General features: G+C 47.4%; 2 protein-coding genes across 2 annotated transcripts; one reads left to right on the top strand and one right to left on the bottom strand.

Annotated features, from left to right (window-relative positions):
* Positions 1–31,405: 31,405 nt before the first annotated feature.
* On the top strand, positions 31,406–39,791 carry IRF1 (interferon regulatory factor 1). The gene is made up of 10 exons (XM_054487371.2): positions 31,406–32,316; positions 33,371–33,462; positions 34,827–34,926; positions 35,724–35,900; positions 36,009–36,058; positions 36,160–36,289; positions 36,485–36,607; positions 37,152–37,201; positions 38,377–38,512; positions 38,799–39,791. Exons 2-10 carry the CDS (start codon positions 33,376–33,378, stop codon positions 38,921–38,923), a joined length of 978 nt encoding a protein of 325 aa, XP_054343346.1. The 5' UTR covers positions 31,406–32,316; positions 33,371–33,375; the 3' UTR covers positions 38,924–39,791.
* A 6,834-nt stretch (positions 39,792–46,625) lies between these two features.
* On the bottom strand, positions 46,626–115,172 carry LOC129036371 (sterile alpha motif domain-containing protein 1-like). Its single transcript, XM_054487374.2, has 5 exons — positions 115,138–115,172; positions 111,677–112,105; positions 102,761–102,875; positions 73,029–73,068; positions 46,626–46,998 (listed from the first exon to the last, which is right to left on the bottom strand). Exons 1-5 carry the CDS (start codon positions 115,170–115,172, stop codon positions 46,634–46,636), a joined length of 984 nt encoding a protein of 327 aa, XP_054343349.2. The 3' UTR covers positions 46,626–46,633.
* Positions 115,173–116,577: the final 1,405 nt, after the last annotated feature.

The raw sequence follows: 116,577 nt of genomic DNA, 5'->3' as shown, positions 1-116,577 counted from the left end.
AACAGGGAGCAGGACACAGCCCTGCTCTAGCAGCATCATACCCATTTAGGAGAGTCAGACAACAAACAAATAAAACAACTATAAATTGTGGTAAGTGCCTTCAGTGAAAGTAGTAGAAGCAAAACAACCCAGTGTTAAGATGCTAAAGTCAGGCTACCTGGGTTTAAGTTCTGCCTCTACTGCTACCTGCCATTGGGCAAGTTAATTAACCTTTCTAGGAGTCAGTTTTCCTTTCTATAGATTGGAAGTGATCATCAAACCTACTGAATAGGATTGATTGAAGATTTATTCTTTCCAAAAATATTTATTGAGCACCACTATGTGCCAGGCACCATGCCAGGCACTAAGGATTAATAGTGAAGGTGACAGACAAGGTCCTGCCCTCCAGGAACATACATGATAGCGGAGGAAGAGTCACTGGACAAGCAAAGGCCATGTCAGATGTGATAAGGGCTAGGGACTAATGTGATCTAGGGAGATTCAGGAAGTGCCAGGGAGAGAGGGCCACTTTATATGTCTGACAAGGTGACATTTGAGAGCTAAATGATGAAAAGGAGCCAACTACGTGAAAGCCTGGGGGCTGGTGATAGTTAAACAGAGGGATAGCAAGTGTGAAAGTATAGTAGCAGGAATGAAGTTGGTGTGGTTGAAGAACAGCAGGAAGACAGATGGCTGGAGCACATTAGCAGGGAGGTAGGAGATGAGGCTAGGGAGGGAAGAGAGGGCTCATGCAGACTCATGCAGGCCAGAGAAAGGACTTTGCATTTCATTCTAGTAATGGGAAGTCCCTGAGGGTTTAAAGCAGAGGAAGGTCAGATGACTTACTTTTTTTTTTGAGACAGGGTCTCACTCTGTCATCCAGGCTGGACTGCAGTGGCACCATCACAGCTCACTGCAGCGTCAACCTCCTGGGCTCAGGTGATCCTCCCATCTCAGTCTCCTGGGTAGCTGGCACTATAGGCACATGCCACCATGCCAGGCTAATTTTTGTAGAGATGGGATTTCTCCATGTTTCCTAGGCTGGTCTCAAACTTCTGGGCTCAAGCAATCTGCCTATCTTGGCCTCCCAAAGTGCAGGGATTACAGGTGTGTACCACTGCACCCAGCAACTTACATTCTTAAAAGATCTCCAGCTTTTGTGTGGGCACAGATGAGGTTGTAATGTTCGACCAGGGAAACAAGTTAGGATGCTATTGCTCCATGGTGAGTGGCATGGTTATACAGGGTGAATGGTGCAGGGTGGGCTGGAGGAGAAGACAGAATCCTACAGTGCAGGGCATTGGAGTGGGCATCTGATTTCTCTCTTCTCCCACCTCCATGCAGCTGCTTCTCTCTCCTCAGAATCCAGACCCAAATTCTACCTTCTGCTGGGAAAGCCTTCCTTCCCCATTTTTTGTTTGCAGGTGGCGGGCTCCCTGGACCTGGGATTCCCACCTTCTTCCTCCTAACTTGCTACCTCGTGGCCCTAGACCCCTCTCGTGTAACACAGACATCAGTCAGGCTCTCTTGGGCTCCTAAGACCTGGATGACAGGCTCAAGCTCCTATTTGCTCACGTGCAAGCGGAAAGCTTTTGCCAGGGTGTTTGCAAGTTCCCTTGTGCATGACTGTGCATGACTAGCACTGACTCTCTCCTGATACAGCATGGTTAGATCTGTGTGTGGCTCATCAGGACATTCAACAAGTAATGCCCCTGTTCTGCACCCCACAGAAGGCAGCCCTTTCCACTGAGTCCCATTCACACAGCCAAGCTGACCACTCACCCGGATCTGCCTGTGGCAGAAGCAACTTCAAAGTGAGTGCTAGTGCTCCTATTCTTGAAGTCCTGTGGTCACCCTACAGTGGTAGAACTTCCTCTTTTTCACCCCCTTTCCATTCTGTCTGCAGCCTTGTGCCATCTTGCCAGTTCCCCCTCTCTCTTCACCCAATTGCAGTTTATTTCTAATACACAGAGCAATTTCTGTAGCCCTTTTGTAACAATTCATTGCTCACCCACGGACCCAAGATCTCAGCTTCCTACCTCCCTCTAGTGGCTGATGCAGGTATTTCCAAAAAAAGGTCCTAGAGCAGGATCCTGGCTGGCCACACGGCTGTTCAGTGCTGCTCCTGCTCACAAGTTTCTAAGAGGTTAAGGTGCTTGACATATCAGAAAAGGAAAGGAAGGCTGTCTGACACAGAAGCCTGGGTTGAGGGAGGCTACGCTCTGTGTACTGTCCCCAGGCAGAGGCGGTTTTCTGGGTCACCTGCATGTCCCAACACCGGCCTCTGGTGGCCGGCAGATGTTAATCCTAAAACCCTTCTGTCCCCACCTCAGAGGTGAAGTGCTTGTGCACTAGCCTTCCCCATCTGGGTTCCCCAAGGCCCCCACACTGGGTGCACAGGGTACAGGGTGGAGCCAAGCCCTCTGCTCCAGTTCTGCCTTCTGCGCAGGAGCCCTTCGACTTCTGGGAGTCGACCCCAGCTCACCCAACAAGGAGATAGGGCAGGTGGGAGACACCCTGAGCTCAGAAGACCTACAAGAGATGGAGAGCACCCATCCTCCACCTCTACTCCTTCTCCAGACCACTCCACACCTTGCAGCTTCTTGCTCCTCACCCTCGCATTTGGCCCAGTGGGCAGCAAGAACAAGCCAGGGTGACTGGCTAAGCTGGGGCCAAACTCACTGACAGAATTGGAATTGTGTCAAAACACCACTTTTATGTCCTTACCTTTCAGGCCTGCATCAGTGTGAGCTCTGCAGAGAAAGGGGCCTGTGCTACTGAACCCTCAGATCCCAGCACGCTGCTGTCCTATGGAGGCATCCATGAATATCAGTAGCAGAATGAATGGATGGAGGGAGGAATGAATGTAATGAATGCTGTTCCTTCACTGCCACCTGCCTTCTCACCCTGCCCCTAGAGGGCAGAATACTGTGGCTTTTCTTTTCTTCTTCCTTTTTTTTTTTTTTTTTTTGATGAGGTCTTGCTCTGTTCCCAGGCTGGAGTGCAGCAGTGTGTGATCAAGGCTCACTGCATCCTCCACCTCCCAGGCTCAAGTGATCCTCCTGCCTCAGCCTCCCAAGTAGCTGGGAACAAAAGTGTGTGCCACTATACCCGGCTAATTTTTTAGTTTTTGTAGAAGGGTCTCACTATGTTACCCAGGCTGGTCTCAAACTCCTGGCTTCAAGCCATCCGCCTACCTTGGCCTTCCAAAGTGTTGGGATTACAGGCAAGAGCCATTGTGCCTGGCTTGCTATGGCTTTTTAGAGTTTCTCACCCAATTACCTCCTCTACTCAATTTCTAGCTCCCATTTTTGGTTCCCCCCATGGCCTTTGTCCCCCAAATCTGCCCTTGTTGTCAGAGCACTGGACTAGGAGTCAGGAGTACCAGATTTGTCATCAGTTAGCCCTTTGTGTCTCATGGCCCCATCTGTAAACTGGAATGGGGTTTTCTCTTGATCGCAGGATGTAAGTGGGATGGAAAAGTGCCCAATCTCACTTAAGACTGTGGTTTCCTGACCTAGAGTTTCAGTTCTCTCTTTTCTTTTTCAGTATCAGGAGTGTTACATGCCTGTTATCCTAAACACACACTCACACTCATAAAGGTATAAAACTGAGTCCTCCCAGAAGTATTCTCTGTCAGTTGGGATCTGTTGTTATGTTACAGACGATTCCTTCACTCCTTACACCAACCCTGGCAGTTGGGTATGTGGATTACCCATGTGTATTAGTTCATTCTCACACTGCTATAAAGACATACCCAAGACTGGACAATTTATAAAGGAAAGAGGCTTAATTGACTCACAGTTCCACATGGCTGGGGAGGCCTCAAGAAACAATCATGGAAGAAGGCAAGAGAGAAGCAAAGGCACGTCTTACATGGCAGCAGGCCAGAGAGAGCGCAAATGGGCGAAACGGGAACAGCCCCTTATAAAACCATCAGATCTCGTGAGAACTCACTTACTATCACGAGAACAGCATGGGGGAAGCCTCCCCCGATCCAATCACCTCCCACCAGGTCCCACCCTCCACAGGTGAGGATTATGTGAATTACAATTCAAGATGAGATTTGGGTGGGGGCACAGAGCCAAACCATATCACCATGTTTCATATGAGGAAAGTGAGAATTAGAGAGGCCAAGGAACTTGCCCAAGGTCACATGCTGTGAATGGTAGGCTGCTCTACTGCAGGAAGACATAAGATGAAGTGCATGAAGAACATTCTGAAAAAAGTGAAGTTTTCTCCAATGCTTGGCTTTATCATGAGCTGACCTTGTGATTTCTGTCACTCAGGCTGTGGATGCAAGTTAAAAAGCATCAGCTGTAACCAGTCACAGGAGGATTTCTGAGTTGGGCAGGGGTCGGCGAGAGGGATTTCTGCTTTGGGCCCCCATAGTTTCTGTAACTCTGGTTTAGTTTCTTTGTCACTGGATCCTGCATTCCTTGAGGGCAGCCATTGTATTTTATCTTTCAGCTTTACTGAAGTATAATTAATATATGAAAAGCCGGGCATGTTAAAGTGTACAATTCAATAAGTTTAGAATATGTATTTACCTGGGAAACTATCAGAACAATCAAGATACTGAACACATTAATCACCTCCAAAATGTTCTCATGCCTTCCAGCAATCCCTTCTTCCCAGGCAATCACTGACTTGGTTTCCATCACTATAGATTAGTTGGCATTTTCTAGAATTTTATAAAAATGGGATCATAGTCTAGTTTCTTTCTTTTGTTTTCTTTTTCTTTCTTTTTTTTTTTTTTTTAAGAGTCTTGTTCTGTTCCCCAGGCTGGTGTGCAGTGGTGCAATGTTGGCTCACTGCAACCTCTGCCTCCTGGGTTCAAGTAATTCTCCTGCCTCAGCCTCCCGAGTAGCTAGGATTACAGGCGCGTGCCACCATGCCTGGCTAATTTTTGTATTTTTAGTAGAGACAGGGTTTTGCCATGTTGGCTAGGCTGGTCTCAACCCCCTGACCTCAGGTGATTAGCCTGCCTTGGCCTCCCAAAGTGCTGGGATTACAGGCGTGAGCCACCGCGCTCGGCCAGTCTGCCTTCATTGACTTGGAATAATTATTTTGAGATGTATCCATCTTGTCGCATATATCAAAACTTTATTCCTTATTTGGTTTATTATATTTTTAACATATAGTAAAAATAACATCCTTTGGTGAACAGTTCTACAAATGTTAACTTGTGTATAGATTTGTGTAACCACCACAATCAGGATACAGGGCAGTTGCATTAACCCAAAAAACTCTGTCATGCTATCCCTTTGTAGTCCTAGTTCCCTCTACCTAGTACCCCAACAACCACTGAACTGTTTTCCACGAAATAGTTTTGTTCTCTCAGGAATATCATATTAATGAGACTGACTTTTTTACTCATCATAATGACTTGGGAAGTCTCCCAAATTGTGTGTTTGCTCCTTTTTTGCTGAGCAGTATTCCAATGCATGGATGTACTACAATTTGTTTATCCATTGGTTGAATGATATTTGAGTTGCTTCCAGTATTTGACAATTAGGAATAGAGCTGCTATACACATTCGTTTACAGGTATTTGTGTTATCATATATTTTTATTTCTCTAAAATAAATACCTGGAGTAGGACTGCTGGATCACATATTAAGTGTGTGTTTATAAGAAACTGCCAAATTGTTTTCTAATGTGACTGCCAGCCTGGGGGCTCACACCTGTAATCCCAGCACTTTGGGAGGCCGAGGCAGGTGGATCACCACTTTGAGCTCAAGAGTTCGAGACCAGCCTGGGCAACATGGCAAAACCCTGTCTCTACAAAAAAATACAAAAATTAGCCAGGCATGGTGGTTCATGCCTGTGGTCCCAGCTACTCAGGACACAAAGGCTGGAGGATCCTTTGAGCCTGTGAAGTGGCAGCTGCAGTGAGCCAAGATCAGCCTGGGTAAGTGAGACTCTATCTCAAAAAAAAAAAAAAAAAAAAAAAAGGGACTGCCATTTTGCATTTCCAACTGTAATGCATGAGAGCTCCAGTTGCTCCGTAGCCTTGGCCTTGCCAATGTTTTTTATTTTAACCATTCTAATAGATATGTAGTGGTATCTCATCATAGTTTTAGTTTGCATTTGCCTAACAGCTAATAATGTTGAAACATTTGCATTTAATGTAATGGTTGATATATTATGGCTTGAGTGTGCCAGTTTATTTTTTGTTTTCTTTTGGTTTCTCATTTCTCATTGCTTTTTCCTGCCTTCCTATGAGTTACTTAAACATTGGTCATTCATATATCTTCTTTGGTAAAATGATGATTCAAATTTTTTGCCCATTTAAAAATGGGTTTATTTTTCTTATTATTGAATTGTAAGTGGGCTGGGTGCAGTGGCTTATGCCTGTAATCCTGGCACTTTGGGAGGCCAAAGTGGGCAGATCACCTGAGGTCAGGAGTTTGAGACCAGCCTAGCCAACATGGTGAAACCCCCTCTCTACTAAAAATACAAAAATCAGCCTGGAGTGATGGCATACTACTGTAGTCCCAGCTACTCCAGAGGCTGAGGCAGGAGAATTGCTTGAATCTGGGAGGTGGTGGTTGCAGTGAGCTAAGATTTTGTCACTGCACTCCAACCTGGGTGACAGAGTGAGACTCCATCTGAAAGAAGGAAGGAAGAAGGAAGGAAGGAAGGAGAAAAGAAAGAGAGAGAGAAAGAAAGAAAGAGAAAGAGAGAGAGAAAGAAAGAAAGAAGAAGGAAGGAAGGAAGGGAAAGAAAGAAAGAAAAAAGAAAGAAAGAAGGAAGGAAGGAAAGAAAGAAAGGCATTTTTTATGAGTCCTTTATCCATTATAGGATTTGCAAATATTTTCTCCCTATCTGTGGCTTGACTTCTCATTTTCTTGATGTTGTGTTTTGATAAGAAAACATTTTAAATCTTGAAATCCAATTTGTCAATTGTTCACATATGAATTATGATTTTGGTGCTGCAGCTAAAAAATCTGTGCTTAACCCAAGGTCACAAAAATATTCTTCTATGTTTTCTTCTAAATATCTTATAATCTTACAGCATTTGCTCTTGCATTTTTTATTCATTTGGAATTAATTTTTGTGTCTGATGTGAGGTAAGTGTATAAATTCTTTTTATATGTAGATATTCAATTGTCCCAGCACAATTTGTTGAAAATACAATTGAATTGCCCAGCATCTTTATTGAAAATGAACTGACTATGAATGTGAAGGTTTATTTTGGTACTGTCAGTTCTGTTCCATATAAATATATCTTTATGTTACTGCCACACTGTTTTGATTATTATAGCTTTATAGTAGGCTTTTAAATAGGTGAGTGTGAGTCCTCCAGCTTCGTTCTTTTTAAATATTGTTTTTGCTATTTTAGATCTCTTTCACAGGAATTTTATGATCAGCTTGTCGATTTCCATAAAAAGCCTACTGGGATTTTCACAGGGATTGTGTTAATTTAGGAAGAATTGCCAACTTAATAATATTGAGACTTTCAATTTTTAAACATGAAACGTCTCTCCACTTATTTATGTCTTCTTTAATTTCATCAACATTTTGTAGTTGAGTGTATAAATCTGGTATCTTTTTGTTGTATTATTCCTAAGTAGTCTCTTTGATACTATTACGAATGGAATCACTGTCTTAATTTCATTTTTGATTTGCTAGCATATATATAAATATAATTGATTTTATATATTGATTTACTATTCTGAAAACTTGATGAACTTGTTTATGGTTGTAGTAAATTTTTTCTCGTGTGTGAATGCCTTAGGATTTTCTATATACAGGATCCTGTTGTCTGCAACAGTTTTACATCTTCCTTTCCAATCTATGAGGCTTTTATTTCTTTTTCTTGTCTTGATGCACTGGCTAGAACCCCCTGTACAATGCTGAATAAAAGTAGTGAGACATGACTCCCTTGCATTGTTCTGAAACATCCGGCAAATATGATGTTAACTATAGGCTTTTCATAAATGCCTTTTATCAGGTTGAGGAAATTCCCTTCTATTTCTGGCTTGTTGAAAGAATTTTTTTGTTTCATTTTTGTTTTTGCTAAATCATGAATGGGTATTAGATTTGGTCAGATGCTTTTTCTGTACCTAGTAAGATAATTTTTTTTTTTTTTTAAGACGGAATTTCACTCTTGTTGCCTAGGCTGGAGTGCAGTGGTGTGATCTCGGCTTACTGCAACCTCTGCCTCCTGGCTTCAAGAGATTCTCCTCCCTCAGCCTCCCGAATAGCTGGGATTACAGGCATGTGCCACCATGCCCAGCTAATTTTGTATTTTTAGTAGAAATGGGGTTTCACCATGTTGGTCAGGCTGGTCTTGAACTCCTGACCTCAGGTGATCCACCCGCTTCAGCCTCCCAAAGTGCTGAGATTACAAGCTTGAACCACTATGTCCAGCCCAATCATACGGTTTTTGTCCTTTATTCTGTTCTATTAGCGTGGGGTATTAAATTTCCTTAAATTCCTGGGATAATCCCATTTGGTCATGGTGTATGCTCCTTTATATATGTTCCTGGATTTAATTTACTAATGTCTTATTGAGGATTTTGCATTTCTATTCAATAAGGAATATATCTTAGTCTGTTTTGTGCTGCTATAACAGCATACCTGAGACTGGGTAATTTATAGTGAATGGAAATTTATTTTCCCATAGTTCTGAAGGCTGGGAAGTCCAAGATCAAGGTGCCAGTAAGGCACCTGCTACATCATCATGTCGCAGAAGGTGGAAGGGCTAAGAGGCAAAAGGAGCCCAAACTTGCTCTTTTATAATGGTGTAAATCTTATCTTTGATCAGGTTGAAGAGTTCCCTTCTATTTGTAGTTTATTGAGCATTTAAAAAGATTATACCCAGTAATTGGATTCTGTCAAATGTGTTTTCTGCATTGATATCTGCATCAGTCAAAGGTAAAGAGATTTTTCCTCTTCATACATTTAGCATGGTGGATTACACAGATTAATTTTTGTATGTTTAATAACTCTTACGTTCCTGGGAGAAATCCTACTTTGTCATGGAATATAATCCTTTTAATACGCTGCTGTATTTGGTTTGCTAGTATTTTATTAAGGACTTTTTCATCTATGTTCATAAAGTATATTGGTCTGTAGTTTTGTATTTTCTCTTGAATCAGTTTTGGTAGTTTATGTGTTTCCAGGAATTTGTCAATGTTATCTAAATCATCTGATTTTTTGGCATACATTGCTCATAGTATTCTCTTATAATCTTTTGTTGGTAAGGTCTGTAGTAATGTCCCCACTTTCATTTTTTATTTTAGTAATTTGAGTCTTCTCTCTCTCTCTCTTTTGGTCAGTCAAACTATAGGCTTGTCAGTTTTTAACTTTTCTATTGTTGTTCTGTTCTCTATTTTGTTTATCTCTGCTCTAATTTTTATTATTTCCTCTCTTCTTCTTGCTTTAGGTTTAGTTTGCTCTTCTTTTTCTAGCACCTTAAAATGGAAGGTTAGGTTATTAATTTGAGATCTTTCTTTTTTTAAAATGTAGCTGTAAAGGTGTAAATTTTCCTCTGAACACTGCTTTTGCTGTATTCTATCAATTTGGGTACACTGTATTTTCATTTTCATTTATCTTAAAATATTTTGTAATTTCCCTTTTGATTTCTTCTTTGCCCTGTGGGTTCTTGAAAAGCACATTGTTTAATTTCCACATATTTGTGTATTTGCCAGATTTCTTTTTGTTGTTGCTTTCTAATTTCATTCCTTTTTCGTAGAAGATATTTTATTTGATTTCTTTTTTTTTTTTTTTTTTTTTTTTGAGATGGAGTTTTACTCTTGTTGCCCAGGCTGAAGTGCAATGGTGTGATCTCGGCTCACTGCCACTTCCACCTCCTGGGTTCAAGCAATTCTCCTGCCTCAGCCTCTCGAGTAGCTGGGATTACAGGCATGCACCACTACGCCTGGCTAATTTTGTATTTTTAGTAGAGATGGGGTTTCACAATGTTGGTCAGGCTGGTCTCGAACCCCTGACCTCAGGTCATCTGCCTGTCTCGGCCTCCCAAAGTGCTGGGATTCCAGGTGTAAGGCACCACACCTGGCCCTGTTTGATTTCAATCTTGTCTAATTTATTGAGACTTTTTTTGTGGCCTAACACAATGTCTCTTCTATAGAAAACTTCCATGTGCAGAGAAGAATATGTATTCTGCTGTCATTGAGTGAAATGTTTTGTAGATATCTGTTAGATTTGGTGGTTTTTATTGTTGTTCAAGTCTTCTATTTCTTTGTTTACATTTTGTCTAGTTGTTCTAGCCATGATTGAACATGAGTATTAAGTCTCCGACTTTTTTTTTTTTTTTTTTGAGATAGAATCTCATTCCATCATGTAGGCTGGAGTGCAGTGACATGACCTTGGCTCACTGCAACCTCTGCCTCCTGGGTTCAAGTGATTCTCGTGCCTCAGCTTCCTGAGTAGGTGGAATTACAGGTGTGCTTCACCATGCCTGGCTAATTTTTGTATTTTTAGTAGAGACGGGGTTTTGCCATGTTGGCCAGGCAGGTCTCGAAATCCTGACTTCAAGTGATCCGCCCACCTCGGCCTCCCATTGTGCTGGGATTATAGGCGTGAGCCACTGCACCTTGCCTCCGAATATTTTTTAACTTTTCATTCAATTCTGTCAGTCTTTTGTCATAGGTTTTTGGTCTCTGTTGTTAAGTGCCTATTTGTTTATAATTGCAGTATCTTCTTAATACATTGGGCATTTTATCATATTAATGTCCTTCTTTGTTTTTTGTAACATTTTTGTGTCGATGTCCATTTTGTCTGATATTAGCATAGCCACTTCAGCTCATTTTTGGTTACTGTTTGCATGGTATGCTTTCCAGCTTTACACTTGGAACTTATTTGTGTCTTTGAATCTAAAATAAGTCTCTCATAGACAGCATATAGTTGGATCACGGTTCTTTTTAAAATCCATTCTGCCAATCTCTGCCTTTCCATTGAAGAGTTTAATTCATTTACATTTAATATAATTACTGATAAGAGAGAACTTAATTCTGTCATTTTGCTATTTGTCCTCTATTATGTCTTTTTTCTTTTATGTTCCTCAGTTCCTCCATTACTGTCTTCTTTTGTGTAAGATAGATTTTTCTAGTATACTCTTTTGATTCCTTTCTCATTTATTTTACTACATATTATTATTACAATTAACATCTTAATTTATAACACTCTAAATTAATAACAACTTAGTTTCAATGGTATACAAAAAACTTTACTGCTGTATAATTTCATCCCTAACTTTTGTTGTTAATGTCACAGATTACATCTTTATATAACATGGCCAGGGTGGTAGCTCATGCCTTTGATCCCAGCACTTTAGGAGGCTGAGGCAGGCAGATCACTTGAGGCCAGGAATTCAAGACCAGCCTGGCCAACATGATGAAACCCCATGTCTACTAAAAATACAAAAAATTAGCTGGGCGTGGTGGTATGTGCCTGTAATCCCAGCTACTCAGGAGGCTGAGGCACAAGAATTGCTTGAACCTGGGAGGTGGAGGTTGCAGTGAGCCAAGATCGTGCCACTACACTCCAGCCTGGGTGACAGAGTGAGACTTTGTCTACAAAAAAAAAAAACAAAAACCCAAGAAACAAACAAAAACAAAAATACCAAACCATCTTTATGCAACCTATGCCCATCAACATAGTTTTAGGATCATTGTTCTATGATTGTATTTTAAATCATATAGAAAACAAAGAGTTCAAAACAAAAAATATATCATTAATACTAATGTTTATATTTACCTACATAGTTATCATAACTGGTGTTCTTTATTTTTCATGTGGATTTAAGTTACTGCATAATGTTGTATTAGTTGTATTAGTCAGGGTTCTCCAAAGAAACAGAACCAGCAAGCTGTATATATATATATTATATATGTATATACACATACACACGTTTGTGTGTATGTGTGTGTAGAGAGAGAGAGAGGAGATTATAAAGAATTAATTCTCATGATTACAGACACTGACAAGTACCAAAATCTCCATGGTGACTTGGCAAGCTGGAGACCCAGGACAGTTAATGACTTAGTTCTAGTCTGAAGGCCAGCAGGCTCCAGACAAAGAAAGAACCAATGTTTCAGTTTGAGTCTGAAGGCAGGAAAAAGCCAATGTCCCAGTTCAAAGATAGGCAGGCAGGAGAAACTCTCCTTTACTTGGGGAAGGGTCAGTCATTTTGTTCTATTCAGGCCTTTAACTGATTGAATGAGGCCCACCCATATTAGGGAGGGTAATCTCCTTTACTCAGTGTACTAATTTAAATGTTAATTTCACCTGTAAACATCCTCACGGAAACATCCAGAATAATGTTTGACCAAACATCCAGGCACCCTGTGGCTCAGTCAAGTTGACACATAAAATTAATCATCACAGGTGTTCTTTCATTTCAGCCTGAAGGACTCCCTTTAGCAACTTTTGTACAACAGGCATACTAGCAAAGAACTCTGTTAGTTTTTGTTTATCTGGGAATGTCTTAACTTCTTCATGTTTGAAGAATAGTTTTGCCACATATGGAATTCTTGGTTGACAGTTTTTCTTTCAGCTCTTTGAATATGTCATGATATTGCCTTCTGGCCTCTGTGGTTTCTGATGGGAAATTAGCCATTAATCACATTAAGTATCCTTGTATATGACTCATCACTTCTCTCTGACTGCTTTCAGGATTCTCTCTTTGTATTTATCTTGACCATTTGATTATAATGTATCACAATATGAATATCTGAGTTTATCCTACTTGGGGTTTGTTGAGCTTCTTGCATGTATAAATTCATGTCCTTTACTTTTACCAAATTTGAGAAGTTTTGAGCCATTATTTCTTCAAATATTCTTTCATCCCCTTTCTTTCTTTCCTCTCCCCCTGGGTCTCCTGGTATGCATATATTGGTACCATCAGTGGTATTCCACAGGCCACTTAGACTCTATTTGTTTTTCTTCATTCTTTTTTCTGTCCCTCAAACTGGGTAATCTCAATTGACCTGTCTTCAAATTCACTGATTCATTCTTTGCCTACTCACATAGCTGTTGACCCTTTCTAGTGCATTGTTCATTTCACTTATTTTACTTCTTAACTCAAAATTTCTAAGTCCTTTTTTATAATTTCTATTCTTTTATCGATATCTGCTATTAGGCGAGACACTGTTTTCATGCTTTCCTTTAGTTCTTTGCATATGGTTTCTTTTAGCTCTTTCAGTACATTTAAAAATACTTGATTTAAAATCTTAGTCTATTAAATTCAATTCCTGGGCTTTCTCAAGGACAGTTTCTATTAATTATTTTTGCTGTGTATGAACCATACTTTTTTCTGTCTTTTCATGGCATGTAATTTTTTTTTGTTGAAAACTGGACATTTTTACTGTTATAATGTGACAGCTCTGGAAATCACATTCTGCTCCCCTTTCAGGTTTGTTGTCATTGTTTGCTGGTTGTTTTTGTTTTTTGTTGTTGTTGTTGTTTACTTAGTGACCTTTCTGAATTAATTTTTTAAAGTCTGTATTCTTTGTCACGTGTGGCCACTGAAGAACTTTTCCATTAAACTTTTCCACTAGTGGTTGGCTAGTGATGACCGAAATTTCCTTTATACCTAGAACAACATAAAAAAAAAAAATTCCCAATGTCTTCAGATGAGCTCTGTATGTGTTTTGAGGTGTGGCTTTTAACACTTAGCCAGGCTGTTTACAACTCTGCCTTAACCTTCCTTTTCTGCTTGCAGAGTCTGGAGGTCAGTCAGAGATGAGAGTGTAGAGTCTTCTAGGATATTTTCTGAGCATATGTGTGACCTTCTTAGATATCCAGAAAGCTTTTTAAAGCCCTTATTTCTTAAAGTGTTTCCTTCTCCAGCCTTTTTTCTTAAGCTTTTGGTTTGTCTATTATTTCCCTAACTGTTCCATTTGTGAATGCATTTGTTTTTAACTCTGTGCATGCGTGTGTGGTTTGTTTGTTTTTCCAGATGCCCCAGGTAGCTGCTTCAGCCCTGGGAGAATTCTAAGTTAGGTGAAATTAAAGTAAATCTTTTGTGCTCATCCTTCAGGGAGCCAACAGACAGGTCAAAACAGGCAACCACAATCCTTTGAGAGTAAGTTCCATTCTGCTCCCTCGAACACTAAGAACCTATATCAAGAATGCAGGCTGTTGTCTTCAAGGCTGCCACCAAGCTGGGAAAGAGAAGAATGGAGCCCAGGTATGTTAAAACACCACAGTGTTTTCCCACTGAGATTTAGCCATTTTTCTTCTTGATTAAAATTTATTGGCTGGGTGTTGTGGCTCATGCCTGTAATCCCAACACTTTGGGAGGCTGAGGTGGGTGGATCATTTGAAGTCAAGAGTTCAAGACCAGCCTGGCCAACATGGTGAAACCCTGCCTCTACTGAAAATACAAAAATTAGCCGGGCATGGTGGAGGGCACCTGTAGTCCCAGCTACTCAGGAGGCTGAGGCAGGAGAATCGCTTGAACCCAGGAGGTGGAGGTTGCAGTGAGCCGAGATCACACCACTGCACTCCAGCTGGGGCAACAGAATGAGACTCTCCTTCAAAAAAAGAATTTATTTTATCTATTAAACTTTTTATTAGTCTCCAGAGTTCTAATAAAGTTGATTTTGCCAATTTTTTTCACTGTTTTTATGGAAAAAGGAGTTTTGGAGTTCTCTATTCCATTTTTGCTGATACCATTCCTAGATCATTTACATTTAATGGAATTACTGATATGGTTGGATTTGTGTCTACCATTTTAAGGACATTTATTGTGTTTTTAACTTTACTGCTTGTATAGTTCTGTTCGTTTTTGTTTTTGTTCTTAGTGGTTGCTCCAGGGATTACAATATACATCTTTACCTTGTCATGGTCTACTTAGAATCAATATTTTAGCATTTTAAGTGTAATGTAAACCTTAGTTTCTTTTATTCTACCCTCTTTATGTTGTAGTTGTCTTATGTGCTACCCACATATAACATTGAAAACGCCATCAGAAAGTGTTATAATTTTTGTTTTAACCATAAAACGTATTTTAAAGAACTCAAGAGCAGCACAGAATGTTGCATTACCTCAGATCTTTACCATTTCTGTTGGTCTTTTTTTCATTCCTGATATTCCAAGTTAACTTCTGGTATCATTTCTTATCCGTCTGAAAAACTTCTTGTAGCGATTATTTTAGGACAGGTCTGTTGTCAAAGAACTCTCTTAGTTTTCCTTCATCTGAAAATGTCTTTATTTCACTCTCACTCCTGAAGCATATTTTCATTGGGTATTCTTGAAATTGTGAAGAGAATGGTGGGTTGATGGTTCTTTTTCTTCATTTTAAAGATGTGATTCCACTTCCTACTGGTCTCTACGATGAGATTTCCTTCTCTCCTCATGAGAAAGCTGAAGTCATTTGAATTGTTCTCCTATATGTGATGTGTCATTTTTCTCTAGCAATGGTACATGTATGCTTATATGTATGTATGTGTGTGTATATATATGTACATATATTCTTCAGTTTTATGTCCTTTTCCAAATTCAAGATGTTTTTAGTCAATATTTCTTCAAACATTTTTGTTTTCACTGCACTCTTTCTTCTTTCCTTCTGGAACTCTAATGACATAAATATTAGACCTTTGGTATTGTTTCACTAGTCTCTGAGGTTCTATTCATTTTTTAAAAATCTTTTTCTCACTGTTTTTCTGGTTGGATAATTTCTGTTGGTCTGTCTTCCAGTTACTGGCTTCCTCTTTCCTCTCATTTATATTCTGCTCTTGAGTTACCTAGTGAGCACTGAAATTTTGGTTCTTATATTTTATTTTATTTTATTTTATTTATTTATTTATTTATTATTGAGACATAGTCTTGCTTTGTCACTCAGGCTGTAGTGCGGTGGTGTGATCATGACTCACTGCAGCCTTGAAGTACCAGGTTTGAGCGATCCTCCCATCTCAGCCTCCCAAGTAGCTAGGACCACAGGTTCATGCCAACACACCTAACTTTTTTTTTTTTTTTTTTTTTTTTTTAGAGACCGGGTCTCATTTTGTGGCCCAGTCTAGCTTCGAACTCTTGGGCTCAAGTTATCCTCCTGCCTTGGCCTCTCAAAGTGTTAGGATTATAGCGTGAACTACTATGCCCGGCCCTTATATTTTTAAGTTCCAAAACTTTTACTTCCTTATTCTTTATATCTCCTATGTCTTTGCTGAGACTGTCCATCTTCCATTCATTCCAAGAGGGTTTACTTGGAGCATTTTCACAGTAGTACTTTAAAGTCTTTGTTACTTAATTCCAACATCTCATCATTGGTCTCTTTTGATTGTCTTTTCCCATGCAAAATGAGATTTTTCCTATCATTGGCCAAGAAGATCATACTTTGGTTTTGTATCCTGGACATTTTAAATTTTATGAGACTCTGGGTATTATTTGAACATTGTGGAGAGTGTTGATGTTTATATTTTAGCAGGCAATCAATGCAGCTGGGTTTGGGCCACAAGTTCCAACCAGCCTTCTGTGGATTGTAGTTTCAATGTTTGTTCCATTTTCAAAGCCTTTATAGTGCTGTTTAGATCTGTCCTGTGTGTGCACCCTCCAGTGGTCAGCTTGAGAAAAGGGTGGTAGTTTATCCTTAGGTTCAGTTCTCAAGTCTTTGGTATGCTAGATCCATGCAAGCTCAGTTTGGAGTTGAGCCCAGGAATTCATAAACAACTTTGTGGGTTCAGTTTCCAGCATTTCTCCGTTTCCATGATCTCCCTGGTACTTTCTGACTCCCTGGGTCTCCTCCTTTTGGTCCTCTGGCCAGAAATCTGGAGTTTTAGCTACCTTGCTCTGCTGTGTACTTCCTGCGACTGTGCCCTAAGCTAGGGTCAACTGGCAAAAGGAGAGAGATATTGAGAGAGAGAGAGAGAGAAGGGGGGAAGGAGGGAGACCCTCTTGGGACTTGTCCAACAGTTTTCTCTCCCTTAGAATTTTAGGTGCCTTCAGTCCTCTCATGCCATTGCAACAAGAATGCCAGGGGTCTGAGGCATGAGAGAATGGAGAAAAGAAAAAAAGGTGGCGTGGGGGGTGGTTATTTTCTCACTCTTTCTGAGCATTAGGAGTTCCCTCCCCACTCCTCAAAGCAGAACTAGAGGGCTCTGGGATTCCCACTCTCTGTGCCTGCTGCTCACTTCCAGGTTTCAGGCTGTTTCGAGTCTAGCCCAGGGAGTACTAGAGGGAAAAATGGGAAATTCCTCCAATTCCGTGGTACTCCAAATTCTGGTTTTTCTTTCCTAATTCATCTGCTACTATTTACTCTTCAGAGTCCTTCATGCATTCTGTACAGGTTCTATTGCTTCACTTAGTGGAAGAGACAGGGTGGATTATGTTTACTTTATCTTACCTAAACCTGGAACCTGGTGGTAATCCACTGCGTAGATACCATAAGCTATTTATCCACTGTCTTGTGGATGGCAATTTTTGTTGTTTCCAGGTTTTGGCTATTACAAATTAAGCTGCTGTAAGCATTCATATCCAAATCTTTGTGTGAGCACACACTTTCCTTTATTGTGGATAAATACCTGGAATTGAATGGCTAGGTTGTATGATAGGCATATATTTAGCTATTTAAAAAACTGCCAAATTGCTTTCCAATGTAATCATGTATTGCTTAGTAACAAGGATACAGTCTGAGAAGTGCTTTATTAGGTAATTTTGTCCTTGTGTGAATATCATAGAGTGTACTTGCACAAACCTAGATGGTATAACCTACCAAACACCTAGGCTATATGGTATAGCCTATTGCTCCTAGGGTACAAGCCTGTACAGCAAGTAACTCTGCTGAGCACTGTAGAGTGTGTGGCGACTGCCACACAAGGGTAAATATTTGTGTAACTAAGCATATCTAAACACAGAAAAGGCACAGTAAAGATACAGTATTGTAATCTCATGAGATCATTGTCATATATGCAGTCTGTCCTTGACCAAAAATCATTATGCAGCACGTGACTGTAGTTGTATTATTTTACCTTCCCAGCTGGGCACGGTGGCTCACGCCTGTTATCCCAGCATTTTTGGAGGCCAAAGTGGGAGGATTACTTGAGCTCAGGAGTTCAAGACCAGCCTGGGGAACATAGTGAGACCCTATCTCTATTAAAAAAGAATTAAAAAGTCAAGAAAAAAAAAAAATTTTACATTCCCACCAGCAGCTTAGGAGCATCCCAGTTGTTCCACGTCATTGCCAACACTTGGCACAGTTAGTCTTTTTCATTTTAGCCATCCAGGTAGATGTGTAGTGGCATTCCATCGCGGTTTTAACTTGCATGTCCCTAATGACTAATGACGTTGAGCATCTTTACATATGTGTATTTACTATTTGCATATCCTTTTTGGCGAAAAATTCATTCAAATCTTCTGTCCATTAAAAAAGTTGGTTGTCAAGATGGGTGCAGTGGCTCACGCCTGTAATCCCAGCACTTTGGGAGGCTGAGGTGGGTGGATCACCTGAGCTCAGGAGTTTGAGACCATCCTGGGCAACATGGTGAAAACCCATCTCTGCTTAAAAGACAAAAAATTAGCTGGGCGTGGTGACACGCCCGTAGTCTCAACTACTCAGGAGGCTGAGGTGCAAGAATCGCTTGAGCCCCTGAGGCGAAGGTTGCAGTGAGCTGAGATCGTGCCACTGCACTCCAGCTTGGGCTACAGAGTGAGACTCTGTCTCAAAAAACAAACAAACAAACAAACAACAAAAAAAAACTTGCATTGCCTTATTGAGTTGTAAGCATTCTTTACATATGCTAGATACATACCCTTTACTAGATATATGTTTTGCAAATATTTTCTCCCATTCGGAGCCACCACATTTTATTCATCTCTGTGTGTCCTCCCCTCCATACTCTGCCTGGGTTCATTCCCCATTCTCATCATTGCCACCACCACCACTCTAGTTCATCCCTCCTACTCCAATCTCCCCAGTGGTCTCCTTATTTCCACACTTGCCCCACTGCAGCCCAGTCTGCAAACAGCAGCCAGTGAGCTTTCTAAAATGCACACTGAGCCAGGCACAGTGATGAGCACCTGTAATCCCAACTACTCAGGAGGCTGAGGCAGGATAAATGCTTGAGCTCAGGAGTTCGAGACCAGCCTGGGCAACATTTTTCCATCTAAAAAAATGAAAAACAGAAAACTTAAAAGTTTAAAAATAAGTAAAATGCACACTAGCCCATTTCACCCTGTGCATAACGCCCAAGCCCCTGACCAGAGGCCCCAAATGCCCACCTTATCTGACCCCTTCCTACCTTATGAGCTGCATGTTCTATCATTCATCTTCTATCATTCACCTCCTTGCCCACCGTGCTGCAGCCACACCAATCTTTTCCTGCAAACAGACTGAGCTTGTTCTTTTCCCAAGGCCTTGGCACTAGCTATGCCCTCTGCGTGGAATGTGCTTCCCCTTGTTCTGCACATTGTCGCCCCTTCTGTCACTTAGAGAACTAAAATGTCACCTCCTCAGATAGACAGTACTAGAGTGCCAAATCTAATGTGACCACCTCTGTACTCTGTGTGATATCATGCTGTTTTATTTCTCAGAATAATTATCACGAGGTGACACTTTCCTTGTTTATTTGTGTGTTGTCTGCCTCCACCGGTATATGAGTTTCATAAGAGCAGGGGTGTTGCCTTATTCATTTCTATATCCCTAGGGTCTAGAGCCATGTCTAGCACATAGTATGGGCTCAATAAATTCTTGTCGAATGCCTGTGCCCATAGCACCTACTTCTGTGCCTAGCATCTGGGCACAGAGTAAATGTGAATGTGTCAAGTAATCCACTCCCAATGGGCCATCAGTGGTCAATAAGCATTTCTAGGCTAGAAGAGAGAGGGAAAAGACATACACACAGGAAAATGACAAGAAAAAATGAGCAGAGAAGACTAAAAGAGAAGATTGATTCCTCCAGAAGTGTCTTGGGAGCTTTATGACACAACTGCCACTTCTCTGGTCCTAGTGTTGGCTGCCACCCAAGGGAGGGTCAGGCTTCCCTTGGCCGCTGGGGCTGTTAGGTCCACACAGAACACACGCAAGAATACAATACAGTTGGCAGTGCAGCTCAGAGGCCTTCCTGAAGCCTGCTTGTCCAAGGAAGTTGGACCCTTTTGACCTCAACTGTTGTTTACTCTGCTCCCATACTTCCTGGTGGCTGCAAGTTGATTTTCCCACCCCACCAGCCTCAGCATGGCAGCCCAGCCCTCCCATGCCTGATGACAGCTTGTTGCATCTATGGCTCCCACCTGCTCTCAGGCTGTGTGGCACCAGGGCTGCTAGCTGAGCATGGCATCTGGGGCGCGTGGGCAGTTTTGGCAGCCAAGCTGTTTTTTTCTCTTTGTGGACTCTCCAGGAGGCCTCATCTCTCCCTGAGAGCCCGGTAGGTGAGGGTCTGAGGGTGGTGTGTGGAGCTCACATTGTCCTGGTGAATCAAGATGGCTGCTGAGCTCACATCCAGGGCATGGGAAGGAGCAGCTCTCGTGAGCACCAGGCCCATACTGAGTCATAAGGAGAACAGCAGCCATCCACACCTTTGGCCCGGGAGAGAAGTTTCCCTGGGGTAGGGCAAGGCCCCGGTCTTCACTGTAATCAAGAGCCATGATGTAAATAAACTCCTAGAAGTACTGGCTTCTTATCTGAGGTGAGGACTCCAGGTGCCAGGGTCATGCAGGGCAGGGAAGGCCACTCTCTGTTTTGCGGCAGAAACTTTTCTGGGAAGTGGCTGCGTCTGCCTGGACTTCCTGGCTCACAGCTGAAGGGTCAATGGGGCATACACTGGGTCCTCTCACTCCTCTGTCCACTGGGCACCTCATCCAGCACTCCGAGGTGGTCCTTGTGCCTGAGCCATGGGCCTAGAGCTCAGGAGAAGACTGTGTCTAACCAGGTTTGTATCTGAAGAGCCAGGCAGCTGCTCAGGGACGCTCTGAGATTTTGTTCTGCTGATGTGTCCCTGCCTCTATTCCTAGCCTTGGATAGTTGCGGGAGGAATTTTAGGGACAACTCCTCTTTTTAGGATGCCTGGGGCACTACCCTGTCTCAGGCCTAGCTCTCAGCCCTCAGTCCTAGGCCAAATCCTCTGTGGGGCCAGGGGGCTTGCTCAGGGGGAATCTGAGGGAGTTCCTGAGCCCACCTGAGGAGAACAGTGCTCAGCAGAGGATGCAGGCCTTCGTGGGCCATGATGCTGTAGGAGAAGGCAGGGACTCCCACAAGAGCAGGACTCGCTCAGCAGTTACCTTAGAAACCCCCATTTCTGCCTTTGCTTGTGTCCTGGCCTCTCTGGCATCTGTTCAAAGGCTACGGATCAGGAAATAGGTGCTCTGTTTACCAGGTGGCACCTGCTTATCTGCCGTAGCCAAAGTCCATCCTGAATTCCTGCCCCCACCCTTTCCCGCAGCATTATGCCTGCACCCGTCTCTTTCTCCAAGACCCCTAAACTTCCGCCTGCTAGAGGAGGGAAAGGGGTTGGTTTTCCATATTAGCCAGCAGGGGGTGCTGTTGCCATAGGGTCAGAGCTGCTAGGGGTGTGGGCTGGGGAACCAAGCTGCTAATCCCCTGTGGAGCACCTAGGGGTGGCCCCTGGTCTTGCTGGGCAGACAGCAGGGGGATGATGGACTGACAGACACCCCCCATCCAGCAGCGGAGGCACCCTTATCACCTCCTTCCTGCTGTGCTTAAGCATCCAAAGGGCAAGTGTCCAAAGGGCAAGGCCGAGCAGTCTTGGGACATGGTTGTGGGTTCTAGCTGTGGTCTCCAGTGGCCTGGGCCTTCCTGGGGCAGCCTGTGGCTTTTTCACCTGCTGCCCTACTCTCTTTAGCTCAGTGACCTTGGTTCCCTAGACTCATAACCTAGGACAGAAGCCAAGGCCTAAGATCTTGTTTTGGCCCTGGCTGTGGACATATAGACTCCTAGGCAGAGTGGGGGGTCTCCTACACTTCTCCCGGAATGGGGCACCCAGGGAGGGCCTGGGATGGGTCCTGATCCAGCCAGTCTCATGTCCTGGCAAATCCTGTCATCTGATTCTGCTCTCAACTAGGCCTATCTCTCTCTATCCCCTATGGCCACAGCCCTAATATGCCTGGATCACTTGAGCTGCCTCTAGTCTGCCTCCCAGCCTCCAGTGTGCAGAAGGGACCAGATAGGGTGGAGCAAGCAGGCAGGGCAGGTGCTTAGGGTGAAACCTTTAAGGAGGCACTCATCGTCAGACTCACACAAGTATAGGGTTGGCCCCTGAGAGCGAGTACCTCTTTAAATGTTGTGCCTTTAGGAAACTATCTCACCCTAGTCTTGCCCTGGTGTGCCACAGGCGTAATCCTCTGTAGCAGCCACAGAAAGTTTTCTAAAGCATAGGTCAGGCCACCAGTGGCCCTCACAAGACCTGCCCTAGCATTTAATTCAACAGACATCTGATGACAGACCCTGGTCTGGGCGTTGGCTCCAGAAAGGGAGGCAACATCAGTCCAGCCCTGAGTGGCCTCTGCGTACCAGGATAGAGTCCACTCTTGAGCACAGCACCCAGGCTCTTCAGAGTGTGGCCCCTACTGGCTGGTCCAGCCTCAGCTTCTGGGGCAGCTACTCCAGGCCACACCAAAAGCGAGATCTGTTCTGCTCTGCGCTTCTGAGCTGCCAAGCCTTTCCTTGGGCTGTTTTCACATTCTGGAATGCCCTCCCCTACTATTAGCCTATTAACCTTTGACTCATCCTTTGAGGCTTTGCTGAACTGTCCCCTCCTCAGAACAGCCATCTGTGAACAATGACTGAAATAACCTGCTCAGTCTCCATACTCCCAGCATCTCTGCCTCTTTGCCTCTTACTCGAGGTATGACACACGTCTGGCACTGCAATCAGAGCACACTTACTAAGTGCCTACTGCCTGACAGCAATGTGCTGGGTGCCAGAGTAGGGGTGTGGGGGTGGCTCTGAGCATCCTCTGCCCTTGGAGAGCTCACATGCAGGTTTGTAGTGGAGACCACGGTGCTTACTTCTAAGTCCCCTCACAGGGCCAGCGTAGGCCCAAGGCTGAGAAGCATTCCAGGACCATCAGCTGTCCCTAAATCTTTAGCCTTCTGGAGTTACCTCCTCCACTAAAAGCAAAGCATAACACACTCATGCCCCAGCCCATGGGGCTGTGGGAAGCCCTCTCCAATATTCACGGGGATTCTCAAGGAAGAAATAATGGCTTTTGCTTCCTGGAGGTGACTAGTCACCATAGGCCTCCTGGCTTAGAGCTCCCAGCATACCCTTGTCCATTTTGCTCCCAATTATGCACCCAGACCTTTAAACACTCCCAATGCAGCAATTCATGCTGGCTATTTGATGTGGTCACACATTCACTGTGGTTTGTCACCTGTCAAGGTGGAGGGCAGTCATGCTTTCTCCCACACCATCCAGGCAGGTGGGTCTCTGCTGACCCTTTGCTCCACTTGCCAGTCAGTCAGTCAGTTGGTCAACAGATGCTTTCCCAAGGACTTACTCATGCAGAGAAAAAAACTGGAATCTTTCACACCTGGCTGAGGTCCTACCTAAATTTCTTTGTGGACCTACTTTCCAGGAGAGGAATGGAACAGCCAGCTAATGTTAACAGCTCCTTTCCCCTGTTCTCTGTCTGGGTGGCCCTTGCCACTAGGCTCCCAGTCTCTGCAGGACTTTGAGGGGCCACACATGTGAACAGGGCTATAGGAAAGGGAGCAGAGGTCCCCTTGGAGAGACAGAACCTGGGAGAAACAACCACAGCGCTGCTTGGAGAAGCCACATCCTTCCTTCCCTCCTTCTGGGGCACCCACCAGTTTCTGTGGAAATTGTCTTATTGCAAAGACCATCTTGGGGAAAATGTGCATGCTGCTGAGGCCATCTGAATCCACCATCCATATTCCTATCTATCCATCTGTCTGTTCGTCCATCCATCCATCCATCCATACATCCATCCATCCAACCACGTCACACTGGTTCATGGGGCACCTGCTCTCTGCTCAGCTGAGACTGGCTCCTGAGGCTACAGCAGTGAACAGGGCCGAGCACCCACAGGGACACCTGTTCTCCTGTCTCTGCCCTGCTTTCCTTCCATAAATATACCAATAACTCGGCACTTGCTGAGTCCAGACCACAAAGACACATTCCTGTGGGTATTTATTAGCTTGAGCTACATCTACCGTTTCTAAGACGTAACATCAAATGGAGCCCAACACAGACATTCTGAGGACCAGGTCCTCTCCCAGGTCAAATTTATGGGCTAGGATTAGAGCTGGGTTCCCTGGATCAAAAATACTATTTGGACTGGGCAGAGGACCGGCATCACTGTTTCTAACCCTGGGCCACAGGAGAAAGAAGGGACAACAACCTATTCGATCTGTGGCCTCACTAAAAGCTGCCACGGTTGCTGGGCCCCTCCATGGCACTCCTTCACTGTCCTGAGCCTCATTTCCAGGGCTGCCCCTGGAGTTGGGATTCCCAGGTTGAGTCACCAGGGTTGCCAGGCGCTCATGGCACAAGCTCCACTCTTGCAGTATTTGGACTTTCCCTGGCCCTCTCCCAGGCCAGCCACCCTGATCCTAAGCCTGGGCTGGTGAAAGTCAATGTTGGCCCATACAGGGATGCTAGGGAGGTCTTGCTGCCTCTGCTTCCACTGGCTAGCTGGCTGCTTCCAGAATAGCCACCACTGCTACCTGCCCCAGCCCCAGCTCTTCTGGGCTGAGGGAGCTCCACTTAGTCTGATTTACATCTTTCCAAGAGCCACGGTCTCAGGGCCATAAGGAAAGAGATCCTTACCATAGACTTGTGGTCTCAAAGGCATGCATTTAGGAAACACGGGCTTGCCAGTGACACTGTCCACCTTGACCCCAGGTACTGCTGTGGGCTGCAGAGATCAGGGAGGGTACTGGACTCTCCCTCTGCAGCCCAAACTCCCAGCCTTCTTGTCTCAGATCCAGGGCCAACCCACCATAATCCCTGGCCTGAGCTCCAAGCCCTGGGGAGGGAAGGAAGTGGCTGACCCCATGGCCAGCATTCCTCTGTGATGACTACAGTCCGCCTTCTGCCCAGCCACCCCAGCTGGAAGGCAGTTCTCAGGGAACTACAAGGGAAGCCCCTCCCACAAAAGCCAAGGCCTCTCCTGCAGAGTGGGGCTTCCTTCAACTGGGGACATAGCAGGACCTGAGTGGGCTAGGGGTCCTGTGGGGGAGCAGGTCAGAAGGCATATGGACCCCACAGATGCCTCGAACTCACCCTACTCCTTTTCTCACTTAGTAAACAGTCACAAGCCCCCCGTGGAGGTTGGCGGGTTCTAGATCCAGGAGACTAGACCGGACAGTCAGGGCTCACTCTCAAGGGCTCCAAGTCATGTTCCAGGAAATCCTCCAACAAATAAGCAAAAGAGGACACTACGGAGATGATCTCAGTAAGGAGACCTCATCATACACATAAGGACAATAAGATGGGATGTGACAGTGAGGGGACAGCTGGGGACTTCAGCCATTTGAGGGGATATCCCAATTCCTCAGATCCCACCTGCCTGCGCACAGTCTCCTCTTTCCCCGCGTGCACACCCTCAAACCCCTCAGCTTGTAGAACTCCTCCCTCATTCCCTAAAAGCCACCCTGCAGGCAGGTCCATCCTTCACACCCCCACCCTCAGCATGAACACCCTCAGCATGAACACCATCCGGAGAGGGCTGGGGGCAGGTGCATTCAGGTGGGGCTTTTCCGGGGCCGGTTTTCCCCGGCTCCCGCTGGAACTTCCAGCTGGCCACTGGCCGGTAACACTGGACGCCCGCCCGTCCCCCAGCCCCCGCCGCTGCGCAGACCTCAGCGCTCCCGGCGTGGTTCGGTTCCCGGAAACTCCTCGATTTCCCTGTTGCCGCCGCGTTTGCAAGAAACCGAAACCCAGGCTCCGCCCCTTCGGCGCGGCCCCGCGGAACCCGGCGATGGGGCTGACCCCCACTGGATGGCCGGACCCAAGGCCCCCCTACCGGGCCCCTGCGCCCCGCCGCACCGCCAGCTGCAAGGCCCAGGCGGAGGTGGGAGGCATCTGAGTGCCTACGCGCCGACCCCCGGCGGGCAGCATCCGTCCAGCCGCTCAGCACCACCCGCGCCTCCAACGGGAGAGCCGCAGGTCTAACCCAAATCTCAGGCTGCAACGGATGGCAGTGCCCCGGCAAGGGACGCAACGCGGCCTTCCCCTGAGGCAATTTACAAGCGGGCGCCTTTTCTGTGCATCCCCTATGTCCCTGCCAAACCGAGCGGAAGGGGAAGGTGGGGGGGAGCAGGGAAGAGGGAAGTGCAGAGGTGTTCGCGGAAAGCTCTGCACCCCGATTGTTGCTAGCTCCATCTCGCAGGGGGAGATAATGGGCACAGAGAAGTTTAGCAACTTGCTTGAGGTCACACAGCCTGTAGCTGCTGACCCGGCTGCAAACCCACGGCCTATAGCAAGAGGCTGGGCGGGGAAGGAGGAAGAAGTGCCTTGGTCGCGGGCAGGTGAGCCGCCTGGCAGGGGTGGGGCTGCCAGCTTGCTGGGGGTAGGGGTGGAAGTGGGGTGGGGAGGAATAGGTAGGGAGGAGGCGGGCAGCCACCAGGGCTGGGAGGATTTGCAGTTCTCCTGCTGGCCCTCCCTTTCCAGGAAGCCGGCCAGCTTGGAGCCGGCTGCTCACCCCGACTCACCCCCAGCCTGGGCGGAGCAGGAATGTGGAAGTTGGCCCGAAAGGACTGTGCCCCCTCCCCGTCAAACACCCCCCCGCGTCCCCCACCAAGTTCTAGCCGGGGCTGTGGAGCGTGGGTCACCTGGGGGCGAAGGACTCCACATCACGGTGAAGTGGAGGTGCTGCTGCCCCCACAAAGACCAAGAAGCCTACCAGGGGCGCCCCGGGCGAACGGCAGTGGGCGTGGGCCGTTCTGCGGCACCCATTGGCGCGGGGGAGGAGAGTGCTGATCCCATCAAGCCCCGCTCCAGGTCGCGGCCGCTGGGCCTGGCCCGGGAGCCTCCCCCGGCCTCGGGGCCCCATGGGACTGACAGGGGACTGAGTTCTCTTTCCTCCCAACGGCGGTGTTTATAAGAAACGAAGCTCCGCAGCGGCCATCAGCGGCAGCCCACACTGTCACCCCGCCCCGCTCTCAGGGGGTTCCGGAACAGCCCTGAGCACTGGAGCAATTCCTTGGCTCAGTATTATATCATGACCCCCTAGTGATTTTCCAGCCAGCTTCAGCCCCACATTCTGCATTTAGGAATTTTATAACAGTGCAACGTTTATTCTGCTGTGTCATACAGCATATTTTGCCAAACCTTTGAGAGGGGAGGGGCTGGTCTGGTGCCCCAGTGTATCTCCAGGACCAAACCTGGGGTTGACCAAAAAGCAGGCCTGCATGATTCGTATGTGTTGAATGAATTAAGGGACTTTCTTTCTTTCCAATTAGGCTCCTTGCAGGCAGGGTGATGATCCTTGGATTCTGCCTTCAAGCTTTTGGATGCTTTTATTTCTGGCTTGTGTTCTGCAATTCACAGTTTAGGACTGCCCGCCTCCCAGGTTTCTGTGAAAATAGAGATGAAGGCTTTGAGCATTTCAGAGAGCCCTACTACTTCTGGACCTGGAACCTGGAAGGCATGCTGGGGGGTTTGTCTGCTTTGGGGACCGTGGCCCCCTCTCTGGGTAGCAGGCTCCACAGGTAGCAGGTCTCCCAGTCAAAAACCTAGTTCAGGTCAGGCGCTGTGGCTCATGCCTATAATCTCAGCACTTTGGGAGACTGAGGCGGTGGATCACCTGAGGGCAAGAGTTGGAGAACAGCCTGGCCAACGTGGTGAAACTCCATCTCTACCAAAAATACAAAAATTAGCTGGGCGTGGTGGTGGGTGCCTGTAATCCCAGCTACTTGGGAGGCTGAGGCAGGAGAATTGCTGAATCCCTGGAGGTAGAGGTTGCAGTGAGCCAAGATCACGTCACTGCACTCCAGCCTGGGTGACAGAGCGAGACTCCGTCTCAAAAAAAAAACAAAACAAAAAAGCACCTAGTTTAAACCTCACTGGCACCTGCACTTCAGCTCTCACAAACTCTCATTTCTGAGCACACACTCATCTTATCAGCAGAGGATTTAACCACAGGTTGCCAAGAAATGTCTGTATCTGAGAGAATTCATAATCTGAGATAGAAGGAACACTAAACTCCAGAGGAAGAGGGGTCACACATCAACTTAACTAGGATTTACTGAGTGCCTACCATGGTAGCCTCTCTTCGGGGGAGTGCAAGGATGGCAGCATCACCTTAGTGTGGTCTGTGTGGCCCTGTGCATTGACGTGTGTGTGCATGGTGACATGTTGGGAGCCATGCTTCTGGGCTTCAGGACTAACTGCAGCCCACTTAGGGGGTGAACAGTGTTTTGAGAGCCTGAGGGAGGGGACTGGGGACAAGAATTGTCTGTCAGGGTAGAGGCTCCCACAGGGTGTGTGAGATGATCTTGCCTTCAGCATCCTGATTGCAGAAGTCACTTCAAAGGAGGCCCTGCCAGCCAGTTAGCCTCCTCTTGCTAGCACAGAAAAATCCAGGCCCCAATACAGAGAGGCCACACAATGAATTCACCCTCATTGAGTGAGGCTATGGATGAGAGGCATCTGTAAGGAAGACCTTGCACAGTGCAGGGTGCTGGCTACCCTCAGCTAACCCCTAGCTCGCTTCAGCTGCTGGGCATGAGGAACCTGCTTAGATTTCTCACAGAAAACATGGAGAGTTCTTTTTCTCACAGAAAAAATGTAGAGTTTGTTCCCCAGAGTTTGTTCCCACCACGTAGAAAGTGACCAGTGATGAAAAGGCAACACACGAAAGTTAAGGACCAAAGGGTCCAAGGAGGGAAAACAAAGGACTTCCGGTTGGTTGCTTTGCGGGCATTTTGAAGAGATCAGGCATATGCTCTGGGCCTTAAAAAAAGACGCAGAGATTGAAGTGGTGGTGTGGGCAAGGGAGAGAGAGATTGAGAGAGGGTGAGTGTTGCCAAGTATCCTGAGGAGACAGGGATGAAGGGACAAACACAGTGTGTTCAGATAATGGAAATACAGTGAAAGGTTCATGCGTTCCTGTTCATACATTTCATTTGACTTATGTCTTACAGTTTGGAGATAATTTTGATAGTCTAATTTTACAATTAGGAGAGATGGAGAGAGATTATCTCTATTTTACAGATGAGAAAACTGAGCCCCAGAGAGGCACAGTAACTTGCTAAGATCGCATAGCAAGTGGAAAAAGCACAATAAGAACCCAGGCTTTCAGACTCAAATCCTGTGTTCTCTTTTCATCCCCCTTTAGTTTCATCTTCCCTACTGCCAAGGGTAGGGAAGCTGTCAGGGACAGAAGGTTGGAATGGGACCCCAGGACCAGACTGAGCAGAGATTTGAATGTGGGGCTGAATGTAGGGGAGCTCAGAAGGCTCCTGGGTGGCCCCGAGTGTTAGGGAGATCATCCGAGTTAGGGAGATCATTCCAGTGCAGAGGCACCATCTTCCCCATCTACCTGGGCAGGACTAATAGGCAAGGAGGCCCAAGGGGAGGTTGGGGCAACAATAGTCTGGTCCTGGACTATGAAATCACAACCCGATACAGGGAAGTAAGACCCAGAAGACCAGGTGGGAAAGAAAAGGGCTGGCTCCGAATTACTAAGAGCCTACAGGAGCCTATGTGTTCTGCTGGGGATCACAGAATGTTCTACATCTTAGAATATGATTCATCAAAAGCCATTACAATAAAAATGTTGGGTACTTAAACATGGCTTAGCTTTATTTCACTGATTTAGAGTATAGCACCCCTAGTCATAATAAGCATATTCTTACAGGCTTCAAAATAAAATAAGAATCCCTAAGGTTAAAAAAAAAAGGTCAAAGATGTAAATGTAAATGACAGTTTCATTGGTAAATCCTAACTGGGGAATTTCTCCTAAGCAAAAAATTATTGATGTGCACAAAGATTTAGCTAATAGTGTTGTTTGTATTATGAAAAAATGGAAATAACCTAACTGTCCTACAATAGGGGATTAATTGGGTAAATTTTTATTTATCCTTATGAAAGAATAATATATACCTATTACAAATGACATTGCATAAGTATGTTTCATGACATGGAAAGATGCTCATTATGGCTAAACATACATATGCATATACAGGTATATTTATACCTGTATCTGTGAATTAAAATTAAGTTTTTGTTTTAAAGCATTTTTTATAGTGTCCTGTCGCCTTCACAGGGTCACTGTGGTCAACTTATCAGACCACAAGGATGCAAACTTCCTTTCCCTAATCTCATCCTGAATTTTCCAGTGGGTGTGTCAGGTTCTCAGGGGAAGGACAAGCATCTATTTGCTGTACCAAGAAAGGATCCCACAACTCAGGAGTCACTTGTTTTCTCTTATTCTTGCTCAGAAGGTCTTGGTCCCTGTAGCAAGTCTCCACTTCCATTTGTCACTTAAAGTACCCCAAACCCCACCTTTCCATTCCAGAGTGTCATTGCCCTCCACTTTGCTTAACACTCAGTTAGGTTCCTTCCTCAGTTTCTCCTACCTCCTTTCCTCTCCTAGCTCCTGACCCACCTCTATCTGGTAGACAGTTTTGCCCATTCCTGCTGGTATCCTGGGAACCAGGTTTGGCATTGGTCACAGCCAATGCGCCAGAATGGGCTTGCGCCCATTCTGCAATACGCCAGAATGGGATTAACCCATGCATTTCCTCTACGGGAGGGAGGTAGTAGAGTGACTGGCAAGTCGAATGTTGCATGGGTGTGTCTATTTATAGCCTGCAAAATGGGGTGCTGCCCTGGAGGGAGAGCTGGGGTGAAGGAAATGACACGCCTGGGAGAGTAACTTACTTCTGAGTCAGGAGCTTTAGGGAGATGAAGGAAGAAGCCTCCTGGGCCAGAGTTTTGGATGGAAAATGAACACCCAGTCAAGTCTCTAGGACTACAAGTGGGGCGGGGACTAGTTGTGAGCGAGAGTTAAGTAGGGGCCCTTACCAAGGAGCATGGGACCTGGGCTCCCCAACCCTTTGGCTAGGCCCATGGCGTTGATCAGCCCTGAGCTAATTCCTCCATGCTGCCCAGAACCTCTCTGGGCCAAGCCCTGGGGACTCACAGATGACAGACAGCAATGCTTCCATTGAGGAACTCCCATACGCGGGCCACAGGGGGGCTCTGGAGGCGGCCTGAGGCAACAGTGCTAGGAGGGATCTGAGCTACCCCACCCCCACCCTCACTCAGCCGTCTGGGCTTCTCTGAACCCCTTCTCCTCCTCTGTTCCCTAAAGCCAGACAGGGGGAGTCCCAGGGAGGCAGACCGAAAAGGGGTGGGGTGTCATCCTGGTCACTATTAGACCCTGCAACGGCGACCTTGAAAACTACTCAGCGTCTGTTGCCCGAGTGGAGCATAGTGCTTTACAATCTCTTCCCATCACAGCAAACCATCAAGGTAGGGCTACTGTTATTTTATGGTTGAAAAACTGAGGTCCTGCGTCCCTTGGGGGCTGTGCCAGCAGCGGCCAAGTTGGGATTTCCCCTGGTCCAGCAGCCCCAGACAGCACACGGGGCAAGGTAGGCTTTCTGCCTCCTTCACTTCCCCAGTGCAGGTGAGTGACCTGGCGGGAGGGGGTCACCCCTAAAAACAGGGGTAGTGCTAGGACTGAAACCCTCCCTTCTTGATAACCCACTGGCAAGTTTGAGGAGCCAGGCTGCCAGTCGGGAGATTCGGCCCGGTGTTCCCACTGGAGAGGGCGGCAAGTGCCCGGGCGATCCCCTCACCTGCGTTCGGGAGATATACCCCCGCCCCCGCCCCGCCAGGAGGGTGAAAAGATGGCCCCAGGAGCCAGCCGGCTGGGAGAAGGCGGAGTGAGAGGAGAGGCTGGGGCCGGGGTCGCTGGGCTGTCCCGGGCAGCCCTCCTCCGAGCGAGCCGGAGCAGGGGTGGATTGGGAGCGCGCGGGGCGGGCCCGCGGTGGCCCCGGGGCGGTGGCGCCCGGCCGGAGAGGGTGGGGCGGAGCAGCCGCCCTGTACTTCCCCTTCGCCGCTAGCTCTACAACAGCCTGATTTCCCCGAAATGACGGCGCGCAGCCGGCCAATGGGCGCCCGCGCGGCTGTCCGGGGGCGGGGCTGGCCAGGGCTGGGGAATCCCGCTAAGTGTTTGGATTGCTCGGTGGCGCCGCTGCCCTGGCAGAGCTCGCCACTCCTTCGTCGAGGTAGGACGTGCACCCGAGCCCCGCCGAACCGAGGCCACCCGGAGCCGTGCCCAGTCCTCGCCGGCCGTGCCCGGCGGCCTCAAGAACCCGGCAACCTCTGCCTTCTTCCCTCTTCCACTCAGAGTCGCGCTCCGCGCGACCTCACTGCAGCCCCTGCGTCGCCGGGACCCTCGCGCGCGGCCGCCGGATCGCTCCTGCAGCAGAGGTGAGTACGCCTTTGAGGCGCGGGGCACCGGCAGCGTCGAATAAAAGGCGCGCGGGGTACCAGGAAGTGGGGGGTCGAAAGCTCCAGGCTGGAGACTCGCGGGCGCGCGGCGTTGCCCGGGCCTCCGCGCGGGCTCCGGGGGGCGCCGGAGGAGCTGCGAGCCGCGGCGCGGGGAGGGCGGGCCGCGGCGTGGACCGCCCACCCGGACGAGGCTGCCGGCGCCCGGCAGCTTTCGCAAATCTGCGTGCGCGCAGCCGCCAGGGGCCTGTAGGTGGCCCGCTACGTTCGTCCCGCGCATCCACACGCCGTGCCGGGGACCGAGTGTCAGCCCACGCGTGGGCGCCCGGTGCTCCCGGCTTTCGGCGGTCCCAGCTCCGCGCCCAGGCGCCAGGTTTTGGGCTCCCTGTGCTGGTGGCAAGGGCTGGCTTACTGCCCAGGTGGCTGGAGGGAATCGTGACCTACGGAGACTGCGGGAAGAGGCGCCACAGGTGTTCCTTGGGCCACTTCTCTAGAGGAGGGGAAACCGGGCCGGAAGGGTTAGCGTCCTGGTCTTAGCGTTGTGGGCGCTGTGGCTGTCAGGAAGGCGTAGAATGGATTCAGGGGGGCGGGAGGGGGCTGTTCAGGGTGACGGCTAGCCCTTTGCTAGCTAGTGGTTACAACTCAAGTCAAGGGCATTTCTTCTTGGCATCAAGCAAAAGAAGTCCCTCCCTTTGCAAAGGATTTGAATTTTGAGTGAAAAGTTCTGAAATTAGGGTATCTGTGCATTTTGTCTCTTTTCCTGCATATGAATCCTGAAGCCATCACTTGCATGCCTGTCTCCTCCAGAGACTGTCTGGGAGGGGCTGAAGGAAGGGGCAAAAGCATTTTTGCCTAAGATGCTTAAAAAATCTGGAGAGCAGTTTTATTCCAGCGCAGCTCCCCTCCGCACTGAGTGTAGTACCTAGTAGCTGGCTGAGGGGAGGGGAGGGTAACTAAGTGACCTCGGGTGGGGCAGGTCAGTGCCCAGGTACTGTTCAACAGATTCCAGACTGGAGCCTCTATCTTCTCTTTACAGCCAACATGCCCATCACTCGGATGCGCATGAGACCCTGGCTAGAGATGCAGATTAATTCCAACCAAATCCCGGGGCTCATCTGGATTAATAAAGTGAGTGTAACTCTTTGGGTTTTCCTGCCACTGTTTTAACCCATGTACTTCTGGAGGGACCAAAGCTTCAGATGCAGCTCAAAAAGGGAAGTGATAACGGGACAGGCAGATGTTTCTCCCAGTGGGTCCTGCATGCAGGGAGTGTGCACGGCCCAGCCTGGGCCTCACTTGCATGACTCCTGCCTTCTTCCCTTCTTGAGGTAGGGCATCCACCTGAAGGCACTTCCAGTTTCCAGCAGCAAGACTTTCCCAGCATCTGCAGAGCTGGAGTTCTGGTCTCCTCTAAGGGAGACCCTTACAAACATACACAGCACCCTGCAGGGCTCCAATCGAACAAATAGAAGACTGAGAAGTGGATGCTGCTGGGTAGAAAGGTGGCTGGCTTAGCAGAGGACAAACGAATTAATCTTGCACCAGTCACTCTGGCCCAAGAAGCCTATAGCTGGTGCACTTGGGGCAACATAGACCCTATAGACTTAGTAGCAATGATAGTATTCATAATAATAGCTAATGCTTACTGAACACTCCCTGTGTGCCTGGTACCTGCTAAGTATGTTATTTACATTGTGTCATTTAATCCTTGCAGTAGTCCTGTGGGGTAGATCTTATTAATGTCATCATTTTCAGATAAGTAAACAGAGGCACTGAGAGGTAGATCATAAGATCACACAAAAAGTGATGAAGCCAAGATTTGAACTTGAACGGTCTCAGAAATCTTTACTGTTAACCATCAGTGATATAATAACAGTAAGACCTTAGACTTCATATTTGTCACTGTGTCCCTACACATCCTCTGGTTTTTAATCCTCAAAATTTTGTTGGATATGTTTTCTCATTTCCAAGAAGAGAAAACTGAGGGGCAAAGAGATACAGTGACAATGCCAGGGTTACACAGTGTTCACCATCCAAGTCTAGCCCAGAGCTCCCTCAGTGGTATGACCAGGACCCCCTGTGTAAGAGCCCATGCTCCGAGGTGTCCTGAGGAGTCCTTTCTAATGGAAGAAGTTCTTACTTCCATGTTGGTGCTTACAAGCCAGAGAAAAACATCCTAGAGCTTCAAAACCAGGGCTTCGGGGGAGGGTGCCCTGTGTGGGTCCTAGCACATGTGTAACAGGCAGAGGGAGGTCTTTGTGAGCTAATAATGCTGCAGCTCATCCGAACTAGGTGTCCCTCCTGAGAGCTCCAGAGTGGTCTGTTTAAGCCAGCCTCAAGACGGGTCAGTCCAAGCCAGATGTCAGGGGGACAAGGGGAAGTCAGCCTTTTCTCAGACCTGTCTGGCTGGGCAGGCCTGGGTCTCAGACTCAGCCCCAAAGTCTGTGGTCTCTGAGCTGACACAGCGTCATGTGTATGTGTGTGTTGTTCAGGAGGAGATGATCTTCCAGATCCCATGGAAGCATGCTGCCAAGCATGGCTGGGACATCAACAAGGATGCCTGTTTGTTCCGGAGCTGGGCCATTCACACAGGTGTGTGCCTGGGACTCAGGCCTAGGAAGCCCAGGGTAGAGACAAGAGGAGGCATTAACGTTAACACAGAGGCTCTTCACTGGGGTCCCTGAGCCCCTGAGACAATATGCAGAATTACTGGGAAGAGGGGCTGGTGGCAGACTTGTGTTTCTGGAGAAGAGAGTTGATCATTTCAGCAAATTCTCAAAGGGATTTATAAAGCCAAGATCTTAGAAAGTGTGTGGCTTCAGGGGGTTTGTGGCTAGATGAAAGTTCTCCCTGGCAAAAGCATCTGTGAAAAGCGTCTGTAAGCCAGGGCACTGAAAGAGACCCAGGTCTGTCTTTTTCTTTGTGTTGACCAAGGCCCTTGGTCCAAGGCTCATGTGGTTGGTGGCCTCCTTTATCCTTGAGAGATGGAGCTCTAGGCCCATCTCAGATCAGCCCACCTGTTCAGTAACTGTTCTCTGCTGCCCAGTCTGTGCCCACTCTACCCTCTGGCTGCTGATAGCCCAAGGAGGAAGACTGGGCATGATCTGGGACACAGATAGTGCACTTTGGGGGATATGGGGACTCTAGTGCTTCTGGCTGGGCCCTTCACTGAGGCCCGCTAGATGTGTTTAAGCCAAGCCTGGGCATTTGAGAAGGTCCAGGGCCTAGGACCTGCAGAGTGTCGCCGGGAGTACCTGCTGGTTTGACCACTGTGGCTCTCTGGTAGCATGAGAGGTCAGGGGTACCCTTGCCTTCCTCCTCCAGGCCAGGGGCAGCTGAGGATCCCTACCCATGGCCCTGACGATCCTCTTTTTTCTCCTGCCCTCTAGGCCGATACAAAGCAGGGGAAAAGGAGCCAGATCCCAAGACGTGGAAGGCCAACTTTCGCTGTGCCATGAACTCCCTGCCAGATATCGAGGAGGTGAAAGACCAGAGCAGGAACAAGGGCAGCTCAGCTGTGCGAGTATACCGGATGCTTCCACCTCTCACCAAGAACCAGAGAAAAGGTATCCAAGGACTCTGGGTCCTTGGGAATCCCTCAGGGAGGGAGGGTAGAAGAAGGTCAGCTGGGGCTGGAGAGCCGCACCAAGGCTGACAGCCTGTCTGCCCCACAGAAAGAAAGTCGAAGTCCAGCCGAGATGCTAAGAGCAAGGCCAAGAGGAAGGTGAGTGTGGTCCTAAGCAGCCAGGTCACCTGTGGGCCAGGGTGAGCAGCGGAAGAAATGCTAAGGTGGCCCTGGGCCTAAGCTGCTTTCTCCCTCCACAGTCATGTGGGGATTCCAGCCCTGATACCTTCTCTGATGGACTCAGCAGCTCCACTCTGCCTGATGACCACAGCAGCTACACAGTTCCAGGCTACATGCAGGACTTGGAGGTGGAGCGGGCCCTGACTCCAGGTGAGCTGGTCCAGGTCTGGCAGGGGACTCCACAGGTCAGTGGGATGACTCCTTCTCTTGGAGGCATGGTGCTGGCACATGGTGGCCCATTAGTGCAGGCTGCAGGGTTTGTGGGCGGGGGGGGGGGCAGGCGCTCGATGTCTTGCAAACTAAGAAAGCACACAGCCTTGACCTGTGGCTTCTGCTGTCCCCCAGCACTGTCACCGTGTGCTGTCAGCAGCACTCTCCCCGACTGGCACATCCCAGTGGAAGTTGTGCCGGACAGCACCAGTGATCTGTACAACTTCCAGGTGTCACCCATGCCCTCCACCTCTGAAGGTTGGTGCTCCTGGGGCCTGGCCTGCCTGCTTGACTGTCTGGGTCCTGTGAAGGGCTTCCTGAGAGAGAAAAGATGCTCAGAACTCCACCTGGCACTGAGCTGATTGAGTTGGGCATTGCCCAGTCTTAGCCACCATAGGGGGAGGCAAGCGATGGGGACACTAGGAAGGCAGTTCAGAGTGGGCTGCAGCACAGTGGGGGCTGGTGAGAGGAGGGAAGGGGGCCAGGGGCTGCATTTTGGGATGCTGGTTCTCCTTCCTCCTCTGTAGCCCAGCATCTGAAGGTGAGGAAGGAAGTGGGGTGGGGGTGGGAAGAGGCGTGGCTTCAGGGTTTGAGAGGCTGTCACCAGGCCAGTGTCCTGTTCTGGAATCTACATGGCAGACAGGTACACCGGGAGGGGGTGTGTGTGTGTGTGTGTGTGTGTGTGTGTCACAGAGAGAGAGACAGACAGACAAAGGGCAGGGGGATCTGGTGGGCTGGAACTGGAACTGCAGGGTGAGTGTGGCTGACTGCCAGCCAACCTCTCTGCTTTCCCCATCCACAGCTACAACAGATGAGGATGAGGAAGGGAAATTACCTGAGGACATCATGAAGGTAAAGCCCCTTCCTACCTGGGCACTCTTGAAGTGACCGTTTCTCAGTGAGGAGAGAGAACCAGTGAAGCTTCCAAATCAGAGGATGGGTAGCTGCTGTTGTCACCTGGCTGCTTGCATCGTCCCACAAGTGCCACATTCACGTGGCTTGACTGGTGGGAAAGCCTCCATGGGAAGGGAAGGCAGGTGGGAGGCCTGGCCTCTGACAGGCCATCCTGAAGCAAGCCTTGGGGCATCAGACAGCTCTGTGAGTCAGGCACTATGAGCGATGGGTCCCTGGCCTGCATCCTCCGCCCCAACATGCCCCAGCCCTGCTAGTTCGGGAAATGCACATCAGGTTTCAATAATCAGCCTTTAGGATCCGCTAATATGATGATGGCTTTATAGAAAAAGTTAGCAAGTTACCCTCCAGGTTTTTTTTTTCTGCTTCAGTTTTGAAAGTGAATATAAAGAAGTTTTTTGCAGCCGGGGGCAGTGGCTCATGCCTGTAATCCCAGCACTTTGGAAGGCCAAGGTGGGTGGATCACCTGAGGTCAGGAGTTCGAGACCAGCCTGACTAACATGGTGAAACCCATCTCTACCAAAAATACAAAAATTAGCTGGGCCTGGTGGCGCATGCCTGTAATCCCAGATACTCTGAAGGCTGAGGCAGGAGAATCGCTTGAACCTGAGAGGCGGAGGTTACAGTGAGCTGAGATTGTGTCATTGCACTCCAGCCTGGGCAACAAGAGCGAAACTCCATTTCAAAAAAAAGTTTTTGCAGTAGTTGTATGCCAGCTGTTCCATCAGCCCAAAAAATTGAGACATGGACGTAGTTCCTTATCTCTAGCTTTTCTAGTCATCTTTTCTTGATTTGTTATGCTAACCTTTGTTTTAAGCCACATTCCCTCTTACTATGTCCTTACATAGTTGAGAGGGAAGTCGTGGAGATACTATACCAGAGAGTGGGTGTGAGAGGGGTGGGAAAATGAATTGAGGACCAGTGCCAACATGCATTTCTGCCTCCTCCCTTCTGGGCCCTTTTCCTGACTGCAGTGCACTTCTGCATCCTATCTGAGATTGTGAAAATGGCCAAGGGTGTGATCCTGGCTGAGAGGAGCTGGCTCATTGAGGGCAGGGCCACAGGGTGAGTCTGCACTGGAGGGAGTTGATAGCCTCTTGCTCTTCTGTCCCCAGCTCTTGGAGCAGTCGGAGTGGCAGCCAACAAACGTGGATGGGAAGGGGTACCTACTCAATGAACCTGGAGTCCAGCCCACCTCTGTCTATGGAGACTTTAGCTGTAAGGAGGAGCCAGAAGTTGACAGCCCAGGGGGTAAGAAGGCCCTAGATCCTTATGGCTTCTTAGAGGAGGGAGAACCACGTAGGGATGGAGAAAGCTTGGGGGCAGGGCCAGGGAGCAGGGCGGTAAAGCACCTGGGGTACTGACACATTGTGAATTAGCTACTGCTGCCATGCCTTAAGGTTTGCCTGAAGCTGAGTGGATGTTTACTGCTGTGCTGGGAAGAGCAGAGTCCATGTCTATGGCCTTCAGGGGTAGGGGGAAGCACACCTTATGCCACCGTCCCCTACCCTCATACAACCTTCTTCACATCTTCTAGGGGATATTGGGCTGAGTCTACAGCGTGTCTTCACAGATCTGAAGAACATGGATGCCACCTGGCTGGACAGCCTGCTGACCCCAGTCCGGTTGCCCTCCATCCAGGCCATTCCCTGTGCACCGTAGCAGGGCCCTTGGGCCCCTCTTACTCCTCTAGGCGAGCAGGACCTGGCATCATGGTGGATATGGTGCAGAGAAGCTGTACTTCTGTGGGTCCCTCAACAGCCAAGTGTGACCCCACTGCCAAGTGGGGATGGGGCCTCCCTCCTTGGGTCATTGACCTCTCAGGGCCTGGCAGGCCAGTGTCTGGGTTTTTCTTGTAGGGTAAAGCTGGCCCTGCCTCCCAGAAAGATGAGGTTCTGAGACCAGTGTGTCAGGTCAGGGACTTGGATAGGAGTCAGTGTCTGGCTTTTTCCTCTGAGCCCAGCTGCCTGGAGAGGGTCTCGCTGTCACTGGCTGGCTCCTAGGGGAACAGACCAGTGACCCCAGAAAAGCATAACACCAATCCCAGGGCTGGCTCTGCACTAAGAGAAAATTGCACTAAATGAATCTCGTTCCCAAAGAACTACCCTCTTTTCAGCTGAGCCCTGGGGACCGTTCCAAAGCCAGTGAAATGTGAAGGAAAGTGGGGTCCTTCGGGGCGATGCTCCCTCAGCCTCAGAGGAGCTCTACCCTGCTCCCTGCTTTGGCTGAGGGGCTTGGGAAAAAAACTTGGCACTTTTTCGTGTGGATCTTGCCACATTTCTGATCAGAGGTGTACACTAACATTTCCCCCGAGCTCTTGGCCTTTGCATTTATTTATACAGTGCCTTGCTCGGCGCCCACCACCCCCTCAAGCCCCAGAAGCCCTCAACAGGCCCAGGGAGGGAAGTGTGAGCGCCTTGGTATGACTTAAAATTGGAAATGTCATCTAACCATTAAGTCACGTGTGAACACATAAGGACGTTTGTAAATATGTACATTTGTCTTTTTATAAAAAGTAAATTGTTTATAAGGGGTGTGGCCTTTTTAGAGAGAAATTTAACTTGTAGATGATTTTACTTTTTATGGAAACACTGATGGACTCATTATTGGCATCCCGCCTGAACTTGACTTTGGGGTGAACAGGGACATGCATCTATTATAAAATCCTTTCGGCCAGGCGCGGTGGCTCACACCTGTAATTCCAGCACTTTGGGAGGCTGAGATGGGTGGATCACCTGAGGTCAGGAGTTCGAGACCAGCCTGGTGAAACTCCATTTCTACTAAAAATGCAAAAATTAGCTGGGCGTGGTTGCGGGTGCCTATAATCCCAGCTACTCAAGAGGCTGAGGCAAGAGAATCGCTTGAACCTGGGAGGTGGAGGTTGCAGTGAGCCGAGAACATGCCATTGCACTCCAGCCCGGGCACCAAAAAAAAAAAAAAAAAAAAAATCCTTTCATTTGGCCAGGCATGGTGGCTCATGCCTGTAATCCTAGCACTTTGGGAGGCCAAGGTGGGCAGATCACCTGAGGTCAGGAGTTTGAGACCAGCCTGGCCAACATGGTGAAACCCCATCTCTACTAAAAATACAAAAATTAGGCTGGGTGCGGTGGCTCACGCCTGTAATCCCAGCACTTTGGGAGGCAGAGGCGGGTGGATCACGAGGTCAGGAGATCGAGACCATCCTGGCTAACACGGTGAAACCCCGTCTCTACTAAAAATACAAAAAATTAGCCGGGCGTAGTGGCAGGCCCCTGTAGTCCCAGCTACTGTGGAGGCTGAAGCACAAGAATCACTTGAACCCAGGAGATGGAGTTTGCAGTGAGCTGAGACTGTGCCACTGCACTCCAGCCTGGGTGACAAGAGCGAGACTTTGTTTCAAAAAAAAAAAAAATTCCTTTTGTTTATGTTCACATAGACAATGGCAGAAGGAGGGGACATTCCTGTCATAGGAACATGCTCATATAAACATAGTCACCTGTCCTTGACTATCACCATGGCTGTCAGTTGATTCTGGGCTCCTGGGGCCCAAGGAGTGTTAGGTTTTGAGGCATGTGCCATAGGTGATGTGTCCTGCTAACACGCAGATGCTGCTCCAAAAAGTCAGTTGACATGACACAGTCACAGACAGTCAGAACAGTCAGCAGCCCAAGAAAGGTCCTCACGGCTGCTGTGCTGGGTAGCACTTGCCATCCAGTTTCTAGAGTGATGGAATGCTCTGTCTGTACCGTTCAATACAGTAGGCACTGGCACTAGCCACATGTGCCAACTAAGAACTTGAAATGTGGCCAGTGCGATGAGGAATTGAACTTTTAATTGCATTTAATAAACTGTATGTAAATAGTCACATGTGGTCAGTGGTTACCATATTGAACAGTGCAGGTAGATACTGGACTGGGGGCAGATCTGAGGGAGAGGGGTTTGAGTAGTGGGAGGACACTGGGGATAGGGGCTTGGGGATATTTACCTGCCATTTTGAGTAGTTTGCTATTTTAGCAGCCAACAATAACTATTGGTGCTGAATACCAGCCTTGCAGTGTAGCATGAGACAGGTCCATGCACACATGCTTTAGGAAAACTGACCTTACATGAAGCAGGATTCTGCCTGGGCTGATGCACACAACCTCTATAGAGGGTAAACAGTGTTTCTGAAGACTGTAGTTTGGGAACCCCTGACATATGACAATGCCCCCTTCAGATAAGCCCAAGTTACAGGAATCTCTGAGGGTGGAAGGTCTGGATATGCGCTTTTCCTGTCTCCCTCTTCAGTGTCTGGCCATGGGGCATAAACACTACCCAGCAGTAGGTAGGCTGGCCAAGAGAAGCCAGCTTGCATCACCAGCATCGTCTAGGGAATGGAATCATGGCAGTAATACGTTGCTTAGGAAACAAAAGCTCTATGGACACATCTTCCACATTCTCAGTCCCAGAAACCATATGGACTGTGACCCCGCTCACTAGGCCCAGCCCTCTGGAAGAGTGTGGGCCCTTGAAAAGGGAAGACTGAGTGAGAAAATGATGAGAAAACTACAAAATGGGCAGAGGTCAGTCTGACACATTCATTCTCTGTCAGTCAAGCTCGGGAAGTACTGGTCCCTGATCTTGGAGATGCTGTGTGAGTGGCAGGTGGACTCCTGCTGGGTAAATATTCTATATGTGGATGCCTGGACAGGCCCCCATCCCAGGCCTTGCTTGTCAGAAGCTCCCCTTGGGCCGAGCGCGGTGGCTCACACTTGTAATCTTGGCACTTTGGGAGGCCGAGGCGGGTGGATTGCCTGAGTTCAGGAGTTTGAAACCAAGCTGGGCAACATGGTGAAACCCTGTCTCTACTAAAAAACAAAAAACTAACCAGGCGTGGTGGTGCATGCCTGTAATTCCGGCTACTAGGGAGGCTGAGGCAGGACAATCACTTGAACCCGGGAGGTGGAGGTTGCAGTGAGCGCCACTGCACTCTAGCCTGGGCAACAGAGCGAGACTCTGTCTCAAAAAAAAAAAAAAAAAAAAAGAAGTTCCACTTGGAAGCTCCACTTGGATTTCTCAAGAATAGTTTCACTTGGGAACAGAGGGATAGACAGGATGGACTTTTCCAGCTCCTTCAGGGACCAGCCCTTTTTAAGATTTGGATTGAGGTGGCTAGCCACCTGTGGCTTCCATCTGGGGTCTCCTAGTGGGTGATGGCAGGCGGTGCAGAGCAAGGCAGAGTGGACTGATGGGAGGAAAGTGACACCACCCAGAATAAGCAGCAGCTCTAACTTCTCTTTCTCCTGCCCTTCAATCTAATCCCTGATGGAGGGTAGGCAGTGGGTATGTGAAGTCTTAGGCAGCAGTGGAAATCTCTCAAGTTCTAAAAGCAAAGTTAATTGCTTGTAAATTACCAAAAAGAGAGAGGAATTATGTCCATCAGCTTCCAATCTCCACAACCAAGATGGAGTCCTCAACTTCCCCATCCCCTCTGATCCCGGGAGTCCTAAATGATTGGTAGCAATTGCTTGGAATCTCCAGGGAGGGACCTCAAAACTCTCTCCAGGCCCCCATCACAACGGAGCTGGGTCCTAGGGACCAAGCCTGGAGTAGTGTGGGATAGAGCCAGACCTTTCAGGATGGAGAGCTGTCCCATCACATCCTACCAAGACTTCAGCCTTTTCCTAGGAAAAGAAACTAAATAAGGTCTGACAGCTCACCTAAAGGTGATGGCAGCTGACACTACCGAGTCATTAGCCAAACAATGCCTGAAACAGAGCAGTATTAGTGAGATCTGAACCAAGTTTGTGCTTAATAATTAGATCATTCTAAGGACCTGACAGTGCTTCTGTGGGTCATTCTCAAGAGTTTCAGTATAAGCACTAATGGTGGAAATTCTAGGTTGAGGGAGCTAGGAGGTTGTTGAAAGATCTGTTTTGTTGGGGTTGTGATGAGATAACTATCATCAAGGACCACTTTCCACTGGGGTAAACTGACAAAAGTGGTGCTCAGCCACACCAGCTAGATTTCTCATGTTGGGCCACGTTTACAGACATTTGAGGGCATTTGTGGTTGGTCATGGGTTTCCTTGCCTTAACTCCAAAGGTGTCACTTTCATTGGGCTGGTTTATTCATTCAGCTCACTTGGCAATAGGAAGAAAGCTAGAAGCTAATATGCAAACCACCCCTTCATGGTGTTTCAGCTTTCAACATCTCTCAGTGCACTGTGTGCAGGGTATGACCATTACAACTCCAAAGGAAAGAGCTTTCTCTGATTTTTCTGGAAGTCTCCAGTGGGGCCTGCCAAAGTGGGAACTGAAATCCTGGGGTAGCCCTGGGAAGTGGAGTTTTTTTCTCTAGGAGTGATGTCTCCTGGTTGGTGGGGCTGGGAAACAGCCAGGTTGTCATTCTCTGAAAGAGACCTTGGTCTTTCACACTGTGTACAGATCCAAAACTCTGCCTTTATACTTGGAGGAGAAAGGGGGTACAGATGTCCTCCAGGCAGTCCTGTTGGAGCACCCAGGGCTAATACAGTGACCCTATAGAAAGCTTTCGTCTCTGTCGGATGTAATGCTGTTCCTTAACTTGGGCACAACTAATCCTCCAATTCATCAGAACTCACTAACCTTTCCCCAGTTCTGCTGGCTGTCACAGAGGAAGGAGGCCCGGGGTGGGAGAAGGGGAAGCTGGTGCCCTCCTTTTCCAGGGGTGAAAGTACTTGGCAGGGTGGAGCTTGGCTTTATCATCCGGAGCTCCCTTGTGGGGCCAAGTCGAAGGCCTCAGAAGGGTATAGCTGGCTGGCCACATAGTTTTCCTAGCTCCAGGCAGCTCTCAAGAGACCCATTTATGTTGGTTTTCTCAGGGTGAGGAGTTACAGAAGTCCACCTCTGCTGGCTCAGTGGTAAGACACAGGCCTGCAGAGTCTGTGCTGAGTGAAACTTCAGCTGGGGAGATACTGGAGGCTATGGAACAAGGACATGGGGACTGAATGAAAGAGGGGAGGCAGACGTTCAGCCCACCATTCCTCACCCAAGGAGATGATCCCACAAGCTCACAAATGAGCAGAACTGGAAAAGACCTCAAAGTCTGGCTGGATAATGGCAACACAGGCCTTGAGTGCTCACTTTGTGCTGGGTGCTGTGCCAAGCACCACATGTGCACCACAGCACTGGCACCCCACCACAGCCCTTGTTCACAGACCAGGAAACCAACTCTCACCACCTAATCAGTATGGAGCCTTGGTTCCAAACCACATCTATCTGTGCCCAGAATCCAGGTTGGTTCTGTATCAGGCTGCCTGAGAGAAGAACACGGAGGCCTGCACAAGAAGCTGGGGAGAGCTAGCAAGGGGCAGGGCCCAAGCGCCTTATGCCAAGCAAGCACTTGTGGATGCTGAGGGAAGGTGGCAAAAGCTGCAGCTGCTGTGCTGCCCTGCCTTCAGCTCTCCTCCCTTCCCCCAGCACACACACCTTCCAACACCCCTGGCAACATGGCTCTGCCGCTACAGGCCCCACGGCCCCAACAGGGTAGGGTTTGCCCCACCTATGCCATGGAGGCCACCTGCAGTTTCGAAGGGTGGGGCCCCAGGGGGCCGAGACACAGGCTTGTAATATGGCCTCAGTGCAGGGGGCAGCTTGGCCACACCAGGCCTGTTTGGAGCAAACGGGACTCTGGCCTGCTAGGCCTTATCTCAGCTCCCAGGATCAAAGAGGACTTTTTAGCCATGTTTCTATCTCAGCAAGACAACCTAGCCTCCTGTTCTTTAAACCAGACCCTCTGTTGGGTCCTGCAGTTCCTCAGAGATCTGGACCCTGGGTGGCTGACTGTGAGACTCAGGACCATGCACAGATGCATCCTCATTCCCAGCCACCAGGCTCGGGTCAGACCCTATGGCTCTGGTGGGTCTAATTCTTGGTTTCTTGATCCCTGAGAACACCTGGCACCTCTGGCAGCTGGCCAGTTGCTGCCCTACATCAGGCTGGGAGTCACCTGCAGGCTTCCTTTAGGGAAGGCCCTCCCCTGCCCTCCTGTGCCAGCCCAGAGGAGCAGCCTGGGTGAGGTCTTCGCATCCATTTCGGGCCAAATGCCTTGGATTGGCTGGGTCCCCTCCTCTTTCTGCCCTCCTTCTTTCCTTCAAAGCAACAAGGTTGTGGGGGTGTCCAGTTCTGCTACCACCTCTCCCTCACACTGTCAATCTGGAATTTGTCCAGAATTGGGGCCCAAATAGTGAGTTCTTACACAGTGGTTAAAAAAAAAAACAAAAAAAAACCCCACACAACTCAGCTACACTTTGGCTCAGAGAGGCCATGGGATATACCCAGGATCTCAGATCAGGAGGGAGGCCCTGGGAGAGGTGTGGCGGGGATCATGTGCTTCTCTGGTTTCTCAGAGAAAGCTGACTTTGTGTAACAAGGGAGGCATATGGACATGGAGTTGGTGTTTGGGGATGTGGGAACCATTAGGCCAGAATTACAAAAAGTCCTATCATGTTGGCCACACTAGGGCAACAGTGGACTGGGGCAGGGGCTGATGACCTGATTGTGGAGGCAGTGGAGGGCTGTTTCTGCTGGGGACCCAGGACTCCCCTCCAAGTGCTCCTGCTTGGCTTGTTGGGATGGGGAGAGGAGCTGGAGTTGGGATGGGTCACAGCGAAGGCTACAGCCTGGCATTCCCATATGGGGTAGGGGTGGGGTGGGGTGGGACAGGGAGGAGGACCTGAAGGGGTGTCCAACTTTCCGAGACTTGGAACAGCCTGGTGAGTATTCATCACCATTCTTCTGTCATAGGTGGCGAGCAGCCAGAGTTCTGGGCACAGGAGACCATCTACCCCCAAGCTTGTGGGGCCTGCCTCAGGTCACTGAAGAGGACCCCATTTTTGGTCTTTGGCCATCCTAAGACGTGTACAGTGGAGCCCTGGGGCCCTCCCTTCTCTGACCGGTGACAGCCCTCACAGGCAAGGCCTCACCCTCTAGGGCCTGTCCCTTCCTGTCTGCCAGTCCCCACAGGGTCTGCAGGGTATCCAATCTCACCAACCAGACTGGAAGCTCCCCAGGGGCAAGCAGCTCATCTCTTCCATATTCTCACAGTGTTCAGCCAGGATTGGCACTTCAGAGCAACTCCTGCTGCTGCTGCTCAGCAGAGATGTAGTTAGCATCTCTCTATAGTAGCACTTTCTGAGTCCCTCCCCTGGGGGAACCAGGCTAGACTCTGGGGTCCAGAGGAGCAGGCAGGCCGAGAGGCAAAAAGGGCACAGAGGAATAACCAACCCTGCCCCTGCAGTAGAGCCCTGGGCAGAACAGGCCATGACCAACCAGCAGCCAAGGTCAAAGTCCCCAGAACAAGGGCCGATGTGTGCACGGCATGCAGCATGACTGCTTGTCTTTCAGCAGGACTGGAGATAGAAGGCTGAGGCATTCACAACTTTATTAAAAATGTACATAAGTAAAAGGAACATGGTTTAATTGTGCAAAGAGTAAGAAATCCAGATGAGCAAATAACACGCATTAAAGCCACCTGCAATATACCACCCAGAAGTAACCAGGCTGTTGAATTTTTAGAGACTGGGGTGCAAACACATTTTTTCACTCCCTTGTGCATATATCTGGGAGCTCTGCCATATACAGACACAGACACGGTGTCCACAGGCGATGCCTCTGCTGGGAATGCTGCAAGCAGGAGTTTATCCTTTCCTGGTACTGGCTCGGGGCCCCTCCTCAGCGCCCAGGTCTCTCTAGCATCCAGGAGTCCAAAGGCCCGGCTGTGCAGGCTGCAGAGGTGATCTAGAGTAGATTAGGAGGTGCAAAAGGCTTGGAGATAGGCTGACCAACTGTTCCAGTTTGCTTAGGACTGAGGAGTTTCCCAGGATTTGGGACTTTCAGTGCTAAAACTGGGAAAGTCCCAGGCAAACCAGGGCCAGTTGGTCACCCTCCCTGAGGGCCAAAGGCTTTGTCCAGCCCCTCCTGCCCTGTGCTCCCCATCTGCCCTCCTACTGGGGTTCTGGATCCCCCATGCCCACACCAAGCAGCCCAGGGACAGAGGCCTGGCTGGGGCCTTGCCTCCCGTGGAAGCTCCTGAAAGTTCCAGCCTGAGGCCTAGGGAGGGACAGGGGAAAGGGAATAAATGAAGGCAGACAGTCTGTCATCACCCCAGAAAAGGGCCAGGTGAACTACGGCTGTCAAGGGCAGCTAGGGATGTACAAGTAGAAGGGTTCCAATACTTGGCTGGCCACCCCTCCAGCCCTGGAGCTGAGTGTGTGGTCCCCAGAGGCCCCAGAGCCGGAGAAGTGCAGGGTGTCTGGATTGAAAGGCCTCAGCTCCCTGGGCTCCCAGAGTCCTGGTGCCTCAGGCCTTACCTTCCCCCTCCTCCATCTCCACACCCCCTGGCACTTCCTGCTCAGCTCTTCTCTACCTAAGACTGGGAGCAGAGGATGAAGGAAGAGGAATCCAGGACAGACCGAGCTGAAAGAGGAGCAGGCAGGTGGGAGGGGACTTGGGCAGAAAGGACCTCACTGATAGTGGCGGGAACATCCTGACTGTGGTCTGGCCCAGCCCGCTGTCTATGCCTGAGGATGCCTGAGGATGCCTGAGGATGGGGGGCCCTTGGAAAACTCAGAAGAGAGGCTAGGTGTGGAAGGCAGAGTATTGGTCCACAGTGGAATAAAGAGGTCCACGTCCCAATGCATGAGCCTATGAATATGTTGCTACATGGCAAAGAGGAATTAAAACTGCAGATGGAATTAAGGTTGCTAACCAGCTCACTTGCAAATAGAGAGATTACCCTGGATTATTGGTGTGGGCCCAGTGTAATCACAAGAGTTCTTAAATGAAGGAGGAGGAGGCAGAAGGGTCAGAACCACAGAGATCGCATCGTGAAAAACCTGACCAGCCAGTGCTGGCTTTGAAAGTGGAGGAAGGGGCTGCAGGCCAACGAATGCAGGCAGCCTCTAAAAGCTGGAAAGGGAAAGGAAGGAAAGGGATTCCCACTAGAGCCCCCAGGAAGAAATGCAGCTCTGTTGACACCTTGAGTTTAGCCCAGTGAGACCTGTTTTGGACTTCTGACTACAGAACTATAAGAAAAGAAACTGGGGCCAGGTGCAGTGGGTCACACCTGTAATCCTAGCACTTTGGGAGGCTGAGGCAGGCAGATTGCTTGTGCCCAGGAGTTTGAGACCAGCCAGGGCAACATAGTGAGACCCTGTCTCTATAAAGTATACAAAAAATTAGCCAGGTGTGGTAGCACTTGCCTTTAGTCCTGGCTACTTGGGAGGCTGAGGTAGGAGGATGGCCTGAGCCCAGGAGGGAGAGGTTGCAGTGAGTCAAGATTGAGCCACTGCACTCCAGCCTGAGTGACAGAGCAAGACCCTGTATCCAAAAAAAAAAAAAAAAAAAAATTGTGTTCTTTTAAGCCCCTGTTTATGATAATTTGTTAGAGCAGCAGTAGGAAACTGATCCACTGGGAAACCATTTGGGGGATGCAGCTGCCCAAAATCCCTGCATGTGGGTTGGACTCAGCCTCACAAGGCTCTACAGCCTCTCTGCAAAAGACTCCATTCCCTCTGGGAGAAGCTCAAACTCTAAAGCCCTGGGCAGGGAATGGGCCTCCATGGCATGGAGGGGGTCAAGAAGGATGCCCCCCAGGATAGTGCCGCTGCTGGACCTCTCTATAGGAAGCAGCTGCCTCTTTGAGCCCCCTCCCCAAACCTCAGTGAGCTGAGGTGCTGGCTCTGAGTGGTCGTGGAGGGGCTTCCCTGAGGTCAGGCCACCTAGGTCAGCTAGTCAGAGACCACAGGGCTTGGCTTAAGACTCCCAGGAAGGAGTTGCATGGCCCCTCCACACATCCACAATACTCATAACACTCTCAGTCCTTGGCCTTACTAAGGGGATACTAAGGGGACTCAGTTTAGCTCTGGAAAAGCTAGGACTACTGGAAAAAAAAGTATAGAGGAAAAAAATAGTTACTGGATGCCAGCCAGATCTGCATAAAGTCCCTGCTCTGCCACTTACTAGCTATGTGGCCTCAAATAAGCCACTAGACCTTTTGTAGCCTCAGTTTCTTCATCTGTAAAATGGGTATAACATCATTTGTCTTATCTGTCTCACAGGGTGTGTGAGTCTCAGGTGAGATAACACACGAGAAAACATTGTGCTGCACAACTTGAGATGGAAACAGTAACGATCACAACCCCACATGCCTTTTGATAGGGTGAATGATCACAGCATCCTGTGTTAGGGAGGAAGGGGTGAGCGCAGACGCTTCAAAACTCTCTTACCCATAGGCAGGAGGGTGTAGCCTGGCCAGGGGAGAAAAGGACCCAGCCACTGCCACCGCCCTGCAGCTCACACCGGATGTGCAACAGAGCCACCGTGCAGCCCCACAGGATGTCCTCCAACCACTGCAGACTGTGGGGCTTTGCTTTTTTTTTTTTTTTTTTTTTTAAGAAAAAGGTTTTCTAGTTTCTTCTACATTAAAAACAATCCCTCCTTCTCATGAAGCACAGTTTTACAGAGGAAAAGGGGGACGTGAAACTATACACCATTCAAATCTAATTAATATATAATTTTTTTGTGGAATACAGATGGAGGGAATACATCACAATACTAAAGGTGATTATCTTTGGATGGTGGGATTACAGGTGATTATATATTTTTTATATTTCTATAGTTTAAAAATGTTCTGTGATGACCTATAATTACTTTTACTTATTTATTTTTTGAGACAAAATCTCACTCTGTTGACCAGGCTGGAGCGCAGTGGTGCAATCTCGGCTTACTATAGTCTCGACCTCACAGGCTCAAGTGATCCTCCCGCCTCAGCCTCTGGAGAAGCTGTGACTACAGGTGCGTACCACCATGCCCAGCTAATTTTTTGTAGAGACAGGATTTCGCCATGTTGTCCATGCTGGTCTCAAACTCCTGAGCTCACGTAATCCTCCTGCCTCGGCTTCCCAAAGTACTGGGATTATAGGTGTGAGCCACCTTGACTGGCCTATAATTACTTTTATAATCAGAAAAAAATATATAAATAAATACGAAAAGTTCTGGGAACTTTCTTTTGTGGAGCCACACACTGGGCTCAAGGAATTATTTGAGCTGGGTTCTGCAGGGGTGGGAGTCTTGGCCCGGGCCCTGGTCCTTGCTGTGTGACCCTGGAGACTCACTACTTTCCCTCCCTGGCCTTTGTTTGCCTGGTAAGACAAGATGCTGCACAAGATGCTCCCTAGGGTCCTTTGCAGCTTAATAAGTAAAGTATTCGCCTTGGTCTCATCCATCCCAGCTCTTTGCCCAGCTTCCAGTGACTCCTCTGTGTCTGGAGAGAAGGGCAAGCGCCTTACTCATACCTTGAGGTTGCTGACCACTTCCCTCACCAGCCTCGCTCCTTCCAGACCTGCCCTGCGAGTCCCTGCCTCCTGGCCTTCACCTGCATCACAGTCTGCACTTCTCAGAGCCCTGCCCTTCCTTGAAGAACAAAGCCTGGCCAAATTGTGTCAGCCTGCTAGCCTGCAGTGACCCCTGCTTACGTCGTACATAACAATAGCTATAACTTATTGACATCAACTTCAGGTCACATAGCAAAAGTGCTCTCATTTAAATCTTAGGCCACCAGAGGATCCATAGACTAAAATGTTAACAGCATCTCCTGGAGTTGTGGAGTGTGGTGACCCTATGTGATCCTCCTGTGCCACTGAGAGATATATTATTAACCCAATTTCACTGATAAGATAACTGAGGCTCAGAGAGGTCAAGTAACTTGCCCATGGTCACACAGTGGGTCCATGGCAGAGCTGGGAGGTGATCCCTAGTCAGTTCCCTCCAAGTCCAGGATTTTCTCACTCCCACAATGGTGTCTCCCTTAATGACTCTCACATTCCAGCCTCTGAGGGCAGGAAGGGTATGTTCTGAAGTTGAACACACAGAGAGCACTCAATGACATCTGGTGGTGAAGATGTTAATCATGAGTTCAATCAAGGTTTATCATGAAATCAACAAGTCTTCCTAGCGTGTCTGAGAGCTCTGGGGCCCAGGGACAGGTCTACTGTAGTTCAGCATTGTATTCTGGCACCTGGTGGTTTCTGGCACATAGCCCATGCTCATTAAATGACATGAATGATTGTCCATTCAAATAATAAAACAATAAATAAATAATACTAGCTAACAGGTACGGAGTGCCTACAAGCCAGCCACCTCAGGGAGTTTCCAGGACAGTTGAGGAGAAACATAACACTGTTGACAAGAGCTACAATGTAGGGTTTTACACCAAAACAGTGTCTATGTAAACAGTGTGTATCAAAGAGAGAAAAATGATGGGCAGACACCCTGATCCTTCCCACAGTGCTGGAGGCCATGCCAGCCACTGTCCCCATTACAACTTGCATATACTGACTGCTGAAGCACACAAACCTGAATTTTCCGTCTGCATCCATGGTTCTGTCTGTTCAGATCACATCTGGATACTATTGTTGCCTCTCCAGACTGGATAACCAGTCTGCTGAGGGCCAGAAGATGGTGAGATGGAAACTAGTCATGTTTAGCTTGGAGAAGAGAAACGAAGACCGTCTTTAACACCTGACAGGTTGCTCTTCCCAAGAGGGGCCAGTGGGCAACAGCCGTGGTCAACAGCTCTAGGCACCCCTGAGGAAGCCTGCTCCAGCTGGCAGGGCTGTCTGGCAAAGGACCAGTCCCTCCTCTGGAGAAGTGGTGAGCCCAGTGGGCTGCCTCTCCAGCAGGATCCTACAGAGACCTTACTCTCTACAGTGCACACTCCACACGCTTGCTCACTTGACAAACACTTATTATAACTGTCACCCTGGGCCCATTCCAGGTTAGGGACATAAGGATGAATAAAACAAGGTCTGTACCACTAGAGAACGTCAGTCCCCTAAGGGAGAAAGTCAGGAAAGCCTCATCCTGAGCCTTGGACTCCTTACTGTGCATCCTGTAGGCTCCTGTCTCCGCCTCTGCTGAAGGCTATTTTCTTCCTTGTATTCTGCAGTGACCAGGCATATGGCAGATAATCAACAAATACAGGCATCCCTGAAGAGGGTATCCTGGGATAAAAGCCCCAGCTGAATCAGTGCTATACAGGGGCCAATTGGGGCTGGGTCCCAGGCAGGGTCATTTGCAGGGGTCCCTCTGCCCCTTCAAGTCCTGCCAGACAGGCCTTGGCCATGGTTTCTTCCTGCCCCTGTTTCCCTGACCACAGTTGATCTTCCCTGGCTGTTACGAAATGTCAAAGAATGTCCTGCAATCCTAAATTCCATAATGATCTTTATCTTCTGTTCCCTCTGAGGCTCCTCAATCTGCAGTAACAGCTGTGGTTCAGCAAGCAGTGCGGCACTCTGGAGTGCTGTTCTGAAACAGGGCCGGCGTGGGGCAGAGCTCATCTGCTGCCCTGTCCATTCACTGTGCTGTTTGGGGCTAGAGAAGATTCTTGTGCGTATATGCTTTTTAAAAATTGTGAAACAATAATTATGCAGAAAAATACACAGAATATATGTTCAGTTTAACAAATAATCATAAAGCGAATCTCTATAAAACCACTGCTGCTCTGCAGTGACCCCTGCTTCCCCCTAAGTCGTGCATAACAATAGCTACAATTTACTGACCATGAACTTCAGGTCACACAGCAAAAGTGTTCTCATTTAATCTTTGGCCACCAGAGGCTACATAGACTAAAATGTGAACGGCGTCCCCTGCAGTTGTGGAGTGTGGTGACCCTATTGGATCTTCTCACGCCACTGAGGGATATACTATTTTCTGTAGAAATGTCCAGCAGAGGCACTGTCCTGGGGAGCATCCTTCTTGATCGCCCCCATGCCATGAAGGCCCATTCCCTGCCCAGGGCTCTAGAGTTTGAGCTTCTCCAAGAGGGAATGGAGTCTTTCGCAGAGGGGCTGGGAGCCTTGTAAGGCTGAATCTAACCACGAGCAGGGATTTTGGGCAGCTGCATATCCCAGATGGTTTCCCAGTGGATCAGCTTCCTGTTGCTGCTCTAATAAATTAACATAAACTTAGGGGCTTAAAACAACACAAATTTCTTTTCTTATAGTTCTGTAGGTCAGAAGTCCAAAACAGGTCTCACTGGGCTAAACTGAAGGTGTCAGCAGGGCTGCATTCCTTCCTGGGGGTTCTAGTAGAGAATCTCTTTCCTTTCTTCCCCTTTCCAGCTTTTAGAGGCTGCCTGCATTCCTTGGCCTGTGGCCCCTTCCTCCACCTTCAAAGCCAGCAGTGGCTGGCCAGGTCTTTCATATATTGCAATCTCTCTGCTTCTGCTTCTGACCCTTCTGCCTCTCTCTTCTCCATTTAAGAATGCTTGTGATTACATTGGGCTCACCCACCCCACTTTCTACCCAATAATCCAGGGTAATCTCCCAAAGTTAAAGAGAGAAAACAATACTAGCACCCCCAAAGCACCTACATGTTCCCCTACTAATCACAACCCCAACCCTCCCTTGTGCATAAGTAAATAGACATTTGTAATAATTCTGTGCTTTTTGTAGTTTGACCTCCTCTGCATGTATCCTTAACAATACAGTTCAGTTTGCCAGCTGTTAGATTTTTGCTAAAAGGAATTATACTGTATGCATTCTTTTGTAGGTTTTATTCATTGATGAGTCATTCGTTATTACAGTATTATTATCAAATATGACAATATTACAGTTATTGCAAGTCGCTGTAGTTCATTTCACTCTAGGAACGCTGCACAATTTATTTGTACTCTCCACTGTTGATGGTCATTTGGACATTTTCTGGTGCTGTGTGGATATTCTGGTGCACATGGGTAAGAGTGTGGTTAGAGAAGATTCTGAGGAGTAGGACTCTTGGGTTACAGGGTATATATATGTTTTCATCTTTAAAAAAAATTTATATTATTCATTTTTTTAAAGACTAGTCGCTGGGCGCGGTGGCTCACACCTGTAATCCCAACACTTAGGGAGGCCGAGGCGGGCGGATCACGAGGTCGGGAGATTGAAACCATCCTGGCTAACACGGTGAAACCCCATCTCTACTAAAAATACAAAAAATTATCCGGGCGTGGTGGCAGGCACCTGTAGTCCCAGCTACTTGGGAGGCTGAGGCAGGAGAATGGCGTGAACCCGGGAGGCAGAGCTTGCAGTGAGCTGAGATTGTGCCACTGCGCTCCAGCCTGGGTGACAGAGCGAGACTCCATCTCAAAAAAAACACAAAAAACAAAAAACAACAACAAAAAAGACTAGTCAAGGGCAGTAGTGAGAAGGGGGAAAAGAGTAGAACAAGGAGTTCGATCTGTAATTGACTGTGAAATCAATTGAGATAATTCACTACCTTCAGATCAGCCATGTTTTCATCTTTACCAGATCATTTATATGCTTTTTTTTCTTTACTTATATACTTTTTAATCCTGAAAGTGTTTCTCAGGGAAACAGTGGTATCACACCCAGTTGTTTAGGTAGAAGAAATGGGGTATGTCTGCCCTTACAGTGTGACCTTCCCACCTTCTGTCTTCAGAACCCTGTCCCCTCCATCCCAGATAGCCCTGTGCCCTCTGGAACCCACAGGCTGGCCCCTCAGTAGCCTCCCTACCTTGCAGTTGGGTGGAGGGTGGGAGGAGGTCAAGAAAGAGGAAGTGAAAACCAAATACAAGGGCTACAGAGAAGTCCGGTCCACAAACCTCAATGTTTCAGCAGCACACGCTGTGAGAAAGGAATGTGCAAGCTGTTTGTGGAGCATGCCTTGGGGGTGCCAAGGCCACTGGTGCAAAGGTGTGCTTCTGGACATAAGTCACTCCACACAATGCTCACCTCAACCCTGTGAGGTACAGTACTGTCATCCCCATGTCACAGAATGAAGACACTGAGCTGCACAGACATTGTCTGTCAATACAGTGCAACGGTTAATAGCATGGGATCTAGGCCTGTTTAAATTGAGTTTAAATTCTGACTTCCCCACTTACTAGTGGTGCAGTCACCTGGGCCATTACTGACTTCCTTTGGCATCAGTTTCTGCACTTGTAAAATGGGGCTAACTGGCTCACGGGGTTGTTGAGAGAGGTAAAAGACGTAATGTGTAGAAGGAGCTTAGTCAAGTGCCAAGCACAAGGGAGAACCCAGTGGAACTAAAATGAGCAGAGCTATGAAATGATGACCATTATAGAGTCCAAGGTTGACAGGGTGGAATGGGGGGTTGTCCTGGCAAGCTGGGACCAGGCCACCAAGGTGCTGGTTTGGTGCTGTGTGAGAATGGAATGCTGGCCAGGTGGACTCTGAAACATGGGCACCTGGACAGTCCTCCCACCGACCTTGTCCACCTTTGTCCGGGGCTCTCTACCTATCTGTGGCTGCTTCCAAGGGCGGTGATTTCTGACAGAGGCAGCTGGATCTTGGCACATGCAAAAGTTTCAGCTCAGCATCAGTGCTGGCCTTCAGGAGGCCGCATTGGCAGGCGGCAGCAGTGACAGCCAATGGGCAGCAAAGCTTGTTGCTAAGGTCACTGTGAGCCTTATTTGGCGACATGGGGCTGACCCTGCATTCACCTCTGAGAACCCTGGGAAACGCCAACCACAGATGTGAAATATGAACATCTCAAAACCACAACTGCATTTCCTTTGAGAAAAGATTCGGCTGTCCTCCTCTCCAGCCTGCCTCCCTCCGCTGGATGCCTTTTGTACAGTGGCTCACTACTGCAAGAGGCAAGAGCCTAGGCTACAAGAAGAGTCTGCTACAAGCTAGTCCTGGGCAGGCCTGGACAGGGAGAGGGCAGGGGCTGCTGTGCAGGCGGCCCCAGGACCTTCAAGGACCTCCAAGGCTTCCGTTCACACCCAGCAGCTGCCAACCCCCAGCCCAGGCCTCCCCCAACACAGCCAGAGGGCCTGTTCCTGGCCCCACTTCCTGCAGCCTTGGGAAGCCGGCTAGCTTGAGGAAGGTGCGTGGCACTCACGGAGGAAGTGGGCCTGCACTGGGGCTCTCACCATCTGCACCAGCCACACCACTTCGGTGCAGCCTGGAGCTCAAACGGTTGGCGGTTTCAGTTTTTCACCTCCCTTTGGTGCATCTTCCAGCTTAACATTAAATAAGTAAAACTGTTGCTCCACCCCAGACAAATGTGGGAGGGAAGTTGTGTCTTCAATATTTCCCAAATAATACTCACTGCTCCCTCCCATTCATACAGCACCTTCGGGTCTGGTTGCTGTGCTCACATCTGCCATCTCATTAGATCCTCGCAACCCTGGCAAAGGTAATGACTGAGCTCACACCATGTGTCAGGGACATGAATGAATTCACAGAATTCACTGTAATTGACCCCATTTTACAGAAGAGAAAATGAGACAAAGAGAAATTCAGTCATTGGCTCAAGGTCATCACATAACTGGGATTTTCTCCCAGATGGCTGAGTTCCAAAGTCTGCCCTAGTCTCTTCTGCTACATTGCCTCTGTGGCACATACACAAGAACGAGTTCCATTTATCGATGAGAAAGTGAGGCTGAGGTGAAAGGGTGGTGTGGGGCCTGAGGTCAGCGTTGCTTCCTCAGTCCACATCTCCTCCCAGAGGATGGTCCAATGTCCTTCATCTGCCCTCCCCCTTTAAAAACCACTGTTGGCCCGGCGCGGTGGCTCATGCCTGTAATCCCAGCACTTTGGGAGGCTGAGGTGGGCGGATCACCTGAGGTTGGGAGTTCGAGACTAGCCTGACCAACATGGAGAAACCCCGTCTCTACTAAAAACACAAAAATTGGCTGTGTGTGGTGGTGCACGCCTGCAGTCCCAGCTACTTGGGAGGCTGAGGCAGGAGAATTACTTGAACCCAGGAGGCAGAGGTTGCAATGAGCTGAGATCGCGCTGTTGCACTCCAGCCTGGGCAACAAGAGTGAAACTCCGTCTCAAAAAACAAACAAACAAACAAAAACACTGTCATGCCCCAGTGCCAGCTTGTCTCCCTTTCTTTTTAGGTGTGGTCCACGGAGCTCAGTCAGTGCCCTGCCTATCTGGAAGAGGCTGTGAAGCCCATTTATGTAGGTAAGGGGGGCAAAGCAAGGGCTAGGGAGAGTGTGCCATGTGGGACACCTCCCCCTATCACCTCCCCACTGCCTGCACACACTGGGGACAGTCAAAGCATTCCTCAGGCTGGGGGTAGGAGCTGTGGGCGGAAAAGCTGGGGCATCTGTCCACAGAATCCTCCCCTGAAGTTGCTCGGAGGGGCTGGGATGCAGTCCAGACACTGGGGAGCCCGATGCAGACCCCTTGCTGGAGCACTGTCCTTCTCTTGGGCTCTTCAGGCCTGCCCTCACTCATGAACACATATTTTTTGTATGTACTTCCTGCATGCCAGGCACTACCCAGGCACTGTGGACGCACAGTGAACAACACAGACCAGGTCCACGCGTCACAGACTTTACTTCCCTGAGGGAGGCAGACATTAGGCAAATAATCACACTGATCTCTGAAAAACATAGCTCCTACGAGAGGGTGCAACTTCAGGGGTCTTAACCTACAAAGGAGTGTGTGGGATTAGGGGGTTAGGGCAGCTGTTCCTAAGGATGAGACATTTCAGGTGAGGAGAGGAATGGGGTGGAGTTGGCAGGGGGGCTGGTTCTCGGCTCTCCCTGACTGCCCTCCTTCCCCGCATTCCAGTCACTTCAGGAAATCTGCCGCTTCCATGAGAGCTTCTTTGGTGGTGTCTTCCAAGCTGCTACCAAGCGATGCCTTTGCCAGCTGTTGCTTTCAGTGTTTGTGCCTGGGTGAGCACAGCCGGTATGAAATGGCCCAGATTAACCGAGAGACAGGGCCCCTCCTAAAATACTTCTGAAAAGAGTTTTTCAGCATAAGCATGACATTAGCTTTTCCTAGAGAGGAAACCACCCCTGGGGCTGACACCAAGCGGGCCGGGCTTAAAGGAAGCAAGTGCAGCGCTGGGGCCCCTCCATGCCCTGCTGCACGCAGGACACCCTCATTGCCTTCCCCCAACATGCTCCCCTGCTCCCGCTCCTGCTTCTTTCTCCCTGGGGAACTCTCCTTGTGGAAAAGAAACCCCAACACTAGGCGGTGCAAGTGAAACTGGAAAATGAAACTGTGATTTCCAGTTTCAATTTAGAAGCAGCTCTGCCAGCTTTCCACTGCCTGTGCCTCAGGGCATCATAGAGGAGCTGAGGGGCAGGAAAAAGTGTTCCAGCCAGCACACAACCTGCTCCCTGGGCGCCCTCAGAGGGCGGGTACTGGACTGGTAGAACCCACTGAGCAGGGAGTTGTTGCAATGCAGATTCCTGGCTCTCCAGGCTCTGAGGCCGTACGTTTGGGCCCTTTGGTGATTCTGATGCAGCCTATGGACCTCACCATGGCAGTCGTGGCCTCAGAGACCATCAGAACAGCCAGAGCACACCTGAGGCACGGCCTCATCCTCTCCAAGTCACTTCCTGCCACAGATGCTCGGGAAGTGCTGCTTCTCTGTGCAGCATCTCCTGCCCTCCTCCATCTGGTGTTGGAGGCATCTTAGATGTTCTCTGGGACCTGAGGTCTGTAGGAAACCCAGGCTGTGGACTTCACACAAAGGTCTCTCCCACACTCCAGGTTTCCCTTTAAGCTGCTAATTTGTAACAGGCATTCATAGAAACAGAATAAGATAGAGAAATTCTATTAAAGGACCTTATGTGCTTTTGCTCTGTCTGTTGCTCCATTTATTTGCAATTTATAGCCTAATCCAAGAGGATTTAAGGACAATTAAATCTTTCTTTCCCCTCAGTGTATGTGTGTGAGTGCACGTGTAAGAGTGTGTAGGGGTTGGGTCTTCCAATGTACCTTTGCCCTGGTTTGACTGTGGGGGGAGAGGGTGGGAAGGTCTCCAGGCCTGCCAGATGTAGACCTTTCCTAATGTCTACAGCAAATTTGTTCTTCAGTGTTTCTAGTATCAGTTTTTGATCAATCATTAATCAAAGTTGCAATAAAAAGATAATCTTCTCAGGACTGGGCTATAAAGGTCCTGGTTGCAACCTTAAAAAAACCCTTCTGTGGAGGCCCCAGAGCCAAGAGAAAAGGGCCATGTGTCTGTGGCTGGATTTGGAGGTAAATGAACGTGCTGTCCCTCTCGAATTGGTGTGCACGAACATGAGCTTCAGTCACTTGAGTGGCCATGGCCTCTTTCTTCACCTCTCCCTGCCAACGAAGCTGGTGGTGCCCTGGCTCCCAAGCCAGGTGGCAAAGCTGGGGAAGGAGGCTGTAGTTGGGCCCAAATATGGGGGTCTGGGGGCACCTCCATAGGTTGTGACCGCTGCAGCATGCTCTGGGGCCAGGCCTATGGCAGTGGAGGCAGGACAGCCCCCAGGACCACAGAGGCCCCATAGTGGAGGGAGCCACTACTTGGGCGGCTCAGCTCATTCCTGCTGACTTGCTGCTGTACAGGGCAGAGGGGTGCCTGAGACAAAGAGGGGTGCCTGAGACACTTCTCCCACGAGAAATAAAGCAAGCAGCTGTTCCTCTCTTGGGCCCAGCAGGGGTCAGAGGCTGTGGGACCTTCACTCCTTCCCTCTCAGTGGAGAGGGCAGATCTGCTCTTTGGGGCATGAGGGCACAGCCTCCTGACAAGCTGGAGAAGCAGGATTTAAGAGCTAGAATCAACGGAGAATGTGAGGCCCGGCATCAGGTTCAAGAAGCAAGGGGATCAAGGTTGCGGGGGAGGCAGGGAGCCTGAGCCTAGCGCAGCCCAGACCAACAGACTGAGGAGTCCAGAGAGCCAACACGCTCACTTGGCCATCGCTAAGACGTGTAGTGTGTGAGAAGGTGTGAGAGGCACTCGCGTTTCTCTCCAACCCCTTCCAACATATTATTGGGTCGTGGGTGCCATGTTTTTAGACACATAAAAGAAATGAGTATTTTCAGAGAAGTGCAACCCTGGAGGTGCAGGGGAGTGAACTCAGCCATGAGAAATTGTTCAAAGGATTGACCTGTGGAACAGGGATAGACTTGCTCTCCATGGCTCCAGCAGGGAAGCAGCAGAGAGGGGAACCTTTCCTGAAAGTCCAGTGTGACCTCTGAAGACACACACACACACACACACACACTTTTTTGAGAGAGAGAACGAGAATGAAAAGATACACACTGATCTTTCAACAGTCGTTGTCTCTACCTGGTGATTGCGAATGATTTTAATTTTTTTCCTCTTGTGCTTACAGTATTTTCTAAAATCTCTAAAATACACCCAAATTACTTTCTTGTTATGGCAAAATAGACAAAATGTCTACGTCCATTTTAACCATTTTTAAGTGCAGAGTTCCATAGTATGAAGTACATTCTCATTGTTGTGCAGCCATCACCACCATCCATCTCCAGAACTTTTTCATCACCCTCAACATAAACTCTGCATCCACTAAGCAATATCTCCCTGTTCTTCCTCCTTCCAGCCCCTGGCAACCATCCTTCTACTTTCTGTCTCTATGAATTTCACTATTCTAGGTACCTCATATAAGTGGGATCATCTGGTATTTTTCCTTCTGTGTCTGGCTTATTTCACTTAGCATAATGTTTTTAAGGTTCATCTATGTTATAACATGTACCAGAATTTCATTCCTTTTTAAAGCTGAATTATGTTCCATTGTATGTATTCACCATATTTTGTTTATCCACTCATCTTGTCATGGACATCTGGGTTGTTTCCACCTTTTGGCTATTGTGAATAATACTGCTACAAACATTGGTGTACAAATATCACTTCGAGTCCTTGCTTTCAATTCTTTTGGGTATATTCCTAGAAGTGGAACTGCTGGATCATATGATAACTAAGTTTTTGAGGAACCACTACATTGTTTTCAATAAAGGCTGCATGATTTTACGTTCCCAGTAGCAATGCACAAGGGTATCTATTTCTTCACATCCTTGCCAACACTTATTTTCAGGTTGTTTTTGTTGTTTTAAAATAGCCATCCTAACAGATGTGAAGTGGTATCTTACTTATTATGGTTTTCATTTGCATTTCCCTAATCTAAATTACGTTTTAAAATCCAATCCTCTCTGAATCGAACCCTTTGTTCTTTATTTCTCAATAAAATGGACCTTGCCCCCTTTTTTCCCTTCTTTGTACCTATGCTCTGCATTTTGAAAAATTGTGGCAAAATACACATAACTTAAAACTTTACCATCTTAACCATTTTCAAGTGTAGAGTTCAGTATTAAGTATATTCACATTGTTGTGCCCTAACCCAAATATAGTGTATAATGGCAAAAAGAAACAAAGGCTCTCTAAAGAAAAAGAAAGCCATGAATTCTTGGACCCCAGAGATGTTCACAAACAGATTGGATGAATCTCAGCAGGGACTTTCATTCATCTTCTGAGCACCTCTGCTGGGCTGGGCTCTGTGCCAGGCAGGGGGCTCCGAGGTGAGTGTGGCCTGGACTCTGCCCTCGGGGTTCAGCCTCTGTGGGGAACAGTTATGCCCAAGGGCTGCTGTGGGCACAGCGGGGCACCCTGTTGTGTAGGTGCGGCATTGGGAAGGGGCATAAGTGAGGTGGTACATGAGTTCAGGTGGGAAGGACGAGCAGACATGTACATGTGCAGAGAAGGGAATGGGCGTGTGTGGCTGGGCTGTGGCAGCACACCTCACAACCGCCATTATAGGAGCATCTATTAATCATTTATGTCTGTCTCCCTACTTGATTATAAGCTGCATGAGAGCAGGGCTGGTGGTTTTGTTCACTGCTGCATTGCCGCCATGCGCAGCACAGGCAAGTGTAAAAGAAACACTTGCTGAATAAATGAGTGGTTGATGACGAGGAAAAAGGAGACATTTCTTTCCAGAATCTTGGCTGTAAGAAGCAGACAGCATGGCTGTTCTCCACAGGGAAGGCAGGATGGCAGGAAGCATTATACAGGTGATGGAGACAGGAGCACAGCAGGAGCCAGTGGAGAAGAAGAGTTTGAAGATTCCCTGGTTGAGAGAATGGAAGGGCGTAATTGCTGGGGAGAGGTCCCTGAAGAAAGAGGAGAGGCTGGGATGCAGGCTCAGTGGAAGGAGAGGAGTCTCTTTATGAGACTTAGATGGCCAATGTGAAAAAGACAGAAGATACCAACTGCTGGTAAGAATGGGAAGCACACTGCATGGGGAACTCTCCTACGCTGCTGGAGGCGTGTTCTTCCTGTTATTCTAGATTCAGACAGCACTCTGGTCGCTGGTTGGTGCAGGCCACCATTTGGGCCAATTAGGGGAACCCCAATATCTGCACTTGGACTATCAGAAATGAGAGCTCTACGCCCAGAGCAATTTCCAAGATGGGCCTGAATCCATGAGTCATGGCACTACACGGAGCCCAGGGTTGGCTCTGAGCCTAACAGCCTCCAAAATGTCAACTTTGTTCACGTGCCACCTTGTCCCTCATCTCATGCCATGCAGCTGGCAGGACTTCAGTTGACAGAAGGTAGACCCTGCTCTTTTCAAAAAGCACACAGGACAGGTGCTGATAGGCCAGCCCCTCCCACTGAGCTCTGGTTACTGCGGTGAACTTCACCAGGAGGTTCAGCGCCCGCTGTGGCTCTGCCTGAGGGGCGTCTGTGCACACTCAGTCCAGGCACTAGCATCCCAGCGCCTGGCCAGTGGTCCAACTCCAGGCTCACTGCACAGAGCCCCTTGCAACTGATGTGTGCCAACATGGAGCCCACACAGGGCAGCTCAGCGTGACACCTGCACAGCTCAAGACTGAGGGAAGGAAATGCATCTTCCTTCTCAAGTTGGAAGAGGCTGTACTGAATTACCAAATGGCATTATACTCGCTGTGGGGGAGCACAGAGGAGTGTCCGGCAGTCCCTGGGATGATGTTACAGTCCAGAGGTAGGGATGAGATGAGCCCAGATGATGCAATGGTGATGCAATCAAGACACGATGTCATTAGAAGCCACAGTGTGTTCTCTCATGCCACGTGTTTCCCAGCTTAGAGGAGTAAGGGGTCAAGGAGGGGTGGGGTGACCCCTGGGACCCTGCTCTAGGATGCATGCATAAGGACCCACATGCAAACGCAAGAATTCAAGAGCTAGCCAGGCCTGGACCCATGTAGGAGAGCCCCACTGGCTGATTTCCAATCTGGAACAAAGGCCACAGACAGCAGGCCTCCCTTGGCCACACCCAGGTCCCCAGAACATATGCTCCACTGTCCCCAGTCTAACCACAACCCCATATGAGCTGTGTCCCATTCATATTGGCCTAGAAACTGGGAAGTACCTGGCATGGGGCCCTCCGCTTCCTCCCCATGACTGCCTGGAGCTCTGGGGAGACCACCAAGGGGCCATTTTTGTGGTTAGGAAATGTCTGTGGCAGCTGTGGACACCACAGGCCCTCCCTGGACCCTTCTGAAGTAGAGGTCACATTCCTAAAGATTCTTAACTGCCAGCTCCAATTGCTTCTTCCTGACAGGCTCATCTTAGTAGGGAGTGAAGATAATCTTTTCCTAGTTCCACGAGGTCCTCTCAGATCCAAAATGCTCTAAGTTCAAGGGCAAAGCATGAAGACAGGGAGCCGCAGATACCAATTTGTGGTTTTAGTTCAGTGGTTTTCCACCTTGGCTACACAGTAGAGTTACCTAAGGAGCTTTTTAAAAATACTCATGTCCAAATATTCCAACAGGCACTTTGCAAAGAGAAGATCTAAATGGCTAACAAACATATGAAAAGTTGCTCAGCTGTATTAGTCATCAGGGAAATGCAAATTCAAACCACACTGTGATACCACTACATACCTGCCAGAATGGCTAACATGAAAAAGATAGAAAATATCTATGGTTGGCAAAAATGTGAAGCAACCACAACTCTCATACATTGCTGGAGGGAGTGTAAATGGGTACAGCCACCTGGGAACATTATTTGGCATAAGGTACTAAAGCTGAACATACTCATATCCATGCTTCCCCAGCAACGGATATACATTTACTCCAAAAATCCACACTAGCATGTCATTGCAATAGTCATAATAGTTCCGAATTATAAATAACAACTCGAATATCCAAAAATGCATCCCAGTAGAATGGATAAATCGAGAAGTATCCATAGAGTGGAATACTCTACAGCAAGAAGAGTGAATAAACTGCAGCTCTCAGTAACAACTTGGATGAATCATCTCACAAACATAACAAGAGGATATATACTGCATGATTCCATTTACATCATATAAAGTTTGAAAACAGGAGAAATGACTGTACACCATTAGAAGCCAGAATGGACATTAGCCTTTGGAGCCAGGTAGTAAGTGGAAGGGGTGCCAGGGGTTGCTGGTGATGTTCTGTTTCATGATTTGGATGCTGGTTACTTGGGGTAAATTCATTTCGTGAAAATTCACTGAGCTTTACACTTATGGTTTGTGCTTTTTTTTTTTTTTGCATATATGTCATCCTTTAACAAACACTTAAAAAATTTTTGAAACCCACATCAACTCAGTCAGACTCTTTGGGTGGGAGCAAGATCCAGGCATCAGTATTTTTTAATATCCCAGATGATGGTAATGTGCAGCCAGGATTTAAAGTCACTGGTTTAATATCTTGGGAAAAGCAGATCCACTCAAGACCTCAAAGGGTCCTGACAAAGGCCACTTCCAGCTCAGTGGAATGAGACACTGGGGTGGGAAGATGTCCATTTTTTGGATGTGGGTCAGTCTCTTGCACAGGCAGAGGTATTGCAGCATGCTGTTGTAATGTGTATCTTCCTTGGCAGTGTCTATTGAAAGCTGGTTGCGTCAGTTTGTAATGGGGTGTAATGGCAACAAGGTGGGCCCAGCCCCACCCCAGGAAGTGGATCACTGAGCACAGCTTCTACAGGGCCATTTGTAGAGAGGTGGCAGCTGGGCTTCCCAGGGGCTGCCACCCAGGGCAGAGCCAGTGCTGAGGCTCTGACAACCTAGGCAGGGTGGGGAGAAGGCCTGACTCAGGGTGTTTATGTTTGTGGGTAATGACAGTCAGCTCTGGGCTCCTGATGATGCTTACTCCCTGGCCTCTGTGTTCAGATTAGGAACTTGCAACATCTTGCTGAGGACCATGTCAGGCTCAGCTCTAAGTGCTGTGGCTGAGAATTTTCCTTCCTCTCTGTGTGGTTAGTGGCAGCCTCCCTAGCAACGGCTGACCTCTAGCATACTTTGTCAAACTACAGGCAGCTGGGACAAGACAGGACATGGGGCTCACAGACAGGTATTCCACCCACCTGGGCCCTGTCAGCCCTCCCAGAAATGCATGGGCCATGAACCTCCTGCTGTGGGAGGGGCAGTGCAGAGAGGTCTCACCAAGCTTCCCTTGGCCCTCTGGGATCTCCACCATCCACAGTGTGTGGGGCTGAGCTGCAGGCTGGGTCTTCAGGTGGTGTCCCTGCACATCAGCTTTGTAGCGTGGCGTCTATAGAGCATGAGTGAACAGGAAGGGGCCTCGGGCCTCCTGTAGCTCTGCTGGGCAGGGACGCTGCGGGGCCTCAGCTGGGCTTGCTTGGCTAAAGGGCACAGAGTGGCGTAGGCTGCAAGAGGACAAGCTAAGCTGATGAATGCTCTATCACTCAAGGGTAGCCATGTAAAAAAAATCCCTACAGGTAAAAGAAGCATGAATAAGACAGGCGGGGCATAACAGTGTCTCCCCACTGAAGCTGCAACTCTCTGCTTCACTGGCTTCAGCCTCCTCTCTGTGAAATGGGGGCAATGTCCCCTAGGCCTTTTCCTCCTGTCCAGTAGGGCTGAGGGGTCTACAGGCCAGAGGGAGGCCTGGGCCCTGAGGCCTGTGCCTATGCGGCCCCTGGCTGGGACCTCAGCCCCCATGTGCCACGTCACCTCCCTTGTCTGTGAAATACCACAACAGCAGCTCTTGCCAGCCAGTGACACTACCCCTTCCTGTTGTCTTCTTTACAAAGCATTTATGAAATGTTTCCTTTTCATGCTTCAGGAAACGGGTGGCCAGGAGGAGTTCTTGATTTCATTTTTTTCCCTAGAGATATGTGTGCTTCAAAATACACAAATTAAACAAAAACGAGGGCTGACTGGGACCAGGAGAGTGAGTGATCCCGGCTTCCCTTGATTTACATGCTTAGTTTCCTTCTCAAATCACTCCTGTAAGTACAGAAGTCACTAATCTATTGCCCTCTATTATCTGCATTATAGTTAAAAACATCAACATGAACAAACAAAAGCCCTTGAGTAGCCTAGAGAAGTCACAAAGCTCATACGCAGACTCTCGCCTAAGAGAGTCTCTCAGGGCTCACTCAGGGACTATTTATTCTTGTTTTATTTTTTTAAATGTTGATACCCTCTCTGCTTGAGTATCCTTGTTTTGATGCAAATCAGAAAAGGTTGCTGTATTGATCACAGCCCCAGCAGGAAACAGATGCACACTCCACTGGTAACAGGAAAGACTGAGGAAGGGACTGTTTCCAAGGGTGAGCAAGATGAAGAGAAACCCTCAAGGAAAGGTGAAGCATCCTGCAGCCAGCAACAGTGGGAGCTGTGACCACCAATCCCCAGGGAGGAGGTGGGAGGGCTCCTGGAACCCAGAGAGACCTGTAGGAGGGGACTGCCGGCAGGAGCTGTGGTTTTAGGGTGAAAAACACAGGCACTATTGACCTGAGACCTGGCAAGAGAGGGAACTGGGGGGATAAAGCACCTCCCATTTCCCCTCCCAGCCTCCAACCTCTGGTCAGGGGAGGGGTCTTCAATTGGCCAAACCCAACTGGAAGCATGGGGACCTGGAGCCTGGCTGATGGAATCCACAAAGGTCAAATCCTGGGAGGAGTGGGAAAGAGCAGAAAATCAACAGGAGCAGGGATGTGTGGGGCGGTGGCAAACAAACAATGCCCGGCAGAGTCACCGGGGCTGGCCATTTGAAAAGAGTACATCAGAAGCTAACGTGCTGTAATGTGGCACTCTCACCACAAATACATAGGATAAAAGGCAGCCAGGGACAGAGGCGGCCACGAAGAAAGGTTTAACGAATCCCAGCAAAATGACTGGGGTCCTCATTATGGAAGAACAAATAGCTCTACTTAATAATTCCAAGGTAATAGCTTAATAGCTTAATAATTCCCAGGTAAACAAGTATTTTCATAAGGAGAACTCTGAATGATCAACAGAAGGTTAAATGTCACTGTACTGCTTCACAGAGCTGTTACAGGGCAGGGAAGACTATAACACAATGTAGAGATACATCCATACAAGAGAGGTACAACAGGGTTTCCAGTTCAACACATCAGTTATTTACACTCCCAGTTTCCTTTCTCTCCTGAAGCACCACTAAAATGCTAGTCTAGAAATCAAATGGGGCCAGGTGCAGTGGCTCACGCCTATAATTCCAGCACTTTGGTAGGCCAAGGCAGGAGGATCATTAGAGTCCAGAAGTTCAAGACCAGCCTGGGCAACATAGCAAGACCCTGTCTTAAAAAAAAAAGTTGGCTGGGTGTGGTGGTGTGTACCTGGAGTCTCAGCTACTCAGGAGGCTGAGGTGGGAGGATCACTTGAGCCCAGGAGTTTGAGGCTGCAGTGAGCTATGGTCACACCACTGTACTCCAGTCTGGGCGATGAAGTAATACCGTCTCTTAAAAAAATCAAATGGGGCCAGGCGCGGTGGCTCACGCCTGTAATCCCAGCACTTTAGGAGGACGAGGAGGGTGGATTACTTGAAATCAGAAGTTCGAGACCAGCTTGGCCAACATGGTGAAACCCCGACTCTACTAAAAATACGAAAAATAGTCAGGCATGGTGGCACATGCCTGTAGTCCCAGGTACTCAGGAGGCTGAGATATGAGAATTGCTTGAACCCAGGAGGCAGAGGTTGCAATGAGCCAAGATTGTGCCACTGCACTCCAGCTTGGGTGACAAGGCGAGACTCTGTCTCAGACAAACAAACAAACAAACAAACAACCAAATGGTATTAACTCTCAAAGGCAAAGAGAATGGTAAAGGAGACATGAGTGGCTGAAAGAGTTCCCCAAACTCCAGGAAGCTGGGAGGCAGGTGGAGGAATAATGACTGACATGGAGGAAGTTAGGCTCTGAAGGGCTTGCAGAGGGGCCCACTGACAGGAGGCAAGCCACTTCACCCCTGGAACCCTGCAGGAGGAGCTCAGACTTGGGGAGACTAGGTGTTGTGGATGGTGGGGCTGAGGTACAGCAGCCAGTGGGGGTAATGAATGGAGGAAACTGGTTGAAATCCTCCCCAGGTCTCACCTCCACACCCTGCCCCACACAGCTGGAGACAAAGACACTGAACAGGAGAGAGACAGGCAGGAGGGAGGGCAGATGAATACAGGGATGAAAACAGGGAGGTGAGGGAAAAGTCTGAAGAATGAAGTGTGGGACTCAACGTCCCACCCACTTACCTTGCCCTGCCCCACCGCAGGTATATATCACTCTGGATGAGGGTATGGTGAATTTAAAAGATGGTTGCAAATTCTTTGACATTTCTCCAATGGAGAGGTGGGTCTGTGTTTCCTTCCCTGAACCTGTGTGGATTTCTGACTACAGTGGAAATGAGCTATGTGACTTCCAAGGCTGGGACATACACAGCCATGCAGCTTCTGTCTTACTGGCCAGAACACTCACACCAGAGACTTGAGGTGCCTCGTAAGAGGTCCAATGACCAGGCCATGGTGCTGGAGACACCATGTGTAGTCTCTCTGGTCAACAGTCCCAGGTGAGCCCAGCCTTCCAGCTCTCTTTGCCAAGTGAACAACCATCTTACAAGTGGACCCTTCAGCCCCAGCTGTTCTAACTCCCAGTCATTCCAGTCACCTCGAGTCATTCCAGTCATCCTAGCCATTGTAGAGCAGAGAATTGCCCTTCTGACTCCTTGACAGTGGCCCAAAAAATGGTTGTTGTTTTATGCTACTATGTTTTGGGGTGGTTTGTTATGTAGCGTTCAATAACTAGAACTAAGAGTTAGAATGCTTCTCTTGAGAAGCTGAATGGCTTCAGGGTGGTGGTTCTCAACAGGGTGATTTTGTCCCCCAGGGGACATTTGGCAATGCTTACAGACATTTTGGTTATCACAACTCTGGGAGGGGGGGTTACTACTGGCATTTAGTAGGCAGAAGTCACTGGTGCTGCTAAACATTCTACAGTGCATGAGACAGCCTCTGACAACAAGGAATTCTTTGGCCCAACATGTCACTAGTACCAAGGTTGAGAAACCTAGCTCTAGAGAAAAGGTGCTCATTGGAGGCTTGTTAACTAAGAGTGGCTTGTTTCCTGTAGTGAAACCCCAGTTGATAAATTCTCCCCAAGCAGAGTTTAGTTCAGCCTTTTATTGCTCCATTAATAAATACCAACAGATAGCTGAGATATTTGGCATTTAAGGAAAGCCTCCAACAAGGAGAGATGGAGAGACAGATAGAGGGAGAAGAAGAAGAAAGAAGAAGGAAAAAGGAAGAAGGAAGAAGGAAGAGGGAAGAAGAAGAAGAACAAGAGGAAGAGGAGGAGGAAGAAGAAGAAGATGATGATGATGAAGAAGAAGAAGAAGAAGGATGACGACGACAACAACAACAACAACAACAACAACAACAACAAGCAGCCACCACCGCCGCTGCCACCTCCAGGTAGAAACAAAAACAAAATAGAGACTAGAAGACTATTAAGACAAATGGACAAATGAAAAATAAATGGTGCCTCAAGAAGAATAAGATGGAGATAGTATATGCATAAAAAAGAATGTGGTATTTTTGAAAAAGAACAGGAAGAACAAGAATGAGTACTAGGATATTAGAAAAAGAAAGCCAAAATTAAAAAAAAAATCAATAGAAGGGTTGGAGTATGAAGTCAATGAAGGTTTCCCAAGAAAGTAGACCAAAAAGGCAAAGAGATGAAAAGTAGGAGAGAAAATATAAGGAAACTAAAACATTAATCCAGATGATCCAACAGATAAAATACAGGGGAGAAAATTATTAAAGAAATAATATAAGAAAATCTTCCAGAACTCAAAGATGCTACATAACTCAGCAGTGACGAATATGTCCACATTCACTATTGAGTTAACCACAGATTGTGTTATGTTCTTATTGGAAGGATGGAGGGAGGAAAAGTGGGGATGGTTCTGTAGGAAAGTTCAATCCTCATCTATCACAAGAAGTCAACAAATGCCTAAAATCGGTAGATCAAAAAATAGTATAAACAGAAATGGAAACTAGTAAATGGTTGAAAGAGGTAGCCTATAGAGAGGGGGACTGAGAAAGGTGGGGAAGGGACTTTTATTATGGGCTTCTCAGTACAACTGATATTTAAACCATATGTATGCATTATTTTTTATTTTGTTTTTAATGGATACATAATAATTGTAGATATTTATGCAGTGCAGTGTGATGTTTCCAGATATACATATAGTGTGACATGATCAAATCAGGGTAATTAGCATATCTATCACCTTAAACACTTGTCATTTCTTTGTGGTGACAACATTCAAAATCATCTCTTCCAGCTATTTTGAATTTGTGCATTTTTTTGATAAATTTGATAGAATAGAAATTAATTTAAAATGGGTACAATTTTAAAACTGCAATGTGATAGGATCAAATTTAATAATTTGGAAAATTCGCTTATGTAGAAGAGTCATGCCTCTCTAAGAATGCTCAATGAACTGGCATAGGTGGGCACAAGCACCATCAGCATGGAAGGGTTCCTCCTGATGTCACTGGCCACTAAGGCAGTTGGTAGGGTGAGGGTGGGGATGAGAGGCAGGCATGGCAGCCCTTAGGTGGTCACCGTTTCCCTTTCCTGGCAGCCTGTATTTGCTTGGGAGACCCGTCTCTTGGGTATAGATCCTACTGGGCTGCTAAAGAAGAGAGGTGCTAATCCTTTTAGGATGACTTCTGGGAATTCACTAGGATGCCCTGCCTCTCCTACTCAGGACATGGAAAAAAATGCTGGGTTTACCAAAGGTAGATGAGCCAGGCCCAGGACTAGAGCCACAGGGCCTCTCCCTGGATGTGCCATAGTCAGGCTGTCTCAGCAGCTGAAAGAGGCTACACACATTTATTGTCATCAGAAGCTGGGACAGATGACCCTTGGGTTACAAGATCTCCTACCTGGAGCTCTCCCGGGAGGTGCCAATCATAGGGGATGGGAGGACACACACATGCTTGCTGGGGCTCCAGCGTTACCGCCAAGGTGCATCTCCTTGGCCACTAGCCCTGGGGTCTGACCTCCCCTTCTCTTTTCCGTCACCCGTTGTTCTCCCTATTCCCTTTCTTTCCCACCTCTCTCTCAGTTCTCCAGAGCTCTGTGCAGGGACTACTTAGCAAACTTACCTGCTGAAATGCACTGTTTTTTTTTTTTTAATCTTTTAAATTGTCACTTTTTTTTTTTAACTATACCATCCTTAGATAAGCAGGAGATATTCCTTGTAGAAAAATAAGAAAATATTAATAATCACCGATGATTCTATCAGTCAGAAAACTCCACTGTTGGTGTATGAATTTCCAGAATGTTTCCAGGCTTACAAACAGGTAAAAATACTATCACAGTCCATGTCTCATCTAAGCACCCAGCTACTGAGCAATCATCACCTACTGGGCTGTGCTGAGGCCTTTAGATGTGTTAATCTCTCTTAATCCTTCCAACTTCACAAGCTAGGTGTTATTGTGCCCCATTTACAGGCAGGAAACCAGTTCAGGGAGATCATATTACTTGCCTGAGTTCCCAAGTTGGTTAAGAGACTGAGTTCGATTTCAACCCTTCAGGCTGAATCCAAAGCTACTTTCCTTGAATGGTTTGTAAGATTTTTCCATTTCTTTTTTTTTAAAATGGTATGTTCAAATATCTTTCTCATCAATAAATATATATCTTCATCATTCTGCCTAATGACATTCCCTTGTATGAATGTGCCAACGTGGAATAACCAATTCCTTCTTGTTGGGCTTTCAGATGTTTTCTTTTTGTAAATGATAAACAATGCAGTTATAACTATCTTTATATATAAGCTTTGCACAAGCATGAGTATTTTCCTAGAATAAATACTGGAAAGTGAAATTGCGTGGTCAAAGGCCAGACACATTTTTAAAAGCTGCCTCTTTCCCAATCACACATTTCCCACATCCATTTATTTGCTGAGGATCTTCACAAAATTTGGACTGAGATTAAACACAGAATCAGAGAAGCCCTATGCTGGAAAGATCTTAGTATATACCTCTTGAACTAAACCAGTCTTGCTTTAGGAAAAAAAAAAAAAAAAAAAAAAAAATGCCAGGCGCTGTGGCTCATGCCTGTAATCCCAGCACTTTGGGAGGCCGAGGTGGGCGGATCATGAAGTCAAGAGATTGAGACCATCCTGGCCAACATGGTGAAACCCCATCTCTATTACAAATACAAAAATTGGCTGGGCATGGTGGCACGTGCCTGTAGTCCCAGCTACTTGGGAGGCTGAGGCAGGAGAATCGCTTGAACCCGGGAGGCAGAGGTTGCAGTGAGCTGAGATTGTGCCACTGTGCTTCAGTCTGGCGACAGAGCGAGACTCCATCTCAGAAAAAAAAAAAGCCCTAGACCCTCTGCAGCAGCCTGCTATGCCTTCAGTGGGCCAGGCAGCACTTCCGGGCAAGTGAGGAAGGGGAGACCCGGAGGGAGGTAGGGAAGTGAGGGCAGGAGGGCCATCCTGTGGGCCCACAACCACCTGGCTTGGGGGAGGCTGCTACATTTTCCCAAGTGAAACACTGCCTTCCTGAGTCTAAAGACCTCACAGCCATCACTGACTATACTGAGCTGCCTCACTGTCCCCAGGACTCTCACTCTATCCAGGAAGTCAACACAAAGTCTCTTGGGCCTTCCCTTTATCCAGCTGCCAACATTTAGCACCCTGGTCTTCCTTGGACAGTTTCCAAGGCTACGTTGGGCAGTCCCAAACAAGACGTGGTCTTATTGTTTTCTTACCTTGGTGTGTTTTCCTCCAATAGGCTACAAACTCTGGCACCTGCAAAAAACAAGGAAAGTAAATGATTGAAGCAGGGCACTGAAGGTGGGCCTTTGAACAAAGCAAGCCTGGATGGAAGTTGAAAGATGAGAGCCCATCTGTGGTGAGTTCTTTGAAAGCCACTGAGGTGTGAGTTGGCAGGATGCTGGCCCAGGGCAGACACGGGCACAAGCTTCCACCCAGCGGCATTCTCCACTCAGAGGGTTTCTTTCTCATTTGGCCTGTTAATGCTCCTATACTGGCAGAAACCTCTGTGCCCTTCCCACTTTGTCTCAAGGCCTTGTGTAAAAAATAAGTTGTCCCTTCATTCATTTCCATGGATATATCCATTCATTAGCTATTTACTGAGCACCTACTATATGCCAGGCACTGTCCTAGGGCTCTGGGAATAGAGCACTGGACGAAAAAGGCTAAACCCTGCCCTCATGGAGCTTGCAGTCTACTGGGCGGGGGGGGGTGGTGGTGGTAGTGAAGAGACCAAAAACTAACAAAATGCATAAATTAAAAATATAGGAATCAGAAGTGGTAAATCCTAGGGAGGAAAAAATAAGGCAGGAGGGAGGGGTAGGGAATATTGGGGCAGAAGGTGAGAAGGGGTGTCAAAATTCTAAAATGTGTGCCAGAGAAGGCTAGACACCTGAGAAGGTAAATTATGAACAAAGTTACCTGAAAAAAGTGCGGACATGAGCCCTGAGAATTAACGGGGAAGAAGCTTCCCAGGTGGAGGGAATGGCAAGTGCAACAGCCTGGCAGTGAGGGCCTGTCTGACGTGTTAACAGATCAGTGAGGAGGGTGGTGCAGCCAGAGTAGAGAGAATAAGGGAGAAGCAGGAGAGGGATCAGAGAGGTAGCAAGAGGCTCCACAGTGTTCACGACATTCAAGGGAGGTCCTTGTGTGAACTTGGGCTCTGATTCTGAGACAGGAGCCACTAGAGGGTTTTTTTACAGAGAAGTGACATGATGTGACTCACATTTTAACAGGACCACTCTGGATGCTGTGTTGAGAATAAACTGAGAGAAAGAGTAGAACCAGTTAGGAGGCTATGGCAGAAATCTTGGCAAGAGACAATGGTGGCTTGGACCAGAGCAGTAGCATGGAGGATTTGCTGATGGATTGGAAGTGAGAGATTAAAAAGAATGGGATTAGAACCTGACTGGGGCAGGTTAAAAAGAAAGGAGCTGAAGCTGTGAACTAGGAGACAGAGTTGGCTGGGAGCAGCAGGAAGATTCCCAGTTTTGGCCTGAGCAACTGGGAGGATGGAATTGCCATTTTCTGAATGGAAGCCTACAGATGGAGCATGTTTTGTGGGGAGATAAGGAATGTGGTTTTGGACGTAAGTGTGAGATGCCTTTTAGGCACTTAAGTGGAGAAGACTGTAGGCAGGTGGAACTGTGAATCTGGGGAGAGGTCCAGGCTGGAAATGAGTATTTGTGAGTGCTCGGCACATAGTTCTTTAAAGCTGTGACACAGGATGAGATCATCAAGAGGGTGGATGTCAATAGGGAAGTTGCCGGCCGGGTGCGGTGGCTCACACCTGTAATCCCAGCACTTTGGGAGGCCAAGGTGGGTGGATCACCTGAGGTCAGGAGTTCGAGACCAGCCTGGCCAACCTGGTGAAACCCCGTCTCTACTAAAAATACAAAAATTAGCTGGGTGTGGTGGCGGGTGCCTGTAACCCCAGCTACTCGGGAGGATGAAGCAGGAGAATCACTTGAACCCAGGAAGCGGAGGTTGCAGTGAGCGGAGATTGTGCCATTGTACTCCAGCCTGGGTGACAGAGCAAGACTCTGTCTCAAAAAAAAGAAAGAAAAGAAAAAAAAACCAGGGAAGCTGTGCAAGGGGCTGAGCCCCATTCAGTAGCTCAGCAAAACAGACTGAAAAGGACTAGCAAGTACAGTAGGAGGGAAACCTGGAGAAAGACTTCTGAGGAGGATGGCATAGTCCACTGTGATAGGTCAACTATTTAATAATATGAAGCCAGAGATTTAGCATCTTGGAGTCACAGGTGATCCTGGTCAGGGATGATTCAGTGGAACAGTTGGAGTGAGAATCTGACTACAGCAGGTTCTAAAGAGAGGAGCTGAAGTTGGGAGCTGAGGGATGGATTTGGCTGGTGGCAGCAGGAGGGCTGGAAGCAGAGGGAGAGGGATCTAACCTACATTGGTTCTATCTTAAGAGAAAACATAAAGATGGTACTTCCTCAACACCTGTACGTGGCCACTATTGTTACTAACACTGGGCCAGGTCCTCCAGCTTGCTGAGCACCACCCAGGTCTGGTCCTATAAGCTAGCTCTCCCCGTTTCTAGATTCCTATGAAGTTATTTCCTTTTTCTCACTGCTGTGTGTAGCCTTAGAATAAATGCCCATAGCTTGGGGCTGCTGAGCAAGTCCTCAGTTGCTTGTTGAGCAAGATCTGGCTTGGGTCCTTTCTCCTGATGGGAAGTCAGAGTGAGCAAGACAGACAGGGATTCTGCTCTTGGAGAGCTTGCCTTCTGCGCAGGAGACAAATAATCACCAAGAAAATGGATATGCAGGCAGGTAACTTCAGATGCGGATGGGTGCTATGAAGACAGTAAGCTGGGGTGAAACATAGAGAGTAAGTGTGGGAGCGACCTCCTTTGGCCAGGCTGTGTGGTCAGGTGCCTCTCTGGGAGGTGACATTCAGGATGACACCTAGACAGCAATGCCCAGCTTATTCTCCTCAAGCTGGCCTCTCCTCTGCTGCTCCCAGCCTTCCCTGTGGCTTCTACAATATCTGTACTCCTGGAACAAGGCCAAGGCCTTGGGCCTTCCAAGTGCAAAGCCAAAAGGAAACAATCCTTCTCTTCTCTCGCCAACACACACCATGGGAACTTTTTCTCCATGATTACAAAATACATGCATTTTCACTGAAGGAAACTTGGAAATATTGAAAACAGGAGAAAACGTATCATTCTACTACCCAGAAATAACTACAATTAACTTTGGATGCATCCTTCTAGACATTCTTCTATGCATATATATAGGTATTTTTTTTTTTAATTTCCTTGGGTTAAAAATGAGATCATGTACATTGTGTTTTATGATCTGAATTTTGACTAAATCTGTTATAAAGCACTCTTCTCATGAAATCAATTTTCTTCTACATAATGAGTTTTAATTGCTGCATTAAAAGTATTTCATTATATGTAGATTTTTACCATATTTTATTTAATTCCTAAACATTGGCCATTTACATTGTTTCCTATGATTGTTACTACGAGCAAATGCTCTAATGAACAATCCTGTATTTTTTTCCTTGGAGGAGGGGGTTTGCCAATCTCTTATTTCCTTGGGTTAAAACAAAATGTCACTGCCCAGTGGCAGTGCCATGAGTCTCATGGCAGCCTGAGGCTGAGGGCATGAGAGGGCAGGAATGAGCCCCAAGCCTAAGGAGCCACTCAGATGCCAGAGGCTGATTTAGTCCTGTGACGTGCAGGGTCTTGAGTTTTCCTCCCCTGAGGGCCTGATCAGTAGGAAAACAATAGGCCTCTCCCATAAACCCAGAGAAATCCAAGGGGATTCCCCACCGCAGCAGGAAGAGGGTGTCACTCTCTGACCCCAGAACAGAGACCACCTCCATCCTCCCTTGAAATCCCCTGGGGAAGCTTCTCCTGCCCTCCCTCCCTGGGGAAAACATTGGCACGGTCAGGCCTTCAATCTCTCTTTGGGGAGGGGCTGCCAGGGAATGCTCAGGAAACAGAAGGTTCCATAGGACTAGCAGGGCCTGTCCTATCCCTGACCCAGCCTTGCCCCTAAATCCTCAAATTCCCCACAGGGGCTGGCAGGGACAGTCTATGCTCCCTGTAAGAGGATATCCTGAGGGCTAGTGAGTTCTAGGGTAAGGTGGAAGGCCACCAGATGAGGGTTTGAATCCTGGCTCTGACATTCCAGCCTCGTCTTGGGCAAGTGACTTCACCTGTGGAATGTGAGCTACGAGGAAGGAACTTAGATTTGCGCCCCTTAGCATTCAACAGGGGCTCTATAAATACCAGGCCAGGCCAATGCATGATCCTTTCTGAGCCTCAGCTGCTCATATGTGAAATGGATGACACCTATCTCACAGGTTTGTTGTGGGGACTAAATACAACTTAATACAGTTAACACTCTACTGTTTAAGAAACATTAGAGTCCAAAGCCCTGGAGGGCTACTTCCACCACGCCCCATGCTTTGCAGTCTCCTCTTTTTGGCAGAACTAGTTTACCTCCTCACTGCTACTACCACACCCCAGACATACCTCTGGTGTACTATGCAACACATTGTGTGTGTACTTGTCCAACTTCTCCATGAAGCTTCAGGGCAGTTAAGGACAAGAATTTTGCCTCTCTATCGTCTGTGCCTCTGAATGACACTATGAAGTAAGCAAGGGCATTATTTCCATTCTACAAATGAGAAAACTGAGGCTTAGAAAGATTAGATGCCTTGCCCAAGTCACACAGTGGAGAGTAGGAGAGCAAGACCTAAACCTGGTTCTCATTTCTGGGCCTGTGTTCTGTAAACCAAAAAGAAAATTCCAAGGCACCCCCAACCGTCTGAATAGACCCCTCTTCTCAGCCAAGGGCATTCCAAAGTTAACCTGAAAAACTAGTTCAGGCCATGATGGGAAGGGGGAGCCAGAAATGTCTCATTATACCCTCTTCCCTTTTGGAATTACTGACTCTTTAAGACTGATAAGAGATATTTACAATCCATTCTCTCTGAAGCCTGCTACCTGGAGGCCTCATCTGCATAATAAAAACTTGGTCCCCATAGCCCCTTATCATAACCCAGACATCCCTTTCTGTTGCTTTCTATTGATAATAACTCTTTCAACCAATTGTCAATCAGAAAAATCTTTGAATCCATCTATGACTTGAAACCACCCCCACCCCCCAACCTAGTTGTCCTGCCTTTTTGGACAGAATCAATGTACATCTTATATGCATTGATTGATGGCTATGTCTCCCTAAAATGTATAAAACCAAATTGTGGCCTGAACACTTTGGGCACATGTTCTCAGGATCTCCTGAGGGCTGTCTCACAGGCCATTGGTTACTTATATTTGGCTCAGAATAGATGTCTTCAAATATTTTACAGTTTGACCGACAACTCTATTCTAGATGATTCTCTTGCAAAAGGGAGTTGGAGGTGAGAAGGAAGTGAGCCAATTCTCATGTCCCTGAGAAAAAGGCAGGCAGAGCTTCAAGAGGAGGGAGGTGCTTGGGGAGGCAGCAGAGCATTGCACTTGCCTCAGCCCCATCCTGTCTCCCTGTGGATCATCGTGCATGCAGCAGCTGTGACCCCCAGAGGCCTCCAGTTTGGCATAGGCTGAGGCAAAGGAGTCCCCCAGGTTCCCTCTACTGGTGTGGAGCCCAGCCAGCAAGGGGACTGGGGATTGGCAGCCCAGAGTTGATTGTTGTGGCCCCAGCAGCAGGATGATGGCTGTAGAGCACCTGCTCAGGAGCTGGCCTATCTCCAGCTATGGGGCAGGAAGGCTCCCTACCAGACCACACACATCTTGATGTACTCACCCCTGTGAGCCCAGGACCCCTGCGATACCTGCTGAGATGAAGGCTGAATGAGTGAGAGCTCCCAGCCTCCAGCATCAGGGCATTAGGGAGAAGAAGCAGCTAGACTCAAGCCAGGGATGCAGAGGGAGGGAACAGGCACCAAGTAGGAGGGTTTTAATGTCACCCACCTCTTATTATGTTGTATGTTTCTGGAGGATGGGTCCATGGCTGATCCATCCTTGTGTCTCTACTACAACCAGTAGATTACTTTACAGAGAGTTGATACTCAGTAAGTACAGCTTATTGAAGGTGTAACCAAAAGCCAGTAGGCAGGATGACAGATGACATCCGCCTTGCATGTCTGGGTCATCAGGGAAAGGGCCAATGTCCAGTGTGTCCTGACCAGGATGGTTCTGACAAGGACATCCATAACATCCACAGAGGGTGCTCCCTCCCCAGGCAACGAACTCTCCCTCCTTCCTTTCTTTCTTCCTTCCTTTTTTTTTGAGATGGAGTCTCACTTATTGCCCAGGCTGGAGTGCAGTGGCACGATCTCGGCTCATTGCAACCTTCGCCTCCTGGGTTCAATTGATTCTCTGGCCTCAGCCTCCCGAGTAACTGGGATTACAGGCATGTACCACCATACCTGGCTAGTTTTTGTATTTTTAGTAGAGATAGGGTTTTGCCACGTTGGCCAGGCTGGTCTCAAACTCGTGACCTCAGTTGATCCACCTGCCTGGGCCTCCCAAAGTGCTAGGATTACAGGCGTGAGCCACCACTCCCAGCACATTCTCCCTTTCTTAGCCAAAGAGACACCACTTGGAGGAAACTACCTGGATCTAGGTGCTTCCCTAGTGACAAAAATTGACTGGGGATGTGGTATAAATCCTTGCCCCTGGGAATCTGGGAGGGACCTAGAATATGAGAAAAATGAGAAAAAACAAACAAACAAACAAACAAACAGACCAATTATCTCTTTATTGAGACCAAAACTGCTGCTTTTGCCTGAATGGTTAGATTGACTGATTCCTCTTCCACTTGCCATCCCCACTGCATGCATAGCTACAAATAATCCTGATGTTGCACATTTAAAATAGTGCCTTGCTTCAATTGCATCAGTCTATCAGGGTAAACTGTGTCTCCCCTGGCAGGTATGCTGTGGGGGACAGTGCAGGGCTTGTCTCTGTAGGACCAAACTCAGTATGAACTTATCACCTGCCTGTGTGTACAGCTTTAAGCTTCAGGTAGAGGGTGTTATAAACCCTGGAGTAGGACATCCCTAGAGAACAGGTCATTACACCATGTCCATCTATTGAGGCCCTAAATTAAGTCTACAGAATTAGGCATAAACTCCCCAGACAGTAGCCAAAGGTCTCAGGCTCTGGCCCACTCCACCTGTCCACACCTCCCTCTCATCTTGCCCTTCACTCACTTAACACAGTGCCCAAAGAGAGATGCAGTTGCCTGGACAGGCTGGCTTTGGCTTAATCTAGGGGTTCTTAAAGAATAGTCCCCAGACCAGCAGCATCAGCATCACCTGGGACTTGTTAGACCTCCTGAATTGGAACCTGTGGGATGAGACCCAGCAAACTGTTTTAATGAGTCTTCTAGGTGATTTTGGTTGCACTAAAGTTTGAGAACCACTGGGCGAGCCATTCCCTGAGCCCAGGTTGTCTTTCTCAGCCATTTTCTGCCTATTGTAATCTCAACCACCTTTCAAAGTTCAGCTCAATACTATTTCTTTAGGGAAGCCCCTGCAGTCCCCCAAGTACTTGTGAAGGCCTCTTCCTCCAACTGACAGCTCCTTTGTCACCCCATCCCCCATTCTAGTGAAAGACCTTCATTTCTGCTTCTCTTTGCAGCATGTATTTTCTGCTTTGTTTTATAGTAAACTTTGAGCAGTTGTTAACTGCCTTCCCACACTGATTCCCCTCTAACACACAAATGTTACTCTGTAAAGGCCATGTCTTACTTCACTCATTCTTTTTTATTTTTTATTTTTGAAACAAGGTCTGGCTCTGTTGCCCAGGCTGGAGTGCAGTGGCATGTTGGCTCACTGCAACCTCTGACTCCTGGGCTCATGTCATCCTCCCACCTCAGCCTCCCAAGTAGCTGGGATTACAGGCCCGTGCCACTGCACCCGGCTAATTTTTGTATTTTTAGTAGAGACAGGGTTTCCCCATGTTGGCCAGGCTGGTCTCGGTCTGGCCTCAAGTAATCTGCCCACCTTAACCTCCCAAAATACTGGGATTACAGGAGTGCGTCACTGTGCCTGGCGCAATTTGCTCATTCTTTGAATAAATGTCCACTGAGGATCTGCTCTACATGGCGGGGGCCATGCTAGGCACTGGGGTTCAGACAAAGGTGCACCCTTATCCTTATCATCCAGGAGCCAGTGGGGTACAATGGCAAGGTGGCTGGCAATTGCAATACTTTGAGTAGCACTGAGACACAATGCTTCCGACCACAGGGGGCCCCCTCATGCCCTGTCGGGACCCACCCAAAAAGTAACCTCTGTTCTAACTCCATCACCAGAGATTAATTTTACCTGTTTTTGCCTTTTGTTTGAGACAGGGTCTTGCTCTGTCGCCCAGGATGGAGTGCAGTGGTGTGATCATAGCCCAGTGTAGCCTCAAATGCCTAGACTCAAGCAATCCTCCCGCCTCAGCCTCCTGAGTAGCTAGGACTACAGGCATGTGCCACCATGCCCAGCTATTTTTTTTTTTTTTTTAAAGAGACAGAGTCTTGCTATGTTGCCCAGGCTGGTCTCAAACTCCTGGTCTCAAGTGTTCCTCCTATCTTGACCTCCCAACCAAAGTGCTGGGATTACAGGTATAAGCCACCGCACCTGGCCAATTTTATTTGTTTTTAAACTTCACATAAATAGAATCATACAATGTACCTTTCGGGTATCTGGCTTCTTCCCACTCAACATTATCTGTGTGATCCATGTATGCTGTTATGTATAGACACAGTTTGTTCTTTTTTAAGATTGCTGTGTTGTATCCCATTGTGTAGATATGACACAATTTAACCATTCTACTGCTGATGGCCATTTGTGTTGTTTCTAGTTTGGGGCTCTTATGGAGAAAGATACTATTAGACATAAGACAAAAACATTTTGGTTTATGTCCGCTGGTGGACATTCTGGACATTCGCACTCATTCCTCTTGAGTATGTACCTAGAGGTGGAACTGCTGGTTTATGGAATGGGTATAGTCTTAGCTTTAGTGATACTATCAAATAGTTTTCCAAAGTGATTGTACCAATGTACACTCCTACCAGCATATAAAAGAATTTGCCAACATTTGGTATTATCAGTCTTCAATTTCAGTCCTTTCTGTGGGTATAGAGTGGTATCTTATACGTTTTAATTTGCTTATTGGCTATTTATATATCCACTTTTAAGATGTTCCTGTTTAAGACTTTTGCCTATTTGCTTTTTTCTTATTGACTTACAGGAGTTCTTTGGACCTTCTGGATACAAGCCCCAGTCATCTGTCAGATATGTTACAGAGAATATCCTCTCCTCTCCCAGTCTCTGGCTCGTCTTTCCACTCGGGTTTTTTTTTTTTTTCTGAGACGGAGTCTCACTCTGTCACCTAGGATGGAGTGCATGGCATGATCTTGGCTCACTACAACCTCCACCTCCCGAGTTCAAGCGATTCTCCTGCCTCAGCCTCCCGGGTAGCTGAGATTACAGGTGCCCACCACCATGCCCAGCTAATCATTGTATTTTTAGTAGAGACGGGATTTCACCATATTGGCCAGGCTGGTCCCGAACTCCTGACCTTGTGATCTGCCCGCCTCAGCCTCCCAAAGTGCTGGGATTACAGGTGTGAGCCACCGCACCCAGATGCCTTTCCACTCTTTAATGGTATTTTTGAGGAACAAAAGTTCATAAATGTTCAATTTACCCATCTTCTCATCTATGGCTAGTGTATCCTGCTTAAGTAATCTTAATTCCAAGAAGTCCAGTTAACAGAAATAACAAAAATTACTAATATTAAAAAAGACAAAGAAGTGAAGGAAAAAATTGGATGGTGGGTGTGGGAGAAGGACTGCATCAGATTGTGAGAGTGTGCTCACTTGACTGTGCTGTGCAAAGCCCGGGCCTTGTCCTGTGTTGTGGTATGGATGGGAGCTGAACCCCCAGGCAGTGCAACAAACATGCGCCCTGTTTGGATCAGATGCTGTGCCAGGTGGTGGAAAGGGCTCTGTGGGGTGCAGGGGGACCCTGGCTCACTGGCTTAAGAGAAAGATCACTCCTTTTCATGTGTGTTAAGCTGGGTCTGACCCCCAAACCCTGGAGACTCCCTTCAGTCCAGGCCCTGCTCCTCTGTGCCAGAGCCTGCAAAGACAGCAGTGCTGACACTTGTCCAGCTGGCTCACAAAGGGGAAATTCTCCCCTCCTTGAGTCACTACATAGACAAGATGAGATTCAAATAACAAGCGCTGGACTCCAAACGATCCCTATGCTCATTTCACGATGCTGCATCACTTTCAAAATCCCCTGTGATGCTTGTGGATGAAGTCTAGATCCAGAAACTTTCCCCATGTTTTCCCCAGTTTGAGTAGAACAATACCCTCGGAGTCACAAGCTACATCATACAATTGACTTCCCTAAAAAAAAAAAAAAAAGAGATCTTGGACTCAAGGTTATGAGTTTGCAGTGTCCTTTGCAGGGTCTTTTAAATCCCCTAGTGGCATATGAAACTCTGGATGTTTGTGAATTTTCCTGGGGAAAGGGTCTATGTGTGCCATTAGATTCTGGAAGGGGTGTGTGACCTCAAAAAAAGGTAAGACCCACTGGACCGAGTCCTCTTTAAGGACAGTTTGCAGTCCTCTTCTGCTGGGAGGTGATGGTGGTAAGCTTGCCAAGAGGACCTCAACCTACCAGATGGATGCAATCTGCCATCCACCTCCTCAGCATAAAGCCAGCTCCAGCATCTCTGGGGCAGTTTTCTTCCCATCCAGGGTCAAGCTCTTGGCGGCTTAGAGATGCAGTGTGCCAGTCCCAACACCACGGCTGTGTGTCACTGCAGAGGAAGGCATACTTTTTTTCTAGGACATGCAGTGACCCCACTTGGCAGCAGACACTCATTTCTTGGGTAAAACAACTAAGTGATCTCTTAAGGACCCAGGTTCCTTTTTTGTCCCTGTTCCTTGCCCCTCACCACCACTTTTTCCATGTGCCACCCTCTCATAAGAACTCAGAAGCCCAGGGTGGAGTCAAAGGGGTCTTTTAAATCCCCTAGTGGCATATGAAATTCTGGATGTTTGTGAATTTTCCTGGGGAAAGGGTGTATGTGTGCCATTAGATTCTGGAAGAGGTGTGTGACCTCAAAAAAAGGTTAAGACCCACTGGACCGAGTCCTCTTTAAATGGAAGTGCATGGATAGGTTTGATAAAATTAATTTATAGTAATGAGCTATGTATCTTTAGCTAACTGAACTTTTAAAAAGACATCTGGGAAGGGAGAATGCTTAACTAAAATTATTATTATTATTATAATTACTATTTTTTTGAGATGGAGTATTGCTCTTGTCGCCCCCAGGCTGGAGTGCAGTGGCACGATCTCAGCTCACTGCAACCTCTGCCTCCCAGGTTCATGCGATTCTTGTGCCTCAGCCTCCTGAGTAGCTGGAATTAGAGGTGCCCACCACCATGCCCAGCTAAGTTTTGTATTTTTAGTGGAGACAGCGTTTCACCATGTTGCCCAGGCTGGTCTTTAACTCCTGACCTCAAGTAATCTGCCCACCTCAGCCTCCCAAAGTGCTGGGATTATAGGCATGAGCTACTACACCTGACCTAAAATTATATTTCTAATGACAACACTGAGGTACAGCTCATACCTAAATAGGGGAGAATGACATTAAGCCACTCCCACCACTATACAAGACCAATTTTTCTGGTCTAGATGGGTTTTTGGAGGCTCCTGGAGCGGGAACAAGGGGTTAGTGACTACGATGTGTCAAAAGAGACATAGGCATTTCTCAGATAAACCTCAGCTCTTCTGGCTTGAGAGAAGGAAACATTCCCAACATGACTTAGGGGCCCAGGGACCTTGTTTCCACCTCATATCAGATTGTCAAATGGGAAGGGTGTGCCTAGAGCACACACTCCCTCCCGAAAGGGCTGAGTCCCCAGAAGACCTATGTCTGCTCCATCCTGGGTCCCTGATCTCTCCTGGTGACAAGATACAGCTGCCTGTATGAGTAGCAGTCTGGGGCCTCCTCCTCCCTCCCTCTGCACCACCCCACTCCCCCCCGCCCGCCCCCATACACACTGGGTTCTTCCTCCCCTTCTCTCTCAAGAAGCCAGGCCCCTGCCCCCACTCACAGTCAGAAGGAAGTGATTCTGCAAGGCCTCCCAGGGACTCCCAGGATTGGCTCAAGGCACCAAACTGTTAAATAAGTGGGATTTTTTCAGTGTTTGTAGAAACTGTTGTTTAAAAAGATATAACCATCCAAACTGTTTATGTAACCCTTGGGAAGTCTCAACAGATATGGTTCCCTATTTATAACTGTGGCCGAGACTTAGAAAATACAAGTGGAGGGGGACTGTCAAAATCGGAGAAGTTGTCACGTTACAGTTGTATACTTGCGTAACTGAATTCAGTATTTTGCTCTAATTTGAGAAGTTTCTTTTTATTCACTTTTCTCCTTTTCTGGTTTTCCCTTCCTTTGTTGTCCACTGCTGTGCACCATATACTCCTGACATTTTCTGAGAACATCAGAACTATTTCTCTGAAGTGGAGGTTCAAAATAGCGGTTTTTAGAATGACCAAATAATAATGAACACTAAAATTCATTTCAAAGCCTAGGACTAGTCTATTCATACTGATATTCCTAGTCTACAAGGATAAACATAGCTGTCTTCTCCCCACCAGCCCCTATACCTGCAGGGGCCTGCTCTGTCTCTGGGTTGTCCGCTCTGGAGGTAGGTGTCAGACCACCCGGTCTCACTTTCCTAGGTCCAATCTCTGGATCTATGGCAACAGAATCCACAGGTCCCTATTCCCATACAGGGGGAATGCAAAGTTGCTGGGGGACAATCACAGTGCAAAGCTGAGATCTGGGCTTCTTTCTAGAGCCATTCTGAGGTCTTCATCACTCACACTAACAATCCAGCTAAAACCTGGCTCTTGTAGGAACACATCCTCTTCTTTATTAGGGAGGCTGTTCTCTGAGTTAACATAGTAGCAGTTTCGTTCACAGATCTTTCTGGCAAAAAAGAATCTGACGAGAGCTATGCCTCCACCAAAGGCACAGTTTGATAACACTTTGGGGAAGGATGGTTCATAACTCCTGAAGAAGAGTCTGTGATAAGAACCTCTGGCCCACAGGCTTCTTCACACTACACAACCTACAAAAATCCCTAACCACTGCTAATAGCTAGAAGGAGGATAGTGACTGTTCCCAACACAAAGAGATGACAAACATTTGAGATGGTGGATATGCTAATTACCCTGATGTGATCACTATACCTAATATGTATTGAAACATCATTATGTACCTTGTAAATATGTATAATCATTATAACACACAATAATTATGAGGTCCCAGACAATGATAATACATAATAATTATACATATTTACGGGATACATAGTGATGTTTCAATATGCATAAATTGAAGTGGTTTCAATTATGTATAAATTTTAACTACATTACAAATTAAAGAAAAATTAATTTTAAAAAACAAACAAAAAATTCTTAACTGCTGTCAAGCTAGCACTGACAACTGAAGCCTCAGCCCAGAACCTCCCTGCTTCCACCTGTGCCGACCACCCTAAGAGAGAAGGCAGAGGCACACAGCCCTTACACCTTGGTGGGGAAACCCTAGGGTTTCCTCTGAGGGCCTGACAGATTGAAGGGGTTGAGAATGAGTGGAGGGTGTGGCCACCTCAGCTCTAGTCTCCTTCTGCTGAGGGACAGTGGCCAAGGAACATCCTGTTAGATCCAAAGGAAGGTGGAGAGTCCCTCTCTGTCCTCTCCACCCACCTCATCCCCACCAAGCCCTGATGTCACTCCCTGCTGTACCCACCCCGGAAACCCTTGGCCACTTCCCACAGGTCCACTCCCAGGGAAGTTCTTTAATTGGTGGGTGTGGGAAAGAGGAAGAGGAAAAATGTCATTTCTACCTTCCCAACTCCCTGTATCCCATGAGCCTCCAGTCTGAAAATGATTACCCATCTGACCTGGAGCTCTCATCCTAGGTATCATAATGGCTCTTCTTATACACATAAGGAGAATGGGTAATGAAGAAATGCAAAATCCCAACTCATGAAAATGTGGTTGAAAAAGAGAAGACCCATAAAAGTTCTCATTTGTTGACCAGAGACAATAAAATGATTACTTAAAAAAAAAAAAAAAAAAAAAAAACACCTCTGGGGCCTTTCCAAATCATGGAGAAAAATAAAAACAGGGGAAGACATGCTCTAGTCTTAAAACTCCAATGTGGCCCCAGACTGGTGAGCCCCAACAACAGTAAATACCCACCCTCAGCAGCCTTCTGCCCACCTCACCCCACCAATACGAGGTCCCAGACAAGTCAACAAACACTTATTGACCATGTACTGTGTGCTTCCAACCATTCCAGGAGTTGGAATTCTGCAACCTCAAGGTGCTTTGCAAGGAGCAGGGAAACAGCTCAGTCAACATTTACTGTGTGCTGACGTTTTGCTAGGTTTAGAGGAGACAAAAATCTGAGAAAAAAACAGCTAAGAATACTCCAACCTGGGAAGTACTAATCTACACATAGCACCATAGGAGCAAGGAACAGTTAATTCTACATGGTGAGGTCAACCAGAGAAGATGATTTTTAAGTTGGGCCTTGAAAGCACATTAGGATTTTGCTGGGTATAACTGGGAAGGAGTGGCATTCCAGGCAGAAAGAACTGAGTGGGCAAAGGTCAGGGTTGGGGGTGGTATGGGCAGTTGGTCATGTGTGGTACAGCGTGTAGTCAGGCCAGTGTTGCCAGAACACAGGGTCAGAGAGCAAGAACAAAGGAGGTAAGGCTAAAAGGCAGGCTGCAGTTTATGGCAGCCATGAACACATGCCATTCAAAGGACCTGTTGCATGGAGTGCAGACAGCTGACAGGCTGCAGCCTCAGATCCACCACACCATTCAAGTCAGACCATGTTGCCTCCTGGGTGGCCCCCAGCCAATGACAGAACATGGCAGGGTTGCTCGGGCCTGTCCATTTCTGCCCAAAGTGGGATTCTTCCCATGGGCAATCTTTGGCTGGAACTCCCCGCTGGGCTGGTTGAGACACTCTTACAGCCATATCACAGTCTGATGCTCTTTCAACAGAATTATCCTTCCCTCTCTTGCGTCCCAGGAGTTAGATCTGGACTGCAGTCTGCAAGCTGTCTTTTCTCTCCGTACTTCTGCTCCTTTCTCCTTTATCTTTCATAGGCATTAGCTCTTCTTATCCCCAATTAATCTTCTGCACTTTTCATTCTGTTTTGGTGTCTGCTTCCCAGAGGACTCCAACTGGGAAGGAGCTTAAATGAATGTTTGGGTTTTGCTGGCAGTGAGGAGCCACTGAGGTATTTTAAACAGGGCAAGCCATGGTCAGATCTGAGTTTCATAAAAGCAATTCTAGCACTAGGGTGAAGAGCCAGAGGGTGGGGAGACAGGGAAGCAATGGGCAATGAAAAGACCATTTAAAAGGACACTGCACTGATTGGTACAAGGTTTCAACAAGGGGCAACTAGAAGTATATACAACTTACTATGTATATACCCTTTAACTCAACAGTCTCAATTTTAGAAATCTGTTTTATAGAAACACTAGCACAAATGCATAAAAGTATAAAAATGAGGATGTAGTGGCCTATAAATATTATCAGGACATTGGAAAACTTTGTGGTCATCTGTAGGGGAGGAGATGAACTAGCAGTACATCTACGTGGTGGAATACATACCAAGCAGCCTTTAAAAAGAAGACAGCAGGTCTCTATGTACTGTCATAGAGAAATATACACAATAGACTGCTATTTGTAAAAAGCCAGTTGCTAGCCGGGAGCGGTGGCTCATGCCTGTAATCCCAGCACTTTGGGAGACTGAGGCGGGTGGATCACCTGAGGTCAGGAGTTTGAGACCAGCCTGGCCAACATGATGCAACCTCATCTCTACTAAAAATACAAAAATTAGTTGTGCGTGGTGGCAGGTGCCTGTAATCCCAGCTACTTGGGAGGCTGAGGCCGGAGAATCGCTTGAACCTGGGAGGTGGAGGTTGCAGTGACCCAAGATTGTGTCACTGCACTCCAGCCTGGGCAACAGAGTGAGACTCTGTCTCAAAAAAAAAAAAAAGCCAGTTGCTGTACAAAGTATATAGCATGCCCCCATTTTCATGAACAAAGCTGTGCATATGTATATTTATAAAGATCCACATTTGTTTGTATAAGTCTGGAAAGAGATATCTCAACTGTTGACAGAGGTCACCTCTTGAAGGTGGTAGGGCTTACACTTTTTACTTTCTATGTCGTTTTTATTTTCTTTGGTGCTTTTCTATAATATATTTTCTACTTCTTAAAATGATGAAGATGGTTCATTTCTCTTATCAGAACACAAAATTTTAATTTAAAAAGCTTCATATCTACTTGGAAAACCATATAAAAATTCTTTATGTTGTATTTCCAGAGAAGAAATAACAAAAAGCTCCTAGAATCGTTGAGAGGGCCGTCAGCGGACTGGTCTCGGTAAACAGAAATTAGAGATGAGTTGGAATAGAGCCGAACACAGGGTGGTGAAGACAGAAGTTCCAGAAGAAGCCAAGAGTGCTATCTTGAGTAGTGGGCAGGTGACCCACAGAAGGGCAGTGGGTGGGAAGTAGGAGTGAGAGGGGTCTGTGCTGAATGTGCCAGCCTTCAGGAGGCTCAGGCCAGGACAGGGTGTATAAACAAGAGGTGACGCTGGCTCCTGCTTTAGAACTCAGGAGAGTATTTAGGCCTAAACACTTATGACCTACAAAAGATTAAAAACTTACCAACAGTACTCACCAATGGATTAAAATGCTAATTGTAAACAGTGAAGTCATTGAAAAACCAGAAAAATATTGGTGAATACTTATCTAAGGGGGGAAGAATTTTGGATAAAAGAGCAAACAGCATTTTAAAGAAATTTTAGCCATGTTAAAAACAAACACCAAGACTTTAAAAACAGAACTCATAAACAAAATCAAAAGGCAAGCAAAAACAAGGGATTATATTTATAGCAACACTGACAGAAAGGACATGTCCTTCATATATAAAAAACATATGGTTGGGTGTGGCTCATGCCTGTAATCCCAGCACTTTGAGAGGCCAACATGGGTGGGTCACTTGAGGTCGGGAGTTTGAGACCAGCTTGGGCAACATGGTGAAACCCTGTCTCTACTAAAATACAAAAATTTAGCTGGGCATGGAGGCTTGCGCCTGTAATGCCAGCTACTCAGGAGGTTGAGGAAGGAGAATCGCTGGAATTGAGGAGGTAGAGATTGCAGTGAGCTGAGATTGCACCCCTGCACTCCAGCCAAGGAGACAGAGTGAGACTTCATATTAAAAAAAAAAAAAAAAGCAAAAAACAAAACAACAACAACAAAAACAACAAAACCCAAAAAACACAGATGAGTTTGTAATCAGTAATAAAAATACATGCTCCAAAGAAAAACAGCACTGGAGCTGGGCATGGCGGTATGTGCCTGTAATCCCAGCTACTCAGGGGGCCAAGGTGGGAGGACTGCTTGAACCCAGGAGTTCAAGACCAGCTTGGGTAACACAGCTTGGGTAACACAGCAAGATCCCATCTCTATAAAAAATAAGTTAGCCAGGTATGGTGGTGCACACCTGTAGTTCTAGCTACCCTGGAGGCTGAGGTAAAAGGATTGTTTGAGCCCAGGAGTTCGAGGCTACAGTGAGCTATGATTGTGCCACTGCACTCCAGTCTGGTTGACAAAGCAAGGCCCTGTCTCTTAAAAAAAGAAAGAAATAGAAAAACAGCATTGATTATGGTATTTTGTATTATAAACATTATTTTGTATTGGTTAGAATTTTGTTCAGTTACATAAAACAGAAAACAATAGTGGCTTAAGCAAGATGGGATTTTATTTCTTTCTCTCACTGAAAAAAAAAAAAGATCTAGAAATGGTCAGTTCAGGGCTGGTTTGGTGGCTCCAGGTGTCACCAGGGACCTACGCTTCTTCTGGCTCATCCTGCCCCTATTCCTAAAGTGCAGCTCTCATTCTTATGTCTTGTGGTGGTTGCTAGAGTGATAGTCACCACATCCTCATTTAAGAAAGTAGGATGGAGAAAGGAGGGTGAATAAAGGGCACACCCCCTCCTGTTAAGGAGCTGGCTTCGAAGTCCCATATGACACCCACTTGCATCCATTGTCCAGAACCCAGCCACATGATCACACTTAGCTGCAAAATTGCCAGGGGAACATAGTTTTCAGCTGGGTGGAAAAGGGATCAGCAAAAAATTGGTTTTGTTACTAAGAAAGAGGGAATGGATACTGTAGAGCAATGAGCAGTTTCTAACATACATGTGAACAAAATTATCAAAAGAAATACAAATGTAAAAGATTTCAGGGTCAACCTTACCAACAGTCAAATATAAGTAAAGCAGGTGGCCTTTTATGGTCTTGTCTGGCTAAGGTATTGAAGAGCTGGCCAGACAAGTCATGAAGACAGTCAAGAGCTGACTGTCTTCATAAGAACCTTGGGACAGTGCACATGAACAGAACAGAGTTTCAGGGTAAAAATGGCCCTTTCTCCCCAACTAGATGCCTCAGGGACCCAAGGGCCACTTCCTGGCTGTTCCCCCAAAGTCTCCCTCCAACTCCCAAGTGACATCAGATTCTGTAAATGCTGGGAAGTAGAGAAAAATTCTGTACCCAGGGATTCTCTAACTAAACTATGGCTAAAATTAAATTTTAGGTGTTTTTGAAAGTTCCTTAAAAAAAGTAATATCCTTATGCAAACTGAATCAGCAGTTTCAGAACTTAAAAAAAAAAAAGAACCTCTGTCACATTCTTGGGGTATCACAAATTAAACATGAAAACCAGCCACTAAAATAAGGACCAGTGTTTGGATACTACATGGGGGTGATGTTAGGCAACCTCAAGTTATGTCTTTTGGCAGATTCAGGACTTTATGTGAGCTCCCACAGATGATGATGTCAATGCCACCACCCTTCAGAAGGCACAGAGAAGGAAGGTGCAGAGGACACGGCAAGTGTGGATTCCACAGGCTTCTGAAGTTCATAGGCCTATTTTGAATAGTTATTGTGCCTTTCTCCATCCAGACCACCACCAGTTACCTCTCACGATTTATTTGAAAGCATTTACTTCTATTGTTTGCTCTTTTTAAATGGTTGTTGATTGGGAAAAATACCAGAGTAAACTGATGTTTCATGAATTCTGGGGGAGAGGATCTTTAGGGCATGGGAAGCAATATGATATAATGACGAAACGTGCCCATGCTTTGGAATCAGAAACACCTGGATTGGAGACCTAGCTCTGTGGTTTACCAGCTGTGTGTTCTGGGACAAGTTATTAAACTTCTCTGGGGCTCAGGTTCCTTGTCTTAAGATGGGCTAATACAGTGCTTACCTCATTGTATCATCAAGTTGGGTAGGAAACAGATGGTGAACTTGAACTGGGACTGTTTACAAAGGTGTGGGGAGGGCTTAGGGAAATCAAGATGAGACAGTGAAGCATATGGGGGCTAGCAACAATGGGGAGCTGTTACCACTCGTAACCTGAAGGTATGAAGGAAGGGAATAAATGGGTAAGGGGACCCAAAGGAGGCAGCTATTGGAAGGGTGTCTGGCAGGAGCTGTGGGCTCCAGTGGAGGATGCAGTTGGCCTAAAGTGACCTGATGGGGACGCGGGGGAATAACTTAACCACTTGCCCTCCTCGGGGAACTCCTGACCTCATCTTCCTGTGTCCTTCCATCTCTTGCTAATGCTCCCCATGGACCAAATCTAACCAGAATCCAGAGGCAAGACAGATGAGTGATGTGGCCCATTCAGGTCAGCCTCCCAGCCCAGAGCAGGTAGAGAGGACGGAGAGTGGATCTGCGGGAGCAAATAGAAGATTAATCAAAATAGAGACTGAGATGAGGTTAGCATAATGCCTGGAACATAGTAAGTCCACAAGTCCTCAACAAATGTTAATTTATTTTGGACTTTGGACTCTCTGTCTGCCTGTTTTGCTTATTGCTTACTTCCTGGTTTTCATCAGCTCATGTATAGTTGAGATAACTTCCAAATAATCAAGTATTGTTATCTATATTGGAGTGTTTTGAAGGAGTAATGAGTATATAAAAAAGATAACCAGATACTCTGGGGATTAGAGATGACAGAGGGAAACAGAAGAAGGGAAGTAAGTAAGAGAAAAGGATGGAGAAAACTGTATGTTCCCTATGAGGCTGGAATGAACGCAAGATTATCTTACTTTAAAATCAAATCATGCACTTACTGGGATGTGATAACAGTACGTTTGCAATTTTACAGCCCAGTGAAACTTGCCAGAAAGGGATTTTGCAAGGAAGGTCTTCCTGCCCTAAAAGCAAAACCTAGTGCTTACTTCTAGATTAACAGGTCTTAACCCATCATGCCTGCTCCCCCAAAACCAAGTAGTCAAATGTGTTAACCTGGATGTTTAAATACCTGCATGTTCCTGCCTGGGTGCCTGGGTCAGGTGAATGTTCTATTCTGATTTGGGAAATGGCTAGAGTGTGTTGGTCATCGCCTGGGATAGCTCCCAGGTAGGAAGGGAGCCCCAGAGAGTGGTCTGAACAGTGACTCATAAACTCAGTGTCCTTTCCTCCGCCTTTACCAGCTGCTGACTTGGCCCCTTAGGAATCTGTCTTCATTCCACAAGCTATTCTCCAGTGTCTGGTTCAGGCTCTAGAGCAGAGCATTCCAAGCCTTCTGTGATTGGTCCTGGCCACCTGTTCCATCTCCAAGACCCTCCAGCATCCTTCTCTCATTTGCTTACCCTACCCTCCAGGCCTTTGCACAGGCCACTCTCTGTGCCTGGGACATACACTCTCCTTCTGGCTAACCTTCCTCAGCCTCCAGGACCTCTCAGGTGTCCTCTCCTCTGGGAGCCTTGCTGGACTGCCCACGGGGAGTTGGAAAGCCCTTCTGCATGCTCCTGTTAGCCCTCTTTGATTCTCTCAATCACAGCACTTCCACACTGTCTTGGTTTCCTGGCTCATCTCTCCCAACACACTGGACACCCCTTGAGAAGAGACTTGACATATTCATCTTGATTTTAATGCCATCCAGCAAAATTCCTGGCACTCAGAGGGCATGCAATAAAACTTTACTGAATGAATGTTTAGCGCGTAATTCAGAAAATAAGCAAAAAAGTGTCACAAACACCAAAGCAAGTTAACCAAGCTATATGTTCTAGAACATTCTTCCTCTCCTCCTGTCACTCTGGCTCTCCTGCGCCTACAGCAGACAGGACAGAGTCTGCTCTTTCACCTGCTCTTTTCTAGTCTTTTCTTTCAGGTATCCTCTGAAATGCCACTTCTTCAGAGGCTATCCTTGACTACCCAATCCAAAGCAGTCACTCAGTCACTTGATTACACTTCAGTCTATTTTAATTTGTTAGAGAGCACTTCTTCCTAGCACCAATGTTTTATTTCTGTGTTTTCTTTCTATCTCCACCATTACGCTGTAGCTCCATTTGAGCAGGGACCTTGTCTGTTCACTATTGTATGCCCAGCATCTAGCACAGTGTGTGGCAGAGAGTCAAGTGTTCATTAAATACTTGTTAAATGAATGCATGCCACTGTTACTGCATGCTGAGTTAATTTGATGTATGGCTTCTATCACTGCTATCAGATTAGGTGCTCTAGAGAAACTCAGAAAGGGCTGAGTCTCCTTATGACATTGCAGGGTGGGAGGGGGACCTCAGTTCCCTTCCTAGGACAAAGTGGGATATGCTGCCTGCTTGCAGCTTCCTTGTGGCCTGGACTTCCCCATGGAGGCCAGATGCTAAGCAACCCCAGCCCATGTGTCTGCAGGCTCTGAATACCGAAATGTTCCTCTAGCTTTCTGTGAGAGCAGCTGGAGCTGCCTATTGCCTACACTGATAGAGGAATGTGCCCAGGGCTCCTGGCTGGCCTGGCACCCAGCAGGAGGCAGGCACAGTGGCCAGCACAGTGAGGACACATCACACTTCTTCCTTTTCCCATATCTCTATGCTGAGAGTGCATGCAGCTGCCTGGCCGGGAGCAGAAACTGGCCTCACTTCCTGGGGCCTGCTGGGCAGACAATGTGTTTCTCTAGCTGTGCCACAGAACATGGCAAATCTTTACTAGCTGTGGCCTCACTCCCTGCCCCTCCCATTCCTGCAGAAATTGCTCTACCAGCTCAGCAGAGGGCCAGGTCTGGAATCTCTCACCTGTCCCTGGCCCTTCCTTTAAGCCCTCTGGTTTACTGGAAATCATAAACTGTGAGACACAGCCTTTATCACACCCTGAACAGTTCACTCTTAATATTTAATGCTGGAGGCTAAAACAACCAGAGACACTGGAGGCCTCCTGCTTACTCTCAGTGACTGATGTTTGCACCTGGTAATTGAGGTCAGGTTGCTTCTCTTAAGTCACATGATTTGCGTCAAAGCAGGAAGGTGTCGGGGCCACTTGTTGCAAAGAGACCAGGAGCGATCACAGAAACGCTGCAAACCAGCTTTGGCAGCAAAGGCTGTGCTTTCATGGGAGCCAGCCCCAGGAGTGTGGAGCTGGGCTGGCAGCTGGTAAATGACCCTCTCGGGGCCTAAATAAACCCTAGCTTTTCACTCACAGCAAGCTCAGGATGCCTTCCTCCCTCTAAAACACCTGCTGAATTGAGTCACTTTCAATCCTTTCTGGAGTAGGATGGGGCATTAGTTAATTAACAAATTAATTAAGCATGCTAAATAGTCACCCAGAAGATACTGGTCACTTAAGGGTCTCCAAATTACAGTATAGGTCCCACCCTACCCAGACACCTAATCTTGTTCCAGGGTTTGCTTGACCTCAGGCATTTATCTCCTGGTTGTCATGGAATCTGCTCAGATAAACAGTAGCACACCAACCTGGCCCCTCTGCCAGCCTCAGATCCTTCTAAGAGCAGTGGAGCTCCCTGGTGGCCACCAGCCACCCGGGCTCCAGGCAGCCCAACACACACTCCCATGCTGAGGTCTCTTGCATGACCTCTCTAGGCACACAGTAGGTGCTCAGTAAATGCTTGTGGCATGAAGGAACCCCCTGGAGTGTATGAGTTCTCGGGCTTCAAGGTCCCTAGATAGGCAGATTTCTCTCCCCTATCACCATAGTCACCCCAGGGACTGCAGGGCAGGCCGAAATCAGCCAGTGACTCAGCTCCTTGGGTGATTCAGCTGGGCCACAGACCACTTCCTCTGCTCCCCAGCGCCGGATGGATGCAGATCTGTGAGGAAGGAGCCAGCTGCAGGCAAGCAGCTCGAGGGCAGGCGGGCATGATGTCTGACTACCACTCGCACTGGACGCCACACACACAGCCAGGGTGGCAGAAGGGCCCCACCTGCAATGTGCCAGTGGGACACCACCCTCATGGTCTGCGTTTCCAGGTTTCCAACTGAGGAATGAGCACACTCTCAACATGGACCTCCTAACTGCTCTCGAGGATGGACAGCTGGCCTCAAGGGGACACTGCAAAGTGGCTCTAGGAAGAAGCCACTGTCCCTCCAGACCATAAAAATGGCTACCAAGGGCAGAGCCAGCAGCTTTTGCTGTAAAGTTTCTCAAGAAAATCACAGATGTTCCCCTCTGTGATGTTCAGCTCAGCCTGGAAAGGAGGTAAGAAAGATCAGACTACCTGATCTCTCAAGGTCACCAAATTCAACCACTGTCCTGTTTAAAAGCGGGTAGTACAGAGGCCAGTGTGGGCTCTGGAATGGGACATGTGAAGCCCGGGTCTGCTGCACGGTAGCAGTGTAGTCTTAGGCATTATTGAAACTCTGTTTCTAAATCTGGTTATGTGAATGAAAGAGGCTAATTTATGTAACACTTTTAGTATACTAAGCCCTCAATATAGTTTAGCTACTTAACTATTGTCTTCTTTGAAGGACGCTGAACTAAACAGAAGAGAAACAGGGAAATAAACAGCATGGCAACCTACATCAACAGAAACTTAATTATTCACCCTGGATAACTGAGTGTGTGAGTGTGACTGCAAATAACAATATAGCAAAGAAAAGTTTAAGATCTTTGGCTCAGTCATTCTAAAATCCTGAGTCACAGCAAATGCATAGTCTCCATGAGGCTGAGCCACACATGAAAGCTGCTTCCACCCACGGACTGGTAGAGGCTACTGACATGCTTAACAATGATAATGATGATGATAAAAATAGCTACCACGGGCTACCACGTGCACACACATGTTAAGCAGTTCAAACAGGTTATTTTGTTTAATTCATACCACAAATCTTTGAGGTAAGTATTCTTGTTCCCATTTTATAGAGGTGGAAACTGAGAGTTGAAGAGGCTGAATAATTTCTCAAGCACACTCCCAACTCGCCCACCCACAAGCAAAAAGGCAGAGCCGGGATTCAAACACAGGTGTGACTGTGTGTGGACATCTCCCCTGTGCTATGCTGCCTGAAGGAAAATTCTAAGTGGTGTTGTTTCTGGGAGAAATCCACCTGTGTGGTCTTTAAACCTACTCTGACAGGAGCAAGGGCCACCACTCTGTATCTAACACCAGTGGGAACAGTTTTCAGGCAACAAGGTGACCAGGGCAGCTGCAGAGGGTATCTATGCCCCTGCCCCCTAGCGCAAAAGTCTGTTTCTCTTTCCAAATGGCCTGCTGGAGGCAGGGAGACCGTACCTCCTCCCACACTCAGTTCCCAGGCCTGAGCCACAGAGTCCTGCCACAGGAGGGAGGACCTGCCTGTCCTGCTGCCTCCCCACTCCAGGTTCCTGGAGGCCTCTGTGATGACTCCCCAGGAAGGACTGCAGGATCTGGCAGGCAGCAGGTGGCGGTGGGGGGAGGAGAGTCCTGGGAGCACAGCACTCCTAACCCCCTCTGCCTCTCACAGAACAAAGAGGGAGTCATTCCATGTCCCCTGCTCCCACAGATGCCCCTCCCAGAGGGGCTAATGCCTAGGATTGAGGGTCTTGTGTGCTGAGGAAGTCCTGTCCCCCAATCCCCTACAAAAGCCAGAACCAGCTACTAAGGGGTTAGACACAGACAGAACTGTGTATATTAACATTTCCTCCTAAAAAACAACAGGAATCCTGGGGAGAGACCACTGGCCTGGGACTCCGTGAGCCCTGGCTTCTATCTCTGGCTTTATCAGGTGACCATAGGCAAGTCACCTAACCTCCATGGTCTAGGCTTTCCTGCCTATTGGGTGGCAATCATTACATATCACAATCATTACAGCTGACCTTCAGGGAGGCTGTACTCTGGGCCAGGCATTGTGTTGGGTGCATTATCATATTTATTCTCACAGCACCCTTTGCAGTAGCTACTATTTTCATACCCATTTTCAGATGAGGAAACTGTGGAGCAGGGTGGTTAGGGGACACGCCCAAAGTGACAAACTTAGCAAAGGTGGACCTGGCACTCAGTACCACATCTGTTTTTCCATGCTCTTAACCACTATAACATACAGAGCCCTTTTACAGAGATCAAGGACAGAGGTAAAAGTGTTTTGAAAGCAAAAAAAAGCAGGGAGGATGCATTAAATAAACATAAATCACCCCTCGCCCCACCCAGACATAACTCAGGGAACAGTCCTAATCCCCAAGAACCTTCTGTGGAACTTATTCGCAACATCAGAGACCTCCAACATAGAAATGACCCTCAATAAGTCATTTCTTTCTTCCTCTTTCCCTTCAGGCAGGAATAATATAACTAACTGAATTATACAGGTGAGACCAGGAAGGTCAAGCAAGGGTGACCAGCTTAGGCCCCTGGCTGGCAGGTAAGGAGGAGACCGACCCCAGCCTCCTGGCTCCTAGGGGAGGAAACAGTGATGACAAAGGCCTCTTTGCATGGCCAAGGTGAAGCCCTTTCTACCGAAGTTTAAACGTTTTAGTATAATATCCAAGTGCATCTTTTCCAACCTTAAAAACATATTTAATTTCCCTATAAAGCTGGTTGGCACTCTCCTCCTCCTCCAAAGCTCTGTATTAGGCAGCGTTCATAGTTGTAGACAACAGAATGAACAGTGGTTAGTTCAGCCAGAAAAGGGATGATATAGGAGGATACTGGGTTGATCAAAGGCTCTCTGGGAGGGCTGCAGATTTAGAGCCAGTCAGCCAGGACCGATGCCTGAAACATACCTTAGAGCTGGAGAAAGAACAAAACCCTACCTTTCTTCAATAGCTGGCAAGGTGGCAAGGTCTGGCCCCATGCAGCCTGGGCTCTTCCCACTCTCCTCTCTCCCTAATGCGTCGCCCTACTCGCTGCTTCCCAGGCAATCCCACCTCAGGTCTATGAACTTGCCATTCCCTCTGCCTGCAACCTAGACATCCACATTGCTAGCTCCCTGGCTAGCTCAAATGCCAGGTTTCTGCACAAATGCTCCTCCTTAGAGAGGCCTTCCTGGACCTCTAGGTCTCTGGCCCTAATACTCTATCCCCTCTCCCAGCTTTCCTCTTCTACTTCACTGCTCCTTAACGTTGTGTTATACATTGTCTGTCTCCCCGACTGGAATGTAAGCAGCACCAGGGCAGGGACTTGGGTTGTTTTGTTCCTTGCTGTAAGCCCAGGGCCCAGGGCCCAGGGCCAGACCTGGAACAATTAGGTGCTTAGTTATTTGCTGAATATTCTATGAAGGATTGACAAAGGAATGTATGGAGAACTTCAAAGTTCAACTCCTCGAACTTCAAACTTCAAACCCCCAACTCCTCCTGCCTATGCTGGAGGATTAGGGCAGTAACAGGAGTCGACTTGTGTTGTGCTGTCACCTTGCCTGGATCCGCATCAGCCCTGCAGCTCCCACTTTGGAGGAGACTTGCCCAGGGACCTACAGCTCTGAAGCTTCTCTGACAGCCTCTGCAGCTCTTGGAACTTATCTGGGCTGCTGCTGTGCAGACCATGGAGGCCTAGCTGAGTTCCTGCCCCTGCTTTCCTAGAGTCTCAGAAAGACAGGGAAGTGACTTACGCAAAGTCCCCTTTCACCCTATAAACAGTTCAGCCCAGGGAGTGAGGCTGACACGCAAATGCAGCTATGTATAGACTCAGAGTCATCCAAGGTCAGGGCTGGGTGGAGCCTTGGTCACATGCAGGCCAACCTGTGTCTGGAGATAATGCAAGCCAGTGCAGGGGTTAGCGTGTACATGGACTCTGGAGTCTGGCAGATCCAAGCCCCACCCACCAACCTGTGTGACCTTGGAGAATTATTTGAAAAGACATTATTTGAAAAGCAGATGTAAAATGGAAATAAAAGTTCCTATTTAAAACAGTCAGTTGTCCTCCATTCAGAAGCCTATTACAGTTGTCCCTCAGCATCTTCAAGGGATTGGTTCCAGGACAGCTCCTCAGATACCAAAAGCCACGATGCTCAAATTCCTTATAAAAAGTGGTGTAGGGCCAGGTACAATGGCTCGTGCCTGTAATCCCAGCACTTTGGGAGACCAAGGTGGGCGGATCACTTGAGGTCAGGAGTTCAAGACCAGCCTCGCCAACATGGTGAAATCCTGTCTCCTCTAAAAATACAAAAAATAGCCGGGCTTGGTGGCATGCACTTGTAGTCCCAGCTACTCGGGAGGCTGAGGCATGAGAATTGCATGGACCCGAGAGGCGGAGGTTGCAATGAGCCAAGATCGCACCACTGCACTCCAGCCTGGGTGACAAAGTGAGACTTCATCTCAAAAACAAAAAACAAACAAACAAAAAATGTGTAGCACAGTCAGCCCTCCATATCCACAGGTCCACACACGGAACCTGCTGGTATGGAGGGCCAACCATGCTTCCTATTCTTTTTTTTTTTTTTCTTTGAGATGGAGTCTCACTCTGTCACCCAGGCTGGAGTACAGTGGCGCAATCTTGGCTCACTGCAAGCTCTGCCTCCCGGGTTCACGCCATTCTCCTGCCTCAGCCTCCTGAGTAGCTGGGACTATAGGCACATGCCACCACGCCTGGCTAATTTTTTGTATTTTTAGTAAAGAAGGGGTTTCACCATGTTAGCCAGGATGGTCTCCATCTCCTGACCTCGTGATCCGCCCGCCTTGGCCTCCCAAAGTGCTGGGATTACAGGCGTGAGCCACCGTGCCCGGCCACTTCCTGTTCTTTATGGTATCAAATTCATACTCCTTGGCTTGATAGTCAAACTCCCACCACCACTGAAATCTGGTTAACCAACCTGTCCAATACAATCTCTCTACACTCCTCCAGATAATGTTCAAGTTGGACCTAGGTGCTCCCTGGTCCTTCTCACACCTGTGTGCCTGGAAACACCACCCACCTTCTTTTCTCTCATCTGAATTTACTAGAGCCCCAGAGGCAGGTCTCATAGTCTTCCCTGACTTGGGTTTTTTTGGCACTGACTACTGGGCATTCATGATGGGACCTGCCCCTGGGGCTCTAGTATTTGGTGTTACAGGGAGGAACACAGTTTTGATTCCCCAAACAGAACAAAGGATCCTTGAGGGCAACTGTCTGTTGTCTTTTCATGTCTCCTCCAACCAGGCATTAAAACACGCATAGAAATTCCTGCTGACGGGCTCATGTGAAGTTACAAGTTACAATTTGGTGAAAATGCCCCCAAATATTTCCTCTATTTCCCAAGGAAAGGAAAAGAAAGATATAGAAATTAAATTAAAGACAAACTTAAATCATTCCCATTTCTGCATGCTTGGTCTGTGTGGGAAAAAAAAAAAAAATCATTTCATCTCTGTCTCCAACGCAGACTTGACAAGTTGAGAAACTCCCTAAAAACAATGCATACAAAAAAAAACATCATACCCATTAGTCTCACTTAAAGGTTTCAGGAAGGAAAACACAGTTAAACTGAAAACGGTTAACTGGTGTTTAAAAAAAAGAAACCAGCCCGGAAATGTTTTTAGGACTGCGTCTATCGAAGTCCCTTAGGGACTGATTTGTTCTTCAGTATATTCTTCATAGCACCTGCTTTCACCAAAACCCAGCAGCCCAACACTAGAGCTTTGTGAATGAGATGCAGAGTGGAACTGGACATGGAGCTACACAGCTTTGAATCGTGTTCCCCAACAGCAAGCAACAGCCACATGAAGGATTCCTGGCAGTGCCCTGTGGCCACTACAGTGGGCCATGGGAAGCCGTACAAACAGCAAATGGCATCCTGCAGCTCCAGCTTCTTCTTCTGCCTCATTCCTCTCTCTGTCCATGACTCTGCTTCCCCACTGGCCCACTGGCCAAATACACTCAGAAAAAAGTCCGTGCACAAGCCTCCACCCAAATTAATTCCACATTCTTTCAAGAGAGGCCTTGAAAGGTACTGAAATTCAGGGAAGCTCTTCACTAGACCCCTCACTGGAATGCCAAGAAGTGATGTAGTGGCCCTTGACATAAGGGCTTATTCTCATTTATGAAACTGAAATTATTTTATTCTAAGCACAAAGCTAACAAATGTGATCAAAATAGAAAATAAACAATCCTCATTCAAGTGCTCAGAATGCAGCACAAATAGGATCTTGGAATAAATAAGATAGAGCTGTGAAATTAATAGGGGTGAGAAGAGGGGAGGGTCAGCAGGAGAAGTCCACCAAAGGGCTGCAAGGCCTGTGCAGGCAGACGGAAACCCTGCGTTCTGAGGGGCCAGGCATGACAGTGCAGAATAGTCCACCCTGGGAGTGACTGGAAGAAGGACTGCAGGGTCCCCGCAAAGAACACCTCACACTCCCAGCTTGCCACACACTTGTTGAACTATTCTGGGTGGATACCTTCTACCTGGATGGCAAAGGGGACAGTCCCAAGATGCAGAAGGGAAGGGAAGTCACACTTACAATGCAGAGGATGCGCCCTTGTCCCTCATACTCTCTGAAACATTCCAGGAATAATTCTGGTTTCACTGCTATTGTTTGTTGTTTTTGTAAATAAACCGCAAAAATCAACAAATGGCCTCAAAATCGAACACATGTGATTTACACCAATTCATATACCGAAACACAAATAATGCAGAACAAATAAGAGAAAAACTCCGGTCAGGCTCTCCACTCACCCATGGCTGGTGGCTGGCATTCAACTCTCCAGCAGCCAGGGAGTCCATTTTCTTGTTTCTCTGCTGGCCATCCTCAGGACTGCCGGCGGGGTGGGGGGCCAGGGTGTGCTGCCACCTGCAGGCCAAATAAGGAAAAAACGTAAGCAACAGCCCCAATCATCCGCCTGAAGCCCCTCCTATATCCTCAGGCAGCTGGAAGACCTGGATCCCCATCGTGGGACAAGAGCCAGGAGCACTCACCCAGTGCCAACACCTGCTGGGCCACAAACAGTTTCTGCTTGGGATCCCAACACAGGCAGCAGAGTCAGCAAAAACTCTAAGATATCAAGAAGTCAAGCATTTCTTAACAACAGCAGCAAACTCTTACACAGGGCTGTGGTTACCAGACACTGCTCTAAATAACTTACACTTGTTTACTTATTTCATCCTCACAACAATGGGTAAATATTTTAGGTCTCTGCCAATTTGCCTGATTACTGAATTAGGTTGAATCATTAAAATGAATAACTTGATAATACCCAATTTCAAAGAGGGGTCACATATGAAAACTCTGTGAGAGATTCTCAGCATCTTGCAGACATTCATTCCCTAAATATTCATTGAGTGTTTGTTATGGACAAGACACTGCTCTAGGACCTGGGAAGAGAGGAGCAAACACACAAGACAAAGTCCCTGCTCTCACAAAGCTTCTGTTCCAGTGCAGGGAGGCAACAATAGAAAAGGAGACAAATGCCATGCAGAAGAAAAAGCAGGGAAAAAAGAGATAGAGCACGACGACAATGCTGTTAATACCCATTCATTTATCCACTTATTTCCAAGGACTTACTAACCCTGTCATTTCTTGCCCACAGCTGCATGCCAGGCACTATGCCAAGGATGAAATTGTGGGTAAGAAATAGACATGGTTTCTGCCTGTATGGAATACTTACATAAGAGGAACATTTATTATTAGTCAAATAATCACCTAAATAAATGCAAAGATGTTAATCTGTGATAGGTGTGATAGCAGAATTGCATGTAGTTCTTGTGAGAGAATCTCAAGGAGGCCTGACCTTGTCTAAGGGGAGGCCTGAGATGGAGTGTGGGGAGGAGCAATGTGTTAATTTGCATTGCTATAAAGGAATATCTGAGGCTGGGTAATTTATAAAGAAAAGAGGTTTAAGGTGGGGTGCAGTGGCTCACACCTGTAATCCCAGCACTTTGGGAGGCTGAGGCGGGTGGATCATCTGAGGTCAGGAGTTCGGGACCAACCTGGCCAACATGGTAAAACCCTGTCTCTACTAAAAACACAAAAAGTAGCTGGGTGTGGTGGTGCACGCCTGTAATCCCAGCTAGTTGGGAGGCTGAGGCAGGAGAATTGCTTGAACTGGAGAGGCAGAGGTTGCAGTGAGCCAAGATCGTGCCACCGCACTCCAGCCTGGGTGACAGAGCGAGACTCCGTCTCAAAAAAAGAAAAAGAAAAGAAAACAGGTTTGGCTCATAGTTCTGTAGACTGTACAAGCATGGCACCAGCATCTGCTTGGCTTCTGGTCAGGCCTCAGGATGCTTACAATCATGGTGAAAGGTAAAGGGGGAGCTGGCATGTCACATGGCACAAGAAGGAGCAAGAAAGGGGAGGAGGTGCCAAGTCTCCTTTAAACAACCAGCTCTCGCCTGAACAGAGTAAGAACTCACTCATTACCTCGGGGAGGGCACCAAACCATTCATGAGGGATCCAGCCCCATGACCCAAACACCTCCCACCAGGCCCCACCTCCAATGCTGGTGATCATATTTCAACATGAGATTTGGAAGAGACATGCATCTAAACCATATCAAGCAGTGTCCCCGTCAAAAGCACAGCCTGTGTACAGGCTGGATCGTGGGTAGTTGGCAGGGACAGGAGGCAGGGTGAAGCTGGAGAAGCAGTGTAGGCAACCCTTGCATGACACTCGCAGCCACAAGAGGAGTTCGGGCCTTAACTCTGGAGAACTGGAGCACCACACAAGGGTCTTAGGCAGAGGAGTAATGCATTTAGATGTGTACTTTTAAAAGATTATCTATGTAGGCTGAGTAATGGCCCTGCCAAAGATGTCTAAGTGTGAATCCCTGGAGGCTGTGTGTATGTTTCCCTATATGGCAAAAGGGACACTGCAGATGTGATTGAGTTAAGGTCCTGAGAACTGGAGATTATCCAGGTGGGCCCAACGTAATCACAAGTGTCCTTATGAGAGGGAGGCAGGGGGAGATCTGACTTCAGATGAAGAGCCTCAGAACGATGTGGCACGAGAAAGACTTGGCTTCGAAGAGGAGGAAGGGGCCCTGAGCCAGGGAATGCAGTGGCCTCTAGAAGCTGGAAAAAGCAACAAAATGATTCTCCTCTAGAGCCTCCAGAAGGAACGCAGCCCTGCCAAAGCCTTAATTTCAGGACTTCTGAAATAGTAAATTTGTGTTGTTTTAAGGCACTGATTTTGTGGTAATTTGTTACAGCAGCAATAGGAGAATAGGACATGCTAGCTCCTGTGAAAAACCAGACTGGACGTAAGGGCAAGGGGAGGCAGGGACCAGCTAGAGGTCACTGCTGTGGTCCAGGCAAGAGGTGTGAGAGCTTGCACCACAGTGGTGGCCATGGGGATGGAGAGGAGTGGTGGAGTTGAAGGACCCCAGCAGGGGAAGAGCTAGCCAGTCAAAGGTCTCACTGCAATCTGGCAGATGTTACTGGAATGCCACAGCAGGCCTCTTTCAGGCTCAGGCCCTGGCTGGCTCACCCTGGCTAGAGCCCAGCACCTTTACAGAAGGAGGAAGCTCACACCAGGGCTGTAGACCACTCCCAGGCAGACGCACCATTTACTCACTTAACCTGCCAACCCCATTCCCACAAAAAAGTTCAAGAGTCTCCAGGAACAAGCCCTAAGAAAGAACACGTGGGGAATTTTTACTAGGCAAAAGGTAGCAATTATTTCTGCCAAGCATTAAGCCTTGCAGCGAACTTTTTTTTTTTTTCCCGTGAACAGAGATTTTGTAATTCTGGAAGAGAGGTGTCCAGATTTAAATATACATATCTCCAACACAGGTGATACAGAACCATGATTAAATCCAACATCTAAAAACTTCATGGTCAGTAGAAAATGCAGAAATTAAAGAAAGACTACACAAGAAACTAAGAGACTCAGCGTCTACTCTATTCTTGCTTAATAATCCAGACCTACTTAAAAAATGGGATCCTAATTTGGTCCTGTTTAATGGAGCTGTCAAGAAGAAAAAGCAATAAAAATTATTTGAGAGAATTTTAGAAACATTCTCCCATTCTACTCCAAAAATATAAATATGCATACTCCAAAACCAAGTACTTTGGACTGTACTGAGAGATGACAATGACGTCTTAACCGTACTATTTCCCCATGATGTTGCAGCAGGCCACAGGGACCTAACTGAACTGTAAGAACATGAAAGGACCCAGGAATGCCTGCAGATGACAAAATACCAGGTAGTCCTGTCAGTGTAGGAGCATGTTAATTTAAAAATAGATATATTTTTCTGGTGACAAAAGTGATATATGTCTATTATTGGAAAACACAAACAACTCCTATTGTCCAATGATCCAGAGATAGCCCATTTGGAAATATTTTCTTCCAGTCTTTTTTCCCCATTGATTTCGGCACAGGCACGCACGCACGCACACACACACACACACACACACACACACACACACACACACACACTCACTCATACTTCATTTTTAACAAAATTACAATACTGTATATACTTTTATAACCAGTTTTATGTAACAGTATATAATCCTCCATGTATTAAATATAGTTTTTCATAATGCTAGTATTCCATCATACAAAAGTACGAAAATCATTTAACCAATCCCTAATTGCTGAACAACTGAGTAGTTTCTAACTTTATGGTAACATAAGTCATTGGGAGGAACCTCCTCATCTACAGGAATATCCCTAGATATAAATCTATGTCTATAGCTCTGATTATTTCCTTAGGGTCCTATTTCCTACATCCATGCATTGCCATTACTATTTTGCTATAATTAATTACCATCTGTAATGTACTTAACATTTCTCTTTAAATCAACTCATTTCTGTCCTTAAACAAATGTATTTTAAAAGCAAACCTGACTGGGTGTGGTGGCTCACACCTGTAATCCTAGCACTTTGGGAGACCAAGGCAGGCGTATTGGCTGAGCTCAGGAGTTCAAGACCAGCCTGGGCAACATGGCAAAACCCCATCTGTACTAAAAATACAAAAAATCAGCCGGGTGTGGTGGTGCATGCCTGTAGTCCCAGCTACTCAGGAGGCTGAGGCATGAGAATTGCTTGAACCTATAAAGCAGAAGTTGCAGTGAGCCAAGATCGTGCCACTGCACTCTAGCCTCAACAACAGGACAAGACTCTGTCTCAAAAAAAAAAAGCAAACCTTATTTAAGTGGAAAACCAACATCATATGCCATAAATGAAGGCAATCATAATATGTTTTATTGGAATAAAAAAACACTGGTTAAAATATAGTCAAAATACTGCTACCCCTTTGCTCATTCTTTTATATAAAATGGGAGATTAGAGAGGCTTAGAGAGGTGTTAAAGGTATGCTAGCACCAAGCTAAAGTTTTTCTCCTTCCCTTGATCAGAAGACTGAAAAGGAATTGAGCGTGGGAATAACTTTCTCACTGTGAGTCACTGTTAGACAATGTGGCAAATGTGTCCCAACTAGAATTACCCTGAGCCACCTGAAATAACCTCATATGAAAACATGCCTTAGGACATATTCTTGGAAGTAGAACTGGGATAAAAGGTATGGACACTTTAAGCAGCTTCTGATAACCAGAGCCCAAACACCATCCAAGTTAGTTTTACCACAGTTTTACTAAGAGAGTGTCCATTTTACTTCACGTTCACAAATATTAAGTACTATAAACAAAATATTAAAATAGTTAAAACGTTTCAGCTTTCTGGTGTAAAATATCCAGCAGCTGAATCTTCAAAGGCTATTTTCGTGCTCCTCTAGCTAGTCCCTGACCCTAGGGCAGGGCTATTTTATGAACCTTTAGTTAGTGGTAAGCTTACAACAAACTGATACTGCACTTGGTTTCACCAAGCTGAAGTAAACTCTGCAAAAGATGAGGAAGTGACTTTAGCATTTGCAAATATTTCAGAATGCCTTTGTGCCAGCAAAGGTCAAACAAGGATCAGAATTGCATGGATTCCAAAGTATACTTTTGGGAAATAAGAGACCCAGAGAAGCATTACTCAAGATACGATTCACTATGAATTTTCAGCAATTCAATGAAAAGTCTAAAAGAAATACATGTTTAAACTTTCCTATCCTGGTATAATATGCAATTGCACAAATAGGTTAGATTGTAGATTAATGCAATTGTTAATATTTCTAACATAGAAAAAGGAAATTGTATTTTGAAGCGAGAAGAATTAATAACAATTGGAATTGTTCAGGTTATTTTAATAATTCCCAGGCAGATACCTATGTGTATATGTGCCTGTGGGGAAAAGGTGAGGAAAAAGAGACGTGAAAAAACATCCTTATGTAATCCCAGCACTTTGGGAGGCTGAGGTGGGTGGATCACTAGGTCAAGAGATTGAGACCATCCTGATCAACATGGTGAAACTCCATCTCTGCTAAAAATACAAAAATTAGCTGGGCGTGGTGGCGCACACCTGTAGTCCCAGCTACTTGGGAGGCTGAGACAGGTGAAGTGCTTGAACCTGGGAGGTGGAGGTTGCAGAGAGCCGAGACTGTACCACTGCACTCCAGCCTGGGTGACAGAGTGAGACTTTGTCTCAAAAACAAAAACAAAAACAAAAAATAAAAAAAAAAGATTTATTATGTTTGGAAGGAGGTTATAGGTTCTGATTAATTTTTGCCAGAGACGAAAATACAAGTTTATCTAAGCTTAAGAACTAAATGATGGCCTATTGTAAGATATAGAACTTCCAACTCACTGAATAAAAAGAAGGAAAGAAGAAACAGGGGACAAATACACTTTGATGAATCCATAGAGTCACAAGGAAAAAAAACCACACATGATAAATACATGGCAAAACAAGGTGGCAAAAATAAGACTACATTTATCAGTGATCAAAATAAATATGAATGAATTAAATTCCATTATTAAAAGACCAAGACTTTCACCCTAAATGCCCACAAATGGAAAATGGATAAATTATGGTACATATTCCATTTTAATGGATGTGTATGTGTGTGTATGTATGTGTATGTGTGTGTATAAACCACAGAAAGAGGCCCATGAGTTTCAGTTTAGAAAGTTGTAGAAAAATATTTGTATAAGCATAGGAAAGGGTCCAGAAAAACACACCAATATGATATCTGTGGTTGCCTATAAAGAGCGGTTTACCTATGAGTTTCAGTTTAGAAAGTTGTAGAAAAATATTTGTATAAGCATAGGAAAGGGTCCAGAAAAACACACCAATATGATATCTGTGGTTGCCTATAGAGGCTGAAGTGGACTTTCTTGTCTGACTTTACAAATGTCTATACTGTTTGAATCTATTACAAAAGCATATGACCAAAGAAACATGAAAAAATGGAATAATAAACATAAGGGCAGAATCAGTGAAATAGAGGACATAGAGGACCAAAAAAAAGGTGGTTAACAAAACCCGAAGTATTTATTTGAAAGTAGACAAACCTCTAGTGAGACTGATCAAGAATAACTGACAGAAGATTTTTTAAAAATGAGATTACAGAAAAAGGAAGAAATGACAAATAAAACAGACATTTAAAAACTTATAAAGGAATAATATAAACACATGATAATACATTTGAAAATACAGATGAAATGAATACATTTCTAGAAAATAAAAATTGCCAAATTTGGCACAAAAATGTGAATAACCACTTAAGAGACTCAGATAATTTTGAAACCTCTTCCCCGTAGAGTTTCAGACCCAGAAGATTTTACAAGTGCCTTCTACTAACTTCCAAAGAGCAGAAAATCTCTATCTTAATGGAGTTGCTTTAGAAAATAGAAAAAAAGAGAAAACATTGCCCAACTTAAGGTTACTTAATTTTGAAATGTTGAATATGGACTGTACAAATAAAGAAAAATACAGAATAGTTTCACTTATAAACATGGATGTTAAACTCCTAAATAAAATATTATCTAATCAAATGCAAAAGTGTATTACAAATACCTCATGATAAAGTAATTCACTACATTAGTCGATTGTGGAAGAGGTTACTAGTGCTCACCGGTCTCTCTTTCTCTTCCTCCTGGGAACACCACCAGGCTACATTTCCCAGCCACCTTATAATTAGGTGAGACCCATGAGACTAGTCCATGACAATGGAATATGAATGGAAGTGCATCTAATTTTCTGGCTCATGAAAACAGCAGCATTTTCTTTATTTTCTTTTTTTTCTTTCTTTTTTTTTAGATGGAGTTTAGCTCTTGCCGCACAGGCTGGAGTGCAGTGGCAGGATCTTGGCTCACTGCAACCTCCGCCTCCCAGGTTCAAGCAATTCTCCTGCCTCAGCCTCCCAAGTAGCTGGGATTACAGACATGTGCCACAATGCCCGGCTAATTTTGTATTTTTAGTAGAGACGGGGTTTCTCCATGTTGGTCAGGCTGGTCTCAAACTCCCGACCTCAGGTAATCAGCCCGCCTTGGCCTCCTGAAGTGCTGGGATTACAGGCGTGAGCCACCGTGCCCAGCAACAGCAGCATTTTCTAAAAGCAATCAGTACTCAACACCATCCTGCTGGGGTAGGGCAGCGGGGGACCCCATGTTTTGAAACTTAGGAACTTAGACCATCTTTGGTCAAATTCAGATGGTTTTTTCAAAGTTGAGATCATTCAAGTTTTGTTTCAGTAATGGGCCTTATGATCAGATCTGTGTGATTAGGCTGAATTCATTATTATTGAGACAAAAATTGAGTTAAAGGGGATTCTTGGTATTGGCCTGCAAAACCTGTCATAACTTAAATGTAAGTTAAGTGCCTGATGATTTAGTCACTTTACTCTCAGCTCTTAGCTTTCACTCACCTGTCCTTGTTCTACACAACCTGCCTCATGGGTAACTTGAATACATATTTTCTCTCCTCAGGGGATGGGAACGCCCTAAGGGCAAGGGCTGTTTCCACAGCCCTGGGGTGGAACCCCCTTCCTGCATACCAAGAATGAGTTGGCTATATTGACGAAGGGCAAAGACAAGGTGGCACGCATCTTTCATGCTTCTGCTGGCAGATGCAGTGGACTGAAACTTTCCTGGTCTGGGAAGGACTCCGTCTGTGAGTGCACCTATCCCTGACCATCTATGCTAGCCCCGGGATGGGGGCCCCAGCAGAGTGAGGCCCTGACTTCACATGGACAGGGCCAGGGCAAGGGGGCCACATCCTGGCCTAGTTGCTCTCCAGGCCCGTGATCAAGGGAGATGAGCTGCCAGCTTGCTCGGTCAGGGAACACTTGGAAGGCACGCCAAGTGCCCCCAGGTGCACCAGATCTAGGAAACTTACGCAAACTACATGAGGTATGGGGTGGGGCCCAGTGGGAAAAATGAGTCTGACAGGTCAGAGGGAGTAGATTATGAGCTCAGGTTAGGCATTCTGCTCGGCATTTTACGTACACCCTCCCACTTTTGATTTTTACCAACACCCAGGGAGGTCGGTGCTCTACAAAAGGGAAAGGCATGCTCAGGTGGCCGGACTTGCCACGGTCCCAGCTCGACCTCGGGCTGCTAGCTCCTTGGCACGCTTGTCTGAGGCCTCCGAGGTCTTTCAGCCCGGCCTGGAGGCTCAAAGCCACGAAACCCAAGGGTGCCGCGTCTCAGACCCTCCCCGCCCCCACGGCAGAACCCCCGACCCTGCCCGGGTCAAACGCCTGGCGTCGGGCCCGCCGGGTCCGCAAGGAGGAGCCCGCGAGGCGGCTGCGAAGGGGCTGCGCTTACCTCGCCCGGCGCGGGCCGCGGCCCCAGGGCCCGCGCTCCAGGCTGGCCGCCGCTGCATTCTGCGCCCCTCGCCTGAAACGGCAGCTGCGCCAGTCCTGGCCACGACTGCTTTCATTTTCCTCAACGACATCGGCAGGAAAGCGAAAGCGAAAACCTCCGGGAGGCGGGACCGGGGCCGAGCGCGCAGCGAACGCGGGGCGCGCGGCGGGCGCGGGCCGGCAGCCAGAGGCAGGGGCCCTGGGCTCGGGTCTGCGTGTGGCCTGGCCCGGTGTGGAGCTGCGCCCGCCGAGTGCTCGAGAGCGAGTCCGCCACGCACACCTGCCTCGGCGGGACCTGGGCCCGGGCTGGGCGGGAGGCTGGGCAGGCCCGCCGCAAGTGGAAAGGCGCCCCCGGCGCCTCGGCCGACCGGGACAGGTTCCTCTATCTGCCCTTCATTCAGCGTTTACTTGGGCCTGTGGCTGGCAGCCGGCCCGGGACCTGACCGCTGGCGGCGCCTCGGGCTCTGGCCTGAGGAGGCAGATGCCAGCCTGAGCAGCTGGGACCAAGCCTGTGAGGAGTCCCCGTTGGAGGGGACTTGACCATGAGGTACCAGGCATCTCATCTGGGGTCAGCGGAGAACCCAAAAGTCAATGACGTCGGTGGAAATGGGGGTCCCTTCATCCGATAAGAGAAACTGGAACAGCAAGCCTATGGTTTGGACTCCCTGGTCTAAGCGGTGCCCATCAATATCTAAACATTTAGAGAGTCCAAGTTTCAGTGTCTGGCCGTCTCTTATTGTCAGTGATTTGGGGCAAAATATTCAAGTAGTTAGACTTAGTTACTTCCCCTGTGGAATGGGAATAATAATCATACCTACTGCCAGAATTTTAGGAATGAACAATAGAAGGAAGAAAATACTTAAAATTTTCTGTCAGCCTCTAAGTGGGTTCCTTGAGGGCAGCAACCAGGTCATTATTTACCTGGATGCTTGATAGACATTCTCTAATGGCCGGTCCATCAACTTGGAGCTATCTCCATGATAACAGGTTAGTTGTCAAAGTTTGGACAATATTATCTGGAGTTTAAAGACTGAGGAAGCCCTGCAATTTTTTTTTTGGAAGGTGTCTCAAACTCAGCCTGACAATTAGCCCCTACAATTATGCCACAGAACCAGGTTTTTGTTAGAGCGGAGCATGGCCACAACGTTTGATGGACATTCCTACAGCGGTGTTCAGCGCTGGCCACTGAGGTCTGAAAATACTTTTGCAAGCATTTTTATTCACTTTCTTTTAGAAAACATTGGTAAGACACCATATTCCCAACACAATTTGCCTTGTCTGTACGTTTGTTGCAGAGCAAACATAAAAGTTTTTGCATTGAGCAAACATACAGCCATCTGTTATAACTGGAACAAGAAACCAAAATGAGCTATTAAATCTGCCCAGAGTCACTTTGGTTTACCTGTTTGTAATTTGGGCACATTCCCTGCAAGATGGAGGCCCTGGTCTGTGACTGATGTAGGGGCTTCTATGTGTCCTTGCAATAGTTCCCTCAAGAGCAGGTGGCAAAGTGGGGCAGGCCAAATGATGACCTTAGAAAAACAACAGCCTGCTTCTCTGTCCCGAAGATGCTACTTTTAGTCTGTAGTATGAAGGAAAAAGAAAAACAAAACAAAAAAGGCAAGCCTTGGAGCCTCTTCCTCCTTATAGGACAATTCTTTACGCCAAGATAGCAGAGTTAAATCTGCTTCTGCATAAAAACTATGTTTGGGAAGATGAAGATCAGGAAAAGACAGGAAGAGATGTAAGCAGATAAGCCAAATCCTGGTTACCTTTTATAGACATCACACATGTGAACAGAGAGCATCAGGAGGTGAAGGCCGGCCTGAAGTCTTTCATCTTGGCAACCTCCCAAGGTCCAGGTTTGGTCCTTGACTTTGTGGGACCAAAAATCTCATCTGACTTCCAGTGTTCCAGAGTCGATTAGCACTGTTGCATAAAGTCAGAATGACAACTTACTGATTTCATTCACTATTTGCTAGAGAAGTGCTATGCTAAATGCATTACATGCATTACCTCATTTACTTCTCCCTACTATCATGTGGTATATTATAATCTATTTATTTTTCATTTGGGAGAAAAAAAGATGAAGGAAATCCCAAGGTCACATAGTTACTATGTATGTTAGTGGCAGGGTTTGAATCAAGGCCATCTGACCCCAAAACCTGCAGCTTATCCATTCCTGTTAGAAGCAAGACTGTCAGGAACACTGGACTTGAGGCCACCTGATGAGTACATTCTCTTCTTGTAGCCATGCAGTTTGGAGCCCAGGAGTCAGAAGGTGGCTTAGTGAGCCTAAAATCAGAATCAGAAGAGTGAATTGTCTGACTTAAATGTTTGATGATATCAGGGTTGGGCAATGTGGGATGTCTCTTTCCACAACACAGGTCAAAACCTATAGGAAGTACTGTTCACTCATCCCTGCTGGCCTGGCCAGCCCTTCTGCCTAGATGGGGCCTGGTGGACGCCATCTGTTTGTGTCGATGAGGCTCTCTTTATTATGGTACCCAGGCTGCCTCTCCTCAGATGGATACATTTTTAGATAGAGCAAGGCGTTACTGAGTAACATTACTCAGTAAGGTCTTGCAGCCCTTATTTTTCCTTATGGAGACATTTTGTATCTTTGCTCTGATTGGCTTGATTTATAATTTAACTTCTGAAGGACAGCTTTCTATCCCACCTTTCAGAGACAGCTCTGTTTTCCTTACTGCCCTTCCTGATCTAACCCTGGAACAAAAGTTTGTGCAGTAGCAAGTTCTGCAACAAGCACTTTATCCAGGCCTGTACTGATAAGTCAATGAAGACACAAAAGAAGCAAAAGTCCAAGTCCAAGGCCAGTCCCAAAAGACTTTACTACAGAATCGGGCAATGGAGGGTTGGGGGGCGGGGCACAGCTGACGATCACGCAACACAGCTGAAGAATAATATAAATGGAATGAAAGCATGGTGCAAGCAGCATCTAACTTAGGAGTCACTGGTTAGGAAAAAAAAGTACCTGATGTGTGATTCAGATAAAAATGAAAAAAATAACCCTTTTAGATATTTCATTCAACAAGTATTCTGTGGCAACTACAAAATGCAGCCACCTTGCTAATGCTGGGGATTCAGTGATGAGCAAAAATAAATGTGGTCTCTGCCCTCGGGAAACACACTTGAGTGAGGTAATAAAACAATCAAATAATTAGTCAAATATAGAATGCCATCCTAAATGCTACAAGATGCATTTGACGCTATAAGAGGGAGTGCCAGAGGCGAAACTCCTCTAACAGGTCACCTGTACTCTGGGGCTTCCTGTCAGCCTGGCCAGCACTTTCTCAGAATGGCTCTGCAGTCTGAGGCTCTTCCTCTCTACTCCTCCCTCCTTCCCTCTTCTCTTTCACAGGGGTCAGACCTGCATTATGGTGTGGGGCTGTCTCTACTTACTCTTGCTTCTGCTCCTCTTTATTCTTCATAGGCATTTTCCCCAATAAACTCTTCCAGGTTTAATTCCATCTTGGTGTCTGCTCTAGGAGGACCCAAGCTGACACAATGATGCCCTTCATTGACTTGGAGAACCTTGGAAGAGGCCCAAGTTTTGGAGGGCTCCAATTCTGCACATGTTGGCTTAGGTGACAGGTGGGCAAGGAAGCTCCATATCTGCTTTCCCACTCAGAAGATAATGCTTGTGCTTTGGTACTAAGCTATCAACCATGTCCTCTGTGGGAGCTAGGGTCTGGTCTTGTTTTTAAAAAGCTTGTTCCATGGATAATCAGCAATTCTCAGTTTAGATCTCAATACTAGAACTATTTCCCTCTAGAAAAGCACTACCTACCAATAGCAAAAAACATCCCTTAACTTCCTTCAGGAGGAGTTAAAAGTCAAAAAATCGAAAGGAGATGAGCAATTGTTCCTGAACGGCCAAAGGGAAATAATTTTGATGTAGGGGGCCCTTAGTTTTCTGGGAAAAGGAAGTCTTTTTTTTTGTTTGTTTTTGAGATGGAGTTTTGCTCTTGTTCCCCAGGCTGGAATGTGACGATGTGGTCTTGGCTCACTGCAATCTCTGCCTCCCAGGTTCAAGTGATTCTCCTACCTCAGCCTCCCAAGTAGCTGGGATTACAGGCACCCACCACCACACCTGGCTAATTTTTGTATTTTCAATAGAGACGGGCTTTCATCATGTTGGCCAGGCTGGTCGTGAACTCCAGACCTCAGGTGATCCACCCACCTCGGCCTCCCAAAGTGCTGGGATTACAAGTGTGAGTCACTGCACCCGGCCTGGAAGTCATCTTTTATAAGTGTTCCTTAAGGAAAGAACTTACATGTTTGGCAGCACAGATGGAAATCTGTCATTGTTGGTAGAAAGAAGCTAGCACTCCAAAAGGCACTTTTGCTCTGAGCTTAGCCTCCCTGAGCAAGGTGCCCTTGGAGAGCTGGGTGTCAAAGGATGACCCGGTCACTGAGGTTCAGTCACCAGCAGCCTGTTCTGAGTGAATCATCTGTTTGAAGGCAGAGCTCTTCAGGTCCACCGCTGGTTCTTCCCACGGAAGGAGGCTTGAACACAAATCATGAGTACTACATGAATATTTGAACATGGCACTCAGTGATAGTCAAGTATAGCATTTCCCTCACCAACTGCACACCCCAGGCAGCCCATATCCATCTCATGGTGGTGTGGAGGCTGACAGTAGGCGAGTTTACATGCTTTGTTCCCAAGCTGTCAGGAAGCCCAGATGCTATTAGTCTGCTTGGTCTAAAAAGAGAAAGAAGTAGGTGTGGGCTTCATGAAGGATGTTTTCCTGAGGGCTGTGTCTCTCATTCAAGGATGAATGAGTAGAAGTATTTGTTAAGTTTTTTTAAAAAAAAACTACCAAATGTGCAGTGAGT

This window comes from Pongo pygmaeus, chromosome 4 (genome assembly GCF_028885625.2).
Source record: "Pongo pygmaeus isolate AG05252 chromosome 4, NHGRI_mPonPyg2-v2.0_pri, whole genome shotgun sequence".
NCBI lineage: Eukaryota > Metazoa > Chordata > Mammalia > Primates > Hominidae > Pongo > Pongo pygmaeus.
The sequence above is the reverse complement of the archived record's forward strand: the minus strand, read 5'-3'. Positions and strand labels throughout refer to the sequence as shown.

Bases quoted from the DNA above. Each gene is read 5' to 3' on its own strand.
- IRF1 (XM_054487371.2), top strand. From the start codon at position 33,376: ATGCCCATCACTCGGATGCGCATGAGACCCTGGCTAGAGATGCAGATT. The intron at 33,463-34,826 runs GTGAGTGTAACT...TGTGTTGTTCAG, and splicing joins GGCTCATCTGGATTAATAAA to GAGGAGATGATCTTCCAGAT. The intron at 34,927-35,723 runs GTGTGTGCCTGG...CCTGCCCTCTAG, and splicing joins GAGCTGGGCCATTCACACAG to GCCGATACAAAGCAGGGGAA.
- LOC129036371 (XM_054487374.2), bottom strand. From the start codon at position 115,172: ATGCCTATGAAGAATAAAGAGGAGCAGAAGCAAGA. The intron at 73,069-102,760 runs GTGAGTGGAGAG...TGTTTTTTGCAG, and splicing joins ATGCCAGCCACCAGCCATGG to GTGCCAGAGTTTGTAGCCTA. The intron at 46,999-73,028 runs GTAAGAAAACAA...AATCTACTCTAG, and splicing joins TTGGAGGAAAACACACCAAG to ATCACCTCTGCAGCCTGCAC.